This window comes from Pseudophryne corroboree, chromosome 11 (assembly GCF_028390025.1).
Source record: "Pseudophryne corroboree isolate aPseCor3 chromosome 11, aPseCor3.hap2, whole genome shotgun sequence".
Taxonomy (NCBI): Eukaryota; Metazoa; Chordata; class Amphibia; order Anura; family Myobatrachidae; genus Pseudophryne; species Pseudophryne corroboree.
In genome coordinates, this window is record NC_086454.1 from 295,493,544 (window position 1) to 295,637,722 (window position 144,179).

Genomic DNA, 144,179 nt, shown 5'->3' on the forward strand with positions numbered 1-144,179 from the left:
GTAACACTAGTTACCAAACCGCCAAAATGACGGAACATTACAGTAATGTCAGTGCCGGCGGCTGTGTGCGTCCGAATGGAGCAACACTTGAATTGCTCCTTTAGGTGCCATCTAGTGTCCGCTGGTCAGCAAAACACTTTAATTCCCCTCATAGAGGTGAGGAGCAGCGTTAGGCTTTTTTTTTTTTTTTTTACATTTGTTTATTAGGCAGATTAGATACAAACAGGAACATGCAATAGTAATGTGTCAGAATATTCTCACAAAATCATAAAGATACATTGAACATCCCCCTAGGGGTGATCAAAAACTTAAATAGTCAAAGCATTGTGAGCTTAATTACTATCTGGACAAACTTATACTCATCAATGTTTTAAGATATTATAAGACAGTATAGGTATAGAAAGAGCGGCAGAGGGAGAACGAGAAGAGCAGAGAGACAGGAAAACTAGATTAAAAACCAGAGGAGGGGAAGAAAAGAAGTAATGGTGAAGGATGGGGTGACCCGGCCGGCCCCGCTCAAATAGAAAAAGACGTAAAAAAGGTATGTGAGAACGCACAATTGTTGAGAGCTTACGATAGGGCCAACCCCCCTTAACGGAAAGGTGGGGAGGTCTGGAAAAAGGACGTCCATGTTTCCCAGGTCCTATGAAAGGCCTCCGAAGAGCCCTTTAAGATGCTAGTAATATGTTCCATAGTATAGATGTGCCATATCTTCCCTACAATTTCTCACAGAGTGGGAGCCTCTGTGGATTTCCAGGCCGAAGCAACAGCACATCTGGCTGCCAGGACCATATGGGTGAACAATTTAGTCTGACATCGCGAGGCCCCAGGGAGGGATACGGAAAGAAGGAAGTGCTTGGGACACATGGGAATGGAAATCTCCAGGATCGAACTGAAGAGGGATCCCAGTTCCCTCCAGAGAGGGATTAGTCTAGGGCATTCCCAGCAAATATGCAAAAACGTCCCATCCATTGTATTACATCTGCAGCAGAGTTGAGATGTGTCTGGGAACATCTTGGCAAGTCGGGTGGGAACATAATACCATCTATAGAAGAGCTTGTATGCATTTTCCTTCGCTCGGACACAAATGGAGCTAGATGCTAGGCTAGTGTAGATATCCGTCCACTCCTCGGAATCAAATGTTTCCCCCAGATCCGATTCCCACGCCCTCTCATGAGGTTCCTTAACCGATTGTCCTGAGGGTACCAGTGATCTATAAATAGTGGAAATAAGTCCTTTAGTCGAGTTCGTGTTCAGTGCAAGAACTTCTAGAGAAGTTAACGGCCTATGGTTAATCTGTGTAAGAAGCGTGGAGTGGAAATGTCGGATTTGCAGGTATTGGAAGAAGAGTGTATGAGGCAAAGCATATTTAGATTGCAATTCTGCAAAGGTTGGAAACAGAGAGTCTGAGGTCAGATCATTTAATAGTATAATCCCCTCCCTCCGCCACTGTGGCAAGGCATTAGGGTGACGGCCAGGCTGAAACAAGGGATTATCAAATATCGGGACCAGAGGACCAGGGGGTGGTGCCAAATGGAATTTACGATTAGCTGAATCCCAGACGTCTAGAGAATGGGACACTACTGGGTGTGATTTAACGGAGCGTGAACGTGTTACAGAGGAAAGCCACAATAAAGAAGAGAGATAGTTCAAATTAAGAGAGTCGGCCTCAATTGAGACCCAAACCCTCTCAACTCTCGGAGTATTCCATTGAGTACATTGTGCTAGGGTGGCCGCTATATAATAGGCTTTGAAGTCTGGGACCCCCAATCCGCCCTCTGAAGTGTGTTTTTGCAGTGCAACACGTTTCACTCTGGGCATCTTTTTGGACCAGATAAATTGGGACGTGGCGTGCTGAAGGTTTTTAAAGACATAAGGTGGGACCCGAACAGGGAGAGTTTGGAACAAATAGAGGAGTCTGGGCAAAAGGTTCATTTTGACGCCGTTCATACGGCCGATCCAGGAGATATAATGGCTTCCCCAGTTTTCAAGGTCTCTTTGAAGTTGGGCGAGCAGTCTGGGGAAGTTGGCCTGAAAAAGATGAGAGTAAGTTTATAGCTACTCCCAGGTATGTAAGTTTCCTTACATTCCATCGAAAATTAAACCTACATGTTAAACTATCTTTCATGTTTTGCGGAATATAAAAGTCTAAGACCTCAGTCTTATCAGTATTAATTCTATAGCCAGAGTGTGCACCAAACTCCTCTATTTCTCGAAAAAGATGGGGCAAAGAGTGTACCGGGTCGGAAATTGTAAGCAGCACGTCGTCTGCATACAAAGCAATTTTATGTTCAACAGCACCCACCTTTATCCCCTTAATGAGTGGGTTGGCTCGTATCCGCGCAGCAAGGGGTTCTATAGTTAGAGCGAATATCAAAGGTGAGAGCGGACAGCCCTGTCGCGTGCCATTAGCAATACAAAAAGGAGAAGACCTCACTCCATTGGCTAGTACAGTCGCCCTGGGGTTGTTATATAGTACCTTTACTCCCTGAAAGAAGCGGCCTGTAATCCCCACCTGTTGTAGTGTGTGAAACATAAATGGCCATTGAATCTGATCGAATGCCTTTTCGGCGTCTAAACCCAGGATCATAGCCGGCTTCTTTTGTTTGTGTATTTCATGTATCAGATCCACCGTTCTACACGTGTTATCTAAGGCTTGGCGCCCAGGTATAAAACCAACTTGATCAGGATGGATCAATTGAGGGAGCAAGGGCCCCAGCCTATTAGCCAGTAATTTTGCGTAGATCTTTATGTCAACATTTAAAAGTGATATGGGCCTATAATTGGTAACAAGCTCAGGATCTCGACCGGGCTTAGGAATCACAACTATATTTGCCAAAGAAGTCAAGGCATCAAAAGAAGCACAGCGCAATATATCGTTAAAAAATCTAGAGAGAAAGGGAGTGAGTACCGCCGCACACTTTTTATAGTATATGGGGGGGAAACCATCCGGGCCTGGGGCAGCTGACACCTTAAGATTCTTAATGACACTTAGAATTTCTATATCCGTAAAGTCAGCGTTTAGGTCCAAGAGGTGCTGGTCAGAAACATGGGGGAGTATAACATTAGTGAAAAAAGAGGAAAGAGAAGGGGTATCCCGTATGTCGCGCTGGTTTGTGGTAGTAGGGAGATTATAAAGTGTTTCATAGTAGGTTTGAAATTCTCGAACAATTTTCTCTGGGTCATATGTAACGGTCTCCGTGTGATGAGACCTTAATTTGTTAATTAAGTTCGAGGCCTTTTTTCTCCGAAGCTTATTGGCTAAAACAGAATCAGCTTTGTCCGCTTTATTGTAATATTTCTGTTGTAGCCGTCGTAGAATAAAGGCCGATCTACGGGACAATATAGTGTTGAGTCTGCCTCTTAGCGTGTTTATTTGAGAAAGTAAGGTAGGGGAGGGGTGCAATTGATGTTCTAGCAATAGAGACGATATTTCGGTTTCTAGAGAAGAAATTTCACTTTGAGTCTGCTTTCGACGGTGAGATGCTGCACTAATGAGCTTACCTCTAATCGTGGCTTTATGAGCCTCCCAAACAATACTATTAGCAATCTCATCAGATACGTTAATCTCAAAGTATTCCGATATGGCGGATCTAACGTCTCGGAGAGTTGTCGGATCCAATAATAGGCTATCATCCAACCTCCAGGACCCAGACCTACCACTGGAGCTACAGAGATCAAACATGAGAATAGTTCCCGAGTGGTCTGTCCATGAGATAGGCTTTATACCTGCATGAGTAACCATCGGAGCTAGGGAACGAGAGACTAGTATCATATCAATTCTGGCATATACTTGGTAAGGGGCAGACTAATGGGTATAGTCTCTAGCCATAGAATTTTTGAGGCGCCAGGAATCTAGCAACATCATCCTATTCATACCATCTCCTAAAACCTGTGCCGTTCGCAGTACCTCGGGGGAATGTTTAATTTGTGTAGGGGCCTTTTTATCAAGGGACGGGTCGAGCACTGCATTAAAATCCCCACCAATTAGAACATGGCCTTGTGAGAATCGCTCAATTTGCCGAAACGTACTTCGGAAGAAGCGTTCTTGGCCAGTATTTGGAGCATGCAGGTTGACTAGGGTAATCATCTCAGCTCCAATGGTGCCCAATAATATAAGAAATCTGCCTTCCGGGTCCACCAGGGATTTAGAGAGAGTAAAGGGAACCTTATTAGAGATCAAGATTGCAACCCGTCTTTTTTTGCATGGCGCAGAAGCAAAATAGGATTGGGGAAAGCGCCTACCTCGTAATTGGGAATGAGTGCCAGTCATGTGAGTCTCCTGGAGCATCACGATGTCAGCCTTCTCCCGTCTACAGGTGTCCAGGACCATTGTACGTCGCCTAGGGAAGTTGAGACCATAAACGTTCAGAGAGAAGACCTTCAGACCCATAGGGGAGGCCGGATTTGACAAGCTCTCAAGTTCCACTGAAAAAACCTTGAAAAATTGAACAGGGCCGGTCGAGTCAGGGAAAGAAAAGAGGAAAGAGGAGAGAAGGAGAGAAAAGAAAGAAGGAGAAAGGAAAAGGACAGAAGAACAAGAAGGAAAGGAAAAACAAGAACAGAAGGCCTGAACAGGCCAGAACCCCTTGTAGATTAAGCCCAAGTGACAGGGCTATGTATAGTGATACAGTAGTAAGAAACATACTAGAATATAGAAGGGGGAAAAAAAAGAACATTAGGTAAACAAGGATTATAACAATAATCTCCACTGGTGGAGGAGAGAAAATCTAGGGCCGGCAAAATACCATGGGCCCCCAAACCGGTCAAAAGACCTCCCAGAAGGGGAGGAGCAATGGTAGTGGATCCGTGATGTATATACCAGAACATAAAATGGCTAATTACATCTAAAACAAACATACAGAATTATCCAAAAATCGGGACAATATACAAAAATATGCAACTAACAGAAGAAAAAACTGCCGGCTAAGACCAGGGCCATAGTAATGACCATCTAAGGCGCCAGCTAACAATAAAAAGGCAATGCTAAACAACCGTTAATAATATATGGCATCAAGGAAGCCATGCCTAATGAATTATCTTAGCAAAACAGAGCAGAAACCTATAGGTAATTCGTCCCTCGTCCGTCTCCAGACGGAATATTAGACCAAGCGAACAGGAGTCCCAGATCAAGGCGGGGCCGAATCATTTTTCGGGCCATAACGAACTTGTTGCCAAGACACTTGAGGAGGTCGGGTACATTGTGGTTTAGGAGAACTCGGTGGGCCAGAGCCAGTATTAGGTTCGGGAAGTATATCTAAGTCCTCAAGTAACTTTTGCCCCTGTTCCAGTGTCTTGGCCGTACGCACCGTGTTGTCCGCTAAAACTTGGAGTTGGAAGGCAAAGTTCCATCTATATTTTATATTATGTTGGCGCAGGATACTAGTGATAGGCTGAAGGTCCCTTCGTTTCTGTATAGTAGAAGGTGCTAGATCCTGGAAATTTGGAGCTGTGTGTCCCGAAATGCGATGGTCGGCGTATCTCTAGTCGCAACCACAAGCTTCTCTTTCGTCTGGTAATAGTGCAGGCGAGTGATGATATCCCGGGGCTGTTGGCCCGGGGGAGGTCTGGCTCTGAGCGCCCGATGCGCCCTATCGAGAAGAAGGTCGTTATCTTGGATACCGGGGAGAATGTGCCTGAAGAGGTCCTTGAGAAATGCGGATATAGACGGAGCAGGAATAGTCTCAGGGACACCTCGGATCCGTAGGTTATTCCTACGCGATCTGTTCTCCACATCCTCTTGTTTTTCCTTAAGGTCGGCAATTTCAGATCTAAGGAGGGAGAGCTCTCGCTCCACTGAGCCTTGGTATTGGCATATTTCGTCCATTTTGGACTCCATGGCGTCTGTGTCACGATACGGGTATCTGGACGCCATTTCTTACCTATCAGATGCCTCCTAAGGCTGGCTCAGCGCTCCAGGACCGGATCCCATCTGTTATCCTGATGTGCACATTCCCGCATCCTCTCCTGTCTCTCTGGACGCAGTCACAGTAACGCCTTATACATCTGGCATGGCGTCTCCCGCGGCCTCCGCCGCCGTCCCTGAGCTTCTGCATTCAGAGTGGCGATTACGTCAGCCGCGGCCTCCGCTGTGTCCGCGTGGTCGGATGTGCATCTGTCAGCCTGGCGTCTCCTGTCTCCGGTGGCCGGCGCCGCCATTACTGTTTTCCAGACCACATGGAATACAATCCAAACTTCCCTCCAAGTGTCTGCATGGGCGCAGCCATCTTGGATTCTGTCAGCTGATCTTTCCTACCAATCCGTTGTCAGTATTATTAATTTGCATAATTGCCTAGCCAATGCCTTCCTTGCTGCAGGTATAAATAGGTTGTGCCTGAGCAAGGAAGGCGTCAGTGCTTTGGTTGTCAAACCTAGTTCCAGTTTGTCTCTCTCCTGTGATTGTCTTCCAGGTTCCAGCTCCTGTCTCCAGACTTCTGCTATAGAGTCCCGCACCAGCATTCCATCTGCGGTGTAGCCTGACTCTCCGATCCATTCTGGACTCACCTGTTTCCAGCTACAACATCACCTGCTTCCAGCTCAGCTTCCAGCAGTGTACAGCTTCTCTTAAAGGGCCGGTGTCCTTTCTGCAGTTTACCACTCTCCACCGGTATTATTATTTCTCCGCTCTCAAATTCTACATTTCATCTATATTGCATCGCTCTCAAGCTTTATTTATTATTTAACTGGTTCCAGCCAGTATCCACTCCGTGCCAACACCTGTCTGGTTCTAACCAGTACCCACAGCAGCATTTTATCTACAGCAGTCCAGCTTTCCCTGGAACACCAGCTGGTACGACCCTGGGCTTTCCTCATTGCTACAGTTGAGCCTGGTAAGGACTTTCCAACTTGCAGATAATAAGAACTGTCTCATACCACCAGAGCTCTGTGGCCCCTGCCACCCTGTAGTACCCAGGAACTGTATTATTATTTCTCTGCTGATTTTTATGTTTCTTTTTACTGCTACTGTGATGCATGGAGTTTGTCATAAATAAATATAATTGACTTTTTAAGTTTAAGTTTTTAAGTTGTCGTGGTCACGCCTTCGGGCGGTTTCTCTTCATGTTACTTACATGTCCAGGGGTCTGATACAACCTCCCAGGTTCCGGTACATCTCAGCCCCTACAACTGAGGCTGCCTTCCGTCAGCTCAGGCCCTCAGTTGTGACAGTAAGCACTGACCAAATGAATCCAGCCGGAGACCAGGATCAAGCGGCCAGGCCGATGCAAGAACTGGCAGCCCGACTTGAACATCAGGAGGCTGCACAGGGCCACATCATCCGCTGTCTCCAGGATCTCTCTACTCGGCTGGATGGGATTCAGACAACTCTCCGTGGATCAGGCGCATCTGGGGCGTCAACCACAGTGACTCCAACTATAACCCCACCCACCTTACCCGTTTCTGCTCCACGTCTTCATCTTCCAACGCCAGCAAAATTTGACGGATCTCCAAGATTCTGCAGGGGATTTCTCAACCAGTGTGAGATTCAGTTTGAGCTACAACCTGGCAATTTTCCCAGTGACCGTACAAAAATTGCCTACATCATCTCTCTTCTCAGTGGCTCAGCCCTCGACTGGGCATCACCGTTATGGGAGAGGTCCGACACCCTGCTATCTTCTTACACTGCACTCGTGTCAACATTCAGGCGCATCTTCGACGAGCCAGGCCGGGTAACTTCAGCTTCGTCTGAGATTCTCCGTTTACGCCAGGGATCACGTACTGTAGGACAATATCTTATACAGTTCCAGATTCTGGCATCTGAACTGGCATGGAACGACGAGGCCCTGTATGCTGCATTCTGGCATGGTTTATCCGAGCGTATTAAAGATGAGTTAGCTACCAGAGACTTACCCTCCAAGTTAGATGAGCTAATCTCACTTTGTACGAAAGTTGACTTACGTTTCAGAGAGAGAGCAACTGAGCGTGGAAGATCATCTGCTCCAAAATCTTCTGCTCCTCCTCCTCGCCAACTGTCACCAACTAAAGATGAACCCATGCAAATTGGCCGTTCCCGTTTAACTCCTGCTGAGCGCCGAAGACGTCTCTCTGAGTCTCTCTGTCTGTATTGTGCAGCTCCGTCTCACACTATTAATGCCTGTCCCAAACGTCCGGGAAACTCCAAATCCTAGCTCGCCAAGGAGAGGGCCGGCTAGGAGTAATGATCTCCTCTCCATCTCCTCAAGATTGTAATCTCCCAGTCTCGCTTCAAGTTGCTCAACGTTATCAGAACGTCATTGCCCTCCTGGATTCCGGAGCAGCTGGGAACTTTATTACCGAAGCCTATGTTAAACGGTGGTCCCTACCCACCGAGAGACTTCCTTCCTCCTTTTCCTTAACTGCCGTGGATGGCAGTAAAATTTTTGATACAGTTATTGCTCTAAGGACTCTACCAGTTCGTCTGAGAGTGGGAGTTCTTCATTCCGAACTTATTTCACTTTTAGTGATTCCAAGAGCCACACATCCTGTGGTCCTGGGCCTTCCATGGCTCCGTCTTCACAATCCTACAATTGATTGGACGACTACGCAAATTCTGGCATGGGGTCCCTCCTGTGCTGAGACATGTTTGTTTAAAGTGTTGCCTGTCTGTTCTTCCTCCCCCAGGTCGTCTGATGTTCCACCTCCTCCATATCAAGATTTCACGGATGTGTTCAGTAAAGCTTCTGCTGATATCCTTCCTCCTCATAGAGAATGGGACTGCCCGATTGATCTCGTTCCAGGGAAGGTTCCACCTCGAGGCCGAACTTATCCGTTGTCTCTGCCTGAGACGCATTCTATGGAGGAATACATTAAAGAGAACCTAGCAAAGGGGTTCATTCGACCTTCTTCTTCTCCAGCCGGCGCAGGCTTCTTTTTTGTAAAAAAGAAAGATGGTGGTCTGCGGCCGTGCATCGACTACAGAGGTTTGAACGACATTACCATCAAGAACCGCTATCCTTTACCCCTGATTACTGAGCTCTTTGACAGAGTTAGCGGAGCTACCATCTTTACAAAGCTGGACTTGAGAGGTGCATACAATCTCATCCGGATCCGTGAGGGTGACGAGTGGAAGACCGCATTTAACACCCGTGACGGACATTATGAGTACCTCGTCATGCCCTTCGGATTGAGCAATGCTCCAGCTGTCTTCCAGCATTTCGTCAATGAGATTTTCAGAGACATTCTATACCGTCATGTCGTGGTCTATCTAGATGATATCCTCATTTTTGCCAACAATTTAGAGGAACATCGTTTTTGGGTAAAGGAGGTTCTGTCCCGTCTCCGTGTCAATCATCTCTATTGCAAATTAGAGAAATGCGTCTTTGAAGTCAAGTCCATTCCGTTTCTAGGGTACATTGTGTCCGGTTCCGGACTAGAGATGGATCCTGAGAAACTACAAGCAATCCAGAATTGGCCGGTACCCTTAACCCTCAAAGGGGTCCAGAGGTTCTTAGGGTTCGCCAATTATTACCGAAAGTTTATACGAGACTTTTCCACCATTGTGGCGCCTATTACTGCTTTCACCAAGAAGGGTGCTAACCCGTCCAAGTGGTCTGAAGAAGCCATGCAAGCTTTTCATCTTTTAAAACAGAGGTTCATCTCTGCGCCTGTCCTGAAACAGCCTGACATCGACTCTCCTTTCATCTTAGAGGTGGATGCCTCCTCCGTTGGAGTAGGAGCGGTGTTATCTCAGAGGGCTAAAGATGGCCATTTACATCCTTGCAGTTTCTTCTCACGGAAGTTCTCCCCAGCGGAGCGCAACTATGCCATTGGCGACCAGGAGTTGCTAGCCATCAAGCTCGCTCTAGAGGAGTGGAGATATCTGTTGGAGGGAGCTTCTCATTCAATCACCATCCTTACAGACCACAAGAACCTTCTATATCTGAAAGGCGCACAATGTCTCAACCCTCGTCAGGCCAGATGGGCACTTTTCTTTTCCAGGTTCGACTTTAAACTCCAGTTCTGTCCGGGCTCTCAGAATCGCAAGGCCGATGCCCTTTCCCGCTCATGGGAGCAAGAAAATGAGTCAGAGTCTTCAGACAAGCATCCTATTATAAATCCGTTGGCATTCTCCACGGTAGGGATGGACTCTACGCCCCCATCAGGGAAAAGTTTTGTGAAGCCGACACTAAGGAAGAAGCTCATGCATTGGGCCCATGCTTCCCGCTTTGCCGGACATACAGGTATCCAAAAAACCCTGGAGTTTATCTCTAGGTCCTATTGGTGGCCAACTCTGAAAAGGGACGTTTTGGAGTTTATTGCATCTTGCCCAAAGTGTGCTCAACATAAAGTATCCCGCCAGTCGCCTGCGGGGCAACTGGTTCCACTATCTGTTCCCCGTCGACCATGGACCCATTTGTCGATGGATTTTATTACAGATTTGCCCATGTGCAACAAGTTTAATACCATCTGGGTGGTAGTTGACCGGTTCACCAAGATGGCACACTTCATTCCTCTTACCGGTCTTCCGTCAGCTTCCAAGTTGGCTCAAGTATTCATACAAGAGATCTTTCGACTCCACGGTCTTCCAGAAGAAATTATCTCAGATCGAGGAGTTCAATTCACAGCCAAATTCTGGCGAAGTTTATGTCAAGTCCTCCAAGTCAAGCTAAAGTTTTCCACGGCTTACCATCCTCAGACCAATGGTCAAACTGAGAGGGTGAATCAGGACTTGGAGTCCTTCCTCCGCATCTATGTGTCCTCCTCTCAAGATGACTGGGTTCAATTACTTCCCTGGGCTGAGTTCTGTCATAACAACCAGTATCATTCTTCATCTTCTTCAACACCATTCTTCACCAACTTTGGATTCCACCCTAAAGTCCCTGAGTTCCAACCGCTTCCAGCAACTTCTGTTCCCGCAGTGGATATCACCTTGCATCAGTTTGCCAATATCTGGAAGAGCGTACGATCAGCTCTGCTCAAGGCATCGTTCAGGTACAAGAAGTTTGCGGATAAGAAGCGTCGAGCAGTTCCTGCTCTCAAGGTGGGTGATCGGGTATGGTTATCCACGAAGAATTTGAGGTTAAGAGTTCCCAGTATGAAGTTTGCACCTCGCTACATCGGTCCTTTTAAAATTGATCAAGTCATCAATCCTGTTGCTTACAGACTCCAGTTGCCTCCCTTCTTAAAAATACCCAGGACATTCCATGTTTCCCTGTTGAAACCGCTAATCTTGAATCGGTTTCATTCCTCACTTCCTCCAACTCCGAAAGTCCAAACTCAACGAGGCGTTGAGTATGAAGTAGCCAAGATCCTGGACTCACGTCACCGTTACGGTCAACTTCAGTATCTTATTGACTGGAAGGGTTATGGCCCTGAGGAACGTTCATGGACCAATGCTTCTGATGTCCATGCTCCTGCCTTGGTCCGGAGATTCCATTCCAAGTTTCCTCAAAAGCCAAAGAAGTGTCCTGGGGCCACTCCTAAAGGGGGGGGGTGCTGTCACGATCCGGGTATCTGGACGCCATTTCTTACCTATCAGATGCCTCCTAAGGCTGGCTCAGCGCTCCAGGACCGGATCCCATCTGTTATCCTGATGTGCACATTCCCGCATCCTCTCCTGTCTCTCTGGACGCAGTCACAGTAACGCCTTATACATCTGGCATGGCGTCTCCCGCGGCCTCCGCCGCCGTCCCTGAGCTTCTGCATTCAGAGTGGCGATTACGTCAGCCGCGGCCTCCGCTGTGTCCGCGTGGTCGGATGTGCATCTGTCAGCCTGGCGTCTCCTGTCTCCGGTGGCCGGCGCCGCCATTACTGTTTTCCAGACCACATGGAATACAATCCAAACTTCCCTCCAAGTGTCTGCATGGGCGCAGCCATCTTGGATTCTGTCAGCTGATCTTTCCTACCAATCCGTTGTCAGTATTATTAATTTGCATAATTGCCTAGCCAATGCCTTCCTTGCTGCAGGTATAAATAGGTTGTGCCTGAGCAAGGAAGGCGTCAGTGCTTTGGTTGTCAAACCTAGTTCCAGTTTGTCTCTCTCCTGTGATTGTCTTCCAGGTTCCAGCTCCTGTCTCCAGACTTCTGCTATAGAGTCCCGCACCAGCATTCCATCTGCGGTGTAGCCTGACTCTCCGATCCATTCTGGACTCACCTGTTTCCAGCTACAACATCACCTGCTTCCAGCTCAGCTTCCAGCAGTGTACAGCTTCTCTTAAAGGGCCGGTGTCCTTTCTGCAGTTTACCACTCTCCACCGGTATTATTATTTCTCCGCTCTCAAATTCTACATTTCATCTATATTGCATCGCTCTCAAGCTTTATTTATTATTTAACTGGTTCCAGCCAGTATCCACTCCGTGCCAACACCTGTCTGGTTCTAACCAGTACCCACAGCAGCATTTTATCTACAGCAGTCCAGCTTTCCCTGGAACACCAGCTGGTACGACCCTGGGCTTTCCTCATTGCTACAGTTGAGCCTGGTAAGGACTTTCCAACTTGCAGATAATAAGAACTGTCTCATACCACCAGAGCTCTGTGGCCCCTGCCACCCTGTAGTACCCAGGAACTGTATTATTATTTCTCTGCTGATTTTTATGTTTCTTTTTACTGCTACTGTGATGCATGGAGTTTGTCATAAATAAATATCATTGACTTTTACTCAAGTTGTCGTGGTCACGCCTTCGGGCGGTTTCTCTTCATGTTACTTACATGTCCAGGGGTCTGATACAACCTCCCAGGTTCCGGTACATCTCAGCCCCTACAACTGAGGCTGCCTTCCGTCAGCTCAGGCCCTCAGTTGTGACAGTCTGTCCTCGTACCAAGAGACGTCAATTCAGATTTAAAGTCGTCCACCGCTCGCTTGAGCTCTTGTTGGAATGTCAGCTTTATGCCGTCTACCAGGGTAGTAAGGACTGAGTGTATGGATGGGTCTATGTCCAGGTCTGATGGGGAATCGGGGGGAGATGACCCCGCACGATATGTATTCTGCGGCGGTACTTTAGATTTAGGTGTAAATATAGACGGAGTGGCCGCAGCTGACGCCTTCCGGTTCTTGTTAGACATATTAAAAGCTGGTGTTGATAGGAGGATTATACTCAAAATACACGGATCCACGGATCGAATGAGAGAATCTGGGTGAGGGGCCACACTAGAACATTATTAGGTCATCCCTTGTGCGGTCGGAATGTGGGACGTCTCCAAGTGGTGTAAAATCGCTCTTGAAACCGGGAGGGTTTATATCCCAGGGTGAGGGTGTTGGGACTGCCAGGAGGGGTGGATGGATGGACGGATGGATGGATGGGGGGGCGACTCGAATTATCCCAGGCAACGGTCGGGTTCGAGGGGGAGAGACTGAGCCCCAGGATACAGTATCGTCTGCAGCAGAGCAGCGTGCCCACCGGGCGGCAGACACAGAGAGAGGACCAAATATATAAAAGCTTCCAGGGGTCCCAGGACACCAACAGGAGAGTCAGGAGCCAGGTTCTATATTATCTCCGTTACAGCAGCAGGCTAGTGCATCCCCAGATCCCTGATGGGGCTACCAACATATACAGCACAGAAGATGGCCGCCGCAGCTGGGGTGAGGTGCGCAGATACAGCTTACCCCTCCTAGCCTTGAGGCCCGGGCTGCCTGGAAAGCCCCCACTTCAGCCTCCAGCAAGATATCTCAGCAGGCGGTGGTGATGTGAGTGCTGACCCGAGGACCGGGCGCACGGATGCCGCGGCTCTCACTTCCGGCGGGGGATGCCGGCCCCGCTTGTATGGGCGAGCGCTCTCCTCTCCAGGCCCTTCTCGTCCCGTACTGTGGTAGCAGGCTGTGTAGCGCTTCGGGCACATCAGACCAGGTACCGTACAGGTGCAAGCATCGGGATCTAGCGTGTCCGGGTCCCCTGCGGCAACTTCCGGTGCGGTCTCTGGAGCCCTCGAGGCCCCGGCTTCCCACTCGGCGCAGGCCACAACCCGCACGGGCACCTAGAGTGTCCGCCGGCTCCGCAGCGAGCACCGTGTAGCCGCCGCGGGATATGAGAGGCAGGGAGCTGGACTGTAAGTTCGTGTGGGGTGGCTTAAAAAGGGTGCAATTTGCACTTAGTTGCAGGAGCTGTGCAGCCACATGTCTGGCACAGTGCACAGCTAGCCACGCCCCCACAGCGTTAGGCTTTTATTACATAGGAGCATAGCTGCTAGCTACAAGGAGGTCTCCATAACAGTATACAGGATGTCTTTGACCTCTGCTTCTGCTGCTGGGTCTGATAAGTGCCTTTTGTAATTTCTGGATATCTACTTAGTGCTCTCTTTATTATTGTTTATAATTGGGCATATAGACTATTGGGCATATTTGTTAATATTATTTATAATAAAATGATGTTGTAAAGGGCAATGTCACACCCTTTTCACATTATTTTAGTTTCACTGGATGTAGTAAAGGGGTTTTGGAGCAGTTTGTTTTAGTAATCAGATCGCATTTCCCATACTTGCAATGGGAATTGTGATGTGGCAGAATTTACTAAAAAAAAAAAAGTGAATAAATACACTAGGCAGCCCTGTGATAATAACGCTATCTTCAGACAGCATTATCCGAAGTCCCCTCTGGTTCCTGGCTCTAAACTCCGCTCTGACAGGCAGAGTGGAGTCGGGAGCCGGCTCCTGTGATCAGCCATATGTGTCTAATAAGACCACAGGCCACTCACCCTAAAAAAAAAAAATCTAAACATACTTACATCCCCCCTGGTGTGGTGATCAGTGTCCCAATGCTCTCCTACATGTCTCCGATTATCTGATTGCCGGCATCCTGCACTGTGACCCCGAACATCTGATGTCTGCTGTAAACTGACAGTGATGGCGGTGTCGCAGCACATGCTAGGGGTATTTTATGTGAAAAGTACCCCGAGAAGTCTGCGGAATGGATTCTCAGGGACAGAGCTTTCTCACAAATCCTCTACCTCCTCTGCCAAGGCGGGCACACAGAAATCCTCCTCTTATAAATCCTCTACCAAGGTGGGCACACAGAAATCCTCCTCTCATAAATTCTCTACCAAGAAGGGAACACAGAATTTCTCCTCTCACAAATCCTCTATCTCCTCTGCCAAGGTGGGCACACAGAAATCCTTTTCTCACAAATCCTCTACCTCCTCAGCCTAGGTGGGAGATGTCAGACTTAATGCTGCCTCTCATGGATAAATATTTTGAGAATTAAAGATGTGTTTAGAAGCGTCCGTGGCCCGCATAGGTTGCCATGCCTCTCGTATCACTGCTTTAGAATCTAGAACAAATGATGCTGAGGATTGCAATTACACATGCCAAACTGGTGTAGATTCCCAATCTAGCGCCCTTCAGGTAAAGTAGATGACCTAGAAAATGGGCATTGACAAAATAATCTGCAATTTTTGGATGTGCTTGAGAATGGTAAAGGGCCAGGGAGAGAATATGAGAAGCAGCGGCGTAACTAAAAGATACCAGGCATCACAGCAAGCTACTGCCCTCCCTTCTAGCCCCCCTCCCCCGCCATCCCCTCTGTTCTCGAATTGTCAATGCCACCCCCCTCCTATTTCCCCCAGCATGGAGATCATCTTGTATGGGGCTAAAAATGCAGTGGACTGCACGTGTACTCTTGTCACATTTGGCCACATCACATTACATTACACCCTCAGTCCATCCCAGCATGGCTGCAGTGTCATTGGGTGAGGGGAAGTCAGGAGGAGATCCTGGGCAGTCTGGTCTAACACCTTAGTATCTTTAAGCTGTGCCGCAGAGTTATGGAACTTGGGCATCGGTGGTCGCAGTGTGTTGTGTGATTACGTGCAAGGAAAGGTGGGCCCTGTAGCAACCGCACTCACTGCGCCAATGTTAGCTACGCTCTCGATGAGAGGCCACAAAGCTGGGCCCAGAGAGGGGAGATGACAGGCAACACCCACGCCCAGTAATAACTACATTCTTGAACTATATAACTAAAGAAACAAATGCTTCTTTTCTAGTGTAGATCCCAAAACTTTGTAGTGCAAGACAGCAGAATACTCGTTTTCCAGGATTTCTCTACTATTCTATCCCAGAAACGTAAGGAGTCTCTGAAGTGTGCTATTTCTTACATAATAGAGACTCTACATTTGCCCTTCTGTTAGGATCTCCTGTTCTGTACTGCCACGTCGCCATGGCAACCGGGAGGCAAGTAGGCTGCCACCATCTTCCCCAGCAACCGAGTGCATTGATGAATCGACACTCTTGCCGGTTTCAGAATCTGTTTGACCATGTTCTGAATTTCCAGAGCCTTTTCCACTGGAAGAAAGACTCTCTGTAATTCTGTATCCAGAATCATACCCAAGAATGACAGCCGTGTTGTCGGAACCAACTGTGATTTTGGCAAGTTTAGGAGCCAACCATGTTGTTGCAGAATTGTCAGGGAGAGCGTAACGTTTTTCAGTAATTGCTCCTTGGATCTTGCCTTTATCAGGAGATCGTCCAAGTACGGGATAATTGTGTTTCCTTGCTTGCGCAGGAGAACCATCATTTCCGCCATTACTTTGGTGAAAATCCTCAGAGCCGTGGCCAGACCAAACGGCAACGTCTGAAATTGGTAATGACAATCCTGAACAGCAAACCTCAGGTAAGCCTGATGTGGAGGATATATGGGGACGTGTAAGTAGGCATCTTTTATGTCGACTGACACCATAAAATCCCCCTCAGGGGCGAGCGAACCCAGACCTCACTGAAGAGTTGGAGACATGCCCCCACCGCTGCGGACTCCCGCAGAGGAGCCTCAGCGTCATGCAGTGGATTTGGCAGAAGCCGGGGAGGACTTCTGCTCTTGGAAACCTGCCACAGCCGATGACCTTTTTCCCCTTCCTCTTCCTCTAGTAGCAAGGAAGAAAGACCCTCATCCTTTTTTGTATTTATTGGGCCGAAAGGACTGCATCTGATAGTGGGGCGTTTTCTTTTGTTGTGCAGGGACATAAGGTAGAAATGATGACTTACCCGCGGTAGCCGTAGATACCAGGTCAGCGAGGCCGTCACCAAACAAGACATCACCTTTATACGGCAGAGACTCCATAGCCTTCTTAGAGTCAGCATCAGCATTCCATTGATGAATCCACAATGCCCTCCTAGCCGAGACTGCCATGGCATTGGCCCTTGATCCCAAAAAGCCAATATACCTCACAGCTTCCTTTAGGTAGGCTGCAGCATCCTTGATATAACCCAGTGTCAAAAGTATGCTATCCCCATCCAGGGAATCTATATCAGATGACAAGTTATCTGCCCACTTCTCAATAGCGCTACTCACCCATGCCGATGCAACGGCAGGTCTGAGCAGCATACCCGTAGTGACATAAATGGATTTCAATGTATTTTCCTGCTTACGATCCGCAGGATCCTTCAGGGCTGCCGTGTCCGGAGACGGAAGCGCCACCTTTTTGGACAGACGCGATACAGCCTTGTCCACATTGGGAGTTGACTCCCACTTTTCCCTGTCCCCAGAGGGGAATGGATATGCCACTGGAATTCTCTTGGGAATCTGTAACTTTTTTAGTCAGGATTTTCCCAAGCCTTTTTAAAAAGAGCGTTCAGTTCATGAGACGGAGGAAACGTTACCTCAGGTTTCTTTCCTTTATACATACAGACCCTTGTCTCAGGAACAGCAGGATCTTCCATGATATGTAATACGTCTTTTATTGCCACAATCATGTACTGAATGCTCTTAGCCAGTTTAGGATTCAACCTGGCATCACTATAGTCGACACTGGAGTCAGAGTCCATGTCGGTATCTATATCCGCTATCTGGGTAAATTAACGCTTCTGTGACCCTGAGGGGGTCTGGACTTGTGACAATGCGTCCTCCATGGATTTTCTCCATGCCTGGTTCTGAGGCTCAGATTTATCTAATCTCTTATTTAATCGAGCCACATTTGCATTCAAAACACTCAAAACATTTACTCTTTTCTGTCCCCACTCCAGCCTCCTCCTGGGAAGAGCACTCAGCCTCACACATGCCGACACACGCGTACCAACACCCACAACCACACTGGGGCTATAGGGGACAGACCCACAGCAAAGCCCGTTAGAGAAACACAGAGGGAGTTTTGCCAGCTCACAACCCTGCGCCTATCCCGGTTCTGAAACGTTTAATATAATGCCTCAGACCTGTTAGCACTTTTAATATTAATAAAACAGTACCAAATTACTGTGACCCCCCCCCCGTTTTGCACCCTGTTACTTGTACAGCAGTGTAGAAGGCCAGGACCAGCATCTCTGCAGCTCTGTGAAGAGAAAATGGCGCTGATTAGAGCTGTGAGGGCTAAGCCACGCCCCCTCAATGGCACGCTTCAGCCCCGCTATTTTCCACATATTTATACTGCAAGGGGGGTGACGGCGCGGCTCCGGGAATGAGCATCTAGGCGTACCTAGCAATCAGACCCTCTGGAGCTAATGGTGTCCAGTAGCCTAAGAAGCAGAGCCTTGAAACTCACAGAAGTAGGTCTGCTTCTCTCCCCTCAGTCCCACGAAGCAGGGAGCCTGTTGCCAGCAGGTCTCCCTGAAAATAAAAACCTAACATAAAGTCTTTTTCAGAGAAACTCAGAAGAGCTCCTCAGTGTGCATCCAGTCTCACTGGGCACAGAATCTAACTGGAGTCTGGAGGAGGGGCATAGAGGGAGGAGCCAGTTCACACCCATTCAGTCTTAAAGTGCCCATGTCTCCTGCGGATCCCGTCTATACCCCATGGTTCTTGAAGCGTCCCCAGCATCCTCTAGGACGTATGAGAAATGAAGATCACACCGCTCCGTGTGTAGGGGTGCCGGCGATAGCAATGCGAGGTCCTGCGCGTCGCTAACGCCAGTGCTAGATTGGCCTGTATGCATGCACAATCTAGCAGGTCGCTCATTTCCCCGCTGGGTGAAATGAGCGCCCCCGTGTCATCCTTCCCCCCCTTCTCTCAGCACACAACACGCTGTGCTGAGCAGGGGAACAACCGCTCAGCACACATCTCACCATCTGTACGGCCCTTAAGGCACTTCGGAAGGTTAATAAGCAGACAGTCAATAAAGACCTTTGTCTTATCTCCCAGATAAGAAAGCCAGGCAAGTCACCACAAACTTCACTTTCCATTAGATTCTGCCTTATCTCTTTGTAATTCAGGTAATGCTCTGTTAAAAAGATTCTGTTCTTTATCATGTGAATTGTTGCTGTTGATCTTTGCACCAGCAAAGGGACTAATAATGAGTGGTGGATTTTACCAGTGGGCTGTAGTCCCAAGTAAAATAGGCCCCTTCAGTGAGCTCAACTGAGCTAGTTGCAGTCTGTGTGACTGCACTGGCTCAGGGGCTTCACTTCACTGTGACTGCCAGGGACTTCCTATTGGAAGTTCTACCTGACAGTCACCCGCAGGAAAGGCAGTCCCATTGGGAGGTGTTTCTTCCCTCCAGGACTGCCAGACTGGGCTGCAATTAGCAGAGAGCTGGCTGCCTGTAGGAAGCCTTCCCTGCTGATCGTTAGCCCAATCCGGCTGCTATTGGCTGCAGCCGATGCAGTGATGGATGTGATGTTTTTGCCCCATTGGCTGAGTAAACCAGTATCTTCTGTGTTCAAGTTTCGTGAGTGCATCCTCCTTTCATCATTTAAATATATATATAAAATTCAACAGGTACCCGGCACTCCACTAGGGATAAATGTGATACTTGCTGCGGTGCCCTCCGTGGGATAGTCACACTAGCCCACAGGTTCTCAAACTCGGTCCTCAGGACCCCACACGGGGCATGTTTTGCAGGTCTCCTCACAGAGGGGCAGATTTATTAAGCTCGGGGAAGTGATAAAGTGGAAGGTGATAAAGGACCAGCCAATCAGATCCTAACTACCATCTCACAGGGTGGGTTTGAAAAATGAGAGTTAGGAGCTGACTGGCTGGTCCTTTATCACCTTCCAATTTATCACTTCACCGAGCTTAATAAATCTGCCCCAGAATCACAAGTGAAATAATTAGCTCCACCTGTGGACCTTTTAAAATGTGTCAGTGAGTAATTAATACACCTGTGCACCTGCTGGGTTACCTGCAAAACATGCACTGTGTGGGGTCCTGAGGACCGAGTTTGAGAACCACTGCACTAGCCCCATGTAGAATACGTGGATCGGTGGCACTCACGCAGTCTTTTAACTTGCAGTAAAAAGGTATAAGTTTATTTCTCCAACAACACCCCGTCGTCAGGGACAGCACATCACAAACACATAAATCGAGTATAACACTTATATAGCATGGACAGGGCCGGCCCAAGCTTATTTTTTTTGGTAACAAATATAAATTTTGGCGCCCTTTGATGGGATAAACTTCTTAAAGGGACACCGCGTGCCACAAAAAGGGTGCGGTCTCACAAGAAAGGGGCATGGCCACATAATTGTACCCCTTAGGGTACAGGGATATAGTAGGTAACCGGGGAGGCAGGGATGACAGACAGAGAGTGGGTGACAGGGGAGGCAGGAGATGACAGGTAGATAGTGGGTGACTAATGAGGCAGGGTTGACAGGGGGACCGTGGGTGACAGGTAGATACAGTAGTGGGTGACAGGGGATGCAAGGAGATAGTGGGTGACTGGGCAGGGGTGACAGGGAGATAGTGGGTGTATCTATAATATGTGGTGCCTGCTCCCTACACATACAAGCACCAACCCTGTGGTCCCTCGCTCCCTACACCCCCCCCCCCCCCCCCTTTGCGGTCTCTGCTCACTACACACACACCCCACCATGATGTGCCTGTGTCCTACACACTCCCCCCTAGTCCTTGTTCCCTACTCCCTACAAACACCCTCTCTGTAGTCCCTATACACACCCCCTGCAGTCCCAGCTCCCTATACACACACATCACGCTGCAGTCCCTGCTTCATACACACTCCCCTAGGTCCTTGCTCCCTACACCCCGTGATACCTCCTCCCTAGCCCTTCTGTGCTTCAGCAGTCGGCAACACAGCAGACACACACACACACACACTCACCGGCTACTGTGGCCCAGCTTTGTCTCTTGGGACAACAGAAATGCATGCAGTGTGACTCTGGATCCCTGGCCTCTGGCAGCAGCGGCTTGTATGTGGTGCTTGCAAACGAAGGGATGATACTCCAGCCGCTGCGGGGATGTGACACTACAGGGTTGAGAGCCGACTGACATACTATTGGACCCCAATCTCTCCTTTATTTGCCCCAAGCCCAGTCCCGTGCTCTCATTGATGCTGAAGTGTGCCAGCACCTCCTCCACTGTCCTACTGTGCACCTTCTCCTTAGCCACTGGCACTGCTCCATCTCCCGCTCCTCTCAGCCCCCACCGCGGTGTTCTCTAGCAATCAGAGGTATCTTCACGGCGCTCTTCCCTTACAGCCTCCCCCAGCCTGGGTACGGTGTCCTGCTGGGATTAGTGCTGGCGGCGGCTGAGTGACAGTGTTCCTGCATCCAAAGCTGCAGGTGGCCGGGGCTGTATGTCCGCGATTTGCAGTCCGCGATCTGTGTCTGCTGGCTGCAGTCCAATCACCTCTGCATCCAGGGAGCAGCATGGCGGGGACAGTATATACGGAGCGTGTTCTGTGTGGCTGTACTCTGCTGATCAGTGACAGCTGCAGCTCTGGGACCCGCCGCACGGACGTATCGCCCTCTTCACTCTGGCACTCTACGCATCCGCGTACATCGCGTATGCGTCGGGCCGGCCCTGAGCATGGACAATCATAACTGTAATATCCTGTCTATTATGATGAAGGATAATGAATAAATTCATTTATTAAAGTGATACCAGTTGAAGAAAACTACATTAGATATAGATATATATATATATATATAGTTGTATTGATGAGAGGAAAATCAGTAATGATTTGTTATCTAGAAATGACCCTCACAGAGGGAAAAATTATACCCTAGTGTGACACTCTCATGGAGAGAAGATATATAAGGTATATCTCCCTCACAGAGGGGAATCAGAATCAGCTGCCTGAATACTGAACAAGGGACGGATAACATGGTCCCAATGGAAAAAAGGAACGAGAGCAGATAACTGACAATGCCGGCGCGTGCAGCAATACTCTGGCGGGACTAATCCGGGTACTGGGGATGGAGTGATAAAAGGGAGACCCGCGGGACCGTTGAGGGAGGTCTCGGGGACGACAGCAAGGAGAACGGAGCTGCTGCGCGGTAAGAAAGACGACCTTACCTCAGCCGCGGGGTGTCGAGTAAAAAAACCCCGGCCGGAGAGAAGGAAAGACCGGAGTGTAACAGTGGCGCCCCTTTCTAGCAGTCAGACAACGACGGAGAGAGGAATCGGACCGGATTGTAACAGAGGCGCCCATTATAGCAGTCAGACAACGACGGAGAGAGGTAGCCGCAGCTAAGACAGAGGTACCGGGGAGAGTCCTGTCAGACACATGTAGAAGACCTCCTTATATAGCCACTCCGGATCAACCCAGCTAGGATTTCTGTGCTGCAGAGAGGTTGAGGTATTTAGGAGGCTGGTGAGGGAGGCGGCCCCGGATGTTACCCTAAAAGGAAAGAGGTGGGCTCTAATTTGACAACCGTATTGAGTACTGTTCATTCCCCAACCAGAGCTATAGTTAAGCACCTCACAAAACACTGTTAACTCCTTTTAAGTGATAGACTTACCACAGCAGCCGTGCCTATATTGAAGTTAACAAGTGAAGTGTTTATATATATATATTAACTCAGCTGTCATCCGGAGTTCTGTAAGGATAATTCCTCCTATAGGGTATCATAAATAAAAGTGAACCCTGAAGTATTAATTATTTGCAGCAATTTGCAGGAATCCTCAGAAGAAGTACTAAGGTAAATCTTAGCATAGCAGATTTCCAGACAGTCGAGAAGCTTGCATGCCAGTTACTACAGAAATACTTCAGTTGAGATATAATTTAAGAAAACCGGGAACATAGTGCAGCGTTGATTAGTATCTGGAAGCCTCGGACCTAATACCAAAACTCTTACTATTTATAGGATAAAAAGGAGATAGTGCAGCTACATTAGCATATGTGGATTACAAATCAATGGATTTATTCCTTAAAGTGGTTACCTGGGAAGAACTTCATGTGCACCAACGCAAAGGCCTATAGTCACTGCGCAGTATAGACAATAAAATAGATACTTGGGATAGGAAAATTATTTTTAGAATAGATATAGTAACATTTAATTCAAGATTGGTAGTGTACACTACATCATATATTATTTACACTGTATAACTAAAAAATCTTAAAATAGTTACATGTATAAGTATTACTATTCACCTTTGTAATATTGTTTGCGTATAGAAAAAATGTATTCTTATAAGTCAGTGATTGTCAAAATAAATTTTATGGTTTGTTCTAAAGATAACAGATTTCGACATGCTGAATAGCCATTAAAGTTTGATATGTGGTAATAAAATGGTTATTTACTGTTAAGTGGTTTAATCGGTGTGCCATTCATTACTTGCCACACTAAATCTGAGAAGACATAAAGGAAGTCGAAAAGAAGAAAACAGGTACGACTATTAAAGTTTATTTTATTTACAGTAAGTAAAATAAAGTACCTAATCAAAATAAAAAGAATAGTGTTACATGTGATAGCCCACTAGTATTAGGTATGCAAGATCTGCAGTCACTGTGTATAGTACATCACCCTTACCTTGCCCCGGCTGGTCATGGGTTCAGGCACAGTTACCAGAGGGTGCCCTGACTAATCAGGTGTTTAACTACAAGTACATTGTGGGTGTGGACTACAGGTGTCGGTGCAGCGCATAAAGAATTGGGCGCCAGGCCATCTCAGATAAACAGCATAAAGTTTATTTAAACATCAAACAGGGAGATTGCAGGGATAACTTGTGAACACTCCTCCAGCACAAAGCATAAGTTACAGTGGATCACACATCAGGGCACCTCCTCCAGCGCATCGCTTAGTCGCAGCAGCATATACATGGCAAACAGCATTACGTACCAGGGCATTCTGTGACCAGTAGTGCTACACATCAGGTGACCGTCTCTCTCTCTCTTACTTAGCGAGGATTCTTTTCCTTGGGGGCGCTTACTCACGCCGCGTGGCTTTCCGACCACTTCACCCAGATACCTCTCGAGATACTTTTCCATGGGGGCGCTTACTCACGCCGCGTGGCTTCCGACCACTTCACCCAGATACCTCTTGAGATACTTTTCCATGGGGGCGCTTACTCATGCCACGTGGCTTCCGACCACTTCACCCAGATACCTCTTGAGACTCACACCATTAGCACACTTTTCTCCTGGCATCACCCTTTCACTGGATTCTGCATACTGCTGCTCTTACACTGCGATGTCTCCCTCTGTCATCAAGTGCTTTGCTGTGGCTGGCATCACTCCCCACCTAAACATGTGGGGAGCCCTCACTGGGGCTACATCTTTCTGGCTAAATTCACCTTACTGTCTGCTCACTCTCCTCACTGACTGTCCTCTCTCTAGGCTGCTGCAAGACAACCTTTTTATAACCCTGCATTCCCAGGTACACATTCTATCTGGGATTTCCCGCTCTGTGTTTCCCGCTCTCAGTTTCCCGCTCTGAGTCTGCAAATGAGTGAGTCATGCCCTTTGCATTTTGCAGACTAATCTGTATAGCTATGAGCTGTGCTGTTAACTCCTTCTGTGCTGCAAGCCGTAGGCTGCTGGCACAGTGCTATGCAACTCCAGCAAACATTTTACTTTTATTAAAGTCATGCTGGCACCTGTAGTGCCACAGTTGATTTGGGCTGCAGTTTCAGGGTATCACATGCACCCCTGCTGAAATCTTGCGTGTCCTCACGCAACAGCAGTTTTCAACATAACATATAATGACAGTACATGTGACAAAAAAACAACAATCACATATTCAGGAAAACATGGCATGTCAAACATCACATTACATACAAATCACATATTCTGTTGCGGTTTTCAAACGAGTTACAGTCCAGAGTCACATGTGATAGTAAAATGTTCCAGACATCTTGTGGCAATTGCGCCAAACACAGAGAACCTGCCCTCGCCTGCCCTTGTCTCCCCCCACGTCTGGGTCAAAAGAGACAGGTGGCTCTCGTGGGCCCCTCCCATTAAACAAGTTTCTCCAACTTTAGGAAAATAGATATAGGGGACTACATTCCCCTTGCGATCCTTGGCTCTTTCGGACACTCAGAAATGGCCAAACACAGTGCCCCCAAGGGTGTTGCTCCGACCGGGTGCACTGCATAGTCCCGATGTCCTGTTACATAAGTTCCACCTCCACAAATATTGCCCTTAGAGCCCCACGTTGGTAACCATGGTTGCTCGTATCCTGTTCGCGGACGCCAAATGTGATAGCCCACTAGTATTAGGTATGCAAGATCTGCAGTCACTGTGTATAGTACATCACCCTTACCTTGCCCCGGCTGGTCATGGGTTCAGGCACAGTTACCAGAGGGTGCCCTGACTAATCAGGTGTTTAACTACAAGTACATTGTGGGTGTGGACTACAGGTGTCGGTACAGTGCATAAAGAATTGGGCGCCAGGCCATCTCAGATAAACAGCATAAAGTTTATTTAAACATCAAACAGGGAGATTGCAGGGATAACTTGTGAACACTCCTCCAGCACAAAGCATAAGTTACAGTGGATCACACATCAGGGCACCTCCTCCAGCGCATCGCTTAGTCGCAGCAGCATATACATGGCAAACAGCATTACACATACCAGGGCATTCTGTGACCAGTAGTGCTACACATCAGGTGACCGTCTCTCTCTCTCTTACTTAGCGAGGATTCTTTCCTTGGGGGCGCTTACTCACGCCGCGTGGCTTTCCGACCACTTCACCCAGATACCTCTCGAGATACTTTTCCATGGGGGCGCTTACTCACGCCGCGTGGCTTCCGTCCACTTCACCCAGATACCTCTTGAGATACTTTTCCATGGGGGCGCTTACTCATGCCACGTGGCTTCCGACCACTTCACCCAGATACCTCTTGAGACTCACACCATTAGCACACTTTTCTCCTGGCATCACCCTTTCACTGGATTCTGCATACTGCTGCTCTTACACTGCGATGTCTCCCTCTGTCATCAAGTGCTTTGCTGTGGCTGGCATCACTCCCCACCTAAACATGTGGGGAGCCCTCACTGGGGCTACATCTTTCTGGCTAAATTCACCTTACTGTCTGCTCACTCTCCTCACTGACTGTCCTCTCTCTAGGCTGCTGCAAGACAACCTTTTTATAACCCTGCATTCCCAGGTACACATTCTATCTGGGATTTCCCGCTCTGTGTTTCCCGCTCTCAGTTTCCCGCTCTGAGTCTGCAAATGAGTGAGTCATGCCCTTTGCATTTTGCAGACTAATCTGTATAGCTATGAGCTGTGCTGTTAACTCCTTCTGTGCTGCAAGCCGTAGGCTGCTGGCACAGTGCTATGCAACTCCAGCAAACATTTTACTTTTATTAAAGTCATGCTGGCACCTGTAGTGCCACAGTTGATTTGGGCTGCAGTTTCAGGGTATCACATTACATAACCACAATTGTTTAATCCTAATCACCTGTCCCACGCCGCCGATCTCCCGCACTCCACTACCAGTGCAGTAGGAAATTCCTGGATGACGTGATCCGACGGCGCCGGACAGGCAGACAGATGTCATGATGCTGGTTGCTTAGTGATGTACTCTCTCTCTCTCTCTCTCTATATATATATATATATATATATTAGAGATGAGCGGGTTCGGTTCTCTGAGAACCGAACCCTACCGAACATCACGCCCCGAGCCTGGATCTGAGTCTGGCTCGGGTTTTCCCACCAGACTCAGAAACCAGAACGAGGCAAAACGTCATCATCCCGCTGTCGGATTTTAGCGGGTTTTGGATTCCATATAAGGAGCCGCACGTCGCCGCCATTTTCACTCCAGTCCTGGAGAGTGTAGCGAGAGGATGTGTCTCCTCAGTGTCTGTGCAGGAAAGTGGTGTGGCACGTGGGGTGGCGACCTGCTCTTATGTGTCATTCCAGTGCTGTCTTGTGCTGCATGAGTCCAGTGGTGGTGTCTTGTGCTGTATCAGTCCAGTCACAGTGGTGGTGTCCTGTGCTGCCATAAGTCCAGTGCTGCTGTATAAGTCCAGTCCAGTGCAGTGGTGCTGTGTTGTGCTGCATCCGTCCAGTGGTGGTGTTCTGTGCTGCTATAAGTCCGGTGCTGCTGCTGTATAAGTCCAGTGCAGTGGTGCTGTGTTGTGCTGCATCAGTCCAGTGGTGATGTTCTGTGCTGCCATAAGTCCAGTGCTGCTGCCGTATAAGTCATGGGGTACTGCCGTATAAGACCAGGGGTACTGCCGTATAAGTCCAGTGCTGCTGCCGTATAAGTCATGGGGTACTGCCGTATAAGACATGGGGTACTGCCGTATAAGTCCAGTGCTGCTGCCGTATAAGTCATGGGGTACTGCCGTATAAGTCATGGATACTGCCGTATAAGACCAGGGGTACTGCCGTATAAGTCCAGTGGTACTGCCATATAACTCCAGTGGTGCAGCCGCATAAGTTCAGGGGTACTGCCACATAAATCCAGGGGTACTGCCGTATAAGTCCAGCGGTACTGCCGTATAAGTCCAGTCCAGTGGTGCTGTCTTGTGCTGCATCAGTCCAGTGGTGGTGTCTTGTGCTGCCATAAGTCCAGTGGTGGTGTCCTGTGCTATATATTATTTACTCTAAAGAAAAGGGTTATATACTTATATTATTATCCAAATAATTTTCACAGGGTTTGCCCTGTGTGTGTGGTTTAGGGGTACGCTCACCTGTGCTGCATATTATTATAATAAGGACTTAATAATTCTGATGACACAGGACAGTACCACTGGTCTGATGCAGCACAACACGTTGTTGTTATAATTATTATACTGCAGCAGTGGACATATAGCAGCAGCATATATCGTCACTGGAATTACTGATGACACAGGACACTACCACTGGTCTGCACAACACAGCACCACTTTATACAGCTACACTGGATATATGGCAGCAGAGAACACCAACACTGTGACTGCCTGGACTGATGCAGCACAATACACTGAGTGACTACACTGGACTGGACAACACTTTCCACCCCACTTTCCCGCCCCAACACACAGACACTGAACACCTAGGACACGTCCTCTCTATACGCTCTCCGAGACTGGAGTGAAAATGGCAGCGACGCACGGCTCCTTATATGGAATCCAAATCCCGCGAGAATCCGACAGCAAGATGATGACGTTTTGCTGCATTCTGGATTCCGAGTCAGGCAGGAAAACCCGAGACGGGCTCGGATCCGGACTCAGAAGGCAAAGTTCGGTAGGGTTCGGTTCTCTCAGAACCAAACCCGCTCATCTCTAGTTTAGGGGTACGCTCACCTGTGCTGCATATTATTATAATAACTCCAAATAAAAGAGTCATTATTATCCAAATAATTTTTACAGGTTTTGGTGTGTGTGGTGTAGGGGTACGCTCGCCTGTGCTGCATATTATTATAATAGCTCCAAATAAAAGGGTTATTATTATTCAAATTGTTTTTACAGGCTTTGCCGTGTGTGGTGTAAGGGTACGCTCTCCTGTGCCACATATTGTTATATAACTCCATCCAAATAAAAGGGTTATTATTATCCAAATTATTTTTACAGGCTTTGCCGTGTGTGGTGTATGGGTACGCTCGTCTGTGCTGCATATTATTATAATAGCTCCAAATAAAAGGGTTATTATTATCCAAATTATTTTTACAGGCTTTGCCGTGTGTGGTGTAGGGGTACGCTCGCCTGTGCTGCATATTATTATAATAGCTCCAAATAAAAGGATTGTTATTATTCATATTATTTTACAGGCTTTGCCGTGTGTGTGTGGTGTAGGGGTACGCTCGTCTGTGCTGCATATTATTATAATAGCTCCAAATAAAAGGGTTATTATTATTCAAATTGTTTTTACAGGCTTTGCCGTGTGTGGTGTAAGGGTACGCTCTCCTGTGCCACATATTGTTATATAACTCCATCCAAATAAAAGGGTTATTATTATCCAAATTATTTTTACAGGCTTTGCCGTGTGTGGTGTAGGGGTACGCTCGTCTGTGCTGCATATTATTATAATAGCTCCAAATAAAAGGGTTATTATTATCCAAATTATTTTTACAGGCTTTGCCGTGTGTGGTGTAGGGGTACGCTCGCCTGTGCTGCATATTATTATAATAGCTCCAAATAAAAGGATTATTATTATTCATATTATTTTACAGGCTTTGCCGTGTGTGTGTGTGTGGTTTAGGGGTACACTCTCCTGTGCCACCAATATTGTGCGTGCATTACATTTGGGCAAATTCCAGCACATCCCATGTTTTGCACATACAAATAATTTGGTGGTGCAGAATTGTTTGAGAAATGACAGGGGTGTGCAGGAGATGCTGTCGGTGGGCCGAAAAATTGCGGGACACTTTCGACATTCAGCCACTGCATGCCACTCCTAGATGGGCCAGGTGTTTGTGCCGCACACTTGTGTCACTTAGCTTAGTCATACAGCTACCTCATTGCACCTCTTTTTCTTCTTTGTATGATGTGCTGTTTGGGGCCTGGTTTTTGAAAAGTGCCATTCTGTCTGACACTGCAGTGCCACTCCCAGATGGGCCAGGTATTTGTGCCGCACACTTGTGTTGCTTAGCTTAGTCATACAGCTACCTCACTGCACCTCTTTTTCTTCTTTGCATGATGTGCTGTTTGGGGCCTGGTTTTTGAAAAGTGCCATTCTGTCTGACACTGCAGTGCCACTCCTAGATGGGCCAGGTGTTTCTGCCGCACACTTGTGACCCTTAGCTTAGTCATCCAGTGGCCTCGGTGCAACCTTTTTGCCTAAAAACAATATTTGGAGGTGTGAGGTGTTCAGAATAGACTGGAAATGAATGGAAATTAATGTTATTGAAGTTAATAATACAGTTGGATCAAAATTACCCCCAAAAAGGGTGGTTTTGGCAAAACCAATCCAGATCCAAAACACGAGCGGTTATCCAGATCCAAAACCAAAGCACGAAAAGTGCCAGCCGCACATCTCTAATATATATATATATATATGATGTGCGGCTGGCACTTTTCGTATGTTGTGTTTTGGTTCTAATTCCACTTTGGTAATTTGGTTTTGGCTTGGTTTTGCCAAAACCACCCTTTCATGTTTTGGTTTTAGATCTGGATTATTTTTGAAAAAAACATAAAAACAGCTAAAATCACAGAATTTGGGGGTAATTTTGCTCCTACGGTATTATTAACCTCAATAACATTCATTTCCACTCATTTCCAGTCTATCCTGAACACCTCACACCTCACAATATTGTTTTTAGGCCTAAAAGTTGCACAGAGATGGCTGTATGACTAAGCTAAGCGACACAAGTGTGCGGCACAAACACCTGGCCCATCTAGGAGTGGCACTGCAGTGTCAGACAGAATGGCACTTTTCAAAAACTAAGCCCCAAACAGCACCTCATGCAAAGATGTAGAAGAGTTGCAATGAGGTAGCTGTATGACTAAGCCAAGCGACACAAACAATTGGCCCATCTAGGAGTGGCACTGCCGTGGCAGACAGGAGGACAGATATCAAAAAAAGGCCCCAAACAGCACATGATGCAAAGAAGAAAAAAGGTGAACCGAGGTTGCTGTATGACTAAGCTAAGCGACACAACCACCTGGCCCATCTAGTAGTGTCACGCAGTGGCTGAATGTCAAGAGTGGGCCACAATTGTTCGGTCCACTGACAGCATCTCCAGCAAGCCCCTGTCATTTTTTAAAAATTCTGCAATTGGTGGACTAATACAGCACTACCCCAGGACTAATACAGCAGTACCCCTGGACTCATATGGCAGTGTCAGACAGGATGGCACTTTTCAAAAACTAGGCCCCAAACAGCACCTCATGCAAAGATGTCGAAGAGGTGCAGTGAGGTAGCTGTATGACTAAGCCAAGCGACACAAACAATTCCCACTGGAATTATACGTCCAAATCACTGGAATTAAATGGCAAAATCACTGGAATTATACGTCCAAATCACTGGAATTATACGTTCAAATCACTGGAATTATATGTCCAAATCACTGGAATTAAATGGCAAAATCACTGGAATTATACGTCCAAATCACTGGAATTATACGTTCAAATCACTGGAATTATACGTCCAAATCACTGGAATTAAATGGCAGTACCACTGGACATATACGGAAGTGTCAGACAGGATGGCACTTTAAAAAAATAGTCCCCAAATAACACATGATGATAAGAAGAAAAAGAGGTGCAAGATGGAATTGTCCTTGGGCCCTCCCACCCAACCTTATGTTGTTGTTAGGCGCGGCGGTGTTCGGCCGTGCCCTGAAAGAGCAGCGGTCACGGCCGACACACCTCTCTCTCTCCCTGCTTCCGCACGGCGCCTAGCAACGCCAGGACGCCATGCGCGCGATAGCCGCCGGGTCCCTGGCAACGCTAGGACGCCATGCGTGCAGGGTCGCCGGGTCCATGGCAACGGGGATGCCACAGGTGGACCGCATTCCCCGTTGCCATAAGATTACTCACCTGTTCTCCCCTGGTCATGCAGCAAGGCAGCTGCACGACATTTATTAATGAGGCTCTGTACTGCCATTGGAGGGTTCCCTGTTATATGCCTCCTCAGTGTCTCACACAAACGCCGGTGATAGCTTCCTGTATGCTGTTCCTGCCTTGTAGAAGTTTGTTCCTGGTCAGCTGCATCTGGTCGATCCTACTCCTTGCCCTCTTGTATTCTGGAGTTCTGAAGCCGGTCCTGGGAATCCTTCTGGTCCTTGTGAACCTGTTACTGTCATCTGGGGTTCTCGCCCGGTTTCGTGAGTAGCGGCTTCTGCCGCGTGTTGCGGCCTAGGCCGCTGAGTATTTGCGTTTCTTTGGGTTGGTGCTTTTGCGGAGGTTTCCGCTTTCACTGTCCTCCCCGGAACTCGGCGGTGCCGTGTGGGGGAGTGGACAGTGGTATCCTTTGTAGTTCTTTTCCTTTGGCGGCGTGCCGCACATACGTTTAGTTTTAAGGTAGTTAGTAGCCCCTAGCTTGGTTGTTTCAGTTAGAGGTCCCCTTGTTATTACCCTGTCTCAGTTCACGCTTTGTCTCTCTTTAAGACCTGGGGGCATCGGAGTTGGGCAGACCTAATCCGCCCTTCAAACGCGGCTGCCGTGGGCCCAAGAAACCATAGTCGTTCAGGCGTGAATTGACAACACGGGTAAGACAACGGAGGTAGGGTGCTAGGGGCTATTTCCATTCCATTTCCCTATCCCAGCATCACGTCCTGGTGCTCTGGACTCACTGCATAAGATCTCCCCTGTCCTGAGCATCAGGATCGTAACATTATCACCGGCCCACAAAAAGGGGTATAATTCTTTTTCCTTTGTATTGGTGGGCCTAGAAATTCGGCCTCATGAATCCGGCAGTTTTAGGGCCTAATCCCAGTCAGCTTTTGGTCAACCAGATTCAGGAATTAACTCAGATGGTTCAGGACCTTACTCTTCGGGTGAGATCGCAGGAAGATCTTTTGCGAGCCTCCCCGAGTATGGTTCCAAAACCAAAAATGCATTTACCTGACCGTTTTTCGGGTAACCGAAAAGATTTCTTTAATTTTAAGGAAGCTTGTAAGCTTTATTTTCGTTGAAGGCCCCGTTCCTCTGGTACTGAGTCTCAACGGGTCGGGATTGTGATGTCTTTACTCCAAGGTGATCCACAGACCTGGACTTTTGGGCTAAGAGCGGATGATGCAGCGTTGTTATCAGTAGACGCCTTTTTTAAGTTCTTAGGCCTTTTATATGACGACCCAGATAGAGAAGCATCAGCTGAGAGCCACCTGCGTGCCCTTAAGCAAGGTAAAAATCCTGCAGAGGCGTATTGTACCGAGTTTCGCCGTTGGTCGAACGACTGTGGCTGGCATGACCCGGCCCTGCGCAGTCAGTTTCGCCTCGGTTTGTCTGAAGTTATTAAAGACAGTCTCCTTCAGTACCCCGCTCCTTAGACTCTAGACAAACTCATGGAGCTCGCTATTAAAATTGATCGTCGTCTCCGAGAGCGGAGGGCTGAAAGAGGAACAACTTTTAGGCCTAGTCCATGTGTGTATACTTTCCCTGAGGACATTGAGGAGCCCATGCAAATGGGTCTCTCCCGGCTGTCCCCAGAGGAAAGAACCAGAAGGTTAAATTCTGGTCTTTGTTTGTATTGTGGTGGCAAGGGACATATCGCACGTAGTTGCCCGAATAAGCCGGGAAACGCTCTGACCAAGTGAATTGTAAGGGGGTTCACTTGGGTCTGCAGTTAATCTCCTCTAATGATTCTTTATTAGTTCCTGTAAAGATTTCCTTTGGTAGCCTCAGTTCGTTGGTGTCGGCCTTCGTCGACAGTGGAGCTGCAGGAAATTTCATGGATTTAGGTTGGGCTAAGGCTTTAGGCGTTCCGCAGATACCTTTGGATAAACGTATCACCATGCACGGCTTGGATGGTGGTCCGCTTTCCAATGCGGTAATTACTCACCACACACCTCCAGTACAACTGACAGTGGGGGCCCTACATTCAGAAAAAATAGAATTTTACCTTACACATTGTCCGGCAGTTCCAGTAGTTTTGGGTCATCCCTGGCTTGCCTTTCATAATCCCACCATAGATTGGCGGTCTGGGGAGATTTCCCAATGGGGTCGCTTTTGTGTAAAGGAGTGTATTTCCCATCCAGTCCGGATTGCGGCAGTTACCCCAGAACTTATTCCTTTGGAATATCAGGATTTTGCCGATGTTTTCTCCAAGGGTAATGCGGACATTCTGCCTCCCCATCGGTCCTATGATTGCGCTATTGATTTAATCCCAGGTGCCACTTTACCTAAAGGGAGATTATATGCCCTGTCTGGGCCGGAAACCACGGCTATGGATAATTATATTCAGGAGAGCCTGAAAAAAAGCTTCATTAGGCCCTCGAAATCTCCTTTGAGTGCAGGGTTCTTTTTTGTTGAGAAAAAAGATGGGTCGCTCAGACCATGTATTGATTTTCGGGCTCTGAATAAAATTTCTGTTAAAAACACCTACCCCTTGCCATTGATTTCAGTACTGTTTGATCAGTTACGCTCTGCCGTTATCTTCTCTAAGATCGATCTTAGAGGAGATTACAATCTCATCCGAATAAGATCTGGGGATGAGTGGAAGACGGCTATCAGCACACAGTCGGGTCATTATGAATACTTGGTGATGCCGTTTGGGCTGTCAAATGCTCCTGCGGTATTTCAAGACCTCATTAATGATGTTCTTCGTGACTTTCTAGGTAAGTTCGTAGTTGTTTACTTAGACGACATTTTGATTTACTCTGAGTCTATGGAACAACATATTACCCATGTGCGACTGGTGCTTCAAAAACTACGGGAGAATCATTTATACGCTAAACTGGAGAAATGTGATTTCCACATCACAGAAGTGTCCTTCTTGGGGTATATTATTTCTCCCCAGGGGTTTTTCATGGAACCGAAAAAACTCCAGGCCATCCTTAATTGGGCGCAACCCACGAATTTAAAAGCAATTCAGTGCTTTTTAGGGTTTGCAAATTATTATAGGCGTTTCATTCATACCTTTTCTGATTTGGTCGCTCCTATAGTAGCATTGACTAAAAAAGGAGCGGACCCTTCCAATTGGTCGCCTGAAGCTGAGTCTGCCTTTCTGGCCTTGAAGCAGGCCTTTGTCTCGGCTCCTGTTCTCAGGCACCGTAACCCGGAGCTCCCCTTTATAGTCGAGGTAGATGCCTCAGAGGTTGGAGTGGGGGCTATCCTTTCTCAGGAAGATCCGGAGTCTCAGGAATTACACCCTTGTGCTTTCATGTCCAGGAAATTCTCCTCCGCAGAATCCAACTACGATGTTGGTAATCGAGAATTGCTGGCAGTTAAATGGGCTTTCGAGGAGTGGAGGCATTGGCTGGAGGGAGCTAGGCATACCATTACAGTGTTTACTGACCATAAGAACCTGCAGTATATTGAGTCAGCTAAACGGCTTAATGCTCGGCAGGCACGATGGGCATTGTTTTTTACTCGTTTCAGGTTTATTATCACCTTCAGGCCCGGTTCCAAGAATACGAAAGCTGATGCCCTGTCACGTTGTTTTCTTCCGGTTCACAATAACCATCCTGCTACTACCCCCATAGTTCCATCATTTGTCATCCGGGCAGGCCTCACACAGGATTTATTTACTCAGTTAGTCCAGCTTCAACGGCAGGCTCCCAAACTTACTCCTGCTGATCGTCTCTTCGTCCCTGAATTTCAGAGAGGCACTGTTTTAGCTGAGTTTCATGACAACAAAGTCTCAGGTCATCCAGGTATCACTAAGACCTTGGAGTTAGTCTCTCGCTCGGTGTGGTGGCCTAATCTTTCTAAAGATGTAAGGGAATTTGTCCATTCCTGTCAGGTTTGTGCACAGCATAAGGTTTCTCGTTCGTTGCCGATCGGGCAACTCATACCTTTAGCCGTTCCTCTCAGGCCATGGTCACATATATCCATGGATTTCGTGGTGGACCTTCCTCTTTCAGCCGGATTTCGAGTCATTTGGGTGGTAGTAGATCGTTTTAGTAAGATGGCTCACTTCATTGCCCTTCCCCGATTACCCTCTGCTCAAGGGTTGGCAGTCTTGTTTCTCCGCCATGTGTTCAGGCTCCATGGGTTTCCCAGGGATATTGTCTCTGATCGGGGTCCGCAATTCATCGCCCGTTTCTGGAAACGTTTTTGTGCCTCATTAAATATGAAACTCTCTTTAACATCTGGGTACCATCCACAATCTAACTTCAGAATGATTGGTCTGAATTTCTTCCTTTAGCTGAATTTGCCTATAATAACTCTTGTCATTCTTCCACCAAGGAGTTCCCATTCTTTTCGGTCTTTGGCTTTCATCCTAGAGCCAACTCTTTTTTCCCTCATTCACCAGTCTCCTCGTTGACCTTAACCTCCCATCTCAGAACGATTTGGAGAAAGGTGCACCTTGCCCTGAAGAAAGCTGCCTTCCGAGTAAAGAAATTTTCTGATAGGCTCCGACGTCCTTGCACTTTTAAGGTGGGAAGATAAGGTGTGGTTGTCAACCCTCGGCTAGATTGGGACCCAAATTTATTGGACCATTCCTTATCATTAAGAAAGTCAACCCAGTTGCTTTTCGGCTACGTTTGCCGAGATCACTCAAAATTGGCAATACTTTTCATTGTTCCCTTTTGAAACAGTATTTTTCTTCCAGGAGATTTCCTCGGAGGACTTCCCAGGGTAGATCTCCAGTGGATGTTCAGGGGCAACAAGAGTTCTTGGTGGAGAAGGTTTTAGATTCTAAGCTTTCTCGTGGCCGGCTTTATTTTTTGGTCCACTGGAAAGGTTATGGCCCTGAAGAAAGGTCTTGGGTGTTGGATAAGGATTTACATGCTCCTATACTTAAGAAGATATTCTTTCAGGAGTTTCCTCAGAAACCCGGCTCTTGGGGTTCTTTAACCCCTCCTCAAGGGGGGGGTACTGTTAGGCGCGGCGGTGTTCGGCTGTGCCCTGACAGAGCAGCGGTCACGGCCGCCGCGCCTCTCTCTCTCCCTGCTTCCGCACGGCGCCTAGCAACGCCAGGAAGCTGTGCGCGCGATAGCCGCCGGGTCCCTGGCAACGCTAGGATGCCGTGCGTGCAGGGCCGCCGGGTCCATGGCAACGGGGACGCGCCACAGGTGGACCACATTCCCCGTTGCCATAAGATTACTCACCTGTTCTCCCCTGGTCGTGCAGCAAGGCAGCTGCACGACATTTATTAATGAGGCTCTGTACTGCCATTGGAGGGTTCCCTGTTATATGCCTCCTCAGTGTCTCACACAAACGCCGGTGATAGCTTCCTGTATGCTGTTCCTGCCTTGTAGAAGTTTATTCCTGGTCAGATGCATCTGGTCGATCCTGCTCCCTGCCCTCTTGTATTCTGGAGTTCTGAAGCCGGTCCTGGGAATCCTTCTGGTCCTTGTGAACCTGTTACTGTCATCTGGGGTTCTCGCTCGGTTTCGTGAGTAGCGGCTTCTGCCGCGTGTTGCGGCCTAGGCCGCTGAGTATTTGCGTTTCTTTGGGTTGGTGCTTTTGCGGAGGTTTCCGCTTTCACTGTCCTCCCCGGAACTCGGCGGTGCCGTGTGGGGGAGTGGACAGTGGTATCCTTTGTAGTTCTTTTCCTTTGGCGGCGTGCCGCACATACATTTAGTTTTTAGGTAGTTAGTAGCCCCTAGCTTGGTTGTTTCAGTTAGAGGTCCCCTTGTTATTACCCTGTCTCAGTTCACGCTTTGTCTCTCTTTAAGACCTGGGGGCATCGGAGTTGGGCAGACCTAATCCGCCCTTCAAACGCGGCTGCCGTGGGCCCAAGAAACCATAGTCGTTCAGGCGTGAATTGACAACACGGGTAAGACAACGGAGGTAGGGTGCTAGGGGCTATTTCCATTCCATTTCCCTATCCCAGCATCACGTCCTGGTGCTCTGGACTCACTGCATAAGATCTCCCCTGTCCTGAGCATCAGGATCGTAACAGTTGTATAAACAGGACATGCACACTTTAACAAACCAATCATTTCAGCGACAGGGTCTGAAACACAACTGAGGCTGAAATGACTGGTTTGTTTGGGCCTCCACCAATAAAAGAAGCGATCAATCTCTCCTTGCACAAACTGGCTCTACAGAGGCAAGGTGTCGACCTCATCCTCATCCTCCGATTCCTCACCCCTTTCACTGTGTACACCATCCTCCTCACAGAGTATTAATTCGTCGCCACTGGAATCAACCATCACAGGTCCCTGCGTACTTTCTGGAGGCAATTGCTGGTAAAGGTCTTCCCGGAGGAATTTATAATTTATTTTGATGAACATCATCTTCTCCACATTTTTGTGGAAGTAATCTCCTATGCCGATCGCTGACAAGGTTACCGGTTGCACTAAACACTCTTTCTGAGTACACACTGGAGAAGGGGGGGGGGGCAACTTAGGTAAAATAGAGCCAGTTTATGCAAGGGCATCCAAATTGCCTCTTTTTCCTGCTAGTATATATACGGACTGTCTGACATGCCTACTTGGATGCTGTCACTCATATAATCCATTCTTTCAATGGTGACAGAATCATATGCAGTGACAGTAGAAATGTCAGTAATCATTGGCAGGTCCTTCAGTCCGGACCAGATGTCAGCACTCGCTCCTGACTGCCCTGCATCACCGCCAGCGGGTGGGCTAGGAAATCTTATCCTTTTCCTTGCAGCCCCAGTGATGGGAGAAATTGAAGGAGGAGCTGTTGATGGGTCACGTTCCGCTTGAGTTGACAATTTACTCTTTCCATCTCTGCACACTTGTGTCTGCCGGAAAGAGAGATACAACGTAGACTTTAAACCTAGGATCGAGCACGGTGGCCAAAATGTAGTGCTCTGATTTCAACAGATTGACCACCCTTGAATCCTGGCAAAGCGAATGAACGGCTCCATCCACAAGTCCCACATACTTCGCGGAATCGCTCTGTATTAGCTCCTCCTTCAATTTCTCCAACTGCTTCTGCAAATGCCTGATGAGGGGAATGACCTGACTCAAGCTGGCAGCTGAACTGACTTCACGTGTGGCAAGTTCGAAGGGTTGGAGAACCTTGCACAAGACAGAAATCATTCTCCACTGCGCTTGAGTCAGGTGCATTCCCCCTCCTTTGCCTATATCGTAGGTGGATATATAGGCTTTAATGGTCTTTTGCTGCTCCTCCATCCTCTGAAGCATATAGAGTATTGATTTCCACCTCGTTACCACCTCTTGCTTCAGTTGATGGCAGGGCAGGTTCAGGAGTGTTTGCTGTCGCTCCAGTCATCGGCACGCAGTGGCAAAATGTCGAAAGTGGCCCGCAATTTTTCAGGCCACCGACAGCATCTCCTGTACACCCCTGTCATTTTTAAAAAAATTCTGCACCACCAAATTAATTGTATGTGCAAAACATGGGACGTGCTGGAATTTGCCCAGATGTAATGCACGCACAATATTGGTGGCGTTGTCCGATATCACAAATCCCCAGGAGAGTCTAATTGGGGTAAGCCATTTTGCGATGATGTCCCTCAGTTTCCGTAAGAGGTTGTCAGCTGTGTGCCTCTTACTGAAAGCTGTGATACATAGCGTAGCCTGCCTAGGAATGAGTTGGCGTTTGCGAGATGCTGCTACTGTTGCCACTGTAGTTGTTGCTGCGGGAGGCCATACATCTACCCAGTGAGCTGTCACAGTCATATAGTCCTCAGTCTGCCCAATTCCACTTGTCCACATATCCGTGGTTAAGTGGACACTGGATACAACCGCATTTTGTAGGACACTGGTGACTCTTTTTCTGACGTCTTTGTACATTCTCGGTATCGTCTGCCTAGTGAAGTGGAACCTAGATGGGATTTGTTACCGGGGACACAATGCCTCCATCAATTGTCTAAATCCCACTGCACTAATGGCGGATACCGGACGCACATCTAACACCAACATAAGTGTCAAGGCCTCAGTTATCCGCTTTGCAACAGGATGACTGCTATCATATCTCATCTTCCTCACAAAGGACTGTTGGACAGTCAATTGCTTACTGGAAGTAGTACAAGTGGTCTTCCGACTTCCCCTCTGGGATGACGATCGACTCCCAGCAGCAACAACAGCAGCGGCAGCAACAGCAGGCGTACCACTCAAGGATAGTCCGGAGAAATCCCGGTTAGGAGAGGACTCCTCAGTCTTGACAGTGACAAAGCCTGCAGGACTACTGACGTTCCTGACTGAGGAGGAAGTTGACATTGACGGAGTTGGTGGTGTGGCTTGCAGGAGCTTGGGTACAGGAGGAAGAAGGGATTTAGGTGTCAGTGGACTGCTTACGCTCTTACCCAAAGTTTCACAACTTGACACTGACTTATGATGAATGCGCTGCAGGTGACGTATAAGGGAGGATGTTCCTAGGTGGTTAACATCCTTACCCCTACTTATTACAGATTTATAGAGGCAACAGATGGCTGGACACCTGTTGTCCGGATTTGTGGAAAAATAATTCCACACCGAAGAGGTGGCTTTTTTGGTAGTTTGCCCAGGCATCACAATGGGCTTCTTCATCCCACGGACAACAGGTGTCTCCCCCGGTGCCTGACTTAAACAAACCACATCACCATCAGAATCCTCATCGTCAAATTCCTCCTCAGCGCCAGCAACACCCATATCCTCGTTCTGGTGTACTTCAACAGTGACATCTTCAATTTCAATATCAGGAACTGGACTGTGGGTGATCCTTCCAGCACTTGCAGGGGGCGTGCAAATGGTGGAAGGAGCCACCTCTTCCTGCCCAGTGTTGGGAAGGTCAGGCATTGCAACCGCCGACACACTTGGGGGTAAATTTACTAAGATGGGAGTTCTGTTTAAGATGGGATGTTGCCCATAGCAACCAATCAGCTACTACTTATCATTTATCTAGCACCTTCTAGAAGATAATAACTGGAATCTGATTGGTTGCTATGGGCAACATCCCATCTTAAATAGAACTCCCATCTTAGTAAATTTACCCCTTGGACTCTCACTCTCCTTGGTGATTTGTGATACCATCTCAGAACGCACAGTTCTTTTCTGTGCTTTTTCCAGCTTAACTCTTTTAATTTTTCTAGCGGGAGGATGAGGGCTTCCATCATCATGTGAAGCTGAACCACTAGTCATGAACATAGGCCAGGGCCTCAGCTGTTCCTTGCCACTCCGTGTCGTAAATGGCATATTGGCAAGTTTACGTTTCTCCTCAGACCATTTAAATTTCTTTTTTTGGGTCTTTTTACTGAACTTTGGCTTTTTGGACTTTACATGCCCTCTACTATCACATGGGGCATCGGCCTTGACAAACGACGTGATGGCATTTCTTCGTCTATGTCATGGCTAGTGGCAGCAGCTTCAGCACTAGGAGGAAGTGGTTCTTGATCTTTCCCTATTTTATCCTCCAAATTTTTGTTCTCCATTATTTTTTTGGAGTTATATAACACAATATGCGGCACAGGAATGACTGATGGCTGATGGCCAGGGCACTACCACTGGTCTGATGTAGCACAACATAGCAACACTGTAAGGCATTATTTGTTGTTGTTGTTGTTGTTGTTGTTGTTATTTTAATACGGCAGCAGTGGACATATAGCAGTAGCGTATACCACTGTGACTGCCTGGTCACTGGAATGACTGATGGCCAGGACACTACCACTGGTCTGATGCAGCACAACACAGCAACACTGAACTAATGCAGCACAACACAGCAGCAATGGACATATGACAGCAAGAGGACACAAACACTGTGACTGCCTGGTCACTGGAATGACTGATGGCTAATGCACAGGACACTGCCACTGGACTGATACAGCACAGGACACCACCACTGAACTGATGCAGCACAACACAGCAGCAATGGACATATGGCAGCAAGAGGACACAAACACTGTGACTGGACAAATACAGCACAACACACTACCACAGAGGACACTGAGGATGGAGACACGTCCTCTCTCTACACTCTCCAATGCCAGAGTGAAAATGGCGGGGACGCGCGGCTCCTTACATGGAATCCAAACCCTGCGAGAATCCGACAGCGGGATGATGACGTTTTGCCTCATTCTGGTTTCCGGGTCAGGCGGGAAAACCTGAGCCTGGCTCGGAACCAGACTAGATTGGTGAAGTTCAGTTCGGTTCTCTGAGAACCGAACTCGCTCATCCCTACCAGATACACATATGACCCCATAGTGCCAGATACGCCCCCACAGTGCTATATATGCCCCCACAGTGCCAGATATGCTCCTACAGTGCCAGATATGCCCTCACAGTGCCAGATACACAAATGCCCCACAGTGCCAGATGCACAAATGCCCCACAGTGCCAAATACACATATGCCCCACAGTGCCAAATACACATATGCACCACAGTGCCAAATACACATGCCCCACAGTGCCAAATACACATATGACCCCAGTGCCAGATACACATATGCTCCTACAGTGCCAGATATGCCCCCTCAGTGCCAGATATGCTCCTACAGTTCCAGATATGATCCCACAGTGTCAGATATGGTCCTTCAGTGCCAGATACAAATATGCCTCCACAGTGCCAGATAAACATATGTCCCCAGTGCCAGATACACATATGTCCCACAGTACCAGATATACAGTACATAAGCCCCCCCACAGTGCCAGATACAAATTTGCCCCCACAGTGCCAGATACACAAATGCCCCACAGTGCCAGATACACATATGCCCCATAGTGCCAGATACACATATGCCCCACAGTGCAGATACACATATGCCCCACAGTGCCAGATACACATATGCCCCACAGTGCCAGATAAACACGATTGAGCACTGAGCGACCACGCTCGCACTGCGCTCTCCTCTCCTTCCCTGACACAGCAGTGGGCTGCAAGTATGGCGGTACAGGGCGGTACTGCGTACCGCTAAGAAATTTCCAGACGGTTCGCAGTACCGCCGTGCCGACCACCATGCTTGCAACCCGCTGCTGTGTCAGTGAAGGAGAGGAGAGCGCAGCAGTCCCCCAGTGCTCAGTCAGACTTTGGATTTCGGCGGCAGCGTGTATCTTCTCAATAAGTCGCCGGTTCATTAGCCAATCAGAGCTCACGGACCAGCAGCCACGGCTTCTGGTTGACTACCAGTCCGTGAGCTCTGATTGGCTAATAAACTGGCACCTCATTTGAGAAGGTACACACCGCCGCCGGAGACTAGAGTCTGACTGAGCACTGAGGGACCGCGCTGCAATTTTCTCTCCTTAGCCGACGCAGCAGCAGGTGAGCAGTGGGGGGAGGGAGGAGGGTTCGGTATATTGACTGTAATTTCTGCCACTGTGGGAGATATGTATAACTCCCCTATTTGAATTTTGGACTGTGCTGCAGCCCCACCTCTGTAATTGCCACAAGCAAGAAAGTCCAGGAACAGAGCATTTTGTACCTAATGGAATGGGTCATGTTGGAGGGTATGCATCTGATGTTTCCGGGAGGAGACTTGCCTACTCTCCCGGGGGGGCTACCCGATTTTCGAGAGCCTCCCGGACATTCCGGGAGAGTTTGTAAGTATGATTTAAAATGGGCGGTGTTGGGTGAGGAAAACAGATGTAGCAACGCTACAGTTGGGCATGTACATGTCACAATGAGGGTGCCAAGTCCTCCATAGGTGAGCCTTGTGCTTCCTCAGAAAACAAAAAAAATTGCGCAGCACTGGCCCTAGGCATAGGCAATATAGTCAAATGCCTTGGGGAGGGGTGGGGAACCTTTGGCCCTCCAGCTGTTGTTGAACTACACATGCCCTGCTACAGTTTTGCTATTTGGCCATGCTAAAACTATTTCAAGGCATGCTGGGATATTTAGTTCAACAACAGCTGGAGGGCCAAAGGTTCCCCATCCCTGGCCTAGGGGATCCCAAGCTCATGCTGATTAGCAAATGCGCTATAAGTGCGGGCAGCGCCACTGGCAAACGCAGGGAGGGGTTTCTGGTTGCCTGGAAACCCCCCTCCTCTTGGCATGTGGCTCAAATTATAACAATAGCAATGGTATATAACAGAGATTTTCAAACAAATAAACAATAAAAAACTAGCGCTGCTGATGTTTTATAAATTATTAAAACATTAAAACAGTAGAACTTTCACAATGAAACATCTGATGGGGGAGTTTTAGAAACGAAATGCTTCATCCACAATCTGCCCTCAAATGGCTCCACGACGTATTTAGAAAGACACTCACATCACTATTCAGCCTCGCGTTCCTATAAGGGTATCTTTATGGCTACAGGAAATAGCTGGTGCTCTTTTCAATCACAGTGAACCATAAGAATGACACTTACATTGAAGTTCAGTCTCGAGTGCACTGAAAGGTTTCTTTTTATTTCTCCACTCACTGCAGACAGGAGACAGGCAGACGGTAGTGCTTAAAAATGTACACGAATTTATTCATGAAGCATAAAAACACACGAATACTGCAATACACGTCCCGCAGCTGATGGATGGTCGTCACAGCATAAAAACTTCAACCGGTTTCAAGGATTCTCTCCCCTTTGTCAAGAAGGGGGGGGGGGGATGCGCCCAGTGTGTATGCACCTTAAGACCTCTTCCGTTTTTAAACAACTTCTGCTGCCTCTTCCCGCTGATTGCACTGCTTACTTATCTTCCTATAAAGTTCCATTCCAGTTTAAAATTCCTGCATATTGAATTGTCAAAATAATATAGCCCCAAATAACTTATTTAAATATCAGATTTACAGCTGCATAATGTAGATTTTCTACCTTGTGCTTATCTTATACTGCCACGGCAATATGTGTCAGATAATAAACCCACCGGTGACCTTATCATTATACAGCCAAAATATCTGTGCATTCAGAAGGGCAGCATCATGCGAGAGCATGGGTGTTCTGATAAAGCTAAATATTTATCTTATTTAAAACCCTTTAAGAGGCCTAAGAACACTGTACGCTATTGACGTATGGAGTACCGTAAGGGTACGCACGTTGCGTAGCAATCGCTTAGCCGAGGTCGAGACGCTCAAGCGTCACGTTCGCTCACGGCCAAGAGATCACAGGCAGACACACTATTGGCTGCCGACTAACGTAATGATTTGCTATAGCGATGCTAACGCTCGAGACCACGAGGAGATCACCAGCGGCGCAGACGCTCACAATGTTAAACCTTTGTAACTATACCATAAAACAGTGTATTATGCAGTAAACCTTGGTGCAGAGATTGAGTGTAGATGCAACACCGTGTAACCTTATTAACTTAAAAGCTGTTCGAGCGTCACCGACGCTCTGAGAATACTTAACACTATAAGAAATACACAAATACCGTGCTTAGGGTCTAACGCCTAATATGAATGTTATACTTGAAAAAGAATAATACAATTACAAGTTATACACTACAATATAACATAGACTAACTAACCAGATAACTACACAGTAAATACAATACAATACAATTACGTTTTAAGGGAAAATGAAAGAAAAAGGAGAAGAGAGAGAGAGAGAGATATGGCCCATAATAACAAGAAAGACAATATGATTGCGGAGAAAACTTACGCACAAGGGGAACGATCGCATGCGCCTCTGGACATCCAGCTCCCGATTTTCAGCAATGAGAACCGTTGAAGAGTGAGCTGGATGTGATCGGCTTGTCTATTTATGCCCCACACACAATACAATTCAATGGTCCCTACAATCTCATTGTTCATTGGACACAGGAATTCCTCCTCGCATTATAACAAAAGGTCATAGGTTGATTCATACAGGTGGGTTGTGACGATTTCCAACTGCTCAGGTGGGTGGGAAACTAGGTTTCCCGCCGCATGGATAAGTAAGTGCAAATAATAGTAAATGGACATAAACTTCTTATGTCCATAACTATTCGCACAAGCGATTAATCCGCTTCAAACCAACACCGGAATATTGCTAATTAAATACTCTTCCGATGGATACTAAACACCACTGTATTACTCCTGTCTGACCCTTCGTATCAAACAAAGAGGGATTTCTCTGTCCATGAACATGCTACATTAACCAAACTTTCAGATTCTATCAAAGGGACCATAATCTCCAAAATACATTATATGGTGAAAATATGTAACGAAAGAGTCGCCCGCTAGACGCATACAATCTCTACCGTAAATGCGCATACCGTGCGCCTGCGGGTGCCCGCAACAGCGAGTATGCGCACGCACGGGAGAGCGCACGCATGCGCAGCAGGGACACATATGAGGTGCAAATATGGCAGTGTGCATCGTGATATTTTTCTGACTTTGACAGTCCACCCTTTGGCAGTCAACAATAACTGCCACTTCCTAAAACATTTCAAAACGAGAAAAATATATGTCAGGGGTTAATACATTTACATGGTTGGGTAGGGGAGGAGAGGAGAAGGTAGGAAAAGGGTATGACCTAGTGAGATAGCAGAAGCATGTGTGTATGAATCCGTGTTTGGGGGTCATGTATCATCGTGCCGTACGTGTTTTAAATCAAGCTTCGAGGCATTGCGAAGTATACATTTGAATTCCTTCTTATCCCGTGGTACGGGTCTGTGGATGGGCTGTCAAACTTTACCGAGCTCTTTTCGGCTGTGGTTGTAACAAAATGGGGAGCACATTTTAGTTGATGATACATGAATGGGGGAATATGTGATTGCTGATATCTGTGCCTGTATTCCCTATCGACTATGTGTGTAATTACCTGGAGGTTGTAGAGATGAAGAAAAGACATAATTACGGTAAATGCAGTGGTATTCTATGTCAGGTTAATGAACATTTGTCGGTTGAAGTCTTGTTCGGTGTCTGTTGAATGCAGTCTTCTTTGTGCTTTTGCCAAAAGGCGTGTGGGCAAAAAGCTTTGTCAATGTCCATAGACTTACAAAAGTGTTGGGCTAGCGTAATTTTAAAATTTCTAGGGAAACTGGGGGTCTATGGCAAAGTTCATCAAATATCTGTGTATAAGGTTGTCAAAACTTCTTCTTTAATCCATCAGTTGTCTGTATACAGGATCATCAAATTCCTCGTCCAAGTGGGTCTTTTTACCTTGGAGAAAACGGAAAAACAGGTGAAAGAAACGGACCGTAGAAATCGCATTTTCATCACATCATTGTTTCTACATTTGGGTCATAAATCAAATCCATTGGAATTACAATTTCCTCACTCCTTAAACTCATCACCCTGGTACTTCGTTTACACTTCGTTAAAGCCTGACCGCATCTAAATATCAAGCCAATCGTTATGATAACACCTAAGATACATAGGAGAAACTTCCCAACATCCATTATGACTCCTTGAGCCCATTCTCCTAAACCAGAGAACCAATTTCGCGGGTTCAACCATGACATCCAACCAGTCAGCTCATTACCTACAGCAGCAAGAGTGAGATTGTGTCTCCTGCGAAATTCCCACTTCAGTTGGAGAATATCGTCCATCTTTTGGTCTATGACCTCGACCGGGTCCTCGGTGCTATTTGTAATATATGTGCAACATTTCACGCCGTACTGCGTTGCCAGTGTGACACAATATCCACCTGTCACTGCTGTGAGGTAATTGAGAACCATTCTATGCTGTACCAGTTCTGTTTTATAAGCTTGAAGTTCTCTTCCAGTATACCTAAACGTGTCATCATACATTTCAGTGATATTATCTAACAAATTTGCGAGCGCAGATATGTATTTATAATTCAACACTCCTCTGGCGGTGCGAGTGATATCTAACGCGATTAGAAACTGAATCCCGGTGGATTCATGGATCATGTCAGAGGCCGGATGCTCTGTTCTTTCTATCAGGTGCCGTTTAACTACGTGCTCGTAATGGGTATGAGTATAAGGAGCTTGGGCAACACGGTGTATATCTTTCATTTTGGCATGTGATACAGTCATTACTTCAGGCAATACTTTTCCAATATAACACAATCCTTCAGAGTTTGGGGCAAGCCACTTATACGCCTTTCTCCCGCATATGAAATATGCATCATCGGGGAGAACATATGGGACGGAGTAGGACATAACCATATTACACATCTTCCATGTGAAATCTCCTAACCCTAATTCTCCCATCTGTCTAGTACACGTACCAGTTTGTACGATATGTGCACAGTATCCTGGTGATACCTCTCCAACTCTCGTAATCCTACTTCCTAGGGTATACCTATATCGGAAATATTTTCCACTACTGGCTATGTGGCGTATAAGCTCTGTATCTGTCGGCATTCTATCTGCTCTATATGAAAAGGTCATGGTTTGGTTACTCCATGACACTTCCCAATTTCCCGGCTTTCGGGGATTGGAAATGTTAAAACATATGAGGGATCTATCCACATGATATTGGTGGAGCTTCAAACTAGGAGGACTGGAGATATTAAACCTCCTGTCCACCGGCCTCCCACCACTTAGCTCAAGTACCTCCCCTATCGTTAAAGGAAATGGTACTAGTCCTGATTTGCTATGACCTTGAGGTACTTGAGAGCATACCCAACAATCTGTTTGATTTAGCACACTACCCACTAAGGAGTGATAGTCACTCAAGGGATGCCGGTCCATGTGGATATTAAAACTGGATTGGCATTTCTTGATGCACCCATCCTCAACTACATTGTCACAGAGCCTACAGATACAGTTTTCTTCAGCTAACAATCCTTCACAATTCCTTCTATGGTCAATGCTATCGGATCGTTTTCTGATACTCGCCTTTGCTTGTTGATTATGTTGTTCTCGGAAAACTACGCCTCCATCTCTGTCATCAGAACCTTTCTGGTGTCAAAACTTCTTTCTCGACCTCACTGGTACTCTCACCGAAACAGACTGCTCTGGTCAACATCAGGGTCAACAGGAAAATCCATATCACAGTCTCTTGTGGCAAGTCCATCTTACAGGAGGAGAAAAGAAGAAATTTGTAATGGGGTACAGAAAAACAGTTTGAGGGGGAGAGAAACTTGTTACGATAGTTAAGTTCTCTAGTCTTGTTGTTCTTCTTTTTCTGCTGTCATCTCAAAGGTGCTGTCTCTCAGTCTTCCAAACGAACATTCCGGTGATGCAATATTTCTTCCAAACCAGCGATCTTTCTGTAAGGAGCAAAAATCTTGCATTACCATTTGTCTAGCTGATGTATGACATACCATCTTTAAACCATGAAAACATGAGTGAGAAGAGAGGAAAATAAAAAAACAAAAGAGAGAGAACAATTCATATGCATATATATATATTACATAAATCAACAATAACCAGCAATAGGAAAAGAGAAAAAAACATTTTTCGAACATTTTTTTTTTTAACATTGTCAGATCATCAGGCTGTCATATCTACATGTCCAATGGTTTACTTGCGCAGTCCCTCCCCACCAGCACCTGCATTACTCCACTGTCTGTATCTGGCCAGGATACATTGATGCGGATAGGTCATGCTGGGGTTTGGTAGACTTCTGCAAAGACCAAGCGGATATGCAATGTTTGAGTCCTTACTAATAATCGTCAGAGATGGGGAGAGAGAGAGAAAAAAAAACATTTTTCACAAATACATTTACAACGTTTCACCTTGTCATTCCTGTGTCTTCAGTGAATGACCTCCCAATTTATTAACCGTTACCTCAGGCTTACCATCAGTCCTAATGATCACCTTTCCTGACTACATATCATGGGTGTGGCCCAAAATTCTTCCTAAAAGATCCCTGATTATAATTGTGTGTGTTATAATTTTGCTCATTTCTTGGTCTAGGGGGTCTGACTTTATGTGGGTTATTACAGTTGCTGGCATAATGCCCTTCTCTTCTACAATGATAACAAATCCTTGGCTTTCTCCATGTGCTAGGGGCCTGGGGTTCCGGTCGACTTGATGCCTCCTCTAGTGCTTGGATGCTCAGTACCATCAACCGCTCTCCCTGTGCTTCCCTGGTTCTTTGGATATTTTGGTCATGCTCGATAGCGGACTCTCTTAATGCAGCCACCGAGATACCTCTCCAATGAGGTATAGAGGTTTGTACCCTAATTTTTAGTGTGTCTTTTAAGCTGTCCATTAATACAGACACAGCTACCTCTCTGTGGTGTACGTTAGTTTCAATGTCATCTATACCAGTGTACCTAGCCATATCCTGCAGAGCCCGGTGAAAATACTCTGATGCGGATTCACCTTCTTTTTGTTTTATTGTAAAGATTTTATTCCACTTTACTACTGCAGGAAAATATTCTTTCAACTGTAGATTGATTCTTTTTACATTATCTTGGTTATACTTGTCTGTTAGTGGTACTTCCTCATCTAGCTTACAATCAGCGATAAATTTCAATGAATCAACATCGGGGGGTAAACATGCCCTCAAAACTGTCCTCCAATCTTTGTTATTTGGCTCTGCAGTGTTTCCTAGCACTCTAATGTATTTTTGACAAGCAACTAAGTCTTTCCTGGGATCAGGAAATTCAGACAGAATTGTTCTTAATTCTGTTCGGGAAAAGGGGCAGTACATGGCGATGTTCCTGACAGGAGTGACTCCTGAAGAGTCAGTTTTCCCATTTGGTACTGCAATTACCCTGACAGGATTAAGTCCAGTAACGTCATTCTGAATTGATTCCACGATATGAGGTACATTTGTTTGTGCGTGATGTATAATACCATACGTACCTGTGGACACGACCTCACCTGACCCTCCGTTAGGGGGTTTGATTACAGTCTTTACCGATTTGGTCGCGTCCACCTGGATGTCTTGTGTGATGGCTGCTGGAAAAGGCTCCGACATTGTGCTGGGCTCACTTTCTTGTTGGTGTTCCTGAGGAAAGTTTAACAAGGGGTGCGACTTGCATGGGTTAATAGTTGTACATTTAACACTTTCATTTTTATAAACCTTATTACGTTTGTTACATTCATTCTTAATATAGTTACTAAGTGCACTTTTATCGCACCCCATTGTGCCTTTCTCCGCAACCATAATCCTCTCCATTGCCATGTCTCTCCTCTCAAGATGAAAGTTAGGTATGTAAGTTACATTTCTTTGCATGTCACTTTCCTGTAGCGATATCTGCAAACAATCATCATGTTTAACTCGTTGTTTCCAGGATTTTATGAGACAGATCCTTTGCCTTAAATTATGCAATACCTCTAAGTCAAAACTACCTATCCCGGGAAATGGTGCCTTATCCCCCGCAGTCATTCGTGTCCATTCATCACAAAAGGTCTCAGTGTGGGGACCATACCTCCTCCACATTACTAACCGAGCAGACCCTCGGGGTCTGCAAGCCTCTGCAGTCTGAACCCTGACTGCTGAACGTCCCTGTGTTGTGCACTTGGCTTCCATTGTGGACCTTACACAGAAAAACTTCCTAAAATGCACCAAACACAGTCTACGGTGGGAGTTTTCCAAGCTCTTCCACCAGCTTCTTCTGCTCCGGGTATCTCCGGTCCGCCTTCTAGCAGACACGTGTAACCGTTGCAGGCCCTATCTCTAGAGATTTTCCTGTGACCAGTGAAAATTCCCTTCCTTTTTCTTTACACAAATCACGCTTGCATGTGCTTCCCACAACACGTATGAGGGCAATTTACCTCGTATCACGTTGCGTTATTGGTCACACCTACAACCGTGCGGTCCAATCGTACCACTTATAAACACTTGTTGCCCATAAATGGTAGGATCATTGGAGTCTCCCTACTGTGCTCCAAAACAGCCAGAGCGTAATACAACGAAAACTTTATCACACTCTGTTGCACGTTTTCACTCAGACCGTGCTCATCACGTTCCACCAAAGATCACCCAGATCACTCAGTTCACAAAGCGGGATTCAATACACTCATACCGTTTTCAACCCACTATCATTCTTATAGTTTTCTGATCAGAAAAATAATTTCCCGTAGTCTGATAGCTGTCCCCAGAGGCATTACAGTAAAGTAAGGTATTTAAACTAAGTTTTGGAAAAACTGAAATCAATTTGTGCTATTATCACGTGGCTATGCTATACCGCCCCCACTAAAACAATGCTATTGTGCGATTTGAGTTTCGGTGGGCGTACCCAGACGCTCCGTTGCGTAATATACGCTGCGTGCGTCGGCCTTTGGGTTGTGTCCGCGAGTCTCAGCCTTTTGTTAGAGACACGTGTACGCTGGCCACAAAATACAATTAGCACGTTTATTAATGTAGATGATTCTTTTAACTGTAATCATCTACCAAGCCCCACACAGGTCTTTCTTGTATCTCAGGTAAAGCTGTGTGTGTATTTTACAAATTACCCCTTAGTGTATAACTTTTACACTTTAACTATTTAAATAGCGACAAATCTCTCTTAGCACGTTTATCAATTATACAATGGCAAACAGGAGAGTGATATGAATATACACGAAAAAGGAATGCAGATATATGCGTGTGTATACAAAACAGAAATAAACAGTTTTAAAAGACACTAGTGTGTTGTTCTTACCTCCGGTTCCCGGATTCCTTCAGCACCCTTTACTAAGCGAAGCAGACGCTTATCCCGTCAGCACTGCGAAGAATATGATCTCCCGCCCTTTGCTGATGGATAATGTCTGCTGAAATTAACTAGCAGAGATATGTGAAGGACTGGACGAGCAGCCAATTGATAAAGCTAAATATTTATCTTATTTAAAACCCTTTAAGAGGCCTAAGAACACTGTACGCTATTGACGTATGGAGTACCGTAAGGGTACGCACGTTGCGTAGCAATCGCTTAGCCGAGGTCGAGACGCTCAAGCGTCACGTTCGCTCACGGCCAAGAGATCACAGGCAGACACACTATTGGCTGCCGACTAACGTAATGATTTGCTATAGCGATGCTAACGCTCGAGACCCCGAGGAGATCACCAGCGGCGCAGACGCTCACAATGTTAAACCTTTGTAACTATACCATAAAACAGTGTATTATGCAGTAAACCTTGGTGCAGAGATTGAGTGTAGATGCAACACCGTGTAACCTTATTAACTTAAAAGCTGTTCGAGCGTCACCGACGCTCTGAGAATACTTAACACTATAAGAAATACACAAATACCGTGCTTAGGGTCTAACGCCTAATATGAATGTTATACTTGAAAAAGAATAATACAATTACAAGTTATACACTACAATATAACATAGACTAACTAACCAGATAACTACACAGTAAATACAATACAATACAATTACGTTTTAAGGGAAAATGAAAGAAAAAGGAGAAGAGAGAGAGAGAGAGATATGGCCCATAATAACAAGAAAGACAATATGATTGCGGAGAAAACTTACGCACAAGGGGAACGATCGCATGCGCCTCTGGACATCCAGCTCCCGATTTTCAGCAATGAGAACCGTTGAAGAGTGAGCTGGATGTGATCGGCTTGTCTATTTATGCCCCACACACAATACAATTCAATGGTCCCTACAATCTCATTGTTCATTGGACACAGGAATTCCTCCTCGCATTATAACAAAAGGTCATAGGTTGATTCATACAGGTGGGTTGTGACGATTTCCAACTGCTCAGGTGGGTGGGAAACTAGGTTTCCCGCCGCATGGATAAGTAAGTGCAAATAATAGTAAATGGACATAAACTTCTTATGTCCATAACTATTCGCACGAGCGATTAATCCGCTTCAAACCAACACCGGAATATTGCTAATTAAATACTCTTCCGATGGATACTAAACACCACTGTATTACTCCTGTCTGACCCTTCGTATCAAACAAAGAGGGATTTCTCTGTCCATGAACATGCTACATTAACCAAACTTTCAGATTCTATCAAAGGGACCATAATCTACAAAATACATTATATGGTGAAAATATGTAACGAAAGAGTCGCCCGCTAGACGCATACAATCTCTACCGTAAATGCGCATACTGTGCGCCTGCTGGTGCCCGCAACAGCGAGTATGCGCACGCACGGGAGAGCGCACACATGCGCAGCAGGGACACATATGAGGTGCAAATATGGCAGTGTGCATCGTGATATTTTTCTGACTTTGACAGTTCGACCTGCCGCCCTCCAGCTGCTACACATCCCAGCATGGCCTGCCTCAGTTTTAGCATGCCTTAATAGCAAAACTGTGTCAGGGCATGCTGGGATGTGTAGTTCCACAGGAGCTGGAAGGCCACAGGTTGAAGACTTATATGCTAGAGCAGGCATGTCAAACTCAAAATCCCAACTGGGCCGAATAATCAAGGTTTAAAAAGTCTGCTGTGGGCCGCATGAAAAAGAAACAGTCTTATATGCAATTTTCAAACTTTTTTTTTTTTTGAAAAACCAACAATAAAGTATAATCAAAGAGATGACAAGTATCGTGAAGAAAACATTTACTTTAATGCAGTGGTGCAGGTAGGAAAAAATAAGAATTTACTCACCGGTAATTCTATTTCTCGTAGTCCGTAGTGGATGCTGGGAACTCCGTAAGGACCATGGGGAATAGACGGGCTCCGCAGGAGACTGGTCACTCTAAAAAAAGATTAGGTACTATCTGGTGTGCACTGGCTCCTCCCTCTATGCCCCTCCTCCAGACCTCAGTTAGGGAAACTGTGCCCGGAAGAGCTGACATTACAAGGAAGGAAATTTTGAATCCAGGGTAAGACTCATACCAGCCACACCAATCACACCGTACAACTTGTGATAACCTTACCCAGTTAACAGTATGAACAACAACTGAGCCTCACTCAACGGATGGCTCATAACAATAACCCTTATTTAAGCAATAACTATACACACGTATTGCAGAGAGTCCGCACTTGGGACGGGCGCCCAGCATCCACTACGGACTACGAGAAATAGAATTACCGGTGAGTAAATTCTTATTTTCTCTGACGTCCTAGTGGATGCTGGGAACTCCGTAAGGACCATGGGGATTATACCAAAGCTCCCAAACGGGCGGGAGAGTGCGGATGACTCTGCAGCACCGAATGAGCAAACACAAGGTCCTCCTCAGCCAGGGTATCAAACTTGTAGAACTTTGCAAATGTGTTTGAACCCGACCAAGCTGTAATGCCGAGACCCCTCGGGCAGCCGCCCAAGAAGAGCCCACCTTCCTTGTGGAATGGGCTTTTACCAATTTTGGATGCGGCAATCCAGCCGCAGAATGAGCCTGCTGAATCGTGCTACAGATCCAGCGAGCAATAGTTTGCTTTGAAGCAGGAGCACCCAGCTTGTTGGGTGCATGCAAGATAAACAGCGAGTCAGTCTTCCTGACTCCAGCCGTTCTGGAAACATATATTTTCAAAGCCCTGACTACGTCCAGCAACTTGGAGTCCTCCAAGTCCCGAGTAGCCGCAGGCACCACAATAGGTTGGTTCAAATGAAACGATGACACCACCTTTGGGAGAAATTGGGGACGAGTCCTCAATTCTGCCCTGTCCATATGGGAGATCAGAAAAGGGCTTTTACATGACAAAGCCGCCAATTCCGACACACGCCTAGCCGATGCTAAGGCCAACAGCATGACCACTTTTCACGTGAGATACTTTAGTTCCACGGTCTTAAGTGGCTCAAACCAGTGGGATTTCAGGAAATCCAACACAACGTTAAGATCCCAGGGTGCCACTGGTGGCACAAAAGGGGGCTGAATATGCAGCACTCCCTTAACAAATGTCTGAACCTCAGGCAGTGAAGCCAGTTCTTTTTGAAAGAAAATGGATAGGGCCGAAATCTGGACCTTTATGGACCCCAATTTTAGGCCCATAGTCACCCCTGACTGTAGAAAGTGCAGGAATCGACCCAGCTGGAATTCCTCTGTAGGGGCCTTCCTGGCCTCACACCAAGCAACATACTTCCGCCATATACGGTGATAATGTTTTGCTGTCACGTCTTTCCTAGCTTTTATCAGCGTAGGAATAACTTCATCCGGAATGCCTTTTTCCGCTAGGATCCGGCGTTCAACCGCCATGCCGTCAAACGCAGCCGCGGTAAGTCTTGGAACAGACAGGGCCCTTGTTGCAGCAAGTCCTGTCTGAGAGGCAGAGGCCATGGGTCCTCTGTGCGCATTTCTTGCAGTTCCGGGTACCAAGTCCTTCTTGGCCAGTCCGGAACAATGAGTATTGTTCTTATTCCTCTCTTTCTTACTATTCTCAGTACTTTTGGTATGAGAGGAAGTGGAGGAAACACATATACCGACTGGTACACCCACGGTGTCACTAGGGCGTCCACAGCTATCGCCTGAGGGTCCCTTGACCTGGCGCAATATCTTTTTAGCTTTTGGTTGAGGCGGGACGCCATCATGTCCACCTGTGGCAGTTCCCATCGGTTTGCAATCAGTTGGAAGACTTCCTGATGAAGTCCCCACTCTCCCGGGTGGAGGTCGTGTCTGCTGAGGAAGTCTGCTTCCCAGTTGTCCACTCCCGGAATGAACACTGCTGACAGTGCTTGCACGTGATTCTCCGCCCATCGAAGAATCTTTGTGGCTTCCGCCATTGCCATCCTGCTTCTTGTGCCGCCCTGGCGGTTTACATGGGCGACCGCCGTGATGTTGTCTGACTAAATCAGCACTGGCCGGTTTCGAAGCAGGGGCTCTGCTTGACTCAGGGCGTTGTAAATGGCCCTTAATTCCAGTATATTTATGTGTAGAGAAGTCTCCAGACTTGACCACAGCCCTTGGAAGTTTCTTCCCTGAGTGACTGCCCCCCACCCTCGGAGGCTTGCATCCGTGGTCACCAGGACCCAGTCCTGTATGCCGAACCTGCGGCCCTCGAGAAGGTGAGCACTCTGCAGCCACCACAGAAGAGACACCCTGGCCCTGGGGGACAGGGTGATCAGCCGATGCATCTGAAGATGCGATCCGGACCACTTGTCCAACAGATCCCACTGAAAGATCCTTGCATGGAACCTGCCGAAGGGAATGGCTTCGTATGAAGCCACCATCTTTCCCAGGACTCGCGTGCAGTGATGCACCGATACCTGTTTTGGTTTCAGGAGGTCCCTGACCAGAGATGCTAATTCCTGGGCCTTCTCCACCGGGAGAAACACCTTCTTCTGTTCTGTGTCCAGAATCATGCCCAGGAAAAGCAGACGCGTCGTAGGAATCAGCTGCGACTTTGGAACATTCAGAATCCAGCCGTGCTGTTGTAACACTTCCTGAGAGAGTGTTACGCTGATCAACAACTGCTCCCTGGACCTCGCCTTTATGAGGAGATCGTCCAAGTACTGGATAATTATAACTCCCTTCTGCCGAAGGAGTATCATCATTTCGGCCATTACCTTGGTAAATATTCTCGGTGCCGTGGACAGGCCAAACGGCAACGTCTGGAACTGGTAATGACAGTCCTGTACCACAAATCTGAGGTACTCCTGGTGAGGTGGGTAAATGGGGACATGCAAGTAAGCATCTTTGATGTCCAGCGACACCATAAAATCCCCCTCTTCCAGGCTTGCAATAACCGCTCTGAGCGATTCCATTTTGAACTTGAATTTCTTTATATAAGTGTTCAAGGACTTTAGATTCAGAATGGGTCTCACCGAACCGTCCGGTTTCGGTACCACAAACATTGTGGAATAGTAACCCCTTCCCTGTTGAAGGAGGGGGACCCTGACAATCACTTGCTGGAGGTACAGCTTGTGAATTGCCGCCAGCACTACCTCCCTTTCCATGGGGGAAGCTGGCAAGGCTGATTTGAGGTAACGGCGGGGGGAGTCGCTTCGAATTCCAGCTTGTATCCCTGAGATACAATTTGTATAGCCCAGAGATCCACCTGTGAACGAATCCACTGGCTGCTGAAGTTTCGGAGACGCGCCCCCACCGCACCTGGCTCCGCCTGTGGAGCCTCAACGTCATGCGGTGGACTTAGTGGAAGCAGGGGAGGACTTTTGTTCCTGGGAACTTGCTGCATGGTGCAGCTTCTTACCTCTACCCCTGCCTCTGGCAAGAAAGGATGCACCCCTGACCCTCTTGCCTTTTTGGGAACGAAAGGACTGCATTTGATAATACGGTGCTTTCTTAGGCTGTGAGGAAACCTGAGGCAAGAAAGAGGACTTTCCAGCTGTCGCTGTAGACACGAGGTCCGACAGACCGTCCCCAAACAACTCCTCACCCTTATAAGGCAAAACCTCCATGTGTTTTTTAGAATCAGCATCTCCTGTCCATTGCCGAGTCCATAAGACCCTCCTGGCAGAAATGGACATAGCATTAATTCTAAAGCCCAGCAGGCAAATGTCCCTCTGAGCATCTCGCATATATAAGATGACGTCTTTGATATGGCCCAGGGTTAGCAAAACAGTATCTCTGTCGAGGGAATCTATGTCGTCTAACAGAGTATCTATCCATGCTGCTACAGCATTACACATCCAGGCTGAAGCAATAGCAGGTCTCAGTAGAGTACCAGAGTGTGTATACACTGACTTCAGGATAGCTTCCTGCTTTCTATCCGCAGGCTCCTTTTGGGCGGCCGTATCCTGAGACGGCAGGGCCACCTTTTTAGATAAGCGTGTCAGCGCCTTGTCCACCCTAGGGGATGTATCCCAACGTAACCTGTCCGTTGGCGGGATAGGGTACGCCATCAGTAACCTCTTAGAAATCACTAATTTGTTATCAGGGGAACTCCACGCTTCTTCACACAATTCATTTAATTCATCAGATGGGGGAAAAGTCACTGGCTGCTTTTTCTCCCCAAACATATAAACCCTCTTGGTATTAACCGGGTTACTCTCAGAAATGTGTAATACATCTTTCATTGCAATAATCATGTATCGGATGGCCTTGGTCATTTTAGACTGTAAATGTGCCTCATCATCGTCGACACTTGAGTCGGACTCCGTGTCGACATCTGTGTCAACCATCTGAGATAGAGGGCGTTTATGAGCCCCTGACGGCTTCTGAGACGCCTGGGCAGGCGCGGGCTGAGACCCCGGCTGTCCCAAGGCTGCAGCGTCATCAAACCTTTTATGTAAGGAGTTTACATTGTCATTTAAGACCTTCCACATATCCATCCAATCAGGTGTCGGCCCCGACGGGGGCGATACCACACTTATCTGCCCTTGCTCCGCCTCCACGTAACCTTCCTCATCAAACATGTCGACACAGCCGTACCGACACACCGCACACACACAGGGAATGCTCAGACTGAGGACAGGACCCCACAAAGTCCTTTGGGGAGACAGAGAGAGAGTATGCCAGCACACACCACAGCGCTATATAACACAGGGATTTTCACTGCTAATAAGTGATTTACCCAATAGCTGCTTTTTTTTTTTTTGTATTCTTTGCGCCTAAATTTATGTGCCCCCCCTCTCGTTTTAACCCGTCTTGTACCTGGATACTGCAGGGGAGAGCCTGGGGAGCTGCTTCCAGCGGAGCTGTGAAGGGAAAATGGGGCTGGTGTGCTGAGGAAGAAGGCCCCGCCCCCTCAGTGGCGGGCTTCTGTCCCGCATTTCATGTAAAAAATGGCGGGGTTTTTTACATATATACAGAGCTAGACTGTATATATGTATGTTTTTGTGCCAAAGGTACCTCAATTGCAGCCCAGGGCGCACCCCCAAGCGCCCTGCACCCTACAGTGACTGGCAGGGCCGGCTCCAGGCCTACTAGCACCCTGAGCGAAAACATGTAAAAGCGCCCCCCCCCCCCATGCGCGCTCTCCAGCAAAAGTGGGCGTGGTCTCTTGGAAAGTGGGCGTGGCCTCATAACTTCATATTATTAGGCTATAAATAAGTATGTTTTCACACCCTCTCTACGCACACAATTAGCAGCCTTACACATAGCAGCCACAGTAGTGTTCCTTACACACAATGTCTCCAGTATAGTGCCAGATAGACATGATATGCCCCCCAGCAGTGCCAGCTACACACAATATGCCCCCCAGCAGTGCCAGTTACACGATAGTGTTCACTTTTTAGGGCAGGGAGGGCACATTTTTAAGTTAGGAGGGCAAAATGACGTACATACTGTAATGCTTGGTGCTCATCTACCTACATGGTAAAGAATGGACAGTGCGCGACGAAGGCGCGCAGCAAAAATTTAGGGGCGTTGCTTCGTGGGGAAGGTGCGTGGCCACATAATAGTGGCAATTCGCATTACACCACACAGTAGTGCAGTTAATACACACTGCACCAGGTAGAACCTCCTAGACACTTTGCGCCAGGCAGAGCACGTTAGACACTTTGCGCCAGGCAGAGCACGTTAGACACTTTGCGCCAGGCAGAGCACGTTAGACACTTTGCGCCAGGCAGAGCACGTTAGACACTTTGCGCCAGGCAGAGCACGTTAGACACTTTGCGCCAGGCAGAGCACGTTAGACACTTTGCGCCAGGCAGAGCACGTTAGACACTTTGCGCCAGGCAGAGCACGTTAGACACTTTGCCTAGCCACAGACGCCTAGCGGGAACACTACATGATATGCTCCCCAGCCGTGCCAGCTACACATGACATACACATGACATGCCCCCCAGCAATGCCGGATACATAAATGGCCACACAGTGCCAGATATGTAGATACAGAAAAGCCCCCACAATGCTAGATAAATGCCCCCACAGTGCTAGATAAATGCCCCCACAGTGCCAGATAAATGTCCCCACAGTGCGCCCCACAGTGCCAGATAAATGTCCTCAGTGCCAGATAAATGCCCCACAGTGCCAGATAAATGTCCCAACAGTGCGCCCCACAGTGCCAGATAAATGTCCCCACAGTGCCAGATAAATGTCCCCACAGTGCGCCCCACAGTGCCAGATAAATGTCCTCAGTGCCAGATAAATGCCCCACAGTGCCAGATAAATGTCCCCACAGCGCGCCCCACAGTGCCAGATAAATGTCACTACAGTGCCAGATAAATGTCCCCACAGTGCGCCCCACAGTGCCAGATAAATGTCCCCACAGTGCCAGATAAATGCCCCCACAGTGCTAGATAAATGCCCCCACAGTGCCAGATAAATACCCCACACTGCCAGATAAATGTCCCCAGTGCAAGATAAATACCCCACAGTGCCAGATAAATGTCCCCAGTGCCAGATAAATGCCCCCACAGTGCCAGATAAATGCCCCCACAGTGCCAGATAAATGCCCCCACAGTGCCAGATATGCCCCCAGTGCCAGATATGCCCCCAGTGCCAGATACATCTGCCCCACAGTGCCAGATACACATGCCCCAGTGTCAGATATGCCCCACAGTGCCAGATACACCATGCCCCCCAGTGCCAGATATGCCCCCAGTGCCAGATACATCTGCCCCACAGTGCCAGATACACATGCCCCAGTGTCAGATATGCCATGCCCCCCAGTGCCTGATATGCCCCCAGTGCCAGATATGCCCCACAGTGCCAGATACACCATGCCCCCCAGTGCCAGATACACATGCCACACAGTCTCAGATATGCCCAAAGTGGCAAATATGTCCCAAGTGCCAGATACCCCCCCCCCATGCTCACCGCGCTGCTGCCGATGGTTCGCTTGGGCGGGAAGGAGGAAGAAGCGGAGGCGGCTGCTGCTCCTGCTGTGTGAGGACGGGTGGGCGCACAGTTCCACACTTTAAACTCAGCGCGCGCTATGCGGCGCCAGGACCTGATGCCGCGCGCGCACGCACACGCGCACCACTGGCTGCTGGCTGAGAGTGGGACCAGGAGGCGGGCTGGGGACGGAGGCACACAGGACCAGGCTCCAGGCTCCAATATAGCGGTGACAGCGCGCGGCGCCCATTAAGGGTGGCACCCTGCGCGGCCGCTCTATTGGAACATGCCTGGAGCCGGCCCTGGTGACCGGAGTGTGTAAGTGTGCTGGGAGCAATGGCGCACAGCTGCGGTGCTGTGCGCTACCTTAATAAAGACAGGAGTCTTCAGCCGCCGATTTCGTCGTCTTCCAGCTTCTGTTCTTCTGGCTCTGCAAGGGGGACGGCGGCGCGGCTCCGGGAACGGACGATCGAGGACAGGTGCCTGTGTTCGAACCCTCTGGAGCTAATGGTGTCCAGTAGCCTAAGAAGCACAAGCTAGCTGCAAGCAGGTAGGTTTGCTTCTCTCCCCTTAGTTCCACGTAGCAGTGAGTCTGTTGCCAGCAGAAGCTCACTGAAAATAAAAAACCTAATAAATACTTTCTTTTCTAGTAAGCTCAGGAGAGCCCACTAGGAGCACCCAGCTCTGGCCGGGCACAGATTCTAACTGATGTCTGGAGGAGGGGCATAGAGGGAGGAGCCAGTGCACACCAGATAGTACCTAATCTTTTTTTAGAGTGCCCAGTCTCCTGCGGAGCCCGTCTATTCCCCATGGTCCTTACGGAGTTCCCAGCATCCACTAGGACGTCAGAGAAATGTCATAGTGGTACTGTGTGCGCACGCCCCAAAAATGGGTGTGTTATACACACATAGGGGTCAGATACAAATATGCACTCAGTAGTGCAGTGCCAGATACACATAGGCACTAATAGTGCCAGATACACATATGCCCCCAATAGTGCCAGATACACATATGCCCCCAATAGTGCCAGATACACATATGCCCACACTGTGCCAGATAACATATGCCCCCACAGTGCCAGATAACATATGCCCACACTGTGCCAGATATACATATACCCCCGCAATGCCAGATAACACATGCCCACACTGTGCCTGATATACATATGCCTACACTGTGCAAAAAACATATACCCACACTGTGCCAGATAAACATATGCCCACACTGTACCAGAAAACATGCCCACACTGTGCCAGAAAACATATGCCCGCACTGTGACAGATATACATTTGCCCACACTGTGCCAGATATACATATGCCCACACTGTGCCAGATATACATATGCCCACACTGTGCCAGAAAACATATGCTCACACTCTGCCTGATACACATATGCCCACACTGTGCCAGATATACGTACATATGCCCACACTGTGCCAGATATACAAATGCCCACACTATGCCAGAAAACATATGCCCACACTGTGCCAGATACACATGCCTACACTGTGCCAGATACACATATGCCAACACTGTGCCAGATACACATATGCCCACATTGTGCCAGATGTACATATGCCCACACTGTGCCAGAAAATATATGCCCACACTGTGCCAGAAAACATATGCCCCCACAGTGCCAGATACACATATGCCCACACTGTGCCAGTTATACATATGGCCACACTGTGCCAGAAAATATATGCCCACACTGTGCCAGAAAATATATGCCCCCACAGTGCCAGATAGGAAAGAAAAAGATCACAAATCAGTAACCGTTTGTGATCACCCGGCGCTGTAATGGTATAAATCCTTATAAACTAAATTGTTTCAGCAGCTGAGTAAAAACAACTTGCCAGGTTGCAACATTTAAGGACTATAGAAAGAGAGATATACTCTGCGCTTGAAACAATGGCCCTCATTCCGAGTTGATCGCTCGCAAGGCGATTTTAGCAGAGTTACACACGCTAAGCCGCCGCCTACTGGGAGTGAATCTTAGCTTCTTAAAATTGCGACCGATGTATTCGCAATATTGCGATTACAAACTACTTAGCAGTTTCAGAGTAGCTTCAGACTTACTCGGCATCTGCGATCAGTTCAGTGCTTGTCGTTCCTGGTTTGACGTCACAAACACACCCAGCGTTCGCTCAGACACTCCCCCGTTTCTCCGGCCACTCCTGCGTTTTTTCCGGAAACGGTAGCGTTTTTATCCACACGCCCATAAAACGCCGTGTTTCCGCCCAGTAACACCCATTTCCTGTCAATCACACTACGATCGCCGGAGCGAAGAAAAAGCCGTGAGTAAAAATACTATCTTCATTGTTAAATTACTTGGCGCAGTCGCAGTGCGAATATTGCGCATGCGTACTAAGCGGAATTTCACTGCGATGCGATGAAAATTACCGAGCGAACGACTCGGAATGAGGGCCATTGTGTCTAAAATATATATGTGCAGTCGGACACAGGAGATTGACTCAGTACAACTTGAATATAATGTAAGACAATTTTTATATAGTATCTGTTAGAAACAACATTTACAACATTTACTAAAAACAGATAATTAGTAACGGTTAGTACATTCTCTCACACAGACTAGCTAAATGAGAGTTGAAATAACATACAACATGAAATAAAGCTATTAAATTAACTCTTTCAAGTGGTGATGGTGAAAATCAAAACACTGGCGTCCCAGTGTGTTAGTTTACGTTTGTAATTCCTGCAGAAATATTTACAGTCTCACAGTCTCAGAATTTTGTATGTAAACATTGAAGGAAAGGTGCAATTTATAATTTATGCTCCCGTGCTGGTTCCTGTGTTAGTATGCAATCAGGGTCCTTTATAAAGATGAAATACACGTGGAGTGAAGATATATCGTTCATTTACTGTTATAATAACAGCGGGTGATTGCCGTCTTTCCCAGAGTAGTATTTGTTGGTTTAAATATAAATGGCAGTGTTCATACACGGTAAATATAGTCGCCGTGGAAATAGCTATCCGGAAACAGGTGTTAGGCCCCACAGCGGGGGTCACACGGAACTCACCCGACCAGTGTTGGTAAAGCCGTGCGGCAGTGATGGATCCAACGTGCGGCAGAAAGCTGCGACCGAAGCTGTTGCGGTTATACTGAGCTGCAGGCTGTGTCAATACGGCAGGTATCACCAAATGAACAGTGTAACAGAGAGTGGGCGTCAACGCGTTTCGTCTCCTAGCAACGGAGACTTCCTCGTCTTGAGGAAGTCTCCGTTGCTAGGAGACGAAACACGTTGACGCCCACTCTCTGTTACACTGTTCATTTGGTGATACCTGCCGTATTGACACAGCCTGCAGCTCAGTATAACCGCGACAGCTTCGGTCGCAGCTTTCTGCCGCACGTTGGATCCATCACTGCCGCACGGCTTTACCAACACTGGTCGGGTGAGTTCCGTGTGACCCCCGCTGTGGGGCCTAACACCTGTTTCCGGATAGCTATTTCCACGGCGGCTATATTTACCGTGTATGAACACTGCCATTTATATTTAAACCAACAAATACTACTCTGGGAAAGACGGCAATCACCCGCTGTTATTATAACAGTAAATGAACGATATATCTTCACTCCACGTGTATTTCATCTTTATAAAGGACCCTGATTGCATACTAACACAGGAACCAGCACGGGAGCATAAATTATAAATTGCACCTTTCCTTCAATGTTTTCATACAAAATTCTGAGACTGTGAGACTGTAAATATTTCTGCAGGAATTACAAACGTAAACTAACACACTGGGACGCCAGTGTTTTGATTTTCACCATCACCACTTGAAAGAGTTAATTTAATAGCTTTATTTCATGTTGTATGTTATTTCAACTCTCATTTAGCTAGTCTGTGTGAGAGAATGTACTAACCGTTACTAATTATCTGTTTTTAGTAAATGTTGTAAATGTTGTTTCTAACAGATACTATATAAAAATTGTCTTACATTATATTCAAGTTGTACTGAGTCAATCTCCTGTGTCCGACTGCACATATATATTTTAGACACATTGTTTCAAGCGCAGAGTATATCTCTCTTCCCACAGTGCCAGATACACATATGCCCACACTGTGCCAGATATACATATGCCCGCACTGTGCCAGCTATACATATGCCCGCACTGTGCCAGATACACATATGCCAACACTGTGCCAGATACACATATGCCCACACTGTGCCAGATACACATATGTCCACATTATGCCAGATATACATATACCCACACTGTACCAGAAAACATATGCCTACACTATGCCAGAAAACATATGCCCACACTGTGCCAGAAAACATATGCCCACACTGTGCCAGATATACATATGCCCACACTGTGCCAGATATACATATGCCCACTCTGTGCCAGATATACATATGCCCCCAATGTGCTCATCGCCGCTGCTTCCTGTTGCTGGGGATGTCCTGCCTGGCTGTGTGTGAGGGCAGGAGAGCACAGCGCGCGCCTCTCATGCTCCTCAGTCCGGTCTCCAGCGGCGGCTCGGGTATCTTAATTAGAGAAGTAGTGTGGTGTGGGAGTGTAGCACTGTTATCTATTAGAGGAGTAGTGTGGTGTGTGTGTGTGTGTGTGTAGCACTGTTATCTATTAGATGAGTAGTGTGGTGTGTGAGTGTAGCACTGTTATCTATTAGATGAGTAGTGTGGTGTGTGAGTGTAGCACTGTTATCTATTAGAGGAGTAGTGTGGTGTGGGAGTGTAGCACTGTTATCTATTAGAGTAGTGTGGTGTGGGAGTGTAGCACTGTTATCTATTAGAGTAGTGTGGTGTGTGAGTATAGCACTGTTATCTATTAGAGGAGTAGTGTGGTGTGGGAGTGTAGCACTGTTATCTATTAGAGGAGTAGTGTGGTGTGTGTGTGTGTAGCACTGTTATCTATTAGAGGAGTAGTGTGGTGTGGGAGTGTAGCACTGTTATCTATTAGAGGATGAGTGTGGTGTGGGAGTGTAGCACTGTTATCTATTAGAGGAGTAGTGTGGTGTGTGAGTATAGCACTGTTATCTATTAGAGGATTAGTGTGGTGTGGGAGTGTAGCACTGTTATCTATTAGAGGAGTAGTGTGGTGTGGGAGTGTAGCACTGTTATCTATTAGAGTAGTGTGGTGTGTGAGTATAGCATTGTTATCTATTAGAGGAGTAGTGTGGTGTGTGAGTGTAGCACTGTTATCTATTAGAGGAGTAGTGTGGTGTGGGAGTGTAGCACTGTTATCTATTAGAGGAGTAGTGTGGTGTGGGAGTGTAGCACTGTTATCTATTAGAGGATTAGTGTGGTGTGTGAGTATAGCACTGTTATCTATTAGAGAAGTAGTGTGGTGTGGGAGTGTAGCACTGTTATCTATTAGAGGAGTAGTGTGGTGTGTGAGTGTAATACTGTTATCTATTAGAGGAGTAGTGTGGTGTGGGAGTGTAGCATTGTTATCTATTAGAGGATTAGTGTGGTGTGGGAGTGTAGCACTGTTATCTATTAGAGGATGAGTGTGGTGTGCGAGTGTAGCACTGTTATCTATTAGAGGAGTAGTGTGGTGTGTGAGTGTAGCACTGTTATCTATTAGAGGAGTAGTGTGGTGTGGGAGTGTAGCACTGTTATCTATTAGAGGAGTAGTGTGGTGTGTGAGTGTAGCACTGTTATCTATTAGAGGAGTAGTGTGGTGTGGGAGTGTAGCACTGTTATCTATTAGAGGATGAGTGTGGTGTGTGAGTGTAGCACTGTTATCTATTAGAGGAGTAGTGTGGTGTGGGAGTGTAGCACTGTTATCTATTAGAGGAGTAGTGTGGTGTGGGAGTGTAGCACTGTTATCTATTAGAGGAGTAGTGTGGTGTGGGAGTGTAGCACTGTTATCTATTAGAGTAGTGTGGTGTGTGAGTATAGCACTGTTATCTATTAGATGAGTAGTGTGGTGTGTGAGTGTAGCACTGTTATCTATTAGAGGAGTAGTGTGGTGTGTGAGTGTAGCACTGTTATCTATTAGAGGATTAGTGTGGTGTGGGAGTGTAGCACTGTTATCTATTAGAGGAGTAGTGTGGTGTGGGAGTGTAGCACTGTTATCTATTAGAGGAGTAGTGTGGTGTGGGAGTGTAGCACTGTTATCTATTAGAGTAGTGTGGTGTGTGAGTATAGCACTGTTATCTATTAGAGGAGTAGTGTGGTGTGGGAGTGTAGCACTGTTATCTATTAGAGGAGTAGTGTGGTGTGGGAGTGTAGCACTGTTATCTATTAGAGGAGTAGTGTGGTGTGGGAGTGTAGCACTGTTATCTATTAGAGTAGTGTGGTGTGTGAGTATAGCACTGTTATCTATTAGAGGAGTAGTGTGGTGTGTGAGTGTAGTACTGTTATCTATTAGAGGAGTAGTGTGGTGTGGGAGTGTAGCACTGTTATCTATTAGAGTAGTGTGGTGTGTGAGTATAGCACTGTTATCTATTAGAGGAGTAGTGTGGTGTGGGAGTGTAGCACTGTTATCTATTAGAGTAGTGTGGTGTGTGAGTATAGCACTGTTATCTATTAGAGGAGTAGTGTGGTGTGTGAGTGTAGCACTGTTATCTATTAGAGGAGTAGTGTGGTGTGTGAGTGTAGCACTGTTATCTATTAGAGGATTAGTGTGGTGTGGGAGTGTAGCACTGTTATCTATTAGAGGAGTAGTGTGGTGTGGGAGTGTAGCACTGTTATCTATTAGAGGAGTAGTGTGGTGTGGGAGTGTAGCACTGTTATCTATTAGAGGATGAGTGTGGTGTGTGAGTGTAGCACTGTTATCTATTAGAGGAGTAGTGTGGTGTGGGAGTGTAGCACTGTTATCTATTAGAGGAGTAGTGTGGTGTGGGAGTGTAGCACTGTTATCTATTAGAGGAGTAGTGTGGTGTGGGAGTGTAGCACTGTTATCTATTAGAGTAGTGTGGTGTGTGAGTATAGCACTGTTATCTATTAGATGAGTAGTGTGGTGTGTGAGTGTAGCACTGTTATCTATTAGAGGAGTAGTGTGGTGTGTGAGTGTAGCACTGTTATCTATTAGAGGATTAGTGTGGTGTGGGAGTGTAGCACTGTTATCTATTAGAGGAGTAGTGTGGTGTGGGAGTGTAGCACTGTTATCTATTAGAGGAGTAGTGTGGTGTGGGAGTGTAGCACTGTTATCTATTAGAGTAGTGTGGTGTGTGAGTATAGCACTGTTATCTATTAGAGGAGTAGTGTGGTGTGGGAGTGTAGCACTGTTATCTATTAGAGGAGTAGTGTGGTGTGGGAGTGTAGCACTGTTATCTATTAGAGGAGTAGTGTGGTGTGGGAGTGTAGCACTGTTATCTATTAGAGTAGTGTGGTGTGTGAGTATAGCACTGTTATCTATTAGAGGAGTAGTGTGGTGTGTGAGTGTAGTACTGTTATCTATTAGAGGAGTAGTGTGGTGTGGGAGTGTAGCACTGTTATCTATTAGAGTAGTGTGGTGTGTGAGTATAGCACTGTTATCTATTAGAGGAGTAGTGTGGTGTGGGAGTGTAGCACTGTTATCTATTAGATGAGTAGTGTGGTGTGGGAGTGTAGCACTGTTATCTATTAGAGGAGTAGTGTGGTGTGGGAGTGTAGCACTGTTATCTATTAGAGGAGTAGTGTGGTGTGGGAGTGTAGCACTGTTATCTATTAGAGTAGTGTGGTGTGTGAGTATAGCACTGTTATCTATTAGAGGAGTAGTGTGGTGTGGGAGTGTAGCATTGTTATCTATTAGAGGATTAGTGTGGTGTGGGAGTGTAGCACTGTTATCTATTAGAGGAGTAGTGTGGTGTGTGAGTGTAGCACTGTTATCTATTAGAGGATTAGTGTGGTGTGGGAGTGTAGCACTGTTTTCTATTAGAGGAGTAGTGTGGTGTGGGAGTGTAGCACTGTTATCTATTAGAGGAGTAGTGTGGTGTGTGAGTATAGCACTGTTATCTATTAGAGGAGTAGTGTGGTGTGGGAGTGTAGCATTGTTATCTATTAGAGGAGTAGTGTGGTGTGTGAGTGTAGCACTGTTTTCTATTAGAGGAGTAGTGTGGTGTGGGAGTGTAGCACTGTTATCTATTAGAGGAGTAGTGTGGTGTGTGAGTATAGCACTGTTATCTATTAGAGGATTAGTGTGGTGTGGGAGTGTAGCACTGTTATCTATTAGAGGAGTAGTGTGGTGTGGGAGTATAGCACTGTTATCTATTAGAGGAGTAGTGTGGTGTGGGAGTGTAGCACTGTTATCTATTAGAGGAGTAGTGTGGTGTGGGAGTGTAGTACTGTTATCTATTAGAGGAGTAGTGTGGTGTGGGAGTATAGCACTGTTATCTATTAGAGGATTAGTGTGGTGTGGGAGTGTAGCACTGTTATCTATTAGATGAGTAGTGTGGTGTGTGAGTGTAGCACTGTTATCTATTAGAGGAGTAGTGTGGTGTGGGAGTGTAGCACTGTTATCTATTAGAGTAGTGTGGTGTGGGAGTGTAGCACTGTTATCTATTAGAGTAGTGTGGTGTGTGAGTATAGCACTGTTATCTATTAGAGGAGTAGTGTGGTGTGGGAGTGTAGCACTGTTATCTATTAGAGGAGTAGTGTGGTGTGTGTGTGTGTAGCACTGTTATCTATTAGAGGAGTAGTGTGGTGTGGGAGTGTAGCACTGTTATCTATTAGAGGATGAGTGTGGTGTGGGAGTGTAGCACTGTTATCTATTAGAGGAGTAGTGTGGTGTGTGAGTATAGCACTGTTATCTATTAGAGGATTAGTGTGGTGTGGGAGTGTAGCACTGTTATCTATTAGAGGAGTAGTGTGGTGTGGGAGTGTAGCACTGTTATCTATTAGAGTAGTGTGGTGTGTGAGTATAGCACTGTTATCTATTAGAGGAGTAGTGTGGTGTGTGAGTGTAGCACTGTTATCTATTAGAGGAGTAGTGTGGTGTGGGAGTGTAGCACTGTTATCTATTAGAGGAGTAGTGTGGTGTGGGAGTGTAGCACTGTTATCTATTAGAGGATTAGTGTGGTGTGTGAGTATAGCACTGTTATCTATTAGAGGAGTAGTGTGGTGTGGGAGTGTAGCACTGTTATCTATTAGAGGAGTAGTGTGGTGTGTGAGTGTAATACTGTTATCTATTAGAGGAGTAGTGTGGTGTGGGAGTGTAGCATTGTTATCTATTAGAGGATTAGTGTGGTGTGGGAGTGTAGCACTGTTATCTATTAGAGGATGAGTGTGGTGTGCGAGTGTAGCACTGTTATCTATTAGAGGAGTAGTGTGGTGTGTGAGTGTAGCACTGTTATCTATTAGAGGAGTAGTGTGGTGTGGGAGTGTAGCACTGTTATCTATTAGAGGAGTAGTGTGGTGTGTGAGTGTAGCACTGTTATCTATTAGAGGAGTAGTGTGGTGTGGGAGTGTAGCACTGTTATCTATTAGAGGATGAGTGTGGTGTGTGAGTGTAGCACTGTTATCTATTAGAGGAGTAGTGTGGTGTGGGAGTGTAGCACTGTTATCTATTAGAGGAGTAGTGTGGTGTGGGAGTGTAGCACTGTTATCTATTAGAGGAGTAGTGTGGTGTGGGAGTGTAGCACTGTTATCTATTAGAGTAGTGTGGTGTGTGAGTATAGCACTGTTATCTATTAGATGAGTAGTGTGGTGTGTGAGTGTAGCACTGTTATCTATTAGAGGAGTAGTGTGGTGTGTGAGTGTAGCACTGTTATCTATTAGAGGATTAGTGTGGTGTGGGAGTGTAGCACTGTTATCTATTAGAGGAGTAGTGTGGTGTGGGAGTGTAGCACTGTTATCTATTAGAGGAGTAGTGTGGTGTGGGAGTGTAGCACTGTTATCTATTAGAGTAGTGTGGTGTGTGAGTATAGCACTGTTATCTATTAGAGGAGTAGTGTGGTGTGGGAGTGTAGCACTGTTATCTATTAGAGGAGTAGTGTGGTGTGGGAGTGTAGCACTTTTATCTATTAGAGGAGTAGTGTGGTGTGGGAGTGTAGCACTGTTATCTATTAGAGTAGTGTGGTGTGTGAGTATAGCACTGTTATCTATTAGAGGAGTAGTGTGGTGTGTGAGTGTAGTACTGTTATCTATTAGAGGAGTAGTGTGGTGTGGGAGTGTAGCACTGTTATCTATTAGAGTAGTGTGGTGTGTGAGTATAGCACTGTTATCTATTAGAGGAGTAGTGTGGTGTGGGAGTGTAGCACTGTTATCTATTAGAGTAGTGTGGTGTGTGAGTATAGCACTGTTATCTATTAGAGGAGTAGTGTGGTGTGTGAGTGTAGCACTGTTATCTATTAGAGGAGTAGTGTGGTGTGTGAGTGTAGCACTGTTATCTATTAGAGGATTAGTGTGGTGTGGGAGTGTAGCACTGTTATCTATTAGAGGAGTAGTGTGGTGTGGGAGTGTAGCACTGTTATCTATTAGAGGAGTAGTGTGGTGTGGGAGTGTAGCACTGTTATCTATTAGAGGATGAGTGTGGTGTGTGAGTGTAGCACTGTTATCTATTAGAGGAGTAGTGTGGTGTGGGAGTGTAGCACTGTTATCTATTAGAGGAGTAGTGTGGTGTGGGAGTGTAGCACTGTTATCTATTAGAGGAGTAGTGTGGTGTGGGAGTGTAGCACTGTTATCTATTAGAGTAGTGTGGTGTGTGAGTATAGCACTGTTATCTATTAGATGAGTAGTGTGGTGTGTGAGTGTAGCACTGTTATCTATTAGAGGAGTAGTGTGGTGTGTGAGTGTAGCACTGTTATCTATTAGAGGATTAGTGTGGTGTGGGAGTGTAGCACTGTTATCTATTAGAGGAGTAGTGTGGTGTGGGAGTGTAGCACTGTTATCTATTAGAGGAGTAGTGTGGTGTGGGAGTGTAGCACTGTTATCTATTAGAGTAGTGTGGTGTGTGAGTATAGCACTGTTATCTATTAGAGGAGTAGTGTGGTGTGGGAGTGTAGCACTGTTATCTATTAGAGGAGTAGTGTGGTGTGGGAGTGTAGCACTGTTATCTATTAGAGGAGTAGTGTGGTGTGGGAGTGTAGCACTGTTATCTATTAGAGTAGTGTGGTGTGTGAGTATAGCACTGTTATCTATTAGAGGAGTAGTGTGGTGTGTGAGTGTAGTACTGTTATCTATTAGAGGAGTAGTGTGGTGTGGGAGTGTAGCACTGTTATCTATTAGAGTAGTGTGGTGTGTGAGTATAGCACTGTTATCTATTAGAGGAGTAGTGTGGTGTGGGAGTGTAGCACTGTTATCTATTAGATGAGTAGTGTGGTGTGGGAGTGTAGCACTGTTATCTATTAGAGGAGTAGTGTGGTGTGGGAGTGTAGCACTGTTATCTATTAGAGGAGTAGTGTGGTGTGGGAGTGTAGCACTGTTATCTATTAGAGTAGTGTGGTGTGTGAGTATAGCACTGTTATCTATTAGAGGAGTAGTGTGGTGTGGGAGTGTAGCATTGTTATCTATTAGAGGATTAGTGTGGTGTGGGAGTGTAGCACTGTTATCTATTAGAGGAGTAGTGTGGTGTGTGAGTGTAGCACTGTTATCTATTAGAGGATTAGTGTGGTGTGGGAGTGTAGCACTGTTTTCTATTAGAGGAGTAGTGTGGTGTGGGAGTGTAGCACTGTTATCTATTAGAGGAGTAGTGTGGTGTGTGAGTATAGCACTGTTATCTATTAGAGGAGTAGTGTGGTGTGGGAGTGTAGCATTGTTATCTATTAGAGGAGTAGTGTGGTGTGTGAGTGTAGCACTGTTTTCTATTAGAGGAGTAGTGTGGTGTGGGAGTGTAGCACTGTTATCTATTAGAGGAGTAGTGTGGTGTGTGAGTATAGCACTGTTATCTATTAGAGGATTAGTGTGGTGTGGGAGTGTAGCACTGTTATCTATTAGAGGAGTAGTGTGGTGTGTGAGTGTAGCACTGTTTTCTATTAGAGGAGTAGTGTGGTGTGGGAGTGTAGCACTGTTATCTATTAGAGGAGTAGTGTGGTGTGTGAGTATAGCACTGTTATCTATTAGAGGATTAGTGTGGTGTGGGAGTGTAGCACTGTTATCTATTAGAGGATTAGTGTGGTGTGGGAGTATAGCACTGTTATCTATTAGAGGAGTAGTGTGGTGTGGGAGTGTAGCACTGTTATCTATTAGAGGAGTAGTGTGGTGTGGGAGTGTAGCACTGTTATCTATTAGAGTAGTGTGGTGTGGGAGTATAGCACTGTTATCTATTAGAGGATTAGTGTGGTGTGTGAGTATAGCACTGTTATCTATTAGAGGATTAGTGTGGTGTGGGAGTGTAGCACTGTTATCTATTAGAGGAGTAGTGTGGTGTGGGAGTATAGCACTGTTATCTATTAGAGGAGTAGTGTGGTGTGGGAGTGTAGCACTGTTATCTATTAGAGGAGTAGTGTGGTGTGGGAGTGTAGTACTGTTATCTATTAGAGGAGTAGTGTGGTGTGGGAGTGTAGCACTGTTTTCTATTAGAGGAGTAGTGTGGTGTGGGAGTGTAGCACTGTTATCTATTAGAGGAGTAGTGTGGTGTGGGAGTGTAGTACTGTTATCTATTAGAGGATTAGTGTGGTGTGGGAGTATAGCACTGTTATCTATTAGAGGAGTAGTGTGGTGTGGGAGTGTAGTACTGTTATCTATTAGAGGAGTAGTGTGGTGTGGGAGTGTAGCACTGTTATCTATTAGAGGAGTAGTGTGGTGTGGGAGTGTAGCACTGTTATCTATTAGAGGATTAGTGTGGTGTGTGTGTGTGTAGCACTGTTATCTATTAGAGGAGTAGTGTGGTGTGGGAGTGTAGCACTGTTATCTATTAGAGGAGTAGTGTGGTGTGGGAGTGTAGCACTGTTATCTATTAGAGGAGTAGTGTGGTGTGTGAGTATAGCACTGTTATCTATTAGAGGAGTAGTGTGGTGTGGGAGTGTAGCACTGTTATCTATTAGAGGAGTAGTGTGGTGTGTGAGTATAGCACTGTTATCTATTAGAGGAGTAGTGTGGTGTGTGAGTGTAGCACTGTTATCTATTAGAGGAGTAGTGTGGTGTGGGAGTGTAGCACTGTTATCTATTAGAGGAGTAGTGTGGTGTGTGTGTAGCACTGTTATCTATTAGAGGAGTAGTGTGGTGTGTGAGTGTAGCACTGTTATCTATTAGAGGATTAGTGTGGTGTGGGAGTGTAGCACTGTTATCTATTAGAGGATTAGTGTGGTGTGGGAGTGTAGCACTGTTATCTATTAGAGGATTAGTGTGGTGTGGGAGTGTAGCACTGTTATCTATTAGAGGAGTAGTGTGGTGTGTGAGTGTAGCACTGTTATCTATTAGAGGAGTAGTGTGGTGTGGGAGTGTAGCACTGTTATCTATTAGAGGATTAGTGTGGTGTGGGAGTGTAGCACTGTTATCTATTAGAGGAGTAGTGTGGTGTGTGAGTGTAGCACTGTTATCTATTAGAGGATTAGTGTGGTGTGGGAGTGTAGCACTGTTATCTATTAGAGGATTAGTGTGGTGTGGGAGTGTAGCACTGTTATCTATTAGAGGAGTAGTGTGGTGTGTGAGTGTAATACTGTTATCTATTAGAGGAGTAGTGTGGTGTGGGAGTGTAGCACTGTTATCTATTAGAGGAGTAGTGTGGTGTGGGAGTGTAGCACTGTTATCTATTAGAGGATGAGTGTGGTGTGTGAGTGTAGCACTGTTATCTATTAGAGGAATAGTGTGGTGTGTGAGTGTAGCACTGTTATCTATTAGAGTAGTGTGGTGTGTGAGTATAGCACTGTTATCTATTAGAGGATTAGTGTGGTGTGGGAGTGTAGCACTGTTATCTATTAGAGGATTAGTGTGGTGTGGGAGTGTAGCACTGTTATCTATTAGAGGAGTAGTGTGGTGTGTGAGTGTAGTACTGTTATCTATTAGAGGAGTAGTGTGGTGTGTGAGTGTAGCACTGTTATCTATTAGAGGAGTAGTGTGGTGTGGGAGTGTAGCACTGTTATCTATTAGAGGAGTAGTGTGGTGTGTGAGTGTAGCACTGTTATCTATTAGATGAGTAGTGTGGTGTGTGAGTGTAGCACTGTTATCTATTAGAGGATTAGTGTGGTGTGGGAGTGTAGCACTGTTATCTATTAGAGGAGTAGTGTGGTGTGGGAGTGTAGCACTGTTATCTATTAGAGGAGTAGTGTGGTGTGGGAGTGTAGCACTGTTATCTATTAGAGGAGTAGTGTGGTGTGGGAGTGTAGCACTGTTATCTATTAGAGGAGTAGTGTGGTGTGGGAGTGTAGCACTGTTATCTATTAGAGGAGTAGTGTGGTGTGGGAGTGTAGCACTGTTATCTATTAGAGGAGTAGTGTGGTGTGGGAGTGTAGCACTGTTATCTATTAGATTAAGTAGGGGAGAGGTATTACTGTTATCTAGGCGGGGTGTTGTCTAGGACCTAGGTGATAGTATGATGTGGGTATGTAGTACTACTAACTAGGAAGGGTGGTGGTGTGGTGTGGGGCTATATTACTTCTGTCTAGAACAGCGGTTCCCAAACTGTGTGCCTAGGCACCCTGGGGTGCCTCGGGACACTTGCAGGGGTGCCTTGGATTGGTGGTCCAGGACCAATTCAAATTATTTATGATTAATGTAATAGTCAAAACTAGTGCTGGTGGCTGTCAATCATAGAATATGTGGACAAACACAAGCATATCCTGTTCCTCAACACATAACTGACCCTAAGGATGACATATAAACACAATTTACTTCATTTAATATTTATTTCTAAATCTCTCATTCAGAAAATTTGGCCTAGGGGTGCCGTGATACTCTAGGGTGTCATGATTCAAAAATGTTTGAGAACCACTGGTCTAGAAGGAGGGTAGTGTGAGGGAATATTACTGCTGTCTAAGAGAGTGGTAGCGTGGGGGTGTATCACTGCTAAATAGGGGTAGGACAGTGTGCTGTGGAGGTGAAGTATTTTTTTATCTAGAAGGGTGGTAGTGTGGTGTGTTGGTATATTCCTGCTATCTAGAAGGGGGTTAGTGTGGTGTAGGGGTGTTATTATTACTGCTTACTAGGAGGGGGTAGTGTAATGTGGGGGGTGCATTACTGCTGTCTATAAGGGGGCAGAGTGGTATATGGGGGTATTACTGTAATCTAGGATGGGAAAGTGTGGTGTGGGAGTGCATTATTGCTATCTATGAGGGGCAGAGTGGTAGGGGGTGTAATATTGATATATAGGAGGGGGATAGTGTGGTGTGGAGGTGTATTATTGATATCTATGAGTTGCAGTGGGATGTCTGGGTTTGTAACTGTTATCTAGGAGGGGATAGTGTGTTTTGGGGATGTATTACTATTACTGTTATTTTGGAGGGGGTAATGCTATGTGGGCTATTTGAACCTGTTGACCTTTTAAAGTGCCGACCTTTCTTTGGGCGACATTTTGTCCATGTCGACATTTTGACAAGGTTGACCATATGTTGTTGACTGACTGTCAACCTAGACACTGTAGATCTATAGTCCAGATCCCAGTGAAGTACCCATTGATGATTTAACTGTTCTGTACACAAGCCTACTGTGCCATGGATACCTCTTCCATGTGTCATCAGCTGAATTCAACTGATGCAGACCATCGGATGGGCATCAGAAGGCGGCTTCGAATGGATAAACTATTTCCATTGAGCCGGAAACATTAATCGTTGCTATCCATCAGCCTCTGATGTCCATCCCTAATATGCTGTATCATACAATCTAAAAATGTAAATTATTAAAATTAGTAGATTACTAACCAAAAGTTGTATGGATACAAAAAAAAAATTACTTTCTCTCACAAACTAGTAAAAAAATACTGCTGCAAACTACAAACACCTTTCTGATCGATAAGGTAAAATGTGAATGGAATGAACTGGTATTCTGCAGGGAAACCCCTGGAAAAGGTGTTTTCCATAATATTTTGAGACTGTTCTTCTAAATTGAGCCCCAGGGGATTACGTGAGGGGGGAGGTAGGTAACCCTGGTTAGGTCACAAATAAATATTACAGGGCAACCCCTGCTGCTCATATACTGTATGATGCATTATCCAGCTAATCCTCTTGCAAATGTGAGGCCAGGTATTCAAATGACAGCAAACACACAGCACAAACATCAGCACCTTAATGAGAGCAGCCTGTGTACTGATCTCTGAGCAAACACACAACACAAACATAGAGCACATTAATGAGAACATGCAGTAAGCACGCAAGGCAAATGTACTCTCACTGAGCCATAATGTGTCATCCATGTCTTATGCCAAATTCATCTGTCTGCCTTGCCATTTGTTCGGCTGCCATTCATTTTTATTCACATTCCGTGTGATGTTATAGTTATGGTTCGTAGCTGCTGTAGGGATGGCCATCGGTGGGTTATCTATAGGGATGGTCATCGGTGTGGTAGCCATCGATGATGATATGGAAAGTAACCATTGATGGCTGCCAACTATGCAGTAGATAACCATTAATGGTTCCCACTACCCATGGGCCAATCAGAATACAGGGCTTTGCATGTGTCGGGGCAGCGGAGCTATGCTCCATGTCCCGACACCACATTAAAAAATAAATAAATAAAACATTTGGTTATACCTTTCCATCGATGGATGGAAACCATCTGGTTCTCCCCCATTGATGGCAAAAGTATTCTACATTGCCCATAAACCATCAACGATTTTGAATCAGCTATGGTCGATGGCCATCCCTCGTTATCCATCGATGGTCACCATCGAAGGTACCCTTGATGGATAACCTCGATGGTGTAAAACCATTTGCAAGGGAACCATCAATGGTGCATTAGTGTTAAAAGAGCTGTGGCCAATCAAATCCTGGGGGTGGGGCTAAGCTCCGTGTCCCAACACGTGTAGAAAAAAATAAAATAAATTGAAATAGCTCTGTACAGGGCCGGACTGCTCATCTGGCACTTCTGACATATGCCAGAAGGGCTGATGGTCTGGTGGGCCAGTCAGGTCCCACAGAGAGCCGAGAAGGCCACTCTGGTTCGGCCGCCCCCCGCCCCAAGTGTGTGTCTCCAAGAAAAGGATGGCGTGCCGCGAGTCCAAGCCCCCATGACTCGTGGCATGCCCCCACGCGTTGTGTCCGCTTGCTTCCGCCCGTAGTGTGCTTTTTAACAAAAATGGGAGCATGCTGCAAGTCCACGCCCCGCCATGCCCCCCCATGCCGAGTGCATGACTGCCTGAACGAATAGTGGTCCCAGTTCATCCCTGTACCATCGGTGGCGGGAAAACATATTGTTCTACCCCATCGATGGTAAACATTGGTCATAGACCATCAATGATTTTAAATCAGCATTCCAGAATCTGCTATACAGTACAGAGAGCATTCAGGAGACCACCATACAATACAGAGAGCATTCCAGAGACTGCCATACAATACAGAAAGAAATTCAGAGACCATACAACACAGTGAATATTCCAGGGACAACCATAAAGTACACTGAGCATATTACTGACCATCATACATTATAGAGAGCACCCAAGTGACTATTATACAAAATAGATAGCATCCTTGTGACTGTTATACAGTACGGAGAGTGTCCAAGTGACCCCCATACAAAATAGAAAGCATCCTATTGTCTCCCATACTATACAGAGTGCTTTCTATTGGCCGACACATAATAAAATTTTGTGACTGACACAAAATACCATTTCCTTATCATTAATTAACGCCTTTCCAAAAATCAATAACGACCACATTCAATATTATTAACCCCTTACAATCATTAACTCCTCTGTACACATAATTAATTAATCGCCCGACCATCAAAATAGCCCATCAGTTAATTAATTAAATTCATTAACTCTCAATCGCCTTTAAAAATACTAATCTCTTTACCTTCATAATAAAACCCCACTCATCCTAACTAATGCCTGTATATGTAATATTACACTCATATGTTCTGTGTGGTGAGTATTGGGCATGCGCTGTAGTATAAGCTGCACAGGCCCTACATTTTGGTATCTGGTTGATAGAGCTACAGTAAAAAGATAGATGGTCAATTGGTCGACCCAATATGGTTGACATGCAATAGGTCGACAGGTAAAAGGTAGACAGTGCTTAAGGTCGACAGGTATAAAAGGTTGACAATGGTCAACACACATGGTTGACGCAAGTTTTTTTTTTTTTTTTACTTTTTCATCATTTACCATCCACGTGGACTATGACTGAGAATAGTAACCTTTGCCCTAAGCGTGGCGAGGACGGCGATCCAGCGAGTATACACATTTCCACTAATTTGGCTTTGATATAGTAAAACATACCACATGACACCAAAAAAAAAAAAAAAAGTGTGTCGACCATTTTCATTTTGACAGTTTGACTGTGTCGACATTTTGTACCTGTCGACCTTTTCAGCGGTCTACCTTTTTAATGTTAACCTTTTGACCCTGTTGACCTTATGCATGTCGAACATTTGGGGACAACTTATTTACTGTCTGTCTTTTTACTGTAGATCTATTGAACCACACCCCTACATTTTGAGGGATAAAACCCTTTACCCAGTCACCTGAAGACACTGAAGAATGTGATACACTGAGATACAGGGACACTGCATGGATGGGGTATGCTGAGATACAGTGACACTGCAGGAATGGGGCACACCATACCTCTCAACAGTCCTGATTTTCACAGAACAGTCCCCTTTTTTTTGGAATGTCCCGCTGTCCCATCCGTGGGCCATAGTGTCCTGCAGTGTGGGGGGGGGGGGGGGGGTTGGGAGGCTCCTGTCAGTGGTGAATAGATGCTGGGGAGGGACTGGGAGCATTCCAGCAGCTCACAGAGCGCTGGGCATGACCCCACAGTGACGGAAAATGGGTGTGTGGCTTAAGATCGCGGCACTCCCTCGAAGCTATGCCCCCTTTTCTTTTTCTATAGGCCATGCCCCGTTTGCCGTGCCAGGGAAATACAGAGACACTGCAGGAATGGGGTACACTGAGATTCAGGGACACTGCCGGGATGGGGTACATTGAGATACAGGGACACTGCAAGGGTGGGGTACACTGAGATACAGGGACACTGCAGGGATGGGGTGCACTGAGATACAGGGACACTGCAGGGATGGGTACACTGAGATACAGAGACACTGCAGGGATGGGGTACACTGAGATACAGGGACACTGCAGGGATGGGGTACACTGAGATACAGGGACATTGCAACGATGGGTACACTGAGATACAGGGACACTGCAGGGATGGGGTACACTGAGATACAGGGACATTGCAACGATGGGTACACTGAGATACAGGGACACTGCAGGGATGGGGTACACTGAGATACAGAGACATTGTAGGGATGGGTACACTGAGATACAGAGACACTGCAGGGATGGGTACACTGAGATACAGAGACACTGCAGGGATGGGGTACACTGAGATACAGAGACACTGCAGGGATGGGTTACACCGAGATACAGAGACATTGCAGGGATGAGTACACTGAGATTCAGGGACACTGCCGGGATGGGGTACATTGAGATACAGGGACATTGCAAGGGTGGGGTACACTGAGATACAGGGACACTGCAGGGATGGGGTACACTGAGATACAGGGACACTGCAGGGATGGGTACACTGAGATACAGAGACACTGCAGGGATTGGGTACACTGAGATAGAGACATTGTAGGGATGGGTACACTGAGATACAGGGACACTGTAGGGATGGGGTACACTGAGATAGATAGACACTGCAGGGATGAGTACACTGAGATACAGAGACACTGCAGGGATGAGGTACACTGAGATACAGAGACACTGCAGGGATGGGGTACACTGAGATACAGAGACACTGCAGGGTTGGGTTACACTGAGAAACAGGGACACTGCAGGGATGGGCTACACTGAGATACAGAGACACTGCAGGGATGGGGTACACTGAGATAGAGACATTGTAGGGATGGGTACACTGAGATACAGGGACACTGTAGGGATGGGGTACACTGAGATAGAGAGACACTGCAGGGATGGGTACACTAAGATACAGAGACACTGCAGGGATGAGGTACACTGAGATACAGAGACACTGCAGGGATGGGGTACACTGAGATACAGAGACACTGCAGGGTTGGGTTACACTGAGATGCAGAGACATTGCAGGGATGTGTACACAGAGATACAGGGACACTGTAGGGATGGGTACACCGAGATACCGAGACATTGCAGGGATGGGTACACCGAACAGGGACGGTTCTAGACCTTGTGGCGCACAGGGCAAAAGTTTCCTGTGCCCCCCCCCCCCCCCCGCCCCCCCCAGGCAAAATAGAGTTGAGATACAGAGACACTGCAGGGATGGGGCACACTGACATACAGGGACATTGCAGGGATGGGTTACACCGAGATACAGGGACACTACAGGGATGGGGTACACTGAGATACAGAGACATTGCAGGGATGGGGTACACTGAGATACAGGGACATTGCAGGGATGGGAACACTGGGATACAGAGAGATTGCAGGGATGGGTACACTGAGATACAGGGACACTACAGGGATTGGGTACACTGAGATACAGAGACATTGCAGGGATGGGTTACACTGAGATACAAAGACATTGCAGGGATGGGTACACTGAGATACAGAGACATTGCAGGGATGGGCACACTGAGATACAGAGACATTGCAGGGATGGGTACACTGAGATACAGAAACACTGCAGAGATGGGGTACACTAAGATACAGAGACATTGCAGGGATGGGTACACTGAGATACAGAGACATTGCAGGGATGGGTACACTGAGATACAGAGACATTGCAGGGATGGGTACACTGAGATACAGAAACACTGCAGGGATGGGGTACACTAAGATACAGAGACATTGCAGGGATGGGTACACTGAGATACAGAGACATTGCAGGGATGGGTACACTGAGATACAGAGACACTGCAGGGATGGGGTACACTGAGATACAGGGACATTGCAGGGATGGGTACACTGAGATACAGAGACATTGCAGGGATGGGGTACACTGAGATACAGAGACATTGCAGGGATGGGTACACTGAGATACAGGGACACTGCAGGGATGGGGTACACTGAGATACAGGGACACTGCCGGGATGAGGTACACTGAGATACAGGGACACTGCAGGGATGGGTTACACTGAGATACAGAGACATTGCAGGGATGGGGTACACTGTTAGTAAATGGGGTATACTGTTAGTAATATGTGTTTTAGCTCTGGAAACACAACATCCTTTTAGATTAGGGATGGCCATCGGCATGTTAAGCATCAATGGTACCAGGGGTGTCGGAATGAGGGGGGGCAAGGGGATAGAATGCCCCTCCAAAGGTGACAGAGGCGCAGGTGTTGGGGAGGTGGAGTGCTTACCCGCGGATCACCGCGGAGACTCCAATTCTACTTTGGAAAGACTGCCGCTGCTGTGTGCTGCCCCATGTCCTGTGGGTTGATTCTATTTCAGAGTGGGAGAAGGGACCTTCTGACGTATCTAGGGGAGGAGACACGTCACCAGGGGGCGGAGCTACAGGCGAACAGGGTACCCAAAAAGTACTTTCGCGGGCTCGCTTCGCTCGCCACGCTTCGGGCTCCGTGGTTCGCTTCGCTCGCCACCTGATTACTAAAGGTAATAGTTGGTGGCGTGGATAGTAGAGGAACTATCCCGCTGGCATAGCTCCTCCCCCTTGTGTCGTAACTCCTCCCCCTTACGGAAAAGGTCCCTTAGCCCACTTGATTCTAGCATCTACCATGTCCTGTGTCCTAGCCGGCTCTTCACACAGATGCATTACTGGGAGGAGGCGTGCCCATGCCCCGCCTCCTCCCAGTAATGCATCTGTGTGAAGAGTCGGCTAGGACACAGGACATGGGGCAGAACGCAGTGGCGGCAGACTTTTCAAAGTAGGCTTGGAGTCTCCGGCTCCCTGCGGTGATTTGGCGGTAAACGCTTCCCACATTTGTCTGTGTGTGTGGGGGGGGTTTAGGTGTAATTATTTGGGGAGTGCCATGGTTATTGCCACGCCCCTCCCAACCATATAACGTTATGGCGCCCCTGAATGGTACCATTGGTGGTTGACTTCGATGGTATAAAACCATTCACAGGGAAACCATCGATGGTTTCACCCACCAATGGTCCTCCCTGCTGTATAATTTACTAGGCTGCTGTCCAATCAGAGCCTGGGGGTGGGTCTTCAATGGTCTGTCAGATGGCAGAGCTAGGCTCCGTACCCAGCATTAAGGGGTCTATTTACTAAGCCTTGGATGCAGGTAAAGTGGACGGAGATAAAGTACCAGCCAATCAGCTCCTGACTACCATGTCACAGGCTGGGTTTGAAAAATGACAGGTAGGAGTCGATTGGCTGGTACTTTATTTCTGTCCACTTTACGTCCATCCAAGGCTTAGTAAATACACTCCAAAGTATTGGTTCTCTGGCATCAATGGCAAATCTATTTGACATCAGCCATTAATCAGCAATGGTTTGTAATAAATAATCAATGGGCAAGCGATCGCAGTCTGAAGCCCTTTGCGGAGTACACACCCCGGGAGCCCAGTGAAAATGCTAAAAGCATCTCAGGGCTGCGATCGCCTCTGTCTGATTGACAGGCAGAGGCGGTCGCGGAGTGGGAGGGGACGTGCCAACGACATTAGAACGCCGTTGGCTGGGTGCATTTCGGACAATGCAGGCGTGTCTGGACCTGCGACTCGGGACGCGCCGGGTAGCCGCCTGCTAGCACACAGGAGCTGCGCAGGCATGGAGCTACTCGCCGGGTGCAAAAGCCATGATGCTCTTGCTCCTGTGCAGGGGGGTGCAGAGCCAGACATGCGGGGCAGACTAGCCCTGTGCTGGGCGTCCCCCCGCATGTCTGAGAAACTGATCTGAATTACCCCCTACAGTCGTTGCCCATCCTTATTTTAAATCAACTTTCATCTATTTAAAATTGATGAAAATCGACCTTTAGTAAATATAACCCCAACAGTTTAATATATGTACTAAGGGCATGAGTAAGATGTGGATGCAAATATCTCTGTGTGTCTTTGTCTTGTGTAAAATGACGTACACTGGCGGGTACTCTGATCTGCAGGCTGCGTCCAGCATCAGCTCAACATCGCTACCACCTATCGCATCATTGAAAATCTGAGTAACCCTCATGTTACTAAGGATGTCCGTCAAAACTACGCTGTCGGAGCCAGTGAAATTGTGTCTGAGGGTGCAGCCAATGGCTTCATCACGCCCAAAAATGGAGACGACATTCCCGCGTTTTCAGGAACTCTCTCCTTTTCCTCCCCCCAAACAACTGCAGCATATCAATTTTGTTGCAGCGTCTAGAGCAATGTGGCCAGGGTCGCAGTAACATCGCAGCATATGTGCACTGTAACGCCGGCGCATGTGCAGTCCCCAAATCATCGGTCATTTTCGGCGAGATAGTGACTGTGTACGTGCCTGTATTAGGAGGACCTATGCTTCTCACTTGGGAACATCAAACACAGACTGAGATTTCTGAAATTCTATTAATCTGAAAGACTCATTTATTGGTCAGTTAGTAATGAAGAGTTGGAATAATTTGCATGTTCTGCTACAAGTCATGATTGATGCTTTGGAGGCTCAGTTATATGGGATCCGGTCTCTAGGTCGACACTATCTAGGTCGACCACTATTGGTCGACAGGTACTAGGTCGACAGGGTTTCTAGGTTGATAAGGTCTCTAGGTCAACATGTTCTAGGTCGACAGGTCAAAAGGTCGACATGAGTTTTTCACGATTTTTTTTCTTTTTTTGAACCTTTTCATACTTAACGATCCACGTGGACTACAATTGGGAAAGGTAACCTGTGCCAAGCGCAGCAGTAGCGGATCGAGGCACCTTGCCTGAAGCATGGCGAGCGAAGTGAGCCATTCAAGGGGACACGGTGCACTAATTGGGGTTCCCAGTCACTGTACAAAGAGAACTACACAAAAAAACCATTAAAAAACTCATGTCGACCTTTTGACCTGTCGACCTAGAACATGTCGACCTAGAGACACTGTCGACCTAGAAACCCTGTCGACCTAGTTAATGTTGACCGATAGTGGTCGACCTAGACACTGTCGACCTAGTTACTATCTACCTTCCATACCACACCCCAGTTATATATAGGTTATAGTGAATGTTTGGTTTGTGCTCTTTGCTTCAGAATTTGGATGGAGTGTAAGTACCTGTGAAACTCCCACCCAGGCTGGCTATCTCTGACTGCCTCATTTTCATAAGCACATCACGTTCTGGTACCTAACTTCCTGTCCGCACGTTCTCTGTGGGAATCCTTCAGTCTAGATTAGGATGAATATACTACTAGTTCTTTTCTGTGGTGTATTGTTTACATCCTGCCAGCAGGGTAACTGTGGGGCGGTACAATGCCCGGGGACAAGCTTCTCATTTGTGGGCTCCTGTTACTGGTTTGTGGATCATAGGACAGATTTTTGGGGTGCAAGAAACTCTTGTTCAGCTTGTGGAGGGCGCCTTGCCAATGTATCAAGTGGAGCGTTGGCATTCCTGGCACGTGAGATGAATGAGACCTCGAGCTGGTGGGTTGGGCAGGACTCTACAGGTGAGATATAATATCATATGTGTCTGCTTGGTTTATTTTTGCACTCCATATAACTGAGGATATAGCAGAAAATGAGGATATAGCAGGGATGATATACTAGTAACACTGTGTTATATGACGCATTAAAGATGTATGATTTAATGTAATATTGAGATAGCGCAAAAGGAGGTTATATCATTTATATAGGGTTCAGTGTGTGCCCTGGAGTTTCCGTTATAAGCTCTAACGTGGGGGTACCTGAAACAGAGTGAAAGGGCTCCCTTGGATATCTGCATATGTGCATCGTGGGAGGAAATCGCCAACTGCGTCTGTGCCGGACAAGTCGCAGGGAGAGTCAGGTCTCACGGTCATTCCGGGGGACCATGGGGTCACTTGTTGAATCGTTTATTGACGTATCTGCAACCACCGCTGTATCTTTTTACGCAGTTGCTTGGATCTATTAAGCCGCTAGTGGGCGCCCCAATAGAAAGCCAACCGTCTGCGTCATTTGCATATTGTCGCACATCCGCTGCGTACGGGATCACAGCTGTGAATGCATTAGCGTTCAACTCAGGACCAGAGTTCACAAGTATGGACGGATTGATCAGTCAATTAATGGGCCACTCTTTCGGTGAATAGGGCGGTAACTGAACGGCAGCCCTGCGGGCGCATGGAGCTGTTCCGTATAGTGAGAGTGTGGTTGGCATGTAAGCCAGCTTCCATGCTCATTTGCAGCATGGTTTCTCAGTATTTGGGCACAAGACGACGCGCAGGGTGTCATTTATGTGGTGTAACGGATGTCCCTTTTCATCTGTTTCATAGTCAAACCAAGGACACTGCTGTTACGGCAACTGTTTGCTTGGCAAGGTTGTACATATAGCGGAAAAACCGCATACGGGGCAGTCGAGTCTGGCCACCATGTTCAGTTATCCTAATAAACGGCAACTTGTAACTGTTGTTGTGCAGTATAACAGGTGTTCTCCCATGTCTCAGAGATGCTGTATTCAAATGTCAATGCTTGGTAACATAAAACCTGCGTTCTGTCCTTTATTACGAGACCCTGGTCATCAGTGCCGCTGTTTAGTTGTAGTATACAGTTAATATCTAATATTTATACTTTGGCAATTCCAACTCAATAAGTACAAGCATTTTGAAGGAATAATGGGGTCTATTTACTAAGACTTGGATGGAGATACAGTACATGGAAATAAAGGCCCTCATTCCGAGTTGTTCGCTCGTTGACGATTTTCTCTATATTGCGATTAGTCACTTACTGCGCATGCGCAATGTTCGCAGAGCGCATGCGCTTAGTTATTTTACTCAAAAGTTAGGTATTTTACTCACGGCTTTACGAGGATTTTTCTTCGTTCTGGTGATCGGAGTGTGATTGACAGGAAGTGGGTGTTTCTGGGCGGAAACTGGACGTTTTATGGGTGTGTGCGAAAAAACGCTGCCGTTTCTGGGAAAAACGCGGGAGTGGCTGGAGAAACTAGGGAGTGTCTGGGCAAACGCTGGGTGTGTTTGTGACGTCAAACCAGGAACGAAACTGACTGAACTGATCACGGTGGCAGAGTAAGTCTCGAGCTACTCAGATACTGCTAAGAAATTTCTATTCGCAATTTTGCTAATCTTTCGTTCGCAATTCTGCTAAGATTCACTCCCAGAGGGCGGCGGCTTAGCGTGTGCACTGCTGCGAAAAGCAGCTAGCGAGCGAACAACTCGGAATGAGGGCCAAAGTCCCAAACAACCAGCTCCTAAATGTCATTTTTGAAACGCAGCCTGCGACATGCCAGGTAGTTGCTGATTGGCTGGTTCTTTATCTCTGTGCACTTTAACTCCATCCAAAGCTTAGTAAATAGAACCTGCAGCTAACTGACAAGTAGAAAAGGCAAAACAGAGAAATTTTGTCTTTCATTTGTCTAAAATCATGGCTGCATTGCTGAACTAGCCTTTCCAAGCTAGCCGTTCCATATGTCCAAGCTGCCTTATTTGACTTGAACTTCTAATTTGACTTGTCCTGCTGGAACTGAATAGTAAATACCAAACCGAAGTAGGCAAATGTGCTCCACAGTGAACACGAAGGAAGACATGTAGGGGGTCATTCCGAGTTGTTCGCTCGCAAGCTGCTTTTAGCAGCATTGCACACGCTAAGCCGCCGCCTACTGGGAGTGAATCTTAGCTTATCAAAATTGCGAACGAAAGATTCGCAATATTGCGAAAAGACTTCTCTGTGCAGTTTCTGAGTAGCTCGAGACTTACTCTGCCAGTGCGATCAGTTCAGTGCTTGTCGTTCCTGGTTTGACGTCACAAACACACCCAGCGTTCGCCCAGACACTCCTCCGTTTCTCCAGCCACTCCCGCGTTTTTCCCAGAAACGGTAGCGTTTTTTCACACACACCCATAAAACGGCCAGTTTCCGCCCAGAAACACCCACTTCCTATCAATCACATTAAGATCACCAGAACGAAGAAAAAACCTCGTAATGCCGTGAGTAAAATTCCTAACTGCATAGCAAATTTACTTGGCGCAGTCGCACTGCGGACATTGCGCATGCGCAGTAGCGACTAATCGCTCTGTTGCGAAAAAAAAATAACGAGCGAACAACTCGGAATGACCCCCGTAATTCACAACCTACTGTACCTGTCAAAAGACCGGAGTGTGTTTTTGAGATTTGAACAGGCAATTTCAGGTAGAAGTCCCTTTTGAAGAAACAAGACAGAGTTAGTTCAGTAAGCTACAGCATCATGATTTAACGTGGAGTAGCAACCATTCTATGGCAGGAGCCAGTAATTGGAGTGATGGGAGGGGGGATACTAACAGTATCTACAAGGGAAACAAGGCATACTGTATACTAGAGATGAGCGCCTGAAATTTTTCGGGTTTTGTGTTTTGGTTTTGGGTTCGGTTCCGCGGCCGTGTTTTGGGTTCGACCGCGTTTTGGCAAAACCTCACCGAATTTTTTTTGTCGGATTCGGGTGTGTTTTGGATTCGGGTGTTTTTTTCAAAAAACCCTAAAAAACAGCTTAAATCATAGAATTTGGGGGTCATTTTGATCCCATATTATTATTAACCTCAAAAACCATAATTTCCACTCATTTTCAGTCTATTCTGAATACCTCACACCTCACAATATTATTTTTAGTCCTAAAATTTGCACCGAGGTCGCTGGATGACTAAGCTAAGCGACCCTAGTGGCCGACACAAACACCTGGCCCATCTAGGAGTGGCACTGCAGTGTCACGCAGGATGTCCCTTCCAAAAAACCCTCCCCAAACAGCACATGACGCAAAGAAAAAAAGAGGCGCAATGAGGTAGCTGACTGTGTGAGTAAGATAAGCGACCCTAGTGGCCGACACAAACACCGGGCCCATTTAGGAGTGGCACTGCAGTGTCACGCAGGATGTCCCTTCCAAAAAACCCTCCCCAATCAGCACATGACGCAAAGAAAAAAAGAGGCGCAATGAGGTAGCTGTGTGAGTAAGATTAGCGACCCTAGTGGCCGACACAAACACCGGGCCCATTTAGGAGTGGCACTGCAGTGTCACGCAGGATGTCCCTTCCAAAAAACCCTCCCCAATCAGCACATGACGCAAAGAAAAAAGAGGTGCAATGAGGTAGCTGTGTGAGTAAGATTAGCGACCCTAGTGGCCGACACAAACACCGGGCCCATTTAGGAGTGGCACTGCAGTGTCACGCAGGATGTCCCTTCCAAAAAACCCTCCCCAATCAGCACATATAGACATATAGCTAATATAGACTGGTTGATAAAGAGATGTCGTAGTATGTATGTATAAAGAAGAAAGAAAAAAAAACCACGGTTAGGTGGTATACAATTATGGACGGACTGCCGAGTGCCGACACAGAGGTAGCCACAGCCGTGAACTACCGTACTGTACTGTGTCTGCTGCTAATATAGACTGGTTGATAAAGAGATGTCGTAGTATGTACGTATAAAGAAGAAAGAAAAAAAAACCACGGTTAGGTGGTATACAATTATGGACGGACTGCCGAGTGCCGACACAGAGGTAGCCACAGCCGTGAACTACCGTACTGTACTGTGTCTGCTGCTAATATAGACTGGTTGATAAAGAGATGTCGTAGTATGTATGTATAAAGAAGAAAGAAAAAAAAACCACGGTTATGTGGTATACAATTATGGACGGACTGCCGAGTGCCGACACAGAGGTAGCCACAGCCGTGAACTACCGTACTGTACTGTGTCTGCTGCTAATATAGACTGGTTGATAAAGAGATGTCGTAGTATGTACGTATAAAGAAGAAAGAAAAAAAAACCACGGTTAGGTGGTATACAATTATGGACGGACTGCCGAGTGCCGACACAGAGGTAGCCACAGCCGTGAACTACCGTACTGTACTGTGTCTGCTGCTAATATAGACTGGTTGATAAAGAGATGTCGTAGTATGTACGTATAAAGAAGAAAGAAAAAAAAACCAGGGTTAGGTGGTATACAATTATGGACGGACTGCCGAGTGCCGACACAGAGGTAGCCACAGCCGTGAACTACCGTACTGTACTGTGTCTGCTGCTAATATAGACTGGTTGATAAAGAGATGTCGTAGTATGTATGTATAAAGAAGAAAGAAAAAAAAACCACGGTTAGGTGGTATACAATTATGGACGGACTGCCGAGTGCCGACACAGAGGTAGCTACAGCCGTGAACTACCGTACTGTGTCTGCTGCGACTGGATGATAAATAATGATATAAAAAATATATATATATCACTACTGCAGCCGGACAGGTATATATATTATATAATGACGGACCTGCTGGACACTGTCTGTCAGCAGAATGAGTTTTTTATAGAATAAAAAAAAAAACACCACACAAGTGAAGTCACACGACGAGTGTTTAACTTTTTCAGGCAATCACAATATAGTATACTACTAACTATACTGGTGGTCAGTGTGGTCAGGTCACTGGTCAGTCACACTGGCAGTGGCACTCCTGCAGCAAAAGTGTGCACTGTTTAATTAATTTTAATATAATATGTACTCCTGGCTCCTGCTATAACCTATAACTGGCACTGCAGTGCTCCCCAGTCTCCCCCACAATTATAAGCTGTGTGAGCTGAGCACAGTCAGATATATAATATATACATAGATGATGCAGCACACTGGGCTGAGCAGTGCACACAGATATGGTATGTGACTGTCTTGTACTCCTGGCTCCTGCTATAACCTATAACTGGCACTGCAGTGCTCCCCAGTCTCCCCCACAATTATAAGCTGTGTGAGCTGAGCACAGTCAGATATATAATATATACATAGATGATGCAGCACACTGGGCTGAGCAGTGCACACAGATATGGTATGTGACTGAGTCACTGTGTGTATCGTTTTTTTCAGGCAGAGAACGGATATATTAAATAAAACTGCACTGTCTGGTGGTCACTGTGGTCAGTCACTAGTAAACTCTGCACTCTCTTCTACAGTACTCCTAAGCTCCAGTAAATCAGGTCAATCTCTCTCTCTCTCTCTCTCTCCTAATCAAAATCACTGTACTCCCTAACAGCTGCTCCCCGTCCCCAATCCTCCCCACAATTATAACTAAGTCACTCAGTCTTTACTCTTTTCTACTATAACGGAGAGGACGCCAGCCACGTCCTCTCCCTATCAATCTCAATGCACGTGTGAAAATGGCGGCGACGCGCAGCTCCTTATATAGAATCCGAGTCTCGCGAGAATCCGACAGCGTCATGATGACGTTCGGGCGCGCTCGGGTTAACCGAGCAAGGCGGGAAGATCCGAGTCGCTCGGACCCGTGAAAAAAAACATGAAGTTCGTGCGGGTTCGGATTCAGAGAAACCGAACCCGCTCATCTCTACTGTATACTCTATATGGGTATATGGGTTTGTAGTTGTACAGGAATTCACACTCTCTGGTCTAGTACAATACTTCGGCTTTTTTTATGTCAGAAGCTTTACCATCATTATGAGTGATAAGACAACCTGAATACACGGAATACCTGTCCATCTCCATCATATTGAGATATAGAATTATAATGAACGATTCTTTTATAATGGAGACAAAGATGCTGTAGTTAATGTGTTAATCAGGAGTCTGGAGAAAACTGGCCCTTGGTCACCAGTAGTACGAGTGCTAGACTTCTTACATTAATAATATATTAGAAAACAACTAATGATGTAGTGAATTAGAGTGTTGCAGAGAAGGGAAGGAAGGGGTAATGAGGGAGCAATATAGAAGCAGCCAGTGCCAACGGCGTAGCTACCAAAGGTGCAGGGAGTGCAGCTGCTATGGGGCCCAGAGCTGAGAGGGGCCCACCATCCATGTCAAAGTTATGTGTGCTATATTAATTTTTCACCAGTGGGTGATACATAGGGGCACTTACAGACTTTTGACTGCAAGCCTGCAAAATATCTTTGTTTGCCTCTGGACCTGCTCACTGTAATGTGGTGTAATGTGGTATAAAATGAGCTGGAGGGCATTATAAATAATGTTACATAATATGATCTGGAACACTGGCACAGTATGAAATGGAAGCACTATAGTGTGGCATAATATGAGGTCACTGTAACATGACAAAATATGAACTGGGGACATTGTATGTCATAACGTGAATAGAGGGTACTGTATGGCATAATATGTACTAGCAGCCCTACAATGTGCCATAACGTGAACTAGGGCACTACTAAAGTTCAAAAACTAAACTAGGGCACTACTATGGGGCATAACAGTAACTACGGCACTGCTATGGATCAGAAAATGAACAACTAGGGCACTATTATGGGGCATAAAATTTACAGTTGCTGTGGAGAGTTTTCGCTCTAGGAGCATTGGGACAGGGGCCCCTTCAGTATATTGCTAAGGGGCCCACAAAGTTCTGGCTGCATCCCTGGCCAGTGCACAAATTATGTAGATAGGGTATGAAATTAGTAGAACACTGCCTTGTACCGTCCCCGCCCCCTAACCCATGACGTCACTGTTATTGGGCGTGGCTGACGCATACACTACTCATGCAGAAGCACGTATCATGTGATTAGTACAACTTTGCATAATGCATGTATATGCTTTTCTATTTTTCAATTGAACGCATTTTACATCTAAGTTTGACCCAGTGTTCAAACTTATTATCAGGCCCTGTGTCTCTAGCACTGGTATTATTGGGGACATTGGGCACAATGATGACTCTTTTGCTATAAGCACTTCTGATGATACGGAAGCCAGTGATAAATGTACACGTATCCCCATCTGTAGATATGCACTTTTACCTTTACAGGAAGATTATACATTTGTTTGTTTACTGTAGGGAATAAGGGAGAGGGGGTAGTATTATGGCATTTCAGCATAGGTGCAGCGTCGCCTGGAGGCGGCACTTGCAGGGGAGTGGCACACCAGGCTGATGAGGCCAGGTGATTTAGGTTTTTTTTTCCTTACAACTTTTTTTTTTTTATATTTTATTTTGCAACTGATTGGAGTGGGAAAATGGCCAGCAAATTGTGATCCGGGTAATGATGGTAGGGTGAGGTTGGGGCTGCTTTGGTGGTCTCAAGGTTTCCAGTCTGGCCCCGAAATGGTGGCATCCAATAATGTTCCTAGTGGCGATCTGACCCCTAAATCCACCCCTGCATAGGAGGTAGATACTAGGAGACAGGACTGTCTTAAAAGTATTGTAGGCCCAGGGTAAAGCAGTGTACTGGGCCCCTACCCACCTATTTAAGGGAATAAAAGAAAACAAAAACGTATCCCTCCTGCGGCCCTGTACCGTCTCTCCACATGCTTACATACAGTGAATTGCTATCAGCACTTTGATTGGTGGATAGCTCCAGCCATACACCAGTCTGCATGCTGACAGCCATTCACTGCCAAGAAGCTCTGAAGGCACCAGCCTGACTTCTAGATCATGGGGCCCTGATAGGAGAGCATTTGTATTTGGTAGGTGTGCCACGCCTGTATACTGTGTTTTATTGGGAATCTTTTCCAAACAAATAGTTTGCATGTTTTTTTCTCTCACTAGCTGATGCTCTGGTACTCCGAAACGTCAGGCTGGAGACATCATGTCTGGTTTTAACACACTCAGCCGTAATACAGAAGATATCATGTCTACAACAAAATGGCTTCATCTGCCAGACAGGTAATGTAACAATCCTATCTGTCAGGAAACGTGGAATTAAATTCAGAACTGGGAAATTTGGAGATGACAGCTGATGTTCCACATGAAACACTTTACACAAGGAACACGGCTCATAATTTACCACAACACCTTACTGCTAATATCAACAAACACATCTCCCATGTCATATGCAAAGGCAGTATCAAAACTAGAGATGAGCGCCTGAAATTTTTCGGGTTTTGTGTTTTGGTTTTGGGTTCGGTTCCGCGGCCGTGTTTTGGGTTCGACCGCGTTTTGGCAAAACCTCACCGAATTTTTTTTGTCGGATTCGGGTGTGTTTTGGATTCGGGTGTTTTTTTCAAAAAACACTAAAAAACAGCTTAAATCATAGAATTTGGGGGTCATTTTGATCCCAAAGTATTATTAACCTCAAAAACCATAATTTACACTCATTTTCAGTCTATTCTGAATACCTCACACCTCACAATATTATTTTTAGTCCTAAAATTTGCACCGAGGTCGCTGTGTGAGTAAGATAAGCGACCCTAGTGGCCGACACAAACACCGGGCCCATCTAGGAGTGGCACTGCAGTGTCACGCAGGATGTCCCTTCCAAAAAACCCTCCCCAAACAGCACATGACGCAAAGAAAAAAAGAGGCGCAATGAGGTAGCTGTGTGAGTAAGATTAGCGACCCTAGTGGCCGACACAAACACCGGGCCCATTTAGGAGTGGCACTGCAGTGTCACGCAGGATGTCCCTTCCAAAAAACCCTCCCCAATCAGCACATGATGCAAAGAAAAAGGTTAGGTGGTATACAATTATGGACGGGCTGCCGAGTGCCGACACAGAGGTAGCCACAGCCGTGAACTACCGCACTGTACTGTGTCTGCTGCTAATATATAGACTGGTTGATAAAGAGATAGTATACTCGTAACTAGTATGTATGTATAAAGAAAGAAAAAAAAACCACGGTTAGGTGGTATATACAATTATGGACGGGCTGCCGAGTGCCGACACAGAGGTAGCCACAGCCGTGAACTACCGCACTGTACTGTGTCTGCTGCTAATATATAGACTGGTTGATAAAGAGATAGTATACTCGTAACTAGTATGTATGTATAAAGAAAGAAAAAAAAACCACGGTTAGGTCACTGGTATATACAATTATGGACGGGCTGCCGAGTGCCGACACAGAGGTAGCCACAGCCGTGAACTACCGCACTGTACTGTGTCTGCTGCTAATATATAGACTGGTTGATAAAGAGATAGTATACTCGTAACTAGTATGTATGTATAAAGAAAGAAAAAAAACCACGGTTAGGTGGTATATACAATTATGGACGGGCTGCCGAGTGCCGACACAGAGGTAGCCACAGCCGTGAACTACCGCACTGTACTGTGTCTGCTGCTAATATATAGACTGGTTGATAAAGAGATAGTATACTCGTAACTAGTATGTATGTATAAAGAAAGAAAAAAAAACCACGGTTAGGTCACTGGTATATACAATTATGGACGGGCTGCCGAGTGCCGACACAGAGGTAGCCACAGCCGTGAACTACCGCACTGTACTGTGTCTGCTGCTAATATATAGACTGGTTGATAAAGAGATAGTATACTCGTAACTAGTATGTATGTATAAAGAAAGAAAAAAAAACCACGGTTAGGTGGTATATACAATTATGGACGGGCTGCCGAGTGCCGACACAGAGGTAGCCACAGCCGTGAACTACCGCACTGTACTGTGTCTGCTGCTAATATATAGACTGGTTGATAAAGAGATAGTATACTCGTAACTAGTATGTATGTATAAAGAAAGAAAAAAAAACCACGGTTAGGTCACTGGTATATACAATTATGGACGGGCTGCCGAGTGCCGACACAGAGGTAGCCACAGCCGTGAACTACCGCACTGTACTGTGTCTGCTGCTAATATAGACTGGTTGATAAAGAGATAGTATACTCGTAACTAGTATGTATGTATAAAGAAAGAAAAAAAAACCACGGTTAGGTGGTATATACAATTATGGACGGGCTGCCGAGTGCCGACACAGAGGTAGCCACAGCCGTGAACTACCGCACTGTACTGTGTCTGCTGCTAATATATAGACTGGTTGATAAAGAGATAGTATACTCGAGTCGTAACTAGTATGTATGTATAAAGAAAGAAAAAAAAACCACGGTTAGGTGGTATATACAATTATGGACGGGCTGCCGAGTGCCGACACAGAGGTAGCCACAGCCGTGAACTACCGCACTGTACTGTGTCTGCTGCTAATATATAGACTGGTTGATAAAGAGATAGTATACTCGTAACTAGTATGTATGTATAAAGAAAGAAAAAAAAACCACGGTTAGGTCACTGGTATATACAATTATGGACGGGCTGCCGAGTGCCGACACAGAGGTAGCCACAGCCGTGAACTACCGCACTGTACTGTGTCTGCTGCTAATATAGACTGGTTGATAAAGAGATAGTATACTACTAATATTATATACTGGTGGTCAGGTCACTGGTCACTAGTCACACTGGCAGTGGCACTCCTGCAGCAAAAGTGTGCACTGTTTAATTTTAATATAATATTATGTACTCCTGGCTCCTGCTATAACCTATAACTGTCACTGCAGTAGTGCTCCCCAGTCTCCCCCACAATTATAAGCTGTGTGAGCTGAGCAGTCAGACAGATATATAATATATATAGATGATGCAGCACACTGGCCTGAGCCTGAGCAGTGCACACAGATATGGTATGTGACTGAGTCACTGTGTGCTGTGTATCGCTTTTTTCAGGCAGAGAACGGATTATAAATAAAAGTGGTGGTCACTGGTCACTATCAGCAAAACTCTGCACTGTACACTACTGAGTACTCCTAATGCTCCCCAAAATTAGTAAATCAAGTGTCTCTCTAATCTATTCTAATTCTAAACGGAGAGGACGCCAGCCACGTCCTCTCCCTATCAATCTCAATGCACGTGTGAAAATGGCGGCGACGCGCGGCTCCTTATATAGAATCCGAGTCTCGCGATAGAATCCGAGCCTCGCGAGAATCCGACAGCGTCATGATGACGTTCGGGCGCGCTCGGGTTAACCGAGCAAGGCGGGAAGATCCGAGTCGCTCGGACCCGTGAAAAAAAAACATGAAGTTCTGGCGGGTTCGGATTCAGAGAAACCGAACCCGCTCATCTCTAATCAAAACTAGTGTACACATAACTGTATACAAAGGTGCTGTCCCCATAGCAGCAACCAAACAAATCCTGTCATACCTGTATATTAGTAATTCAAAGTAAATTGCTGCCAGTCACAAAGCTTCACTTGCATTTTTAAACATTGCAGCACACCAGCCCGAGCCCTGGAAGTGTTTCTCCATGAAATAATCCTTTTAATATTATTTATCAAGCACACTGCAACTTCTTTTGTTCTGTATGATGGCACTGGGCCGGATTCACAACCTGAGTTGTGCATAAACCATTGAGTTTACATACAACTCTGAATCAGGCCCATAATTCTCCATTTCTGTTCTTATTCTGGTTTAATAGGAAATTGCACAGTAAAAGCAATTTTGTTCTGTATGCTACATGTATTTCTCTGTGCACGTTCCTTATTCATATGTTGTACCAGATACCAGTAAGTCACAGTAACCAGAGCCGGCCCTAACCAATATGATGCCCTAGGCAAGATTTTGGCTGGTGCCCCCTAGCACCACCGCTGGTTCTGCCTCTGACCTTGCACCTCTTTCCCAGCACCATCACCCCTCACCCATAGCAGTCCTTGTACCCCCTATATTTTAAACAGGAACAGTTCGCACATTTGACGCACAGCCCAAAAAGGGGCATCTTCTTGCTGGGAAGGGGCATGGCCACACAATAGTAACGCCAATTCCAATTACGCCACACAGTACTGCAACTTTATTCACATTTTATCTTGCGATAGTGTCCATAATTCATATTACATCCCACAGTAGTATCACTTTACCTTATAAACGTTACTCCTCACAGTAGAGCCTCTAATTCACATTACATCACACTGAATTGCTCCTTATTCACATTACACCACACCTTATTGCTCTTTATACACATTAGATGACACAGTAGTGCCCTTTCTATATGCAACACCACATAGTAGTGCACCTTATACACACATTAGTAATGCATTTATACACATAATTCCACACAGTAATGCCCCTTACACATATGAGACACATTAATGTCCTTATAAACATAATGCTCCTTACACATTATGACAACCTTTATTAATGCCCTTTTACACATAATTTCCCTTACACATATGGCGCACATTATTAATGCCCTTATACACATAATGACACACATAGTGCCCCCTACACATTTGCTGCACATTATTAGTGCCCCTATACACATAATGACACACATACAGTAGAACCCTGTTACACATATGCCGCACATTATTAATGCCCTTATACACATAATGACACACATAGTGGCCCTTTACACATATGTTGCACATTATTAATGCCTTTTTACATGACACACATAATGCTCCTTACACATATTCCGCACACTACTGCACAACCAACCCACTCACATGCACACAGCACTCACACTTCCACTAACACTGTGACCTCTGCCTCTGCTTGGATACAGATGTGTCCTCACAAATCTTGCATCAATGCTAACGTCGGGCACCTTTTTTTAATGAAAATTATTTGCATTGCTATGTGGCTAGGATGCACAAGCAGCTTCTGCTGATTAAACTGATATGCAGCATGCCTATATACTGTGTGAGACTGTGGCTGTATCTGCATATGAAATGCTACATACAGAATATAGGCATGCCGCATATCATTTTAATCAGCAGAAGCTGCTGATGCCCCTAGGCATATCAAATGCCCTAGGCAATTGCCTAGTTTGCCTATGCCTATGGCCGGCTCTGACAGTAACATAGATAAATGACACCGGGTCATGTGTAGGGCGCAGTCCTGAATCCCTATGTACAGCAGGGGTCCTTTAACCTCTATGGCTGGAATCCCTATTTTGTCTTTGGCTTTGCGACTCATGATTACTGTTGCTAAAGTTGCTTAGGAATTAATTATATAATTTTTAATAATTAATAATTGAAGGTCAGTTTGTAGTTTGAGATTGAAGACCCACCCTGACCAGACTGACAACACATAAAGAGGTTGGTAGTTAAAGAACCCTCTGATTTAGTGGCTGCTTAATAACTACAGATGCACCTACTCAATGCAAATAAAATTAAAATAATAATAGGACACTTTAGAAATCTGCAGGAATGGAGCAGATGAATTTATGGGATACGTTCCAGAGCTTGGGCCCAGTAGGCAGGGATGGACTGGGGCTCTGAACTGGCCCTGGCATTTGTGAACACGCACACACGCGTGCGCACGTCACACAGTGGTGCGTGGACATGACGCACGGGGGCGTACCGTGAGTCATGGGGCTTGGACTCGCGGCATGCCCCCTTTCCCATGGAGATGCACGTGTTGGGCGGTGGGGGCGGCTAGACCAGAGACCGGCTCTCTGTGGACCGGACTGGCCCATCAGCCCATCGGACCCTTCTGGCATATGCCAGAAGTGCCAGATGGGCAGTCCGGCCCTGCAGGTAGGGTAGAAAGCATTGACTAATAAAAGCATATGGGATTCTTTTTGCAATGTGCACTAAGGCTGTTTCTAGCCAATTTGGCTCCCAGTGCGAGATTAAAAAATGCGCCCCCCCCCTATAGATATAAAAAGTAAAAGGTATTGGCGACCACAGGAAAAAAAGAAAAAATATATATATTATGCCATAAACCGCAATGCCCTTGATAAATTAAATCCCCATTTTACACATTACGGCAGGCAAGAGTACCCATTTTACACATTACGGCAGGCAAGAGTACCCATTTTACACATTACGGCAGGCAAGTGTCCCCATTTTCCACAATACAGCAGGCAAGTGTCCCCATTTTCCACAATACGGCAGGCAAGTGTCCCCATTTTCCACATTACGCATGCAAGAGTCCCCATTTTACACATGATGGCAGGCAAAAGTCCCCATTTTACACATTACGGCAGGCAAGTGTCCCCATTTTCCACAATACGGCAGGCAAGTGTCCCCATTTTCCACAATATGGCAGGCAAGTGTCCCCATTTTACACATTACGCATGCAAGTGTCCCCATTTTACACATTACGCATGCAAGAGTCCCCATTTTACACATGATGGCAGGCAAGAGTCCCCATTTTACACACGATGGCAGGCAAGAGTCCCTATTTTACACACGAAGGCAGGCAAGAGTCCCCATTTTACACATGATGGCAGGCAAGAGTCCCAATTTTACACATTCCAGCAGGTGGTAGAGGAGGGGGGGGGGGGGGGGGGAGAGAGAGAGAGAGAGAGAGACTGACTTACGTTTGAAGCGGTTCTTTCCGCTCTTCGGCCACCTCTCCCTTGTCTTCCGTCGCGCCGGCCCTTCCTGCAGCTTGGCTCCCCCTCCTCCCGAGTACCCAGCTCGGGGGGCGGAGTTTCACGTCATTCTGCGAAACTCTGTCCCCCGAGCTGGGTACTCGGGAGGAGGGGGGAATCAAAGTGCATCAGAAGTGCAGCAGCGGGTGCCCTGTGCGGTTGCACAGCTCGCCCGCTGCAAGAAACGGCACTGCCTCCTAGTGTCCCTGCAGTGAGCACATCATCTCACACTTAAGCAGAAGGACTCCTGGGTCAAAAATCCAGAGGAGTTTCGGGAGGGTGCTGTATCGGGAGGGTTCTGTCCTTTGCAAGCATACGGCATTACTAGACACTGCTATGCTTGTGATGAGTGGTGGGATGCTCCGCATGCAAAATGCAACACTTGATGCATCCTACCCATGGAGAGGAACTTTAGTAACCATATAATAACAATTGGGTCTTAGAGGGGAGCCTTCTAAAGAGTGGAGAAGTCACAAGTGGAGATGTTGCCCATAGCAACCTATCAGCTAGCATTTATCAAGTATACTCTATAAAATGGTAGTTAGAAGCTGATTGGTTGTTATGGGTAATATCTCCACTTCTTCCCCCTTTAGACGCTTGATACCTCTCCCGCACAATCTATAACATGCTGTTTTTGCAGAGAGGCAGAGCTGTAACATGGAGCCAACCCACCAGTTCATGACTTCTAGAGGAGAGGAGCATGTGAAGGTGAGAAATAAAACAGAGATGCATGGTAGCTATTGGTGCAGTGTGGTGCATGTTTCAATGCTAGGTGAGTGAGGTTACCACAGGCTTCTGCAGTGTAGCATGGTGTCCCAGTGGTTCGCATTTCCGCCTCACAGCACAGGGGTTATGAGTTTGATACCTGACCAGGGCCCTATTTGTGTGAAGTTTGTTTGTCCTCCCTGTGTCTGAGTTTCCTGGTTTCCTCCAATGCTCCAAATATATCATTTGTGGTGTTATATTAATAAATTATATTATAAATTTGCTAAAGCTATACAGAACTATATGAAGTCAGTAAATTGTAGTGCTCCTCTGTGTTAGTAAAACAGGATGTAGTTATGTGATCGGCGGTCAAGAGACCGCCAGTCACAATACCGACCCTGAACACCCCGCCCCCCTCACAATCCCAACAGTCGGCATGCCGACTAACAGGGACTATTCACACTCGTGCACTCGCTACCGAGCCCTCAGCGTGGCGAGCGCAGCGAGCATCGGTGTCAGGATGCTGACCGCCGGGATTCCGGCCGCTGGCATCCCGATACCAACCCAGTAAAACTGTGAGTGGCTATGGTGACATTACAAACAATGGGGTCCAGGTTCAGACCTAATTACATTTGTTGTTCTTGCGTGTAAAGCTGTAATAAGATTCATAAGAATAACAACAGTGGCTAGAAGGCCTATGACACAGCACTAAATGTAGGTGTGAGTGGTAGACGGGGGTGACAGCATGAAATGTGCCCCTGACTCTCTTTACTAATTATCACAGAGCAATAAGAAGAACATAAGAAAAACAAAGAGATCAGTGGAATCAGATTCAGATATTCCTGGTGAGACCTTTTCTTTTTGATGGTGTTACTTGTCTTCCTCTTTGTCCCTTTTGTCAAACTTGATAAAGCCTGGGATCCAAGAAGCTACAGTCCATTACAAATTGCAGGACCTGGTGTTCTACTGACTGGAGATTATGGGTTTTAATTAATTGATCAGCAATGATCTGTTGAATAATCAGATATTATGACAGTCTAGCACAGGCACAGTAAGAGATGTCATAGCCCCTTATCTCCCCCAGCCAGCAGTAGACAGATGTATAGAGCAGTGTTCCCCAGGAGGGGGACAGAGATGAGATAAGAAGAGGATAGGGATAAGAGAGGGATGGGGTGGCAGAGATGAGGTAGGAAGGCAACAGAGATGCGAAAGAGATTTGAGGGGGACAGAGATGAGAGAGAGATGGGAGGGGCAGTATTGAGATGGGAGGGGGACAGAGATAAGAAAGATTGAAGCGGACAGAGATGAGATGGGAAGGGGACAGAGATTAGAGAGAGAGACAGACAGGAGGCGGACAGATATTAGATCGGAAGGGGGCCAGAAATGAGAGAGAGCCTGAGAGAGATGAGATGGGAAGGGGACAGAGATGAGAGAGAGCATGGGAGAGAGATCAGATGAGAAGGGACCAGAGATGAGAGAGACAGCACTGGAGAGAGATGAGCAACTGGTAGACAGGAAGAGACAGATAAAAGAGAAAGAAAGTGGCTGGTTGGGGGGCACAGAATAAGAGAGACAGATGAGAGAAGGCAGCAAGAGGGACAGAATGAAAGAGACAGATGGGGTACACACAGGGATAGGAATGTCCACGCGATAGCTAGCGACAGGGTGAATTACGTGTCCACATTCTAGTATTTGTATATTTATGTACAGCTTTGTGTTTATTCTGCAATATTATTTGTAATCTAATTAGGTTTGTTAATTCTTGTAACCTGGACACTAATATTTCTTTATTCCTTGCTTGAAGATCTCCTGAACATGGCACAGCAGCTTGCTAATACCCCAACAATAGGAGGAAACAACCTAACAGTATGTAGTACACATTATTACCACATTGAGTTGTTTGTTCTAGTGCAACAAACAGAAGTCTAGCGAACTATGTCAATTGCCTGTTCTACCTATCCATATGCTGTACATCTGGTGCCAGGTGTACAACGATGACTCTTTTTTGGTACAGTACCAAGTATAATAAACTGAGCTATGCTTGGTGCCAAATACATGAAGCTGAGCCACATATGTTCCCAGGGGATGCGGTCAGCATCCCGCTGGACGGGATCCCGGCGGTCGAAATACAGACGCCGGAATCCCGACCGCCACAATCCCAACATATTCTCCCTCCGTGGGTGTCCACGACACCCATAGAGGGAGAATATGATAGTGTGGCGAGCGTAGCGAGGCACCGTGCCCGCAGCGTGGCGAGCGAAGCGAGCCCGCAAGGGGCTGCGTTCCGCTCGCCACCCCTGTCGGGATTGTGTGGTCGGGATTCCGGCGTCGGTATTTCGACCGCCGGGATCCCGTCCAGTGGGATTACGTACTGATCCCGTTCCCAGGCCTAATATGCTGAATTGTATCTGGTACCAAGCCTAATATGCAGAGCTATATCTATTGCCAAACATAATATGCAGAGCTATATCTGGTGCCAAACATAATATGCAGAGCTATAGCTATTGCCAAACATAATATGCAGAGCTATATCTGGTGCCAAACATAATATGCAGAGCTATATCTATTGCCAAACATAATATGCAGAGCTATATCTGGTGCCAAACATAATATACAGAGCTATATCTGGTGCCAAACATAATATGCAGAGCTATATCTATTGCCAAACGTAATATGCAGAGCTATATCTGGTGCCAAACATAATATGCAGAGCTATATCTATTGCCAAACATAATATGCAGAGCTATATCTGGTGCCAAACATAATATGCAGAGCTATATCTGGTGCCAAACATAATATGCAGAGCTATATCTGGTGCCAAACATAATATACAGAGCTATATCTGGTGCCAAACATAATATGCAGAGCTATATCTATTGCCAAACATAATATGCAGAGCTATATCTGGTGCCAAACATAATATGCAGAGCTATATCTATTGCCAAACATAATATGCAGAGCTATATCTGGCGCCAAACATAATATGCAGAGCTATATCTATTGCCAAACATAATATGCAGAGCTATATCTGGTGCCAAACATAATATACAGAGCTATATCTGGTGCCAAACATAATATGCAGAGCTATATCTATTGCCAAACATAATATGCAGAGCTATATCTGGTGCCAAACATAATATGCAGAGCTATATCTATTGCCAAACATAATATGCAGAGCTATATATCTGGCGCCAAACATAATATGCAGAGCTATATCTATTGCCAAACATAATATGCAGAGCTATATCTGGTGCCAAACATAATATGCAGAGCTATATCTGGTGCCAAACATAATATGCAGAGCTATATCTATTGCCAAACATAATATGCAGAGCTATATCTGGTGCCAAACATAATATGCAGTGCTATATCTATTGCCAAACATAATATGCAGAGCTATATCTGGCGCCAAACATAATATGCAGAGCTATATCTATTGCCAAACATAATATGCAGAGCTATATCTGGTGCCAAACATAATATGCAGAGCTATATCTGGTGCCAAACATAATATGCAGAGCTATATCTATTGCCAAACATAATATGCAGAGCTATATCTGGTGCCAAACATAATATGCAGAGCTATATCTATTGCCAAACATAATATGCAGAGCTATATCTGGTGGCAAACAATGATATGCAGATAATATCCGCTGCGGATATTATCTGCATAATATCCACTGCCGGGATGCCAGCGGTTTCCTGACCGCCGGTCACGTAATACACACCCATGCAGAGTTATATGTGTTGCACAGGCTAATAATGCTGACTCTCTGGCACCAAGTCTGTTTGCAGACCCTTATGTACCCATTCTAGCTGTTTTACTGCCCAATAAGTCACAACATTTAAGTCTGTCAGCATTAGAGTAATGCACTTGACAGAAATTCAGTATCGGAAATTGCAAATTACAGTCCATCAGTATCGGAATATACAAAGTTATAATCTATTGGTATTGGAATATACAAATTAGTCCATCAGCATTGGTACACTGTATATAAAGTTACAGTCCATCAGTATTGGTATACAGTATTTAAAGTTACAGTCCTTAAGTATTGGTATACTGTATATAAAGTTACAGGCCATTAGTATTGGTATACAGTATGTAAAGTTACAGTCCATCAGTATTGGTATACAGTATATAAAGTTACAGTCCATCAGTATTGATATTCTGCATATAAAGTTACAGGCCATTAGTATTGGTATACAGTATGTAAAGTTACAGTCCATAAGTATTGGTATACAGTATATAAAGCTACAGGCCATCAGTATTGGTATACAGTATATAAAGTTACAGTCCATCAGTATTGATATTCTGCATATAAAGTTACAGTCCATCAGTATTGGTATACAATATGTAAAGTTACAGTCCATCAGTATTGGTATACAGTATATAAAGTTACAGGCCATTAGTATTGGTATACAGTATGTAAAGTTACAGTCCATAAGTATTGTTATACAGTATATAAAGCTACAGTCCATCAGTATTGATATACAGTATATAAAGTTACAGTCCATCAGTATTGGTATTCTGCATACAAAGTTACAGTCCATCAGCATTGGTATTCTGCATACAAAGTTACAGTCCATCAGTATTGGTATACAATATGTAAAGTTACAGTCCATCAGTATTGGTATACAGTATATAAAGTTACAGTCCATCAGTATTGCAATATACAGTGTTACAATCCATTGGAATTGGAATATACAAAGGTACAGTCCATCGGTATTCAAAGTTACAGCCTTAGCCCAGTCATGGTTAGAATTTGCAGCATTACAGTCAGACATGATCTGAGCCACTGACTTATTTATAATGGGTGCAGTGTGTGCGTGGACACTGGCCCCTGAGTCCAGCAGGCCCACATCGTATACATTGCACCATTTCTTTAATACTCACCTCTCCCCCATCGGCAGCAAAACTTGCACAAATCATCACCAGGAAAATGGCACGCCATGCCATCTGCGTATTAGTGTGCCCCTAGTGCTCAGACTCTACAGTGCTGCTGGCTAGAGAGGAGAGGGACCGGACTGAGGAGGCTGCACACAGGCCTCCTCATCTCTTAAAATGCGTCTGATTTGAACAGTTAGTCATTCAGAATTACAACAGTTCAGCATTACAATCGGTGAAGATTACAATGGGACAGTTACTGCCAGTGAGGATTTACATAATGAAGTGTTACAGGTAGGGAGTAGTGGAATATACAGAATTTATCGGCAGGAAGGACTTGTACAGTACAGCATTAAAATCGGACAGAATTATGGTACAGTGTTACTGACAGTCTGGATCTGAATAGTACAATGTTAAAACACTTAGGGGGACATTTACTAAGCAGTGATAAGAGCAGAGAAGTGAGCCAGTGAAGAAGTTGCCCATGGCAACCAATCAGCACTGAAGTAACATCTATAATTTACATACTATACAATTATACAGAGCTGCTGATTGGTTGATGGGGCAACTTCTCCACTGGCTCACTTCTCCGCTCTTATCACTGCTTAGTAAATGTCCCCATATAATTGGTGTAATAAGTAAATGCAACAACTAGCCATGGGGGTCATTCCGAGTTGTTCGCTTATTTTTTTCTCGCAGCGGAGCGATTAGTCGCTAATGCGCATGCGCAATGTCCGCAGTGCGACTGCGCCAAGTAAATTTGCTATGCAGTTAGGTATTTTACTCACGGCATTACGAGGTTTTTTCTTCGTTCTGGTGATCGTAGTGTGATTGACAGGAAGTGGGTGTTTCTGGGCGGAAACTGTCCGTTTTATGGGTGTGTGCGAAAAAACGCTACCGTTTCTGGTAAAAACGCGGGAGTGGCTGGAGAAACGGAGGAGTGTCTGGGCGAATGCTGGGTGTGTTTGTGACGTCAAACCAGGAACGACAAGCACTGAACTGATCGCACTGGCAGAGTAAGTCTCGAGCTACTCAGAAACTGCACAGAGAAGTCTTTTCGCAATATTGCGAATCTTTCGTTCGCAATTTTGATAAGCTAAGATTCACTCCCAGTAGGCTGCGGCTTAACGTGTGCAAAGCTGCTAAAAGCAGCTTGCGTGCGAACAACTCGGAATGACCACCCATGTTTGGTAGTTGATAGTTCTGTCTGTTACTGTCATGTAGTAGTTACATATAGACAATATTGCAGACTAAACAATCATACAAGGATCTTTATGTTCTCCCATTGTAGGACCTGCTCACCCGTATCAATTCTGTGGCCTTGCAAGATGAAGAGGACATTAATATAACTGATCTGGTGACAAAGTCTTTATAGTACAGTACACTGCAAACAATATACTCTGTTCTGTGCCAATTATGCCGCTGCTTGAAAGTAAATGATTGCAGGCTTTATCTGATATTAATGAGTTTTCTATTGATTATCTGGTACGCTAGATATTTGTACAGGCCAGGGTTTGTGTCCTAAAGGTAAAAGCGCACAATGCTGTGTGCGGAGCATGATAACGCACATCTGGGCATTATGCCCCAACACGAGCTGCCCCCTGTTGTATAACAGTATAAACTGCATGCTGGAAAATATTTACTTTCTAATAGTACAGGGCCGGTGCTAGGGTGTTCGGCGCCCTCCTGCAAACTATAAATTTGCGCCCTCCCATACTTTACAAAGCAGTGACACGTATACACATAATGCTCCCTGTACCAGTGCCGCTTACACACGTAACGCCCCATGTACCAGTGACGCTTTCACACGTAAAGCCCCCTGTACCAGTGACGCTTACACACGTAACGCCCCCTGTATGAGTGACGCTTACACACATAATGCCATCCTGTACCAGTGATGCTTACACACGTAACGCACACTTTACCAATGACGTAACGCCTACACATGTAATGCCACCCTGTACCAGTGACACATACACACGTAATGCCCTTGTACCAGTGGCGCTTACACACGTAACGCCCCCTGTACCAGTGACGTATACACGCGTAATGCCCCTGTACCAGTGACGCTTACACACATAACGCCCCTTATAGTAGTGTTGCTTACACACGTAACATCCCAGTACCAGTAACGCTTACACATGTAACACCCCCTGTATTAGTTACGCTAACACACGTAACACAGCATACACATGTAACGCCCCCTGTACCAGTGACGCTTACACATGTAACGCCCCCTGTACCAGTGACGCTTACACACGTAATGTCCCCTGTACCAGTGACGTTTACACACGCAACACCCCCTGTAGCAGTGTAGCTCCGCCCCCAGTTCCTTGTAGCTCCACCCCCTTTTAGGTCAGCACACTGCACTGACACAGGTGAGGGGGAGAAGACTCGGAGGCTTCATGCTGCTGGCGCTGGCCCTGCTGCCTGTCATAGAGTGTGACTGGCGCAGCAGCAGCAGCAGGGGGACGTCAGCTCAGTACAGGAATGCAGAGCAGGGAGAACGCCTCTCCATTCCTGGCGCCTCCCTGCACTGCATCCCTTTGCTGAGTGGTTTGCGCCGGCTCTGAGTACAAATAAGTTGCAATAATGAATGAAATATTTAACGATTAGGAATAAAAATCCCCAATGCTGCTGTAATAAGAATGACACACATAGAGCCCGATGCAAGACTGAACCAGCTTGGTCATAGAAGGTTACGATATGCATGGAACACGTTTATGTTCGCCTATATGCAGAGTTGTATGCGTGTTTCAGGACCGTCCCCTATACGTGCTAAGAGTTTGGCAGCCATCATCAGTAACGGGGCATACTTGCAGCGGCCTTATTACTATTGATGCTCCTTTACACCTCCGCCCACGCTCTGCATGTCCTGCAGTTGCACTCGCACCTCCCTCATATAACTTTGCCTATGTAAAAGCACCCTCTTACAGCCCTTTTACACATGCTCAGTGGCAAGTAGAGACATGACTGACAAGCGTACAGCTCTGCCTTGCTCATATGTACATACACTGGGTTACAGAGCATATGCAGTGCAGAGATACCCTCCTGCTAAATGGGCATATTCCCTACACCAAAGTCTAACCTTCATATGTTATTTCAGCTGCATTATTGTATATATCAAATATATTGGCCATTCATAGCCGTATACGTCTCCTAACACACACGTTTCTGAAATGCCTCATCCTCATCAGTCAGGTCCATTTATCCTCACCAGTCTGTATGCCACTTTCTCACCTCAATGTTCTCACATGCCCCCTCCTCACTATTCTGTACCCCACATTCAGCTTCTTGTGACCACATATCCACGCCTTCTCTGATTTGCCCCATCTGCCCCCTTCTTACCAGTATGTACTCCACACGCCACTCTACTTGCTTACTTGTGTCCAACATACCACTATCCTATGCTCATTGTACCGCACGGGCCCCTTCCCCACTATATTGGGCTCCACATGCTCCTCTTCATCTTGTGGAGTAAGAACTTAAAGTCACATAGAAGGTTATATCACATTGATATCAGAATGCTTCTAACACAAAGGAGAACTAGAAAATACTGCAGCACGGCTGAAGGGCAGGGACATGATAGTATACAGTTCCTGCACCTGAAATAAGTGACAGTGCCAGGTAGCAATGACATTTACATAGCGGAGGGTTCCATTTTGTGGCCCGAACAAATGAAAAGTGCTCCATGCCTCATCTCATAATATTATGTTGGCACAAAATGGCTGCCTCTGCTGTTAGCCATGGTAGCTTGGAGGAGCAGTTGGCACTAATTCTGTAAGTATAAGTATCTATCAAGAGTTGTAAGTAGTCATTTTGGGGCCTTGTGCCAGAAAGAGCATTGGTGCCCCCCTTTGTTTAACAAGGGCAAAGAGCAGTGGTTTTGTGGGGAAGGGGCATGGCCAAACAGTAGTGCTACAAAATGCTATAACATAACATCCACACAGTAGTAGTGCCCTTTATAACACACTCTGACATACAGTAGTACTGCCCCTTGTAACACATTCTGACACTCAGTAGTAGTGCCCCTTATAACACATTCTGCCACACAGCAGTAGTGCCCTTTATAACACATTCTGACACAAAGTAATAGTGCTTCTTATAACACATTCTGACACATAGTAGTAGTGCCCCTTATAGCACATTATGCCACCTAGTAGTAGTGCCCCTTATACACATGCCACATAGTAGTAGTGTCCCTTATGCACATAATGCCACATTGTAGTAGTGCCCCTCATGCACATAATGTCACACAGTAGCAGTGCCCTTTACGCACATAATGCCACACAGTAGTAGTGCCACTTATACACACAATGCTACACAGTAGTGCCTCATGCATATAATGCCACAAGGTAGTTATGCAAATAATGCCACACTGTAGTAGTGCCCCTTATACACATGTCACATGGTAGTAGTGCCACTTATACACATAATGCCACACAGTAGTGCCCCCAGGTCATCTTGTGCTCTATGTGGCACCACAGGTCATCCTGCCCTGGTTACTGCCCTGTAACTATCTATCTATCTATCTATCTATCTATCATTTGTATAATAGCCTGACAATCTTTTTATCTACCGTCAGGAAAATACAGTAATCCTTCTGAATCAATTAAGTCAAAGATTGCAGGTTCAAGACATCAGGTCCTCCAGCCTATTTGCCAATCTCAGTGATGTGGTGTATTATGGTGTTAATAGTGTGTTACAGTCTGTCCTATCTTCATGCTCAGAAATGATATGGACCCCACAACAGGTAACTAATTATATTTTTTATGATGATCACTCAACTCTCTTCCGGCATCTTACACAGCCATAATGCTACTACTCACTGGGAACACTCTTCTGCTGATACTACTCTCACTAGGTACAGATGTAGCCATGCTCATCGTGGCGCTCGCGTGCGTCTTAATCTCGCTCAAGCCCCATTGTAATTATATGGAGTTGCAAAAGACACAGCCGGGTGTGGCTAGCATTGCCATTAGTGCACATGGTGCCTAGCTGTAGTCACGATGAGCTCCTGATACTACTCTCACTGGGTACATCCTGCTCTTGATACTACTCTCACTGAGTACAACCTGCTCCTGATACTACTGTCACTGGGTACATCAAGCTCCTGATATGGGAAGCAGTTAGCCTCCTGACGAACGGGATCTTGGCGGTTCATATACCGAAGCCGAGTCAGGACAGAAACCCAGCGTCACTATATCAACACCAAACAGGATGCCGGCATCAAAATACCTACAGCTGGCATCCTGATTGTCCTGACCTGACAGTGGGACGCGCAGGCATCCTGCCGCGGGTTGGGGGTTAAGTTTAGGCTGCAGAAGGGGGGTTAGGGTAAGGCTGCAGCGTGGAAAGGTAAGGGTTAGGGACCGGGGAGAGAGGGTTAGGGTTGGGCACATAGAGGGGGAGGTTAGGGTTAGGCACCTAGTCTGGGGAGGGTTAGGCACCAGCCAGGAGGGTTAGTGTTAGGCACCCACAAGGGAGTGTTAGAGTCAGGGTAGGTAATGGGTGAGGGTTAGGGGCTTACTGTGGGGCTGTCGGGATTTTGATGGACATACAGGCATCCCGTCCATCGGCAAATCATACTGATCCCCCAGATTCTACTCTCACTGGGTACATCCTGCTCCTGATGCTCCTGGTACTACTCTCACTGGGTACATCCTGCTCCTGATACTACTCTCACTGGGTACATCCTGCTCCTGATGCTTCTCTCACTGGATATATCCTGCTCCTGATACTACTCTCACTGGGTACATCCTGCTCCTGATGCTACTCTCACTGGATACATCCTGCTCCTGATACTACCCTCACTGGGTACATCCTGCTCCTGATACTACTCTCACTGGATACATCCTGCTCCTGATGCTTCTCTCACTGGATATATCCTGCTCCTGATACTACTCTCACTGGGTACATCCTGCTCCTGATACTACTCTCACTGGATACATCCTGCTCCTGATGCTTCTCTCACTGGATACATCCTGCTCCTGATACTACTCTCACTGGGTACATCCTGCTCCTGATACTACTCTCACTGGATACATCCTACTCCTGATACTACTCTCACTGGGTACATCCTGCTCCTGATACTACTCTCACTGGGTACATCCTGCTCCTGATACTACTCTCACTGGGTACATCCTGCTCCTGATACTACCCTCACTGGGTACATCCTGCTCCTGATACTACTCTCACTGGATACAGCCTGCTCCTGATACTACTCTCACTGGATACATCCTGCTCCTGATACTACTCTCACTGGATACATCCTACTCCTGATACTACCCTCACTGGGTACATCCTGCTCCTGATACTACTCTCACTGGATTCATCCTGCTCCTGATGCTTCTCTCACTGGATATATCCTGCTCCTGATACTACTCTCACTGGGTACATCCTGCTCCTGATACTACTCTCACTGGATACATCCTGCTCCTGATGCTTCTCTCACTGGATACATCCTGCTCCTGATACTACTCTCACTGGGTACATCCTGCTCCTGATACTACTCTCACTGGATACATCCTATTCCTGATACTACTCTCACTGGGTACATCCTGCTCCTGATACTACTCTCACTGGATACAGCCTGCTCCTGATACTACTCTCACTGGATACATCCTGCTCCTGATACTACTCTCACTGGATACATCCTGCTCCTGATGCTTCTCTCACTGGATACAGCCTGCTCCTGATACTACCCTCACTGGGTACATCCTGCTCCTGATACTACTCTCACTGGATACATCCTACTCCTGATACTACTCTCACTGGGTACATCCTGCTCCTGATACTACTCTCACTGGATTCATCCTGCTCCTGATACTTCTCTCACTGGGTACATCCTGCTCCTGATACTTCTCTCACTGGATACATCCTGCTCCTGATGCTTCTCTCACTGGATACAGCCTGCTCCTGATACTACTCTCACTGGATACATCCTGCTCCTGATACTACTCTCACTGGATACATCCTGCTCCTGATACTTCTCTCACTGGATTCATCCTGCTCCTGATACTTCTCTCACTGGGTACATCCTGCTCCTGATGCTTCTCTCACTGGATACAGCCTGCTCCTGATACTACTCTCACTGGATACATCCTGCTCCTGATACTACTCTCACTGGATACATCCTGCTCCTGATACTTCTCTCACTGGGTACATCCTGCTCCTGATGCTTCTCTCACTGGATACAGCCTGCTCCTGATACTACTCTCACTGGATACATCCTGCTCCTGATACTACTCTCACTGGATACATCCTGCTCCTGATGCTATGCTTCTCTCACTGGATTCATCCTGCTCCTGATACTTCTCTCACTGTGTACATCCTGCTCCTGACACTACTCTCACTGGGTACATCCTTCTCCTGATACTACTGTCCCTGGGTACATCCTGCTCCTGATACTACTCTCACTGGATACATCCTACTCCTGATACTTCTCTCACTGGGTACATCCTGCTCCTGATACTACTCTCACTGGATACATCCTGCTCCTGATACTACTCTCACTGGATACATCCTACTCCTGATACTTCTCTCACTGGGTACATCCTGCTCCTGATACTACTCTCACTGGATACATCCTGCTCCTGATACTACTCTCACTGGATACATCCTACTCCTGATACTACTCTCACTGGATACATCCTGCTCCTGATACTACTCTTGCTGGGTACAACCTGCTCCCGATGCTACTCTCACTTTGCTAAAATCACGACTGAACTATGGGGGGTCATTCCAAGTTGATTGCTCGCTAGCAGTTTGTAGCAGCCGTGCAAATACATTGTCGCCGCCCACCGGGGAGTGTATTTTCGCTTTGCAGAAGTGTGAACGCCTGTGCAGCAGAGCGCCTGCAAAAACATTTTGTGCAAAACAAGACCAGCCCTGGACTTACTCTCCGTGTGCGTTGATTCTAACGTGGGTGTGTTGGCTTTTGACGTCACACCCCCGCCCAGCGTTCACCCAGCCACGCCTGCGTTTTCCCTGGCACACCTGCATTTTTGTAAGCACTCCCTGAAAACGGACAGTTGACACCCAGAAACGCCCTCTTCCTGTCCATCTTCTTGCGGCCGGCTGTGCGACTGAAAACTTAGGTAGAACCTGTGCAAAACCACAAAGGACTTTGTACCCATACGTAGTGCGTGCATACGCATGCGCAGAAATGCCGATTTTAAGCCTGATTGCTGCGCTGCGAACAACGGCAGCTAGCGATCAACTCAGAATGACCCCCTATGAGTGAGGCCCTATTGGGTACAACCCCCTGATACTGCTCTCACTGGGGTGAGTCAGAGTTGAACACAACTCTGTTTTGCAGATACTTAGCACTGGCATACCTCCCAACTTTTGTCTTCTGTGAAGAGGGACATATGCGCGGCGAAGCAGCGCGCGCTCCCGAAAAGGGGGCGTGGCATGCGGAAAGGGGGCGTGGCTTTCACGGGAGGACACGCGATCGCGAGCCACGCCCCCTGTTTTCGTCACTGAAGGGGCATGCCCAGCGCTCTGTGAGCCGCTGGCATGCCTCCTCTCCCTCTGTCTCCAATGAATAGACGCTGTGTGCATGCGCACAGCGTCTATTCTCCGCTGCTCTGCTAAGCAGGGCAGCGAGAGACAGAGACTCCCAACTGCCCCCCCACCGCGGGACACTGCGGCCCGCGGGTGGGACAGCGGGACAGTCCCCAAAAAACGGGACTGTCCCGCGAAAATCGGGACACTTGGGAGGTATGCACTGGGCATCCTTTGTGTCTGATCAGATGCAATTATGAGCAACTACTAGCACTTCCGAGCCATATCCATCATAGTCTTATCTGCGACTCAATGGTCAGAACTGAGTGGCAGCAGTGAGTTGGCGCGTCACATAAGTGTTCTGAGGGCATGTAGATGTGTTTTTGGGCTATGTGGAGTTATGCCTGCCCCCTGGCAGTGAAGAAGGGGACTACAACATGCGGAGAGATGAGAGCAGTGCAAGTGCATAGATGCGTACAGCTTATGATACAAGCAATGTGCACAGTCATTTCTGTGTAAGCAATATATGCAGGCCACTTGTGTGCAATTCTGATTTGGGCCCACACAGCACAACTGCCCCAATCTCCAAGCCACACATATTCTTGCCTCAACTTTGCCTTCTATCTCTAGATTGCATGTTCTTAGGAGCAAGACCGTTCCTTACCTTCCTTTTCACATACATACATTTTCTTAAACTTTGTGTGTTACTGTTGTTACATTATAAATGCATTTGTTTTCCCTATTGCGGGTGCTATAATTTACTACACCACAATATACAATAAACGCTAGGAATGATACTAAAGCAAGAAAACTGAAATAGACTTTTTTACATCTCTTTTTTTAGAAACACTCCATGGCAAAATCAGCTATTGATGTACTGAATGGTCTCCAGCTTGCCACACTTACCAATCTCCGTGACAAGGTTACACTGCAGACCCCAACAGTTTCCATATACCTGAACAGGTAATCCCTTATAGAGACTCCATGGGGTAAATTTACTAAGTTGGGAGTTCTATTTAAGATGGGATGTTGCCCATAGCAACCAATCAGATTCCAGGTATTATCTCCTAGAAGGTGCTAGATAAATGAGAAGTATAATCTGATTGGTTGCTATGGGTAACAACAACCCATCTTAAATAGAACTCCCATCTTAGTAAATTAACCCCCAAGTCTACTATGTATGTATATACACAGTTGTGCTCATAAGTTCACATACCCTAGCAGAATTTGTTATTTTCTGGCCATTTGTCAGCCATGAATTAAAAGCACCAGCACTTTATTCTCGCTGTGTCAGTCTCTGAGTGCCGCTGTTTGCCATACAGCCTGTTACCTATATATATATGTATATATATATAAATATCACCTTGCCGAGGCTGTCTGATTAAGCTCAGACTCAAATTAATCCTTTAACCTGTTCCCTCCTCCAGTGTGAACTCCTCAGAGATTGGTCAACAAGTTCTGTCTTTTCCTATTCCAGTGGCAGAATTCATACTCCCATCTCAATCTGCGCTGCAGTCAGTAGTACAGTCTGTCTCATCTGTCCAAATTCAGGTAACTAATGTTTAGCACGTTGCAGCCAGTTAGGATCTAGCTAATATTTTGTTGACTGTATTAGATAAATGATAGTTGCATCTGATTAATTGCTACGAGTGTTAATTAAACTACCCTTAGCTATTCAGTACAGAGATTGTATATTTTTTGCTCTATTATAAAGTTTAATATTAGATTTTTCTAGATATTATTCAGATGTGTGATGGCCACCTGCCAGGCCTTGCATGCTCTCCTGAAGCTGTCTCTCAGTCTACTCTGCAGGCTCCAACTATCTGCAATTATTGTCCCATCGCCCACGGATTTCTACAGCCACTCTCCATACCCCTAACAGCATCAATGTGCGAGAGTATGCGCCATGTTTTCTGTGTACCGGATTGCAATTGTTAACTGTGACATGCAGTGAAAACGGTTGTGACATACCTGCCCCCAAATGGTCCCCGACTGTCAATCACATTGCGAATAAATCCTTACTGCGTGCAAAATGCATAGTGTAACATAATTAGGGGATGACGTATGACATCACCTAGCTTGCTGTCAGGTGACGAGTGACCAGAAACATGTCAGAGAGCAGACACAGCACCTGAGTTTCTCGCAGTCTTCACACAGGCATGTTATAAAGCTAGAGTATACCTGCCATATACTGTCCCTTGGCTGGGCACACAGAAGAAAATACTTATCAATAGAATAGAGTAACTGTACTAGAAAAGAGATTATTTCTGGATGAAAACATCTTTTCTTTTTAAGGTGCCACAATGTTTCCATGGTGCTGTACAAGGTTAAGAGAATTTTTGGTACTCACTGTTATATACAATACTCAGTCTGCATATGGCAGGACTGCTATACTTTGGGGTAAAGAGGGCACTGGGGCGGCTGTAGGCACTACTGTTACTTGTTTGACTCTCTCACTATATCACCCCACCAGTTGATGTTGTCCACAGAGTAGGACTCATTTTTTATTTGTTGCTATGGCAACAGGTTTTAGGTATCTACAGTATGTACTAAGCCTTGGAGAGAGATAAAGTGGGCAGAGATTAAGGGGTACATTTACTAAGCAGTGATAAGAGCTGGGAAGTGAGCCAGTGGAGAAGTTGCCCAGGGCAACCAATCAGCACTGAAGTAACATCTATAATTTGCATACTATAAAATGAAACAGAGCTGCTGATTGGTTGATGGGGAAATTTCTCCACTGGCTCACTTCTCCATTCTTATCACTGCTTAGTAAATGTACCCCAAAGTAACAGCAAATCAGCTCCTAACTGACATGTCACAGGCTGTGTTCGAAAAATAACAGTTAGGAGCTGATTGGCTGGTACTTTATCTCCATCCATCTTTCTCCAAAGCTTAGTACATAGACCCCATAGTGCCTGACTCAGGGGTGAAGAAATTGGTGATGTCAGACGCAGGGATAGAGAAATACATTGTATCAGTGTAGCTTTACATATAATGTTTACAGTCTATCTAGCCACAACATACAGGAATAAAATGACAGACTATGTAGAATGAGGGCTTGGTGCACAGGTAGGACAACACACTGTCTTGTACAGTAAACTGCAGAGAGCTGAGCCTGTACACAATGTAGGGGTATCTGAGTCTATGAAAGGAGTTGGAGACAAAAGACAAGGAGCACAGGTGGCATGGCTCAGGAAAACAAGAGAAGAAGATGGAGAGAACTATAGGACAGAGGGCCCTGCCCTTGATAACTTACATTGTAAGGGAATTGTAAGGGAACATGCAGCATACTGTAGATATTCCACAAGTATATTTTACTGATCTATATATATAAATGTGAAAGCCATCACTCACTCACTCACTCACTCACTCACTCACTCACTCACTCGCTCATCACTAATTCTGTTACTTCCCGATATGTTAGGCAGCTGAAATTTAACATAGATATTCTTCAGGTGGGAAATCAGAATACTACGTAATCAGAATTTTAATGAACCTCCCCTAAGGGGATGAAAAGGAGGTTGACATAATGACGTCATTACCGATGCGTGGCTTACGTTGCGTGAACGATAACGCCCAAGCGGACAATCGGATGAAAATTTGGATTGCACTTCCAGAGTGTAGAATTTCATAAACTACAAAAATGGTCCTGTCACTTTTTATCGTATCTCTCACTCACGCACTCACTGACTCATCACTAATTCTCTTACTTCCCGATAGGAAGATGAAAATCATCATAGAATTTCAGGTGGGAAATAGGAAACTTCAGGTGGGAAATAGGAAAGCTACGTAAATAGAATTTTAACAATTCTCCCCTAAAGGGATAATAAGGGGGTTGAACATAATGATGTCATTACCGATGCGTGGCTTGCGTTGCGTGAACGATAACGCCCAAATGGGCAATCAGATGAAAATATGAATTGCACTTCCAGTGGGTAGAATTTAATAAACTACAAAAATGGTCCTGTCACTTTTTACCATATCTGCTATGGGTGCTCCTCGGGTAACAGCAAGAACCATGAATTAATATTTACTTACATTATGACGTCTCATATTTACATCTCTATAAATTTACCAAATTTTTAACACTCATTAATATGTACAACCGTGAAAATAAGAAACTCCTGTGCGAAGAACGGATAAAACAGCTAGTCAATAATATAAGATTAGTCAGGCGTACTGTATAGTCTAACTTCTCTTGCAGTGTAATCATAGATAATGCTGTTGGTCCTTTCCTTCTTTCTGTAGATGATGAGTTTTCCGCAGAACCCGTTTACTATAGACTCTTCAGTCAATATCTCCGGGACCGTGGCAAGTTTGACAGTCCTGAATAGAAGCCAAGAGCTTTCCGTGCACAACCTGTCAGATGACGTTCAGGTCTGAGAACTCTATGATCCATTGTATGATGTTTGATTTGTTGTCTTTGTTGTCACATGACTCTAATCTCTCTTGGAATATTTCCAGAATAAAAGAGGATTCCTAAAAAATAATAACAACAAAAATTATAATTCACTGCGATCCATTTATTTATTTTTTAATGTGGCACCACTTATGTTTGTGGGATCAGTGGTGTGACATAGGCAGAGCATGTAGGGTTCATGCTCTGGATGCCGACACCGACAGGGGATGCCAGCCGGGGAGGACCTGAGTGCACACAGAAACACTCTTAATGTACCACAGTGGGAGCCCTGCTTCTTTTAATTGCATCATTTTGGTTGTACCTTCTTCCATACACCCACAAATCACACCATTTTACCACAAGTGGGCGGGGCCTAGTGATGCAATGTAACCTGTCCTGTCCCCTATTAAGAGCTACTTCAGCTTTCCGCACTATGCCCTATGCCTGTGTGTGTGATTAATCATTATAATGCACCTATTGCCTACAGCTGGTTCACCCAACCATTGAGTAGTCTTAAGCAATACTCATGAAAATGCAGCCTATGGGATAACTAGGAACCAGTGACATCACTGAGGCAGCCATTTTCCAAACAGACTGAAAATGTATGAGAATGCAGCCTGTAATTTCCACTTGGTTCCAGTAACATGACAGCCTTAGGACCAGGCCACAAAATGGCTGCCTACATTATATGTAGGAAAAAAACAACACTTTTACATTCCTAATGACCTACTGAAAAATATTCTTATGGACAAATTGAAATCCTAATCTTCTTCCAATGACAGATCTTTCTCCCCCAAAGTTCTGCAAACACCCCAACTTCCATCCAGACCTCAGCTGATATGGCTCTACAGCTGTCCCTGGAGGCCCCGCCTGCAGGAAGAACCTTGGTCATCATTGTCTCTGCTGATCAGGGTGTAGGACTAGACCTGTACCATGGACTGAAATGTGTGTCCCAAGCACATCTGACAAGGCAGAGTGGTGAAGGTAAGAGCTGGTACTTTCATTGTAGTTACACAAAGCAGTCCAGGAAAACCAGTCTTACTAAAGTCTTATTGTATGTATTAAATATGGTACTGTGCCATATACTATATATCATCCATTCACATCTGACCACTTTCACAGAGATCGCCGATCAAATAGATGCTTTTCCTTCACAATATTCCACATGGTTATATGAATACATTCACCCTATTAATGTGTATTTTTACGTGTGTGATCATTGCACTAAGGCCCTCATTCCGAGTTGATCGCTCGCTGCCATTTTTCACAGCATAGCGATCAGGCTAAAAATCGGCTGTTCTGCGCATGCGTATGGGCCGCAGGGCGCACGCGCCTCGTAATTTCACACAAAACTATGCAATTTTACACAGGGGCGAGCGACGCTTTTCAGTCGCTCTGCTGATCGGTGAGTGATTGACAGGAAGTGGGTGTTTCTGGGTGGACACTGACCGTTTTCCGGGAGTGTGCTAAAAAACGCAGGCGTGTCAGGCTAAAACGCAGGAGTGGCTGGAGAAACGGGGGAGTGGCTGGTCGAACGCAGGGCGTGTTTGTGACGTCAAACCAGGAACTAAACAGTCTGCAGTGATCGCAATCTAGGAGTAGGTCTGGAGCTACTCAGAAACTGCAGGAAAAGATTTTCGAGCAAATCTGATAATCTTTCGTTCGCACTTCTGCTAAGCTAAGATACACTCCCATAGGGTGGCGGCCTAGCGTTTGCACTGCTGCTAAAAGCAGCTAGCGAGCGAACAACTCGGAATGAGGGCCTAAATACTGCACATCCATAATGGGGAACAATTTGATAGATCTGAAAATGGATGTTTTAATGTAACTTTCCAGCCTGCGTATTACTAGTGGGCCGGATTCAGAGGGTGATGCAGAGGCTGCTGTGTCTATTAGCGGACGCTCGTTTGCGACTTTATGCAAATGGCACTACAAAGCCTATCCTGGTGTTCATTGGTGCGTATGTATGTGCAAGGACTGAGACACCCACTTTTGAGCGAATGTAGTTGCTGAGATACCTCTTGGTGAGTCCTTGAGCGCCACCATCGGACTCACCATCGAAACTTATATCAGCTCAATGGCAGGTGCAGATTTTCCATCAATGGAGGTGATTGATCAATGAGTTTTATCATACGCAACAAATTTTAGAACTCGTTGTGTATGATAAATGGTGCACCAGCCAATCAGCTCTTAACGGTCATGTGTTTTTAAAAATGACAATCGTGAGCTGATTGGCTAGAGCACCATTTACCATATGCAATGAGTTTTAAAACTTGTGTATGATAAAACCCATTAATAAATCAGCCCCAAAGTATGGCCTCCAATGAGAGTGATGAAGCGTTTGTGTAAGCAAACACATAACCTACGCACCTTCAACACTCCCTTAACATGCTCATAGATGGGCCACCTCCCGGTGACCACCCAGCACTTTTCCACGACATTTCTAATACCGTGCATCTCAATCGTGGAAGCGTTTTTCTGCTTACAAAGTTTTTAGGGATTTTTTTGCTCGCACGGTAGCAAAAGATCACTCAGCGCCATGAACATCAGCATCACATGTGGCTTAGAATCAGGCACCATATAAGTTATTGCACTAGGGGCCTAATTCAGACCTGTTCTCTCGCTAGGGTATTTTTGCAGTCCTGAGATCAGATAGTCGCCGCCTATAGGGGAGTGTATTTTTGCTTTGCAAGTGTTTGAACACATGTGTAGCAGAGCTGTACAAACAGATTTTGTGCAGTCTCTGCGCATCCCAGGACTTACTCAGCCGCTGGGAACACTTCAGCCTGTCCGGGACCGGAACTGACGTCAGGAACCCTCCCTGCAAACGCTTGGACATGCCTGCATTTTTCCAACCACTCCCAGAAAACGGTCAGTTGACACCCACAAACGCCCTCTTCCTGTCAGTCTCCTTGCGATTGCCCGTGTGAATGAATCCTTCACACAAACCCATTGCTGAGTGGCGATCCGCTTTGTACCTGTACGACGTGCCTGCGCATTGCGGTGCATACACATGCGCAGTTTAGACCTCATCGCCCGCTGTATGAAAACGCACAACAGTGATTAGGTCTAAATTAGGCCCTAGGTTCCTTGTCTAATGTGCTATCACGGGGCATTACTTACTGCATTATTGTGCTACTTAGTGGATGAGTACGTGCTGTGGATCTAATGCAATCAATGTTAAGCACATTCAGATGGGATATTGATGTCAGCACTGTTGATAATGATGATAGTGACACAAGATTCGTTTTTTCCCTTATTAAGACTTCCACACGTGGATTTTGACCCCGGACGTGTTCCCTGACCCAACAGTTCAACAGACATTTCTCGTGTCCCCTCCTAACACCACTGAGACACAGAACTTACAGCTGAGCGTCTCTGTATTCACTGCAGAATGTGCATTCTGGGATCCGGAGATTCACAAGTGGCGATCTGATGGCTGCAGGGTTAGTACTGGCATGTGTCAGGGTCTCTGGCCAGAATACATATGTATACATACAAATATTCTGTGTGCATGATAAGCTAGTGTCAGTGACATACATTGATGGAAGGTCATATTGGGCCTGATTCAGATCCCGACATTGCGCTTGCGCCGGACTCATACTGCACATGTGCAGTACGGGTCCTGCATCTTCAGACGCACTATTGTAACCTTGGCTCACCTGGTATTTGAATGGGTTTCTGTGTCGGTGGTGTGCAAGTCAAATGATTTTCTAACAAATATTTAAAATGCCAGCTCTAATATATACTGCGGACGCTTGGGCATCTTATTACCATGTGCTATGAATGTGTGCTATACATCGCAAAAACAATACATCCCATAAGAGAAAACAATACACCCACACATTATCTGAGTTCCAAAGCTCATTGATGTATATATTTGTTATTAAAATGATATGTATTCAATATATCACAATGTACAGTATATATATAGTTACATGGTTACAGTTTATACAGTAAGCAGTTATTACAAAGTAATTCAAATACAGACACGGGCAGCAATACAATTACCATATTTTGCTCAAATGCTCACTACGCTCCCTCTACATGCTCACAGCAAAGTATCAGCAGAAACCCATCTCGTTCAGCATCTGGGAAAAACAGGGCCATGTGTGTGTGTGTGTGTGTGTGTGTGTGTGTGTGTGTGTGTGTGTGTGTGTGTGTGTGTGTGTTCAGCAATACACTGAGAGTTGGGGGCGTGTACAGGTCTCTTGTTATTTGTCTGGGGGAGGGAACTTTTTCATTCATGATGAGTCACTGGTCAGTGTGAGGGCTTTTGTTCAAGGTTGCTGGTCTCGGATTTCCTGTCTATCACATGCTCCTTTGAGAATCTTTTTGTTCCAGTAAAAGTGACTTCACATTCCTACATTTAATCATAACTAATTGTTGCAATGAGCTACAACTTAATCACAGGCATCAAATGAATCCACATATTAATCTGGTTACTTTGATACCAAGCACGACATGTCCATCTTGCTCCACTCCAATAATACCCATACATGACGTTACTCCATTATATAATTTAAAACCCTGTGATGTCTGGTGCTTGGTATGTTCAATTTATGTGCTGTATGAAATATGTGTTGGATCTATCTTTGTGGCATGTCTGTGTAAATGCGTATGTTACCATATATTGCTGTGCTCGCTGGGCGTATTTGCAAGCATAGTGTGTGGAGTCTGTATGTTCTCTCTATGTAATATTTTTTACTTCGACAGTGGTTTCGGTCTTCGGCGCCTCCGCCCAAGCCTTAGATATTAGAGAGCAAACTACCAGGGGCTGGCTTGAGAAAACACCTAAAGTTGGTAGAGTGTATGAGAAAGTATAACCCATATCACCAAATCCAATTTTAGATAATATTCAGATAAATTGTATGTGTAAAACCCAACTGGTACTAGGTATGCAAAACTGCAGTCACTGTGTATAGTGCATCACACTTACTCTGCCCTGGCTTATCATGGGTTCAGGCACAGATTCCAGAGGGTCCCCTGAATAATCAGGTGTTTAATTACATTGTGGGAGTGGACTACAGGTATCGGTGCAGCGCATAAAGAATTGGGTACCAGGCCATCTCATAAAACAGCATAAAGTTTATTTAACATAAAGCAGGGATATAGCAGGGATAACTTCTGAACACTCTCCTCCAGCACAAAGCTTAATGGTTACATTCGATCCCACATTAGGGCACCTCCTCCAGCACATCACTTAATTGCAGCAGCATAAATATGGCGAACAGCATTACATACCAGGGCATTCTGTAACCAGTAGTGCTACACATACCAGGTTACCATCTCTCTCTCTCTGTCATAGTGAGGACTCTTGTCCATGGGGGGCTTCTAATCACGCCGCATGGCTTCCGACCACTCACCCAGATACATCCTCTCTTGAGACTCACACCTGTAACAGACTCTTCTCCTGGCATCACCCTTTCACTGGATTCCGAGTACTGCTGCGCTCACATTGCAGTCTCTCCCTCTGTCAGGTGCCTTGCTGCGTCTGGCATCTCTCCCCAAATAAACATGTGAGGAGCCCTCACTGTGGCTACATCTTTCCAGCTCACACACCACGTTTCTCTCCTAGCTAACACTCCAGGCTTCTGGGCTGCAAAGACCAAGCTGCTGCTACATGAGAGCCTTTTGTAACCTTTTATTCCCAGGGAGACATTCCATCTGGGATTTCTCGCCCTGAGCTGCAAATTGGTGAGCCCTGCCTTTGCTTTTTGAAGGCTGATCTGTCTTGCTGTGAGCTAGGCTGTCAACCCCTTCTGTGCTGCAAGCTGTATGCTGCTGGCTCAGTTCTATGCAGCTCCAGCAAACCTTTTACTTTTATTACACAGTCATGCTGGCACCTGTAGTGCCACAATTGCCTTGTGCTTGCAGTTCCAGGGTATTACATATGTAGCACAAGAGAATGTATGCTGTATTATACTAGAACGTTTCATGATAAAACTCCTATGAGAAAGTGTTATGCAGATAATGCACAATCATATCCCGCATATATCAGATAGACAATACTGACAAGTTCAGATCTATTTAAGTAATTAACGCCCACGATAGTTATCTTGTTTAACTCTAAAAGATGTTTTACCTTTCGTGTTATACCGTTTTACTAATCAATAGTAACCTAAATGCTTAGTGCTTTACATAAAAGCTGGTTTGTGTATTTGTTTATTAGGCTTTGTTTAACCTTTTCCTGACCACTTATTTATATTGTTTAAAGGTTCAATACAGCCTATTCTAGAGACCATCTATAGTGTCAAATATTACTACTGCATTCCATCCAGTATCCATCCAGTATCCAGTGTATAAAAAGACTAATGTTGACATTAATGGCCAGGGTTGTTACTAGGTTCTTCTGCCGCTCCCCAAGACTCCCGCACTTGCTCTAATGTTCCGCAGAGTGGGAGATTGTGGGCCTCATTTGGAAACCCCCCTCTAGAAATCCTGCGTTTGTCACTGAATATATATGCATGTTCTCATGAACGTAGTACAGGAGCACAGATGCCCAATTTGTGCCCAACTTCACATTAGGGACTAAATAAGACAATAGTAATGGGTAAAAACATACAGCGCATCCAAGATGTATTAGAAACATGTAAATTTCAGCAAAATGTGCTAGCAGCATTCCAGAAGCCCGTATCAGTTCTCAAAGGATTTATAGATAATTTTTAGCATAAATGTGACCAGAACAAGATGGCTTATGGCCAAATGCCTCATGTATCTCCTGAAGACGCTGGTGTCTCACCACTGATGGGTAATAAAATGCAAAATTGCCACTATTCCTTATAATCGTGTAACTCTAAATTATACAGCAATATAGTTTAAGAACAGATGGGGGTGAGATATATCAAACCTTGCAGAGAGATAAAGTGTATGGAGCTAAAGTACCAACCAATCAGCTCCTAACTGCCGTGTTACAGGCTGTGTTTAAAAAATGACAGCTAGGAGCTGATTGGTGGTACTTTATCAGAGTCTCCACTTTATCTTTCTCCAACTTTTGATACATCTCCCCCAGAGACTTGCAACTAGCATGCAGTTCTGGTAAACAAATCGTGTAATCTGATGCAAACACTCTTGGGTCAAACAATGACCTGGAAAGTAGGGACTGTTGCCAAATTTGGAGCATAATCTTAAGGTAAGTCAAGTGCCAAACTTTATCCTAACCATCCCCATGTGTTATATCACTGTGTGCCGCAGGTGGGGCCTCAGACCACCCTAGAAAGGGTCCATTGCCTCTGCAAACACCTGTCCTTCTTTGGATCCTCGTTCCTGGTGCCCCCGGTGCAGATTGACGTCACCCGCACAGCAGAGTATTTCTCCCAGATCTCAGAGAATCCGGTCATGGTGGTGCTAGTGGCCTGCTTTTATGTCTGCTACATACTCGCTGTCCTATGGGCACGACGCTTGGACCTCAGGAACCATGTGCAGGTAAGGGAAATAAACCAGGGTAGCATCTATTGTATACAAAGTAGCAAGTGTTTTTATGTTTGGTTATTGATGGAACGTCACAATACTGTGCCTATTGTATGAACCCTGATTGCCTCCTTGTTTCACAGTAGACAGACCTACAAGTGCTGAAGCTACACATCCTTCTCCCAAACACACTCAGTCTGACACCTTCAGACAACTTTAATTTAGTACATACATCATTTAGACATAGCTTTCTAATATTCCTTCTGTGCTTTTCAGTATGTCCTTCATGTCATCCAGAAAGTGCTGATTATTTTTGCTGTCCAATTTTGTGTTGTTTACAAGCAAAACAAACAACTCTGCCTAGATCATATAAAGTCCTTGGTGAATAACAGTATCAAACAAGATGAAAGATTAAACAATGTAAATAGCAAAAGTTGGGCCTAATTCAGACTTGAACGCTGTTGTGCGAATTCGCAAGGCGTCCGATTATCGATCAGCTGCGCATGTGTACGGTTCATAATGCGCACACGCGAGGCCAAACTGCAAAAGAAATCAGCGTCTTTTTTTATCACTAGGCATACGCAGGTTGACTGATAGGAAGCGGACGTTTGTGGGTGGTAACCAGCGGTGCAAGTATGCGGGTACCCATAAGAATTTGGCAGCGGGTACTTAGTACCACTGCCACACACTTTGCCATTACCACAATTATAATGTGCCACAAAGCAACAAGACCATGGTGCTTGGCAGCATGATGCTCCTCCCACTTTGTCAGGGTTACTGGGAGTGCGACAGTGGCCGTATTTTCCTGATATAATGGAGGCATTACTATATATTGTTATTAAATTGGGGGCATTACTATATATTTCTATTATACTGGAGGTATCACTATATAGTTCTGTTATACTGGAGGCATTACTATATATGTTTAGCCTTGCCTCCAGATAAAAAAAAAATGGTCTGTCCTGTGGCCTCGCTGCTAGTGTCATGTACCCACTCCCACTTGCAGCATGTGGCCACGCCCCCTCACAACACATGACCACGCCCATTTTTCGGCACTTAGTACCACTAAGAAAATATTTCTACTTGCACCACTGGTGGTAACTGGTCATTTTCAGGCGTTTCCAAGTATTTCCAGGCGTGTGTGAGGTCAGCTCCGGCCCGATCAGCCTGAATCTATCGCATTGTAGGAGTAGGTCCTGGGCTACGCACAGACTGGAAAAATCATTAGATGGTGAATGAGTTGCGAATGGATTTGGTGCTGACCGGCGCTTGCAAAGCTTTTTGCACGGCGTGCACAGAATTGTACGGGACGGATTTTCACTCTGTCTGAGCAAAGACTATCTGATCGCAAACCTCTGCAAATTTACAGAGGAGCGATCAGGTCTGAATTACCCCCTAGACCCGTTGTTTGCAGGTAGGCAGGTGCAAACCGGTAAAGTTTTTACAAGGTGGCCCGTCCTCCCCCCTTGCAGCATTATGGGTTGATTTAGTACTGTAATGCAAATTGGCCATATACTGTTTGCTCCTGCTTTCCTTTGTGTGCATGGAAATAAAGGTGTATAATTGCTAGTATGCAGAGTTGTGCACACTTTTGCAGGCAGATTATCCCTGTCCCTACTTTTGGTTTGTTACTTGTCTTCATCATCTCATGAGTGCATGGGTGCAGTCACCTATATTTGGTACAAATGATACTCCGGGAAACATTAACACTTGTGTTTACATCCAACTGTTTACAGTTGTATCAACACACCCTCACAACATGAGAACGCACTGGTACCACCCAGTTACACCTCCTCAGTTGACACCCCAGTACAGCCCAGTTACACCTCCTCAGTTGACACCCCAGTACAGCCCAGTTACACCTCCTCAGTTGACACCCCAGTACAGCCCAGTTACACCTCCTCAGTTGACACCCCAGTACAGCCCAGTTACACCTCCTCAGTTGACACCCCGATACCGCTCAGTTACGCCTCCTCAGTTGACACCCCAGTACAGACCAGTTACGCCTCCCCAGTTGATGCCCCGGTACCGCCCAGTTACGCCTCCCCAGTTGATGCCCCGGTACCGCCCAGTTACGCCTGCCCAGTTGATGCCCCGGTACCGCCCAGTTACGCCTCCCAGTTGATGCCCCGGTACCACCCAGTTACGCCTCCTCAGTAGCACGTGTAGATGCGTGTGAAATGCCTACAACTGTGCATCGTTTATTCTTGTTTGTGCTTGGTTCTGGATTATGCTCAGAGCAGAACCATTCAAGATGTGCTGTGTGTTCAACTCAGCGTCAGGCCCTACTGTGTATGCTTTGGTGGAAAGGGAGAGTATGAAGATTACTATGGCTGGTAAATGATCACATGAAAGGAATGACATCATTTATTGGAATACTTTATGGGTCTGTAGCTGGAGTAAGTTATGAAGGTGTCTCAGATCACCGCCGCAGGAGCGATAATATGCCAATGCTAGTATCAGCCCTTTCCCCGCATGTACCAGTGTGCACCTGAATGTGCAGTGTCTGAGACGCCCACTTTCTCCGTCCCTGCAAGCTGTAACACTGCCGGTTATTGTTGGCATGCTACCATCGGTGCACGCACCACCGCCACTTGCACAAGCCCTATGGCATGTGCAATTTGTCCACCTCTGTGGTATCGGCTGTGCGTCTGGGATTGCAGCTGTTCGCACTAACACCCCACTGACACTGAGCATTTTTTGTGTTCACTTCAAGCCACCTCCAAATATTCTTTCTTGACAAAGCCACCCATAAACTGGTGAAACATGTTGAATTGATTGCCTGTTCTCCTGGGAGAAATTGGAAGCCACACTGCACTTTTTTGGCTTACTATCAGCATACCGGCTAACATCACAATTTGGCACTGAGCATCCGACAGTTATTAATAATAATAATAATAATAATAATTTTATTTATATAGCGCTCTTTCTCCAACAGGACTCAAAGCACTTTCAAAACAATGCACATAATACAGAGGATCTAAGTAATACAGCAATAGATAAGCCACACAGACATAAATGAAAACCTTAAGCACACAGAAAGCATAATGCATGATTTGTGTAGGCATTTTGGGTAATAACTTCCTACCCTCAAGGTACCAAGTGCGGCAGCCATCTTGGGCGCACAGCGTAGGATTACCCATGGTGGAATAGTCTACCCCTAGAAGAGATGACACAAATTGGGGGTGATTTCAGAGTCCTAAAGTTCAGAGTAGGGTTCTAACAAAACCACCAGGTCCATGTATTTTTCATCCCATATACAAGCGTGCCACATGAGGTAGCCATGTTGGGCGCACTTCGAAGGTTACACTGTGGGAGGTGAGCCATACAAAGGCCCAGTGCATATATGGGAAAACTGACACTTGTGTAGTAGTATGATGTACCCTGTATGTAGGGCGCAATGGCAGGGTGTGCAATCAGTGGAGGTAAACATTACAGGAAAAGCACACAGTGGGGTGGAAGAGAAAAAAAAAAAGATCTAGCACATTGGGGGTAATTCTGAGTTGATCGCAGCAGGAACTTGGGCCCTCATTCCGAGTTGTTCGCTCGCTAGCTGCTTTTAGCAGCATTGCACACGCTAAGCCGCCGCCCTCTGGGAGTGTATCTTAACTTAGCAGAATTGCGAATAGAAATTTCTTAGCAGTTTCTGAGTAGCTCGAGACTTACTCCTACACTGCGATCAGTTCAGTCAGTTTCGTTCCTGATTTGACGTCACAAACACGCCCTGCGTTCGGCCAGCCACTCCCCCGTTTCTCTAGACACTCCCGCGTTTTATCCTGGCACGCCTGCGTTTTTCCGCACACTCCCAGAAAACGGTCAATTTCCGCCCAGAAACACCCACTTCCTGTCAATCACACTCCGATCACCAGAACGATGAAAAAACTTTGTTACGCCGTGAGTAATATATCAAACTTTTGTGCTAATTTACTTGGCGCAGGCGCACTGCGAACATTGCGCATGCGCAGTTTGCGACTAATCGCTCCGTAGCGAAAAAAAATAACGAGCGAACAACTCGGAATGACCTCCTTTGTTAGCAGTTGGGCAAAACCATGGCCGTCATTCCGAGTTGATCGGTCGCAAGGCGAATTTAGCAGAGTTACACACGCTAAGCCGCCGCCTACTGGGAGTGAATCTTAGCTTCTTAAAATTGCGACCGATGTATGCGCAATATTGCGATTACTAACTACTTAGCAGTTTCAGAGTAGCTTCAGACTTACTCTGCCTGTGCGATCAGTTCAGTGCTTGTCGTTCCTGGTTGACGTCACAAACACACCCAGCGTTCGCCCAGGCACTCCCACCGTTTCTCCGGCCACTCCTGCGTTTTTTCCGGAAACGGTAGCGTTTTCAGCCACACGCCCCTGAAACGCCGTGTTTCCGCCCAGTAACACCCATTTCCTGTCAATCACATTACGATCGCCGGAGCGAAGAAAAAGCCGTGAGTAAAAATACTTTCTTCATAGTAAAGTTACTTGGCGCAGTCGCAGTGCGAACTTTGCGCATGCGTACTAAGCGGATTTTCACTGCGATGCGATGAAAAATACCGAGCGAACAACTCGGAATGAGGGCCCATGTGCACTGCAGGGGAGGCAGATGTAACATGTGCAGACAGAGATAGATTTGGATGGGGTGAGTTCAATCTGCAATCTAAATTGCAGTGTAAAAATAAAGCAGCCAGTATTTACCCTGCACAGAAACAATATAACCCGCCCAAATCTAAGTCTCTCTGCAAATGTTATATGTGCCCCCCCCCCCTGCAGTGCACATGGTTTTGCCCAACTGCTAAAAAATGTCCTGCTGCGATCAATTTGAAATTACCCCCAATGTCTCCTCTGTTAACTACCCAGTGACAGAGTGGTGCTGGCTGCACCTGACACAGCAGCATTACCTGGCATCAGTGGTGCGAGTAGAAAAAATGTCTCATAGGTACTGTATGCACGCCCAAAGCGCGCGCCCAAAAATGGGTGTGGCCATATGCCACATGGGGTGTGGTCAATGAAAATGGGGGCGTGATACACATATGGGGTGGGGGGCAGATACACATATGACCCCAATAGTGCCAGATATACGTTGCCCCACAGTGCCAGATACACAAATGCCGTGCCCCCACAGTGCCAGATACACAAGTGCCCCCACAGTGCCAGATATACATTGCCCCACAGTGCCAGATACACAAATGCCCCCGCAGTGCCATATCCCCCCCTCCTCGCTCACCACTGCCTCAGTCTGTTACTGCTGTGTGAGGGGAGGAGTCTAGCGCAGTGGCAACTTGCAAGGCCGGGGTCACTCAGCGAGAGCCGCATTAGATGCTACCTTAGGAGCACCACACGTCAACCCCCAGGGTCCTATGCGAGCCCGCCGCCCCAGCCACGGGAGCGTGATTATGTCACAATCACGCTCCCAGTAGGCTGAGAAGGGGAGGCGTTGGCAGCAGCGGTAACGGCACACAACTGGTGAGTGCGATGAGCGGCGGCACGGCGGCGGTGGGTACGGGGTACCCACGGCTAAATTCTTAACGGAACACCGTACCCACGCGTACCCGCCCACTTGCACTGCTGCCTGGCACACAGGATCCTTCATCAGTCAGCTGTTTCCTCTGGTGACCAGGCGGAGTCGAGGGGTGCCCACCGCACCTGGGTGCGCTGCAGCGACTAGAGCCAGGGCTACACACTATCTGCTTCCCAGTGGCCGGCCGGTACTGTGACAACGGTGATAAAGCTGATGTTTCTGGGCTATATTTACTTCTGTTTCCTGTGAATTATCTATTCCTGTGTGCTGTGAGAAATAAACCATCACTTTGGTTTCAGGTACTGTGTGTTTATTACATAGCTGAGGGTAATCGGAGCGTAATCGGACCGCCAGAAAACGGTCAATTTCCGCCCAGAAACACCCACTTCCTGTCAATCACACTCCGATCACCAGAACGATGAAAAAACTTTGTTACGCCGTGAGTAATATATCAAACTTTTGTGCTAATTTACTTGGCGCAGGCGCACTGCGAACATTGCGCATGCGCAGTTTGCGACTAATCGCTCCGTAGCGAAAAAAAATAACGAGCGAACAACTCGGAATGACCTCCTTTGTTAGCAGTTGGGCAAAACCATGGCCGTCATTCCGAGTTGATCGGTCGCAAGGCGAATTTAGCAGAGTTACACACGCTAAGCCGCCGCCTACTGGGAGTGAATCTTAGCTTCTTAAAATTGCGACCGATGTATGCGCAATATTGCGATTACTAACTACTTAGCAGTTTCAGAGTAGCTTCAGACTTACTCTGCCTGTGCGATCAGTTCAGTGCTTGTCGTTCCTGGTTGACGTCACAAACACACCCAGCGTTCGCCCAGGCACTCCCACCGTTTCTCCGGCCACTCCTGCGTTTTTTCCGGAAACGGTAGCGTTTTCAGCCACACGCCCCTGAAACGCCGTGTTTCCGCCCAGTAACACCCATTTCCTGTCAATCACATTACGATCGCCGGAGCGAAGAAAAAGCCGTGAGTAAAAATACTTTCTTCATAGTAAAGTTACTTGGCGCAGTCGCAGTGCGAACTTTGCGCATGCGTACTAAGCGGATTTTCACTGCGATGCGATGAAAAATACCGAGCGAACAACTCGGAATGAGGGCCCATGTGCACTGCAGGGGAGGCAGATGTAACATGTGCAGACAGAGATAGATTTGGATGGGGTGAGTTCAATCTGCAATCTAAATTGCAGTGTAAAAATAAAGCAGCCAGTATTTACCCTGCACAGAAACAATATAACCCGCCCAAATCTAAGTCTCTCTGCAAATGTTATATGTGCCCCCCCCCCTGCAGTGCACATGGTTTTGCCCAACTGCTAAAAAATGTCCTGCTGCGATCAATTTGAAATTACCCCCAATGTCTCCTCTGTTAACTACCCAGTGACAGAGTGGTGCTGGCTGCACCTGACACAGCAGCATTACCTGGCATCAGTGGTGCGAGTAGAAAAAATGTCTCATAGGTACTGTATGCACGCCCAAAGCGCGCGCCCAAAAATGGGTGTGGCCATATGCCACATGGGGTGTGGTCAATGAAAATGGGGGCGTGATACACATATGGGGTGGGGGGCAGATACACATATGACCCCAATAGTGCCAGATATACGTTGCCCCACAGTGCCAGATACACAAATGCCGTGCCCCCACAGTGCCAGATACACAAGTGCCCCCACAGTGCCAGATATACATTGCCCCACAGTGCCAGATACACAAATGCCCCCGCAGTGCCATATCCCCCCCTCCTCGCTCACCACTGCCTCAGTCTGTTACTGCTGTGTGAGGGGAGGAGTCTAGCGCAGTGGCAACTTGCAAGGCCGGGGTCACTCAGCGAGAGCCGCATTAGATGCTACCTTAGGAGCACCACACGTCAACCCCCAGGGTCCTATGCGAGCCCGCCGCCCCAGCCACGGGAGCGTGATTATGTCACAATCACGCTCCCAGTAGGCTGAGAAGGGGAGGCGTTGGCAGCAGCGGTAACGGCACACAACTGGTGAGTGCGATGAGCGGCGGCACGGCGGCGGTGGGTACGGGGTACCCACGGCTAAATTCTTAACGGAACACCGTACCCACGCGTACCCGCCCACTTGCACTGCTGCCTGGCACACAGGATCCTTCATCAGTCAGCTGTTTCCTCTGGTGACCAGGCGGAGTCGAGGGGTGCCCACCGCACCTGGGTGCGCTGCAGCGACTAGAGCCAGGGCTACACACTATCTGCTTCCCAGTGGCCGGCCGGTACTGTGACAACGGTGATAAAGCTGATGTTTCTGGGCTATATTTACTTCTGTTTCCTGTGAATTATCTATTCCTGTGTGCTGTGAGAAATAAACCATCACTTTGGTTTCATCGGCTCTGTGTCTGAGTGATTAGAAGAACCCCGTATCTTCACTTTTGGCGGCAGCGGTGGGATCATTCAGACACCAACCAATGAGCCCAGAAAGCAGCATTGGAGTGAAAATTAACTATCCGCTAAGAAGGCAAGTCTTGCAAGGAGTATGGAAGTTGCCCAAGTCGGGACATATGTAGCAGAGATCCAGGAAGCAAGGAAGTTGGGTGTGGACCAGGAGCAACCCCGTATATTGGTGCTGAGTGATGGGGGCATGCTATTTGCAAAACCATCTGAGGTGGACTTTATTAAGGAAAGTCAGGAGAACTTCCCAGATGTGGTAGGAGAATGGTCCAAGGAAACTGGGGTGAGTTACTATACCACTTCACTGCCTGAGCAGCAGACATTACAGGAACCCTCAGACCTTGCTATACTGTTCCAGGAGCAGCCAATAGGGCTTCCTAAGATTGCAATGACTGTACGGAACACCCACACCGCAGGCCAGTCAGCAGGGCACAGTGTAAGCTATGACTCTGACCCGCTTTGTCAAGAACTGCAGGAAGTCCTTGGTCGGTGGATCCAAAAGAAAGGGCTAGAGCCAGTAAAAGCAAGGATGCTTGAGATTTTACCCAGCCTTCAAGATTGGGTGTCCAAGTGGAAGCCACCACCGCAGAGAAAGCCGGAAAGTGTGCTGAATCAGGGGCCAAGGAGACCCAGCCATCGAGGATCAGATATACCACACTTCAGACAAATCTGGAAGCGGTGCCACCGATGTGGACAAGGGGGGCATCTCCGTCGGGAGTGTCCCAGAAAGAAAGGTCAATACGACCATTCATCACCCATGGGGGTTGTTGGCAGGAGCCACCCCCGGGAAAACAAACACTACCACCCTGATGCGCCAGAGGCGAGGAGGGTATGTGCCACTTGCAATGTTGTAGCCAGTGGAAGGGATAGCAACAGGCAGAGGAAGGACTTCCACCCCTGCACACCAGCGACAACCAGGTACCAGCAGCCTATTTTTTCTATCTCCGGGCCTCTGAGGGTGAGTAGCCAAAACCATCCTGAGGGTGGGTTAGTCCTGGTGGGGGAAGAAAAGTTTAGACTTCAGGAAGCTCAGTTGCTAGATCCAGAACTAGAGGGCATGCAGCGTTTAGCAGATATGTCAGTTGAGAGAGGGGTGGTAGAGGATTGTGCGTGGGTGGATGGATTACTGTATACAGTGTCCAGCACAAATCATAGGTACAGGCTGGTAGTCCCACCTGAATATCGGGGTCGGTTCCTAGCTCAAGCCCATGGGTCAGGTGGTACCGATCACCGGGGAAAAGGGAGAACACTAGCCCTGCTCAGGCAGCATTTCATGTGGTTAGGATTAGCAAGGGATGTAGACCGCTACATAGCCAACTGTGCAGACTGCCAGAATAAGTTTAAAATGGGATACAACTTGCATGGGTTAGCGTTAGTATCAACATTTGCATTAACTTTCATTTTATTCTTATCACTACTACATTGGTTAAATGCACCCTTATCGTACACCCGCATGTCATTCTCTGCAGCCACTTTTTCCCCTACTATATACGGTGGTGGTGCCGTTGCTATCAGACTCCTACCAGGATTTGAATTTGCTTTCTGAGCTAATTCCTGTTGTATTTCACTTTCCTGTTGCCATACCTGTAAACAATCATAATGTCTAATCCTCTGCTTTGCAGATTTTATTAGACCTATCCTTTTTCTTAGATTCTGCAATACCTCATGGTTCAAACTGCCTACCCGGGGAAACTGCTCCCCATCATCCTCTGTCATTCGTTCCCATTCTTTGCAAAATACCTGTGTGTGTGATCCGTATTTTTCACACATTATATACCGTGCTGACCCTTTGGGCCAACAAATACCAACGTGAACCCTTGTTGGACGTCCCTTCTTTGAGCAATTGGCCCCCATTGTTTGCAGATATTGCTGTCTCAGCGAATTCTTACAAAACAAACCAAGTTGCCCGCGGTAAGGCGACGGTGAAAGTTCAACTAGTGCCTTCACTCACTTTACGCCCCAATTGGCCAATACGAGTTCCAGCAATGTGCCCACCACTGGACGTACCCAATTTGCGGGATCTTTTTGTAACCTCTATTTACTGGGGCGTGTGGGAGTATGCTACCCTCCCCAGTAAGTATTGGTTGTTGGAGATTTCCTGAGTGAACAGCGAAACTCCCTTAAAATAACAAAAACCTACACAAATCACGTTAGAATGTACAAATAGCGTTTATGATCCCACAGTAAATTTTAATGGGTATCAAGGTAACAAACTACTGCACACAATTACGTGCGGTCCAGTCACACTGCGCATAAGTAACTTAATATTTATACGCTGTATGACCAACGGAATCGGTTGTTTAGGCTGTGAAACCTTCAGCCGGAGCTCAACTTGTCTATATGGGTGCTACGCAAAACCCCCCGGGCTGCGCTTAAACCTTCGCAGTCCTTTTGTCTGCGGATACTACTTGCTCCTTTTACCTTGTATAATGTTAACGCGGGCAAGCCAGTCCCACGCCACCAAGTGTCCACTCACCTGATGTGGTCTCCGACGGGATCCCGATTTCTGGGTTCACAAAATAATACCTTTATTTCCACACTCACTCCTACTCACTCATATACACACTGATCTTTCTGTACAGAAATTCCTTTCATACAGGCAGAAGTCCAATCCCTGAGTATTGCAATAGAAAAAGGTTCTCTTTTAACTAAGCTTTTTGGAAAACTGAACAAACCTGTGCTATTATCAGGTGGCTATACTATACCGCCCCCACTAAAACAATGTTATCGTGTGATTTGAGTCTCGGTGGGCGTATCCGTACGCTCCGTTGCGTAAACACGCTACGTGCGTATGCTTTGTGTTGCGTACGTAATCTCGCACGTTGCCCGAGACACGTATGCACAAAGTCCAGATATGCCCACAGCAACGCAACTAACACGCTTCTATAAATGTAAACGATGTTCAACTGTAATCGCTTACCGTACACCACACAGTATTTGCTATGCTGTGTGCGTGTCCTTTACAATTATTCCCTTAAAAATTATCCTTTATAATCTCAACTAAATAGCACCAGATTTCCTCAGCACGTCTCTAATAATCGATTCTAATGGCAACAAGAGAATGAGCCGCAACAATGCAGATGTGTGCGTGCGTGCGTGTGTGCGTACGCAAAACAGAAATAAACAGTTTTATAAGATAATAGCGTATTGTTCTTACCTTCCGGTTCCGGATTCCACCAGCACTCCTACAGCGTAGCGAAACAGACGCTTATCAAGCCAGCACTACTGTATCACTCACCACTAATACGGATACGAAGGGATACTACTTTCCCACCCTTTGCTGATAGATAAAGTCTGTGTTCGCTAGTGCGGATATGTGGAGGACGGACGAGGCACCAATTGATAAAGCTGATTATTTACCTTAGAACACAAGCTATTTACTAATATCGTGAAGCCGTAATGGCCGCTGTCCCTCGTGCACGTGCTACGCACTTCGTACGCTATTTGCGTACAAAGACCTCGCACGTGGTACGCAAGTTACGTACACACGCTGCGCTGTGAGTACTGGATACACACAGCGAGCGTACACACAGATAATAACCTTTTAAACCTTACACAGAGTATACTTATACTGTAATTCTTAGTGTTGTGATACTACAATGATATAACTGTTTAACCTCGGTCTGTAAGCTAGCTGTTTGAGCGATTGAGACGCTCCGATTACCCTCAGCTATGTAATAAACACACAGTACCTGGCTAAGGTTCCAACACCTTTACTAACAATATTTAGCTAAGTAAAAGGGAAAAATAACAGTTAACAGTTCATACACTACAGGCTAACATAAGTATCTAACAGAATAACTAAACAGAAATATACACATCAGCGAACGATCGCAAACACAAATACATAGACTAAGAATGAATGGCTAACATTAAAACGGGTAACAAAGTGACAAGAATCAAAGAAATGAGACAGCGCTATTCACTTTGTATAGAACCTTTTTTGTTCACTTTTTTATATATATGTAAAAATACAGCATAAAAATATACAATATCAAAATATACAGTGCAAATTTTATACAATAGCACCGGCCAATACTGGTATTAATCTATTTAGGAATTAATAATTATTAAAAACATCTGCTATACCAAAGCTAGATATTTCCACAATGAAACAGCTTTTTAACACCTCTGATAAAGGACTCTATGTCCCTTTAAAGAGAGTTCTTATTTATAGAGTCACTGTATCACAGTGGTTAATCAGTAAACAAATAAATCAATCTCTCAATATAATATCAACACGATGTCAATCCGCTACAGCAATTTATCAATATTGTTGTCGTAGTTATAGATATTGATTCATCCTAGCAAGCAATATGTTAAACTATTTAAAAATGTGATCAGCGACCCAATGTCAATTTATAATCAGCTGTTTTACGATCTATCCAGCAAGGTGTAATTATCAAATATGTCACTTTCTTTGTAATGGTTAGAGTCCATATAATTCAACACAGTCACCTGTTATAAATTGGTATGGTTAAACCCACTGATGGATCTCTTTTATGATGATTACCGTCCATACATATTAATCAATTTTGGTTGTTACGATCTGTAAGGTAGTTGATAATTCCGTTGTTAAATGTTTGATTAAATGAAAAAACGGCTCCTTGACATATAATTGAGAGTTAATACTTGATCAGTATTAGTTAGAAATTCAGCTGCTATTATGGATACAGATATATATTGTAGCTGTTTATACTCAGAGGGTCCCAAATTTCACCTAGAGTACCGTGTATTAAGTACTCAGAAATGTACCTTTCCTCAAAATGCTGTAGGCATGGCAGCCGCTCCAACGAGGATTAGTGGTGATAGGGATCTATGCAGCACTCTCCGGTATTGAGCTTCTCTCCTTAGTATAGCTTGAATATCAGACACACTTCAAGCAGCTTCAGCGGCAGCTGTATATAATGCTGCTCGTCCCAGCATCAGCCTCTACTTTCCGCTCTCTATTCCACAGCATACGCTGTGGAATGTAGAGCGGAAAGTAGAGGCTGATGCTGGGACGAGCAGCATTATATACAGCTGCCGCTGAAGCTGCTTGAAGTGTGTCTGATATTCAAGCTATACTAAGGAGAGAAGCTCAATACCGGAGAGTGCAGCATAGATCCCTATCACCACTAATCCTCGTTGGAGCGGCTGCCATGCCTACAGCATTTTGAGGAAAGGTACATTTCTGAGTACTTAATACACGGTACTCTAGGTGAAATTTGGGACCCTCTGAGTATAAACAGCTACAATATATATCTGTATCCATAATAGCAGCTGAATTTCTAACTAATACTGATCAAGTATTAACTCTCAATTATATGTCAAGGAGCCGTTTTTTCATTTAATCAAACATTTAACAACGGAATTATCAACTACCTTACAGATCGTAACAACCAAAATTGATTAATATGTATGGACGGTAATCATCATAAAAGAGATCCATCAGTGGGTTTAACCATACCAATTTATAACAGGTGACTGTGTTGAATTATATGGACTCTAACCATTACAAAGAAAGTGACATATTTGATAATTACACCTTGCTGGATAGATCGTAAAACAGCTGATTATAAATTGACATTGGGTCGCTGATCACATTTTTAAATGGTTTAACATATTGCTTGCTAGGATGAATCAATATCTATAACTACGACAACAATATTGATAAATTGCTGTAGCGGATTGACATCGTGTTGATATTATATTGAGAGATTGATTTATTTGTTTACTGATTAACCACTGTGATACAGTGACTCTATAAATAAGAACTCTCTTTAAAGGGACATAGAGTCCTTTATCACAGGTGTTAAAAAGCTGTTTCATTGTGGAAATATCTAGCTTTGGTATAGCAGATGTTTTTAATAATTATTAATTCCTAAATAGATTAATACCAGTACCGGCCGGTGCTATTGTATAAAATTTGCACTGTATATTTTGATATTGTATATTTTTATGCTGTATTTTTACATATATATAAAAAAGTGAACAAAAAAAGTTCTATACAAAGTGAATAGCGCTGTCTCATTTCTTTGATTCTTTTCTATATATCTTTGGGAGAACTGGGATCAGTCTCCCGAGACTAGCTGCTTTCACCTTGTAAGGTGACAGCGCCAGGTGTAAATTCCTGTAATATTGTTTTGGGTAACAAAGTGGCCACAGAGAAACATACCATACGGGGAACACTCGCTGGCGCAACCGGATCCAGTCCTCCAATTATCAGAGATAAATGTTGATGAGAGAGAGTACTGGCCGGTCTGGGGACAGTGACCCTTATATACACAACATACAGTGTACTACAAAGGGCCCTACAATCTTATTGTTCATTGGACACAGGAATGTCTCCTCGCATTATAACAAAAGGTCATAGGTTAGTTTGAACAGGTGGGCTGTGACTATATCAAACTGCTCAGGTGGGAGAGAATCTCAGAATTCCCGCCGCATGGATAATGAACTGCAAATATAGTAAATGTCCAGAAACTACTAATAGACATAACTATACGCAGGAGCGATTAATCTTTACCTAACCAGCACCGGATTGTTTCTAATAAAATGTTCTTTAGTTAGGTACCAAACACCACTGCTCAAACCCTGTCTGACCCTTCGTATCATGCAAAGAGGAATTCCTCTGTCCAGGGACCAGTTACAATAAACAAACTTACAGTTATTATTAAGGGGAACATTACCTATAAAACATACTATTTGGATTTACTAAGTAACGATTGAGTCGCCCGCTAGACGCACACAAACTCTACCGTAAATGCACATACCATGCGCCAATGCGCACGGCCGTAGAAGCTCCATTACGCAGCTGCGAGTATCCGCACGCACGGGAGAGAATGTGCACGTGCAGCGGACAAGCGCATGAGGTGAATATATGGCAACGTGCAGCATGATATTTTTCCGACTTTGACAACGGGGACCACGCTCACAGGCTTTACAGCAAGGTACCTCTGAATTCCCCAGTACGCTTTCTAGCGTTAGCGACCATCTTCACACACCCGCAGGGGATAGTGTGATATGGGGTTATCTCTGCTGGGACCGTGCTAATGAGTCTCAAGTTATCAGACCCCCACCGTACAGTGTCACAGGTATGGAGTCTCTATTTACACACAGGATATTACTGTGGATTAATCACAAGTAAGGAGCCGAGTATCCTAATGAACCACACATGTGAGTTTATTAAGAATGATTAAGGACTATACAGTATAATCTGCCATTGCCCTGTATTGGACATTTACAATTATTGAGACTGTGTGATACTATAGTAACATTAGACATACATCGCAATTAATGTTACAAGAAATGCTCTGTGCTATTATTGTGTATACTAGCTGTGACTAATTAGCTCCTGGGAGTATTATTTGTATTTTTATACTTGATTTTTATATTAATAAAACATATATTTTCTATTTTATTGTCATGTGGATTGTGCCTTCCTGAAGCGCCAGGTGTAGCACTTTTTTAAAGGCCACCTCCCAGTCACTGCCCAGCAATGCCATCACTTTGCTGAGCAATTTGTGATACTGTCTGTCCCCATCACAACAGCAACTTGTGCGTCTCTCTGTGTAATGCAGGCGCTGTAGGAGTTTTTTTCGCGCATGAGTATTTGCAAATCATCGGACTCTGAATATCAATTCTTAAGGCCCGTACACACTGGCCGATATATATCGGCCGTTCTATTGAACGGCCGATATATCACGGGTCCGTCGGCCAGTGTGTATGGGCGATATGTCTGTGAACTCCATCGTTCACAGACATATCGCGTCGGCCCTGCAGCACAGCCGATGGCCAATATATCTACTGATATATCGCTGTGTGTGTACGGGTGACCAGCTGGCCGCCCGTACACATGCTGCAGCAGCTGGCGGTGATTGACAGCTGAACTGGGCGGGCGTGTGTACACGCCCGCCCAGTTAATGACGTCAGTCCCCGACGGATCGGGCAGTGTGTATGCACAGCACACTGCCCGATCCGTCCATAGATATATCTGCAGATCAATTGATCTGCAGATATATCTATCAGTGTGTACCCACCTTTAGACCAATGTCAAAGAGTAACATAATCAATGTGGAAAAGGCCATGCGTCATTGTTCAAAGGTCCCCATGGAGAGAGAAGTATGTGCAGTACAGCAAAGCAGAAGGCGCCAGTACGTGGGTATGGCCGTCCCGTGTAGCAACACATTCCCCCTTTCTCCCATATCAACACATTCCTCTCCTCTGCAGCAACACCATCATATCCCCATAGCAACACATCCTCCTACACTCTTACTGTACTCTCTACATTTCGCTCCCACTACTGCAGGGTCAGTAGTAGAGCCACCAATCACATGCCCTCCTGAGGCTCTCATTGCGCTCCCTGGGCTTGATATAGATGCGATAATAATGCTATGTGTACGCAATGGAGCTATTATCAGCCAACTGCGCATGAGTCGCGATCACACTGGGCACACGCCATGTACCTTTGTGATGCCGCTCACGGCGAGCAAAGTGTATGAGAGGAAGGGACCATTTACGGGCGGTAGTAGGGAGTTGGTATAAAAACGCAGGCGTGTTGCAACCGTTTTCGAGCTCGAAAATATCCCGTGGTGATTCTGCGACACCATAGACAAACTCAGGAAATCAATGTCCCACGCATCTGCGTGGCAGTTGCGATGAAGTGCACAGTTGCTGAGATGTTGCGATGGCTCAGGTGGGCGTCTCTGTTCTTTTCTGGTCGGCTGCTGCACTTGTGTTGCCTTGCAGTTCCGTAGCTTTAAAATCACAGCTGCATAGGCATTAGCCACCAAATCTGATTCAGGCTCCCCTGTGACCAGTGGTGCCGAGAGAGGGGGGAGGGGGAGGGTACAAATTACCTGGGCCCAGGTCTGATGGAGGGGCCCAGTGGGGGTCCAGGAATACACCTCCTGTGATTAGGCCATGCCCCCTGAAAAGTACCTGGGCCCAGAAGGGCTCTCTACTGCCCTGGATGGGAGGCATGCCATACTCCTGTGAGTGGGTGCTTCTCATGTGCTAGACACGCCCCAAAGAGGCGAGGCCATAACCCCTGCCTGATGTGGTCACACCTCCTCCGGGAAGGCGGGGGCCCAGAAAGTTGTTGTACCGGGGCCCAGGATTTCTCTTGGGAGTCCTGCCTGTGACATTAGATATTTAAGGAGGATTTGCTGGGAGGGAAGGGGGAGTTGTCTCAGACATGTAAATAGGTTGCAAAAGTTTGCCGTAAAGTCCCAGCCTGGCTCTGACTATGGGGATACAAATAAATGATCCAAAACTCTCTAAAAATGCAACAGAAATCAGATATTAGTTGTCAGCAGGCAATTAAATAACTGTCTGCAAAGCAATTAGTGGTGATCTGCAAAACCAGATCTATGGGAGCTCATTTGATTGGCTTCCAGCCTGCCTATCACAGGCATGTCTCCGTTGAGTCCCGCCCCCAATGAGTAATTCCCATCCCAGTGTCATGTGAACTGTAGAAAGATAATAGTAAACAAAAATCTTTGAGGAAAATAAAAAATACATACACCACCAGGGTTTGGGCCATGTCTGTGGTTCTTGTGGTCCCAAAATGTCAAAAACAAATGTCATTCTTAGTTTATTTATATATATATATATATATATATATATATATATATATATATACCAGTGGATTCTCAAACTGTGTGCTGTGGCACCCTCGAGTGCCGCGGGACACTTTCAGAGGTGCCTTGGATTGGTGGTCCAGGACCAATTCAAATTAATTATGTTCAATGTAATAGGCAAATCCAGTGCTGGTGGCTGCCAATCTTAAAATATATGGACAAACAAAAGCAAATCCTGTCCCTCACCACACAATGGAACCGAAGGATGACATATAAAACACAATTTACGTCATTTAATATTTCTTTCTAAATTTCTCAATAAGAAACTTTTGGCCTAGTGGTGCCGCAAACAAAATTTTGATACTCTAGGGCGCCGTAATTCAAAAAAGTTTGAGAACCACTGGTATATACTGTATGTAAATGTGTCCCCTGGCTTATCAAAAATAATTTTTCCTATTGACAGCAGAAGAGTATGTTATTTATTTATCTCAATGTTAATCATAATCATATCTCTCCATTTTATTTTTTTTATACCCACAGAGACGGGTTATTGTGCCTCGCGATAATGATCCTTGTGGGTTATACCGCTACATCATTACAGTGTGTACAGGGCACAGACAGGGTGCAGGTACCAGCGCTAAGGTGAGGGTACAGGTTTAAGGCTAGCGTGAGCACTGATGCACAGACCATCACTGATAATCACCTTTCTCCACAGGTGTGTCTGTCGCTCTGTGGCTTACATGATCATTTTGGCCCTATCCTGCTGTCAGATAGCAGGCATGAAGTCTTCAAAAAGGGGAATGCAGATATCTTCTCCCTGTCTGTGCCATTTCCTCTGGGTGACCTGAAAAGCATCACACTCAGTCATGATGGTACAGGGTCTCACACAAGCTGGTGAGATGACAACATTAGAGTGTGTGTGGTTGGTAGTTTCAAGCCGTTGATGGGAGAGGTGATGTTTGTGTCTCATTCGTATCTTCCATGTACCAGGTACGTTGCCCAAGTTACTGTTCAGGATGTCCAGCTAAAGAGGTCCTGGCACTTTATGTGTAACACATGGCTCTCCAAGCCACCCAGAGGAGACTCCCTGAGCAAGAC

The 144,179-nt window shown here is 46.2% G+C and overlaps 3 protein-coding genes across 3 annotated transcripts in view; all 3 read left to right on the plus strand.

The window, feature by feature from the left end:
* The first annotated feature begins 14,752 nt into the window (after window positions 1-14,752).
* Window positions 14,753-102,329, plus strand: LOC134968754 (uncharacterized). Its single transcript, XM_063944247.1, has 6 exons — window positions 14,753-15,004; window positions 64,002-64,095; window positions 93,159-93,275; window positions 100,336-100,403; window positions 101,185-101,245; window positions 102,205-102,329. The coding sequence occupies exons 1-6, from the start codon at window positions 14,753-14,755 to the stop codon at window positions 102,327-102,329; spliced, it is 717 nt and encodes a 238-aa protein (XP_063800317.1).
* A 12,237-nt stretch (window positions 102,330-114,566) lies between these two features.
* On the plus strand, window positions 114,567-126,046 carry LOC134968756 (polycystin-1-like protein 2). The gene is made up of 7 exons (XM_063944248.1): window positions 114,567-114,756; window positions 115,221-115,344; window positions 118,042-118,170; window positions 118,975-119,176; window positions 121,457-121,638; window positions 125,387-125,674; window positions 125,879-126,046. Exons 1-7 carry the CDS (start codon window positions 114,647-114,649, stop codon window positions 126,044-126,046), a joined length of 1,203 nt encoding a protein of 400 aa, XP_063800318.1. The 5' UTR covers window positions 114,567-114,646.
* Window positions 126,047-133,603: 7,557 nt separating this feature from the next.
* LOC134968757 (polycystin-1-like protein 2) overlaps window positions 133,604-144,179 on the plus strand; it is a 41,856-nt gene continuing 31,280 nt past the window's right edge. The window contains exons 1-3 of the mRNA XM_063944249.1: window positions 133,604-134,347; window positions 143,797-143,975; window positions 144,072-144,179. The exon at window positions 144,072-144,179 is cut by the window's right edge and continues 39 nt beyond it. Coding sequence (XP_063800319.1) covers window positions 133,604-134,347; window positions 143,797-143,975; window positions 144,072-144,179 — 1,031 coding nt within the window. The remainder of the gene's footprint in view (window positions 134,348-143,796; window positions 143,976-144,071) is intronic.

What these genes read in the sequence shown, in the direction of transcription:
- LOC134968754 (XM_063944247.1), top strand. Translation starts at nt 14,753, where the DNA reads ATGGCGGTGTCGCAGCACATGCTAGGGGTATTTTATGTGAAAAGTACC. An exon ending in CCTCTATCTCCTCTGCCAAG is followed by an intron (nt 15,005 to 64,001) that starts GTGGGCACACAG and finishes GTATTGACACAG; the next exon opens with CCTGCAGCTCAGTATAACCG. An exon ending in GCTTTACCAACACTGGTCGG is followed by an intron (nt 64,096 to 93,158) that starts GTGAGTTCCGTG and finishes TTCTCTCACTAG; the next exon opens with CTGATGCTCTGGTACTCCGA.
- LOC134968756 (XM_063944248.1), top strand. Translation starts at nt 114,647, where the DNA reads ATGGCAAAATCAGCTATTGATGTACTGAATGGTCTCCAGCTTGCCACA. An exon ending in GACAAGGCAGAGTGGTGAAG is followed by an intron (nt 119,177 to 121,456) that starts GTAAGAGCTGGT and finishes TCCCTTATTAAG; the next exon opens with ACTTCCACACGTGGATTTTG. An exon ending in GGCGATCTGATGGCTGCAGG is followed by an intron (nt 121,639 to 125,386) that starts GTTAGTACTGGC and finishes TGTGTGCCGCAG; the next exon opens with GTGGGGCCTCAGACCACCCT.